The 115,838-nt window shown below is 45.4% G+C and overlaps 1 protein-coding gene and 2 long non-coding RNA genes across 8 annotated transcripts; 1 reads left to right on the top strand and 2 right to left on the bottom strand.

The window, feature by feature from the left end:
• Positions 1 to 14,494: 14,494 nt before the first annotated feature.
• On the top strand, positions 14,495 to 115,562 carry IQCA1 (IQ motif containing with AAA domain 1). Of its 6 annotated transcripts, XR_010368915.1 has the most exons (21): positions 14,502 to 14,645; positions 15,933 to 16,079; positions 25,210 to 25,534; positions 28,497 to 28,610; positions 30,911 to 31,096; positions 31,812 to 31,883; positions 43,902 to 44,074; positions 66,176 to 66,260; positions 71,411 to 71,533; positions 75,224 to 75,299; positions 80,580 to 80,686; positions 80,892 to 80,981; positions 87,412 to 87,473; positions 89,908 to 89,990; positions 92,386 to 92,493; positions 94,877 to 95,073; positions 103,703 to 103,789; positions 106,402 to 106,579; positions 109,195 to 109,433; positions 113,404 to 113,583; positions 114,414 to 115,562. XR_010368915.1 is itself a non-coding variant. In XM_064433502.1 (20 exons), exons 1-20 carry the CDS (start codon positions 14,635 to 14,637, stop codon positions 113,503 to 113,505), a joined length of 2,565 nt encoding a protein of 854 aa, XP_064289572.1. In that variant the 5' UTR covers positions 14,502 to 14,634; the 3' UTR covers positions 113,506 to 113,945. The 6 variants fall into 6 exon arrangements, 5 of the variants coding, with proteins under 5 accessions (XP_064289575.1, XP_064289574.1, XP_064289577.1 ...); XM_064433502.1 differs by lacking the exon at positions 114,414 to 115,562 and having other exon boundaries at positions 113,404 to 113,945; XM_064433505.1 differs by lacking the exons at positions 15,933 to 16,079; positions 114,414 to 115,562 and having other exon boundaries at positions 14,495 to 14,645; positions 113,404 to 113,945.
• LOC135308501 (uncharacterized) lies at positions 28,549 to 32,641 on the bottom strand. Its single transcript, XR_010368917.1, has 3 exons — positions 31,680 to 32,641; positions 31,338 to 31,461; positions 28,549 to 30,279 (listed from the first exon to the last, which is right to left on the bottom strand). It is a non-coding gene; the product is annotated as an uncharacterized LOC135308501 (long non-coding RNA).
• LOC135308500 (uncharacterized) lies at positions 35,618 to 41,170 on the bottom strand. The gene is made up of 4 exons (XR_010368916.1): positions 40,732 to 41,170; positions 38,944 to 39,010; positions 36,527 to 36,625; positions 35,618 to 36,412 (listed from the first exon to the last, which is right to left on the bottom strand). It is a non-coding gene; the product is annotated as an uncharacterized LOC135308500 (long non-coding RNA).
• Positions 115,563 to 115,838: the final 276 nt, after the last annotated feature.

The raw sequence follows: 115,838 nt of genomic DNA, 5'->3' as shown, positions 1-115,838 counted from the left end.
GCCGAGCTGTAATTCAAACAAATCAGATCTAATCACCCTTATCAGAAGGGTGATAAAATCAGCAAAGCTGAGAGGCTGCAAAAACATGAGGCAAAGAGGTATTTCTTGATGGGCACGGAAAGCCAACACCTCTGAAGAGCTGTTTTCCCTGCAGAGACATCGGATCACAGCGGGGCATTGCTGAAGAGAAGTGTCTCTGCCGGTTCCCTGCCATCTTTTGCAGACCTTAAAAATGTTATTTCTCAAACTCTGCTGCTGAGGAGGGCTCTGAGACACAGAGGGCTGCACTCCACAGTCGCCCATAGCTCCAAAAGTTTGGACAAAGCAGTAACAGTCACTACAGATGGACTGACACTGTGCCAGCCAGATGCTCCAGAGGTGCAGGAATGGTCCAAATAAAACTTGGAGACACATCCAGGTGCTGTGGAGGTGACCACAAGTCTTACTTTGTCAGCACAGCTCCCCAGCCCAGAGCTGGAATCTGGCACAGGCCCAGAGCTGAAGATGAGGGTTTCCTGAGTGTCAGACCCCCATTTGGAGGACAGCACAGCCCTGGATGCTCAGAGAAGCCCAGTGGGGCTCTAAGGGTCAACCTGCACACAGCACTGTCCCACTGCTGGTTCTCTTTGCCTGGTCAGCCAGCCATTGCCAGCTCCTGATCCCAAACTGACTATCTCTGTGGCCCTGTACCACAACAGGAACAGTCCTTGGCAGTTTTCCTGCCTCGGGCTGCCCGGGCTTTGTGAACCGGGGTTGTGATGAGATCCTTCTGGTAAAGCTCAGCTCCAGAGGAACCAGCTGGAGCCCTTGGCCAGCTCCAGGAGAACCTCTGCCTTGCTCTGACTCACCTTCCCATAGCTGAGGAGCCTGAGAAGCATCCAGGAGAAGAGCCTTGTGCAGGATGAGGCGTGCACGGGTGTGCAGACAGACAGGGAACTTCCTGACACACAGCCCTGACCTCGCTCCAGCCAGCGTGACGCAAAACAAAGCTCCACTTACCCACTAGCAGGGGATGTCACACAGGGATGGAAAAATGAGGGCTGGAAGAGACCTCAGGAGGTCACCTAGTCCAGCTCTGTGCCACGTTGGAAGAGTTAGCACTGTATTATCCCTGTCAGGCACACATCTAACCTATTCTGAAAGGCCTTTGGTAACAAAAGCAACATATTCCTGGCTTTTGCTATTTATATCCTGATTTCGAGCACTGCTTGAAGAATGGAGGGCACAGAGGGGAATTGCTGCATAATAGCTGGGAATAGCTGCATAATAGCTGAACACTGCATTACTGAAATGTTGCAGGACCCCGGGGGAAGCTGCTGACTAGGTAAGGACATCTCAGTACAAAATGTAAGGGCAGGGCCACCAGCAAGGTGACAAGTGCACACTGCAGTGCCCCAGTCAGCCTGGCCAGGCCACCTGGCAGTGTGGTGGCATCTGGCAGAGCTGCCCAGAGTGGTCGTGGAGTCTCATTCTCTGGAGACATCCAAACACACCTGAATGCGTTCGAGTGTCACCTGCTCCAGGGGGTTGGACTGGAGAATCTCCAGAGGCCCCTCCAACCCCAATTACCCTGACCTCCTTCACTGTACAAGGTGGTCTCAGAGCTGTCTGGGTCCTGCAACCTTTGCCTCCCACAGAAGCTGTCCTGACATCCTTCCCAGGGATTAAAAAGCAGGGCAAATAAAGAAATAAAGTGGTGCTCCCAGCTGCATGGGAGAGGGTGTCTCTGCAAGATGGGGGTCTGGGCATATTGACACAAACATGCAGACTTTTGAAAAGAAGAGTGGAAACGCTTAGCACAAAATCCCATTAGCAAATAACGGGATTTCTGGGAGCACCATCTGTGCACCACATTGAGCACCCGCCCCGGAGCACGGAGACTGAGGCACGTTGCATATGGAAAGCCAGACAAAAGAATATACAATAATACACAAAGGCAGGGAAAACACATATAGCACAGGGAAGAAGCCAGAAGAGACGTTTTCCTCCCCATCCTCACAATACCCAAAATCCCATTCCCTTCACAGCCTTCCCACCGTGGCTCCTGAGGCACCTCACGTCCCTTTGTGCCCACTGTGAGGCCCCGTGATGCTGCCACAGAAGGGGAGAAAGAGCTTTGACGTGAATGAGAATCAGCTGACAAACCAAAGCTGTTGAGTGCGAGCTGACACAGAGGTTTAGCCTTAGAGATGTTTTTTTTCCCCCTCGGGTGTTTTCCAGGGAGGTCTCCCTGATTTCTAAGGCAAGAGATTACCTGGAAAAGGCTCTGTCTCATCCGTGAGCTTCTTCAGCTCCACTGCAGCAGAAAAGTCCAGAAGTAGCCACGCTGGGGTAACTGAAAAAAAAAAAGCAAGAGAGGATTTGGTGTGAGTGGGTTTTGGAGAGCAAAACAAACCCAACTTTGCAAGTTGGCAACTTGAAGGAGCCCTCTCGAGTGACACTCGAGCACCCTTTCTCCGCTGCACTTCCAAATATCTCCGTCTTTGTCCGCTCTCCCAAGGGCTCTTCAACAGCCTCCTCCAAAACAGCTATTACAGCAATTACTGCAATTAATTGATTTGCATATCCCCAAAGCCCCATCATTAGTGCAACACAGCCAAGCGTGTTAGTGTTTAATAATATCAATCAACAATTATTCATAACATCCCGCCCCGGCAGACCTAAATATAGAGACAAGCATTCATGCGAAAACAAAAAGGAGGAAAAAAAATCCCCAGCAGCTAAACAAAAGAATTAATTTAGAGCAGAATTAGGATCATAGAAACAAGACAGACAAGAGACAAGGTCAGATGTCTCGCTCCCAGCTGATGTGAGACTCTCCCAACCTGCCTGCTCTCAGTTACTGAGTGAGCTGCAAGTAAATGAAGTGATTTTCTCCTTGTAGTAAACAGCCAGAGAGCTGCAATGAGCACCAACACAGTGGGGTAGAGGCAACAAGAGGTGACTTCCAGAGTCTGCTGGCCCTGTTCAGAACAGCCCTTCAGCTAAAGCTCAAGAGGGTCCCCATTCAGGACAACACTAAAGCACATACTGAAATTTAAGTATGTGCTTAAATCCTGCTCCTCCCGGGCCAGGCACGAGTTAAAGGGAAAGGCTGCTCTCCAGTTTTCCAGGCTTTTTTAGCAATGCAAGCTGCATCTCTTAGGGACTGTATGCTCTTTGCCAGCCTCTGGATTTGGAGCCACAAGGGGATGTGAGGCCAGTGTGAGACCAACACCACCAGGATATCAGAGAGCTGACACATCTTTGCCATCCAGGGTGTTGGATGTGCCCAGATCCCCCAGCCACCCTCTGATCCCACATGTGCTGCTTTGCTGCTCACTTCAGGGAGGGTTTCCACCACCTTCAGCAGCAGGAGAAGGTCTTTGCAAGAGCCCAGGGTCAGATTACCTTAATGTAATTAACAGATATGTTGATCAAGCATGGAGAACAGCTATTGCCCTGAAACAGCACCAGGAAAACTCAGGCACTCGGCTCCTCCGATGGTGTTGGCATTAAAAGAAACAAGTTTTTTATACTGTTGGAGGAACTGGCAAGACCTTGGTGGTACAAACCCACAGCCTTGCTGCAAGCCCCAGCTTTTCACTGGTGGAGTCCTGCTCTGGCAATACGCAATTTATTGAGGGAATTAGGCCAGGAGGGGCTCAGGTGGTGCTTCCCGCTCTCGCGGAGGAAGCTGGAGCTGGGCAGGAATGTCCTTAACCCTCACCACTCGTGACATCCCAACTATGCAGCAGCGTCAGAGCCATGCTAAGCTTCCTTCATCCTCACCCAGTGCATCCCAAGGTCCCTCAGACAGCTCTGCCAGCACAATTCTGGTGTGGCAAATGGTCCAGATATCACAGAGGGTGGCAGGAAAGACGGACCCGGCCATGAGGAGAAACGTGGCTGCAGGGAAGGAGCAACTCTACCCTTGCTTCCCACCTTTTGGCAGTGAGACAAGCTCTCCAGAACACTTTTCCCTCTGCTTTGGCTCTGTCAATCCCATAGTCAGATCCCAACACTGTAAATCACATCAGCCTGAGCAGAGGACACCCAGCTTCCCAGCTCTGGGCCCAGGGCTCCTGCTAAAACTACTGACTGCAGACTAAACAAAGCTTTTTTTTACCCTGCCCACAGTCTGGACTCCTAACTGGAGACTCATCCAGCATGAAATCTATTCCCATTCCTTCCCTGCCCCTCCCTGCCTCCATCGGTGCTGATGCTGGGGCACACATTGTGCCTCGATGGTAGGAAGGAATAAAACGCAACGTCTCATTGGCAGCACTCTAAATAGAAAAAGAAATAAGATTTTAGAGTCCCCTTGTCTTTTGTTGGCCTTCTAACTTCCCCCAGTGCCTGTAGCCACACACAACGAGCTGGGAGGTGTGCCCAAAGCAGGAGCAGGAAGCAAAGCAAACTACAATTGCAGTAAACCACTTCAAAAAGGCTTCGGTTTCGCTCAGAATGGCTTGAAAGGAAACTCGACGCCTCATCCTTCATCTTTCACACGTTTTAAAAGAAACATTAGTCTGATTGTCTGGGTTTTTCTTGGGAAAAAATGCCTTTCTGGAAGTCAGAGTTTAAAAGCAAAACATAAATAGGAAATATAAATGCTTCCTTAAACCCATATTCGGGTTGTTTGTGAAAATCCCCAGCAGCTTTCACTGCCTTCCAGCAGCGACTGAGACTTTAGGGGAAAAGTAAGACATTAGAGGCCACACTGCTATTTTCCAGGAGAACGTGGAAGGGGAAGTCCAAAACAACTCCGAGCACAACCCCGAGGACCTTAGAGAGAAGTTTGCCTGGGGCAAACATCTCCTAACTGCTGTAATTACCGTGAAAGGTCATCAAGGACACCTCCCTGTGCATGCTAGAAAAATTCATGTGAGCATTTCGCGTGGTCAGCGCAGCTTTTCCAGCGAACGGAGCAGAGCTCTGACACTGAGCCCCACCAGATGACATCAGCAAACAGGCATTCCTCTCAGAAAGAGATGAGGACATGGAGCACCTTCCAACTCCTTGCTCTCTTGATTTGAAACATGGCCATTAACAAGTCCGAAGCGACCAAAAAACGGGGATAAAAAGCGAAGGCTGCGCATGCATTGGCAGCAGCGAGGACAAAAGAGCTCAGTCTGCAAACATAATTGGATTTAAGAGCCAAATTTCTCCCGGGAGCTGGCTGCTGGGAGGTTCTCCTGTCCCATCGCCAGTTCCCCGTGTGTCCCATGATCCAGCAGAAGCTGGCCTGTGTCCATGGTGCCTATGGGGTGGCAGCCAGGTCTGGCATGCGGCAGCTCTCATGGCACACCGACATCCACACGCGGCTTTAGGGGAGCCTTAAGGAAAGGCAGATGCAGAGAGAAGTTTGCAGGAATGTTCATCCTGAGGTGCTTATGTTCATCCTGAGGTGCTTCCCTCCCCAGGTCCCCACCGAGGAGGGATGGGCTGCTGGGGAGAGAGGCCCCTCCACAGCCTCATCCCACAGCTGGAGCGGTGTCCCCTCTCCTAGGACACCCCAGGGACACTCCGAGCAAGGAATCCTTCAAACCCTGCCCTCCTCTCTGCACAACATTTGGGACTGGCCACATCTGGCCACCTGGTTTCACCTGTCTCAGGCAGAATGATCATTCTGGGGCTGGACTGTTTCCTTCAGAGCCCCACATCTCACCTTCAGAGGTGGGGGACAAAGCCTTTGACCCGTTGCAGGCCTTTGTGAGGACTCGCTGTTGGCATCTGCCTCTTTTGGCAGGGTGAGTGTACAGTCATTTAGGCTGGAAGGGATCCTCACAGCCCCATCTGCTCCAAATCCCTGCTCAAAGCAGCAGGAAACAAACCCAGCACATCCCCTCTGCTCCTGCAGCCAAAGGCACAGGTGGGGGACACGTGAGGAGCAGGGAAGGATGCAAGAGATCTCAGCACAAGAAAAAACCTTTTCTGAGCACTGTGGAGAACAAATCTCCTGGGAGAGAAGAGGCTGCTGAAACACAAATAGGCCTGGCTGAACACCTCAGCCACACCACTACAAGCTCTAACCTCTTGGTCTGAACACAAAAAGCCCTCCCCCAAAAGCAGGTTTTAGCCCTCAAGTCCTATCCACAGAAACACTCGGGCAAAGAACTGACCTTTATCTGCAAAAACAAGTATCCTTGGTGGTTTTTTTCCTAAACTTTACCCCCTTCTTCCCAGACCTGGTGGCCTTGCTATGCACCTCACAAAGCACAGCTAACTCAGCAAGGCCCCCCCTGCTTCATTTACCCCACATAGCCAAACTGGGAAGAGCTGGAACTGCTGCCTCAAAGGTGTCCCACCACCACACACTGGTGTCAAATAAAGAAAATGCTGCACAGCCACTGTTTGACTGAGCAAATTCACCTGTTTCATACTTAGTGATACAGGAAGCAGAAAAACCCCTTCTCCAGCTCAGACCAAACCTTTCCCTGTGCTCATTCCCAGTGATAACCCTGCAGCACCTACGAGCTGTTCCTTCTCTGGCCTTTTTTATTTAATTCCATAACACCAAAAGCAGAGCCAGGCATGGAAATTAAACGTACCCGCTAGTTTCATTCATAAATTTGGCTGCACAACCACCAAGCCAGCTATTGTTGTTATTTCTCACAGTTTACCACCTCCAAGCCAAGGAGTATTGTTTTTATTGCTATTGTGAGAACAAGAGCAGGGAAAAAAAAAAATCTTATGCTTCCCTTCCCCTCCCAATAAAATATAATAGAGAAAAAACAAAAAAAACTCAACAGGGCGGATGTTGGATCCTCAAGGATTTTTTTTTTTTTGAGCTATCTACAGGAGCTCAGCCTGGTGCTGCAGGTTTCTGAGTCTGAATTTTTATCAATGGGCTGCACTGGGTCCATTTGAAAAGCCAGCAGGTGTTCGAACAATGAAGCAGAGCTGCCTCTACATCTGGGCCACAAAAGTCATCGCCGTGTTTACAAGAAACAGGATAAGCAAGAAAACATCCTGCCACAGGCACCTAAAAAGCTGCAGCCCCTTGTTATTCTTTTTTTTTTCTCACACTGGGCTGTTTATTTATAGCATGAGAAGTTGAACCAGGAGGAGGAAAAAAGAAGTGAGAGGTTTCTCACTCATTTCCACGCAGGAGTGACGCACGTGCGACGTGGCAGGCGCTGGTATTGTCCCTTCAGCTCTGGGATCTCATTAACCCCTCAGCTCTGGCTGCAATTAATTAATGATCAGGGCACAATCTGCTGGGTTTGCTTCATCGGTGCGACCGTGTCAGTTAAACCTGACTCATTCTGGGACACCCTGGAGGGAAACTGAGTCACCACGTACTGGAAATAACATCCCTGGAGCCTAAACTCACAGACATTTTGGGGGAGGGATGAGGGAAACTCCTCATCCTCAGCACTTAAGGCTGGATCCTGGGGGCCAACAGAGCAAGAGGCTCTTCCAGAGCTCAGAGAGGACACAGAGAGGCCCCTCTGAAGGAACTTTATCCCTTGCACAGAGCACCAAGCACTTCTACAGAACCAAGGGTTGTCACCAAATTTCAGGTGCTGATGGCTTGTGGCCCCCTACAGAACCACTAATTCTGCAAGTTCTTTCTCATGACATTTTGCTCTGCTTGCTTTCAACTTTCAAGTTTTAAACAAAGCAGTACACATCCAATTTAGTAACACGACTGGGGGGTTTTTAAACAAATTAATTCAAATTCATTGAAGATGCACCAAAATGAAACCTCTAAAATGTTTCTCACCATCCTTAAAAACAGCTTGGGAATTTCCAAGGTATCTCTGCCTTCCAGACTAACACTTTGTGACTCAAGTCATTCTTATGTCCAGCAAAATTAAGTATTCCCTCACCTCATGTCCTCCCTTTAGCAGTTTCACTTCTGGAAACCTTCAAAACACACCCATTAGAGCCCCCCCTCAGAAACCTGGGGAAATGAGAGCTGAGCTGCTCAGCCTCTCATGGAGCTTGACTTCCTTGCTTTTGAGCTCGGTCAAAGAGGATTAACTCAACAGGTGTTTTACTGAAGAGTGGGAGGGAAAACAAAACAAAACACAATGAAACGACTGCCTACGTGCACGAATAGCAGATGAATTCCTCCTCCTTTTCTGGGGAATGAACTGCTAAAGCAGATGGCAAACATCCCCTTTTCCTCCAGCCCCGAGTCACTCTTAGTTCTGGCTTTAAACACTTCAAGTCCCAGAGCTCAAATGCTTCCCCTCAGTCGGGTCTGGAAGGGGATCTTCCTGATGCAGACTTGACCTCTGAAGGGTTGAGCTGCTTGCACTGCCCCTGACTCATGGTCTTCTGCACCCTGGTCATGCTCAGAGACACCAGCTGGAGTACAAAAGACTTTCCAGCAGCCTTTGGGCCCTGTGCACGGAGTAGGATGGCTGAAGCCCAGACTACTGCCCCGTAAATTCATGATAACAGCTCACAGCTCTTTTTTCATGAGCAGGAAGACCATCAAACAGCACAGGAATAAACAGAGACCAGCGTCTTCCTCCCCTTTGGGCCATGGAAAGCAAATTGCAAGCTGCTGTTCTGATTTCTCACCAACCTGGGGCTCTCCAGCTGGTCCCACCAAACCTCCTGTTGGCCACAGCATGAGACATGGGGGCTTGGGTCAGCTAAAATCCCACTGCAGCTGGAGGGAGCAGACAGCAGCTGAGGCTATGTAGTGCTTGCAGAGAATTTCTTGAAGCTTTCAGCAATTAATGTGCACACAAGCCAGTGTTAACAGCCAAACTTTGTCATTTTTCCATCAAAATCATGAGAAAAGCACATAAAGCACTTCAGATTACTGATGGTGAGCCTGTAAAGTGAGGAAGTGGTCAGAGACTCTGTATATCTTAGCAGAACTGAAAAGGGTCTGTCTAGAAGTGTCGTTCCACATGCCATACTGAATATATCTTCACAAGAAATGCTACTTATTTCCAATATTTGGGTTGCAGAATGATATAGAAGTGAACTTTGCCCCTATAAGTGACTAAAGCTTGACAGAGGGTTTGTGTGAATTTATTAAAAACTCCTGAGCCGAAGCCAAACATTCAAGCCAACCAATGTCCTGAAATGTCTGCTTACAAATTACTTGGATAATTGCCAGAGGCCTGAGTCGGGTCCCTTTTTCTGTTTCTTTCTCACCCAAAAAACATCTGGTGTGTGTTGCCAGTCTGTATTGACTGCTCTCTTGATGCTGTAGGCATCTTTAGGAGCAGCATCCTATATAATTAAATAGCTGAGCGCTGACGAACTGTTGTCAAGACAGAATAAAATCAATCCACTCCCTGTCGTGTCATAATGATACAGAGCTGGCACTATTTGAACCAGCTTCTTTGGAAAGCTTTAATTTTATCAAACAACACTCTTTCAGGAGAAATGATTTGGGGTTTTGCTTTTTAACAAAGAGAGAAGTCGAGTGCAGCACACGGCACTTAATATCTGGCTGAGATTTAAAACGCATGCTCCTTATGAAGTGTGACATTTTATCCCTGAAGCCACAGGAACATTTCCCACATTTAAGTGATAGAGGGAAAATTCTTCAAATTAGATTTGAACTTTATACCTTCTAATTCTGCTGCAATCCTCCTCCTCCATGTACCACGCTCGGGCCTGATGAACACGCTGTTATATCAAAGTCTAACAGACCTGAGTGCTGACAAATCCCCTTCACTTAGCCTGGTAGTAAGCAGCAAACCTCCTGGAGATCAGGAGTCAATGTTAACTGGGAAAAATAGTCCAGCCACTGGTCCCAAGGCTAAATGAAGTGGTCAGTGCAGCTCAGCTGGCAGAGCCACCCCTCCTGGGTGTCACCATGAGCTGGAAGCCAGCACTCGAGGCCACAAGGGTGACCCAAGTCCCCAAGGTTTGCAAAGGGCCACCCAGAGTTCCTTTAAACACTTCCATCCAAGCCTAAAGGAAAAGCAAACCTCCACCTGCATGGCCAGAGGGAGGGAGCACCCCTCCCACAAAGATGGGTTGGGAGAGCTGGGGGTGTTCACCTGGAGAAGAGAAAGTTCCAGGGAGACCTTAGAGGCCTAAAGAAGCTCCAGGAGATCTAAAGAGGAACTTTGGACAAGGGCCTGCATTGCCAGGACAAGGGAGAATGGTTTTAAACTGAAAGAGGGCAGATTAGGTGGGATAATGGGAAGGAATTGTTCCTGTGAGGGTGCTGAGGCTCTGGCACAGGGTGCCCAGAGCAGCTGTGGCTGCCCCTGGATCCCTGGAGGTGCCCAAGGCCAGGCTGGACAGGGCTTGGAGCAACCTGGGATAGTGAAAGGTGTCCCTGCCCATGGCAGGGAGTGGGATGGGAAAAGCTTTGAGCTCCCTTCCAACTCAAACCATTCTGGGATTCTGTGAAGCCCTGAGCAACAACTCCCCAGGCTTGCCCATCACAAGGTCCTACTTCTCACTTTCCAGACTCAGCTGCAACCAGGTCCCCATCTGGGGACAGCTGTCCTGCTGTAACTGCTGTCACAGCCGCTGGCCCTTGGGGGAGAGCTCCTCTGTCGAGTCCTTCAGGATGAGAGGAACCCACAAGGATCATCAGGTCCAACTCCTGACCCTGGACACCCCAAAAATCCCAGCCTGTGCCCAAGAGCCCCTGCAGAGGAAGCTGCAGACCCCTGTGAGGTCTGTCCTCTGTCTTCTCCAGGCTGAACAATCCAGCTGCCTTCAGGTGCTCCTTGTACAGCCCTGCAGCCCCTTCCCTATCTTCTGTCCCTCCTTTGGAGGCTCTCTAACAGCTTTAGATCTTATCTAGAACTGCCCCCAGCACTGGAGGTGAGGCTGCCCCAGCCCAGAGCAGACTGAACAATCCCCTCCCTGGCCTGGCTGGCACTGCTGGGTGATCCCCCAGGACAGGGATGTCCCTCCTGGCTCCAGGCACTGCTGGCTCAGATCCAACTGGCCACGGACCAGGACTTCCAGACCCTGCTGCTCTGCGGGCTCTCACTCCCCAGTGTGTCCCTGCACCCAGGGCTGCCCCATTCCAGGTGCAGAATGCAGCACTTTGTTAAGTGTCACACAGTGGTGACTGCCCAGCCTCACAGAGCACATGCCACACTGCATCCCAGGCTGTCACACCTGTCCCTGTGGCCACACAGCAAACAGAATCCTGGACTCCCAAGTGGTGGCCCAAAACCTCGGCTCACCACAGATGGAGGAGGAAGCCCTGACCCACAGCTTCTCCCTTTGCATCTCTCTGGGCCAGCAACACTCAGGAAAAACCCACTCCATCTCCCACCCTGCGCCTCGAGGGACAGCCCAGACCTCTGGAAGTGCTTTGAAATACAAGTTGCAAAGGCAGGACATTATTCCCATTGCATTGCTTGCTTTCCCTAAGCCCTACTCAATAACAGACAGGTGCACTAAGCTCTTTGCCAGGGACCCACATTGAGAGGAACAAGACCCTCCAGTTTTATGTTTTACCCCCTTTGTAAGCTCACAGTCACCTCTTAAGCTCGTAATAAAAGGTTTTTTTGAAAAATGATGGCACCTAGTTTCCAAGGCAGCAGGACTTTTAAGCCTGTGTTTGCAAGAGCCTGAGGAATTAGAGATGCCAAAAGGCACAGGCTGTACAAAACCCATCCCTTGTTCCTGCTGGATAGATCAAATAACACACTTGGAGTTTTTAATGCAACACGAGCTGGATGGGGAAGTGGCCAGTGATGCTGTACAAAAAATGTACAATGAGTGGGATAACAACTACAAATCCCTTTAATCTCTGGTCTTACCTCGACATCTCAGACTGTTTGGAGCCTGCAGGGATTATTGGAGACGTGTGATTCCAGAATGGAAAGAGTGAGATGCTTCATGGTGTTCACTGACCATGAGTGGTCTGCTGGACCTCAGCTGCAGTTCAGCCTGCAGTGATCACAGAATCACAGGATCATTTTGGTTGGAAAAGACCTCCAAGATCATCAAGTCCAACCCGTGCCTCATCCCCACCTTGTCACCTAGCCCCAAGCACTGAGTGCCATGTCCAGGAGACCCTCCAGGGATGGGGACTCCACCACTGCCTGGGCAGCCCCTTCCAAGTCCTGACCACCCTTTCCATGGAGAAATTCCTGCTGATGTCCAACCTAAACCTGCCCTGGCACAGCTTGAGCCCATTTCCCTCCATCCTGTCCCTGGCAGCAGAGCCCAAACCCCGGGCTGTCCCCTCCTGTCAGGAGCTGTGCAGAGCCACAAGGTCCCCCCTGAGCCTCCTTTGCTCCAGGCTGAGCTGTGGGAACATCAGAGCCCAGGCAGACCTGTGTCCTCTCACTTCAAATTACTGAAAAGCTCAAGGACTCAGCTGGAACCCTGCTGGAAACCAGAACATCTCCCTTTCCCTGCTTTCTCTGTTTATAATTGTCTATTTTCTTAGGCTAAACCAATTACGTACTCTCATTCATACACAGCTCCCATTTCAGCTCAAAAACAGGCTCCTTTCCCATGGAAAAAAAAATAAAAATCAACTCTCCTCATTTCATAATTAATTTTTCTGCATGACTTTTCCCAGCAACACAACTCATTTTTTTCCCAAGTTCTCTATGAACTGATGAAAATGAAAATCCCCTCAGCCTCCCTGCACGTTCTCATGTACATCACTTCTTTGTAGCTTAATTTCCCATTTTTAAAAGGAAGACATTTGCTTTCCTCCAACTTTTTTTTTTGGGGGGGAGGGTGGAGAAGGCAGGTGGGGAAGTGAGCAACGAGTATTATTTCATCATTAATACAAAGACAATCTTGTGCACTGTGACACCGAGGTGCTAACAGAGAGCAATAAATTCAGATTAATAATTAACATCCACATCATATCAAGCCTTCTTGGTGCTCTCATTTCAACTGCTTCAGAAATCTTCCCACTTTTTATTGCAAACACGTGTGATAGGTCGATCAGTCCTTAAAACCACACACGCTGATGGAGACAGCACTGCTGGGAGGCTGCAGGTAAAACTTTTGGCTGAAAAAACACAGTTTGGCATCAAAAGTGGCGTACAGATGCCAGCATCAAGGGAAATAAAAATGCAAAACTCCTATTTGGGTTGCAAAGACTGGAATATTTTATTTTATTTAAAAAGGAACAAAAATACAAGTTACTTACTGCATTTGAGACCATCCTGACCTGCACGTGGATGAGGATCAGGCACTGGAAGGAAGCAGATAAATTTCCCATGTTACATTTCAGCGTGTTTGATATTGACATTGAAAATTACAAGCTGATTTTATAGCATTTTCCAACCTCAGCACGAAGAAAATGCAACAAGTTCTTCTAAAAACCCCCCACTGATCCAATTCACTTAAAGAAATTATGTGGTGGCATATATGGCTTGAATAATAATATCATATGGCTTGAAAAATAATATCCTTAGATGCTTTTATGATGGTCTTCAAGATTCATGTTTTCAAGCTTTTCCTCCAAAACCAGGGGGGGCTAGAAACTTTATTTCAAAAACTTGATAGCCAAGAGTCTCACCTAATTATGTGAACTGGGGCTTCAATGGGGAGGGAAAAAAAAAAAGAAAGGGGGGGGAACAAAGAAAAGGAATGCAGGCCTACAGAAATTTGTGGCAAAAAAATATGATCACTGGCAAAACACTCAAACTTCTTGCTTTTTTCCTTCTCACTGGCTCTGTGGATGAGTGTATGTCCCCCCAAATCTGTGCTATAATCTTGTCCTCTAAACTAGTTTTTTAAGTGTTAGAGGAATGGAAGACCACTAAAAAGTTGCTTCAATATGTGTCTGGGGAAAGAAGTAAAAAGAAGAAAGAGGAAAAATGTGAATGCAACAGGGACAAGCCCTTGGTGGCAGAAGGAAATAACAGGGAGGGGGAAAGTTAAAAAAAAAATAAGGAGGAAAGAGAAAAAGATAGGAAAGGGGAAGAAAAGGGGGAGAAAGTACAGGAAAGGAGTAGGAACATATAGGAATGGGGAGAAAGGGGGGAAAGGGAAATACAGGAAAGGGGGGAAAAGGAAAAATACATGAAGGGGGAAAGAAAATAAAGGAAAGGGTGAAGGGGGAAGGAAGATATAAGAAAGGGAGAGAAAAGGAAAATAAAGTGAGGCAAAGAAAGGGGATGAAGGAGACTAATGATGGGGATGAAAATAATGGGGGGCTGGGAATGAAACTCTCAGGGCAAAAAAAACCTAAAGGGGTGAGTGGTGTGATCCTGACAGCAACGAGGGATGGTTTTAAAGCAAAAAAGGAGAGATTTAGATCAGATACACAGAAGAAATGCGTGACTTTGAAGAATTTCACAGGTGCCTAGAGCAGCTGTGGCTGCCCCTGGATCCCTGGCAGTGCCCAAGGCCAGGCTGGACATTGGGAGCAGCCTGGGACAGTGGAAGGTGTCCCTGTCCATATCGGGGGTGACACTCGATGGGCTTTGAGGTCCTTTCCGACCCACAGCACCCCGTGATTCTGCAGGCAATAAAGGGTGGGAAAGAGAAGGCGGAAAGGCTGGAGCCGCCTTTGCAGGGAGGAGAAGCCGCGGGCAGGGCTCGCCCCCCCGGGCCGTGTCCAGGGTAACGCGGCGGCCGCGGCCGCTCGGGCCGGGCCCGTGCCGCTGTCGGTGCCGGCCCTGCGGGACTCAGGCTCGGTGCTGCGGGGCTCCAGGGACGTGTCGGTGTCGGTGTCGGTGCAGCTCGGTTCCCCTCGCCCCCGGCTCCCTCTCGGCGCTCAGCATGTCCCAGGCGTGAGTAGCCCGGGCGCGGGGCTGAGGGGGAGAATCCCCTCAGAGGGGTGAGGCTCGGCCCGGGGGGAGGCGGGCGGCTGTACCCCCACAAAGCCACCGCGTCCTCTCAGGAAAACCAGGCAAATATTAGTATTATTCACCCAAACCCTTTGTGCAAAAGGTTCCTTTCTCTAAAGGTTCCTTTCTCAAAAGGTTCCTTTCAGTTCGTGAAAATCCCCTCAGAGGGGTGAGGCACGGCCCGTGGGGAGGCGGGCGCACCCCACGAAGCGACCGTGTCCCCTCAGGAAAACCAAGCAAATGTTAATGTTATTCACTCAAACCCACTGAAAAAAAGTTCCTCTCCCTTACAGCCCACGTCGTGTCTTGTTTCCCCTCAGTAATTTTAGCACAGGGCAAAGCTTTACAAGTTCGTCTGCAAAAACCAGGCAATGACGGCATTGGATCACAGTGCCTGCAAAGAGCTGTGCTCATTCCCCCAGAAACATTGCTCCAAGCCCAGCAAGTATTATTATTATTATTATTATTATTATTATTATTGCTGTGCTATAGCGCTAGGAGCTAAATTGTGAGCATCTTCCATAATATCATCCCTCAGTGTTGTGCTGTTTGCTGCTTCCAGCTCCAGCAGCACAGCCCAGTTTGTGGAGGCTCCTTTTCCCAGTTCCAAGCTGGGTATGGCTTGTTCAAGTTCACTGAATAATGGTGCATTAGAAAAAAAAAATTAGAAAACACCTTGGGGTAGTTTTGCTACCTCCTTCTGCTCCTCCACACCCAAACCTGACCATATCCAAACTGCTGTCCCAGCAGGTTGTGAGCAAAGCCTTTCCTGGCACCTTTCCCATGGTCTCCCTCCTCTGGCATCAGTGGTTCCAACCTCAAAGCACACTGCTTCTTTTGCCCAGTATCCCATTTCCAAACTCACAGCTTTTTGCCAGGTAAAACTTCCCCAAATTCTAAACCATCCTTCCAAATTCAGAACCAGAGCAGATCTCCTTGTCACCAACACCTTGGGTTTCATAGAGCTGTTAAGGTTGGACAAGACTTGCAAAATCACCAAGTCCAACCTTCAACTAAAACATATCATTAAACGCCACATCTCCTTCCAGGGATGGTGGCACCACTGTTCCCCTGGGCAGCCTGTTCCAATGCTTAATTACTCTTTTCAGTGAAAAATGTTTTCCTAATAACCAATCTAAACCTTCTTGGCTTGAGGCCATTTCCTCTTATCCTAGTGCTTGTTGCCTGGGAAAAGAGGCTGAGCCCCAGCTGACCACAACCTCCTTTCAGGCAGCTGCAGAGAGCAATAAGGTTTCCCCTGAGATTGTTTTCTCCAGCTTTCTCTTCTCCACTCCTGCCTCCACACATTGGCAGCCAGATACGAGTGAAAACTCCACTGCTTTCCAGCCAGGCAGCTCCTTGGTTCAAGAGAGGAAGGTGAGAGGGATGAAGAACAACATCGCCAAGGGCAGGGCAGAGAGTGTCTGGGGGCTGTGTCCAAGGACAGACCCAGCTCAGCCTCCAGCTGGAGGAAAGCTTGGTTAGATCCCTGGTGGATCCAACACAGGGCTTGTATGAATCATGCCTAACACTCTCATGGAATCAGTTAAGTGAAGTTCACAAGGTAGTGGAGAGTTATCTGAATTGTGCTCTTTAAAAGAAGAAAAAAAAAGAAAAGAGATAAAGGAAGAAAGGAAAAAAATCCACAAAAGCAGTGTTTGACCTCTTCTTCAGAGTTATCTCAGAATCTGTCATTCAGTCTCTGAATCATGGCTGCTGTTATTTGAGCCAGATTAACACCAAAGGAGTTAAACTGAGCATAGCTGGAAAAATACTTGTGCTTCAACTGGTTTGGCTCAGTTTAATTCTAACAGAGACAGGGGTTTTAGCATTTCCTATGGCATTGCCAGCACTGGACAGCAAATCCATATAAATATGATCATGTGCCCACGCCACACATGACAAAAACACACATGCAATCCTGTTTCTGAAAAGGAGCTGCTCTGGGACTCCAGTGTGGTGTTGAAGCTCCTTGGCTCAGGTTGTTATAATGACATTGTAGCTGTGCACAGCACAGGATTTACAGCTGGGCTAATCCAGCCCTTCCTAAACATGAACCAGAGTTGGATCTCAAAGGCTGCTGTTGGTGTGGTTGGTTGTAGTGAGGTTATGCTGGCTGTGTGCCATAAATCAGAGTTGTTTAGGTTGGAAAAGCCCTCTGAGGTCATCAAGTCCACGCCTTCACCCAGCACTGCCAAGGCCAGCACTAACCCAAGTCCCCATGTGTTATATCCAATGGCTTCTACATCCATCCAGGCATGGGGACTCCACCACCTTCTTCTTTCCATGAAGAAATTTTGCTGATATCCAGTCTGTCCTGTATCCTACCAGTAGCTAAATGGGGTTGATAAGAAGGCCGGAGAGGGATGTTTCACACAGATAATGAAGTAATAGGACAAGGTGGAATGGCCTTAAGCAGGAGGGCAGGTAAAGATGGGGTACTGAGGAGAAATTCTTCCCTGTGAGGGTGCTGAGGCCCTGGCACAGGGTGCCCAGAGCAGCTGTGGCTGCCCCTGGATCCCTGGCAGTGTCCCAGGCCAGGCTGGACAGGGCTTGGAGCAGCCTGGGACAGTGGAAGGTGTCCCTGCCCATGGCAGGGGGTGGGATAATCTTGAAGCTCCCTTCCAACCCAAACCATTCCATGATTCTATTATTCTATAAACCTTTCCTGGTGCAATTTGAGGCCATGTCCAAGGTATTTTAAATGCCATGTGGCTTACAACAACCTGCCTTACCTGAAGGCAGTGAGACCAAGAGACAGTAATGAAAGGGGATTATGAGAAAGAACTTTGGTTCTTCAGAAACAGAAAGGCTACACAGTTTTCCTTGTTCTGAGGTTCTGAGGCATGTTCACCATGCTCCAGGTCCTGTGATTCTCAGAGGTGTGGGCTAAAGCAGCAAATTTAATTCCACTGCCTCAGCAAGCTCTGTGTCAGGGCAGGGAGGATGCTCAGAGAGCAGCAGTGTTCTCTTAGGGTCACTAAGTCCAGCAGCCAGCCAAGGGAGAAGTCAGCATGTCCAGACATGCCTGGGATTTTCTAGGGACAGTCTCAGCCCTCTGGAGGGAGCAAAGCCATTAAGTGTAGGGTGATTAAAAAGTGCTGGGGTATCTCACTTCCCAAAGCACTCAGCCCCAGCATTTGCATGCAGATGTACCTTCTGTTCCAGACACTGGAGATTCACAGGGATGCTGCTGCATTTATGTTTTCCTGCTGTTTCCTCCTCTTTTATGGATTTGTTTACCCTCTCCTTGACCCCTGGGATCCTGACCAGTGATTTCTTACCTTGCCCCTGACAGCCCTAGTCCAGACATGTTCAAAGCCAAGTCTTGGCACTGCTACCACTCCTGCCAGGTTTTAATCAGCTACAAGACATTTGCCACTGCCACCAAGGAGCTTTAAACAATCAAAGCGCTTTAAAATTTAATCTCGTGTCACAAATAGAATTTATATTAATTCACTGGTTAAATATTGATCTAAGACAAGGTCCCGAGCATCTCACTTCCCACTTCCAACAGAAACAACCAAAGCAGAGCTCTCTGTTTTACATCACATCCCCAAGGCTCAGCTGAAGAAGATTAAGGTTGCAACACCCACATGTGAAAAAATGTCAATGCAACTTGTAATCCCCTCTCCTCTCCCCCCTCACGTTCCGTGGCTGCATTACGATGCAGTTTCTGATGCTGTGATCACATCCTATTCCCTTCCCACGGGGCCCCAGCCTCATTCAGCCATTGGCCCGTTGCTGAATATTTCTTTTTATCCCCTCATTCAGCGTCTGGCCCCAGGCCATATTCTTCAAATTCCAACCAAACGCCACAATTATTAGCTTCCTCCTGGGCATTCCTTGCATGTTCTCTCTCATACATCTCCCAAGCAGTCACAGATTCATCTTTGCCCCTCTTTCCACCCCTGGTGAGCATTAGCACATCATCTTGCTTATGTTAAAGCAGGAAATCAGAGACAGGATCAAATTGATCACAGCTAAGACTCAAAGCTACAACTCCCTCCTGTGCCTCCCTTCATCCTTAATGAGCAGGTAGGGAAAGACCTTGTGTATTACTCGTTCAGTGTCTCCTCTGGAAAAAAGCGTTGTCAGTGGAAATATCCCAGCAGCACTTGTGCTGGCAAACAGGGAAAGAAAAGGCCCCAGTTTTCCAAGAAACTGAGTAGATGGTGTCAGCTTTGAGCCTAAAGCCCCCTGCTCCTGGCAGGGGTAGAGCAGCACCCAGTTCCCTTTGTGCATGGAACTGCAGGCAGCTGGGTGGGTAACTGCCCCTTCCTGTCCTAAGGAAGGCAGGGGTAAAAAGAAAAAGATTACATAGGAGGGTTAAAGCTGAAATAAACTTTGTTGTCAGAAGCAGTAAAGTGTGTTATAGGGAAATAATGCTTGGAAGGAAAAATTCTGCTTGCAAAGGAGAGGAGGCTGCTGTTCATGTAACACAGAATAGTTTGGGATGGGAAAGGACCTTAAAGCTCATCTCCTTCCATGGGCAGGGACACCTTCCACTATCCCAGGCTGATCCAAGCCCCATCCAGCCTGGCCTTGGACTCTTCCAGGGATCCAGGGACAGCCACAGCTGCTCTGGGCAGCCTGTGCCAGGGCTCACCACCCTGATAGGGACAAATTTCTTCCCAATATCCCATCTTTACCTGCTCTGTGGCAGTGGGAAGACATCCCCTCTTGCCCTGGCACTCCAGGCCCTTATCAGTAGTCTCTGTCCATCTTCTTTGCAGGTTCCCTTCAGGTACTGGCAGGCCACAGTTAGGTCACCCCAAAGCTTCTCTTCTCCCAGCCTTTCCCCATGTAGCTGCCCCATCCCTCTGCTCACCCTGGTGCCTCCTCTGGACCCTCTCCAGCAGCTCCAGGTCCTTCCTCTGCTGGGCCAGCTTTGCAGGTGGGGTCTCACCTGAGCAGGGCAGAGGGGCAGAATTCCCCCTTTCCTGCTGCCCACACTGTGGGATCAGCCCAGGACATGGCCCAGGCAGGAGCTGCAGCCTGAGGGACAGGAGGGCAGCCTCTGGAGCATTTGACAGCTCAAAATAGCTTTTCCTACACCTTAATTGCTTTGCCATTTAGGAAAACTGGTTTTTGAAAAAACCTATGAAAGAAAACTGTTCTTTTTCCTGCCAACCTTGTGAGTTTGTCTGGAGCAGGTGCTTGAGACCTGCTGAGGTGTGTTGCTGTTGCTGCTGCTGGGGCTGCATGAAGCTGCTTCCTCGCCTTCCCTGTGGTTTCCCATTACATTTCTGCCACACAAATCTTTTATTCCCCCCTTCACTTTCTGTCATAGTACCCAGGACTGAAATTGGAGATGACAGAAGCACAGAGCTGTTCACGTTAACAATGCCAGCAGGCTGTGTGTTTTCTTCTCTTGTCACAACTAAAGCCTACTGAGGTTTATCCTTTATTTTCCCCCAAATGCTTCCAACTCTGTAAAACATCGTGGCTGGAGCAAGCCTACTTAAAAAGTCACCTGGCAGAGTCACATTCACCACCAGCTGAGAAGTTTGGCATAATTGTGAGACTAATCTTATTTTAGAAGCAAGGCAGGCTTAAACAGGCTCACGAGCCTGAACTGCTCCAGACTGCAGGCTAAAGGCTTTGAAATCAGCAATTAATTCTGACAACATTTCAGTCAGTTTGGTTCACAGAATCAGTGCTGAGTTGGAAGGGACCCACCAGGGCCATTGATCCAACTGTTGGCCCTGCACAGGACACCCAAGAACCCCACCCTGTGCCTGAGAGCATTGTCTAAACACTTCTTGAACTCAGACACGTTGTGTTGGGAGGCCACACTGATCTGATACTGCCTGCACCGCTCCAACACAAAAAATGGTTGCCTATAATAGGGCAGAAGAGAAAAGGGGGGGCTGCTCCTATAATACCTGTGAGGGAACAGGTAACTGCTGACCTGGATCAGCCAGCAGTCATCCTAAGCCTGGTGATTTTTAGAAAGAGAGAAGAAAAATAAAAGCAGCAGCAGCAGCAGTAAAAACCCTTTTTCCTCTCAGGGCCTCACTTTCCCCTCCCAACCTTTGTCTCTTGTTTCTTTATTTTCCAGAGGCTGCAGGGCAGGGTTTCCCTCCCCCGTGTTTGCCCAGGGCTTAGCACAATGCCTGACCTGTCAGGCTCCCAGTGTGGCCAGGGGACCCTGAGCAGTGGCCCCTGCGTGCACTTCCTTGTCACCAGCCCTGCATCTCGGTCCTCTCTCTCTGCCACCACTGGCTGTGTGTCCTCTGCAGGCTCCTCGAGCCCTGCTCCACATCCCCCTGCTGTCACAAACCCTGGGGCACTTTCTCCAGCCCCCAGCACAGCCCAGTCCCGTTTCTGAGAAAGAAATACAAGGTGGGTTTGCAGGGCCAGCAGAGGTTCCTTCAGCAGGGTTTTAGCACACACGATTTAGCGCTCCTTTAATCACACAGGAGTTCCCAAACGAGGTGAGGAAAGCTGGAGTCAGAGTCAAATGTTTTCCCTTTCACTTCCTTCCATCCATCAGGATAAACCAGGGAGACCCAGGCAGCAGCAGCACTGCACTACTGCAGCTTTAGCATGGGAAAGCAGGAGATATTCCTGAGGGCAGCCCAGAAAAACCAGGCAGAAACCAAGGTTCAGCCCATGCACAAATCTAGGGACAAACTGTGCCATGTCCTGGAATAACAGCAGTAGTGTTCCCTTTGGCAGCGGGTAAAACACAGAGACACTCTGGGGGGGAAGAAGAAAAGCCACACAAAGGTGACCTCACTGATGCCAGATTCTTCCCCTGACTCAGGAGCGGCCTGAGGGACAGTCTGCATGCTCAGCACAAACCCTTCCAAGGGGGACATGCTTCAGCCTTAAAACCAGCCCAACACCAGTGAGCAGGCTCACCTCAGCTGGACTCAAAACCAACAGGGTTTTCCAAGGGTTAGGAGAGATGGGTCAGGCAAACATGCAGACTTAGAGTGCCCTACAATACTAAAACAAGGCATGTACAATTTGGCAGGATTTTAAACATCTCTTTTTAACTTCAGCAGGAGAAAAACCCTGTGTTGTTAAGCGTCACTCTAAATAAGGAGAGCAGGCTTTATTTTGAGCAATAAAAGTGAGATTTGAGCTGGCAATCAGGCTATGGGCAAAAGAAATTTTTAAGCCCATGTTTTAGTCTCTGTTTGTACTTTGTGGGAGTGAAGAGAAAGGACATCAGTGAGGAGTTAAAGCTCTGACCTTCTCTCCAAGCTGTGAGCTGCCAGAAATCACTCTGGGGACTCTGGAGTTCAGTCACTTGATGTGCTTCTTCCTCATCCCATTACAGCATTGCTTATTTTCCCCGTAACACCCCTATTTAGGAGTTGCTATGACAATTTGTAGCATTACTTACAGTGCTGTGTGCACAGAGAGATCAAGAGACAGCTTTCTTTCCCAAGATTTTATTTTCTTAAGCCTTGAATTAGAAAGTTAGGCTCATTACCTGCACTAATAGGTGAGTTAGAGCCTGTAATCCAATCTAAATCTGATGGAATATCCTTGGACACAGACACAGCTGAGAACAGAACAGAGCCTACAAGGTGGCCCAGTAACAGTAAATAAAAACCCCAGTGCATTCAAAGCTACATTGTCTTTCCCCTGCAGCGTGTGGAAGCAATTTTGAGGGAGTTCACAACTTAATGCAAAGGGACACTGAGCAAAAATTCCAGTAGGGACTTTGGGATCACACAGTGCCTGATTCACAGGCAAGGAGAGGCAGTGCTCTCCTTTGCTTTTAAGGCATAACTTTGAAGTTACTCCTCCTGACTACCCCTGAGCACGTTTGTCTCTAAAGCTGAAGGGCTCCTCTGCTTCACAGCAGTTCTGCCAAGTCCCCAAAAGGAGCTCTAAGCACCAGGCACATCTCACCCTTCAGACTAGTCCAGATGGGCTCACATTTGGGCACCAGTAAAACCTGGAATAACCATTTTAATCCCTTTTTGGGGATGTGTCCTCTAGTTTTTAATCAGGGTGAAGCAGTGCAACACTTAAATCAGATTTCTGCTTGGCCTGTCTAGTATATGATGTACCCATCCCTAAGAAACGTGGGGATCAGGTCCCCAGGGTGTCAGTGACCCTGAACACATCGGCTACAAATTTATCACTTTCACATCCACCTTTTCCTTCAGCACTTCATTTTCCAGTGGGCCCACCCTTTCTTTTGCCCTCACGTACCCAAAACGCCGCTGTTGCAAAAGCCACCATCATCCCATAATATCCATAGTCTTAACATCTGACCCCCAGCAACCGTGCCTGCAATCATCCCTGTGCTTATCTGATAAACTAATGCTTTATGGAAGCAATTATGTCCTGTCTGCAGTGCCTCATGGTAACATCCTCCTGCCCCCTCCTGTCCTCCCTCCACCAGCCATTCCCAATATGAAAAGAAACTGGATATTAGCTGGCTCAGCAGGAGGAGCCACTTGACATTCCTCAGTCAGAGGAGGCAGAGAGGAGATTATTGTAAATCGGTCACTTCTCGTGCGGAGTCTCCCTGCAGTAACCTGCACGGGAAAGGCTCCAGCCCCAGCATCCGCAGGGCTCATAAATCAGCTGGATGGCTCTGGGGACACCCCACAGGGCTGGGCTTCCTCAGAGGTTGACAAGCTGTGCCCTATCCGTGAGAAATCGTACAAGGTGCGCAGGACACCGCGCCGTTTCCTCCCGCGCTGGAAAACCCGCGTGCCTCACATCCTTCCGTGTCCTGGCTGCAGCCCATGCTGGCCTTGCTTGGCCCCATCTCCTCCCTTCTGCCGCGTTTATTCTGTTTATCTCCTGCACCTGGGTTAATTGCTGCAATTGACTGATACGGCTGGTGAAGTGGGATGTAAATGAAGGAGGAAAAAAGGGAAGGGGAAAGACCTGGGTGGGCTGCAGAAGCATTAGGAAAAGCAAGGCCAGCTGCATCCTGCAGAAAGCCAGGTCAGCTGAAGTGTATCATACGCCCTTTAGAACGTTAATGGTGCAAATTCAATAGCGGGGTTTGGGTTTGTTGTGTTTTTGCTGACTGCACGGGGGAGTCCCACAGCCCTGTCATCACCCAGGGCGTGCAGGGCACCCCACGCTCCTGGCACACGAGGGCTGGAGCTTGTCCTGTCCCACCCCACGCGTCCCTCTGGCAGTGCAAGCCTTGGGTCACTCTGACCTCCAAGACTGGGAGTGATAAGATCAGCTCACAGAGCTCCAGCATTTATTGTCATGCACAAACAATGCTAACATCTGTCCAGCTTTCAGGTCAGGATAAATAAACCAACACTCCCTCAGTGCAAGGTCTGCTCTCAAAGCTCATCTGAGAAAGGCAGCTCTCATTTTGCCGTTCTCATCCCTCTTTGAGAAGCCCTAGGATCAGCAACTTGGTTCAGCAAGGATGGGTCTAGATTGCACCATTGAGGCCTTGATTCCTAGGATTAAGGAGCAAGTCAGCTGTCCCTGTTTCCATAGCCACTGTTTTCCCCTCAGCAGGACAATGTGAATGAACTGGTTTTCTCCCAACACAACCAAGTCTCAGTGCAGAAGGAATTTCCTTGCTCTGTTCCTAGAGAGGCATTTTCAAAGATGTAGGATTTTGTAACACTTATCACTGCCAAGAGTCTCCATCTGGCAAAAGAGAACAGGACCTAAAAGTGTCTTCACTGCCACAGATGTTATTAACACCTTTCCATGACAAACCTGCTGTTTGAGCCCTTCTCTGAATAAAAACCTCATGGCTTGTTTCTTGCTCCTTTAGGCTCATCCCCTAGGACATTCTGATCTGCTTTTCCCATGAAAAGCCACTGACAGCCAGTCCATGCTCACCTCAGAACTCCACCTATTCCTACCAAAACTACCAAGTGAGCAGCTTTACTGCTCCTGGAAATGGAGATGGCCTGAGGTGACAGCTTCCATGCCACATAATCCCACTGCCACCAGACCAGACATTTAGCAATTCCTTGGAGTGCAACAGTTGCTACCATAGAAATAAATCAAATTATTTTCCTTACCTCACGTTTGAATTAGAGCCCACAGTTCCACTCCAGCATTGGCACCAACCCCACCCTTACCCTGAAGTTAACTCTGAGCAACCACTTCAGAAAGGCAGAACAGGTTTAGAAACATGAATTGGTCCTCATCCCAAAAGTGCAGAGCCTCAAATAGTCCTTCCCCTATTAAAAGGCATTGGAGGGAGACACCTTTTCAATTAAACTATCTTCTCAATTAGCACAGCTGAATAAAACTCCTAGCACTGTTGGGGGTTGTAACTTCAAGCACTTGGAGGATGCTTCAAGCCTTTTAGAATGAAGCTGGAAAGCTTTAAACTTTTAAGATTGTTTTAATAAAACAAACCCAGAAACTTCTGCTAATAGTTTGCAAAATACTTTGTAGTTAAAATGTTCCTTGTAAATGTAATGGCTGACACTTCCAGGCTTGCTCTGTGAGAAATCCACACCCACAGAGCATGTTGCTGTGTGCTCACTCCTGCTTTCATGTCAGGCTGACACAAAATTCCCCTCTTTCCAACCAGCACTTACATCCAGATATGGGCAGACACCCAGAGAGAGCTGGACACCATGCTCCAGAGAGAGAGAGAGGAGTTCCTCCAGCCCGAGGAGGACCCCGAGAAAGCGATGAAGATGTTGGCCACTGCCTACGTCCAATACCTGGACATCTTGCGGAAGCTGGAGGAGGCCCACGACCATCTCATCCACCAGCAGAAGCGGGCGGCGGTTCGGCAGGCACTGGACGGGGTCATGGGCCGCATCCTGGAGATCAAGAGGGAGATGGTGGCCCTGGAGAACTCCGAGTGCCACTCCATGGCTGGCGTCCTGACGGAGCTGCAGCGTGTCCCGGTAGGGCTGCCTCCACTGGGAGATGATTCATGGGAAAGATGGGTTCTGGTCGTAGGGGTTTTATTTTAACCCAGCCTGCTGCCTCTCTGGGGTCACCAGGAAACTTCCAAGTTTTTCACACCCCACACAAGTGAACTTCCATGCAGAGGGCAGGGAAAGGGTGACACATGGTCTGAGGGTGATCACAAATGATTTCAGGGTTCTGGGACATTTAGTGGGGGATTCTGGGGCACAAGTTATTTTCTCGTGAGACTTCCAATCAAAAGCAGCACTATTGAAAGAAGCAGATGGCTCCCCAGCTGGTAGCATCACCATCATTTTGAGGGTTTTGACAGTGGAATGGTCTGTGCAGTGCCAGGAGTGCTGGCATCAGATGGCACCCATCTTTCTCAGAAGAGAGGGGAGTCTTTGCCTGGGAGCAGGGAGGTGGCACCAGATGACCCTTTGTGGTCCCTTTCAATTTGACCCATTCCATGATTCCATATTACAACATGAATTTGTATTCATAGAATCCCAGAATGGTTTGGGGTGAAAAGGACCTCGAAGCCCATCCAGTGCCACCCCCTGCCATGGGCAGGGACACCCTCCACTATCCCAGGTTGCTCCAAGCACCATCCAGCCTGGCCTTGGACACTTCCAGGGATCCAGGGGCAGCCACAGCTTCCCTGGGCACCCTGTGCCAGGGCCTGTCCACCCTCCCAGGGAGGAATTCTTTCCCAATATCCCATCTAAACCTACTCTCTGTCAGTAATAACTTCACAGCTTTGCTGTTAAGTGTCAGGAGCTTGACTCTGCCGGATTTTAATGTGGGGTGAGATAGAAAATGGGCCACTGATAAGTGGAGTCCACTGCAGCCTGCCCTTCGTGGCACGCTGAAATCAGCACCGTGAAAATGACAATGAGGCCGGGTGTCGAAGCTGTGCTTTCAAAGCTGCAGGAAAAATGAGCTGGCAAAGAGGGTTACTTCTCTCGCAGACAGCTCCATCTATTGTCGCATTCAGGTACCGCTGCTGTGCTAAAACCAGCTGAAATTCCTGCTCTTTTAGGATGGCAGCTCCGAGATAAATCGCCCGGTATCCTTATGGCATCACTCTGAGATCTGCATCTTGTTCCTGTTTGCACATCTGTAAATTTAGGAGAGGATTTGCCAGGGATTTCCACAGCCCTTTACCTTCAACATTAAGCACTGTTTTAAACTATTTTAAACACATCTCCAGGGAAAGCAATCTTTCAAATCATATTTTAAAATCCTTAGCACTGCTGTTTTCATGACTCAGCAGTAAATCCATCTGCAGCAAAAAGTTGGCAAGTCTGAAGAGTCATGCCTGACATCTCTTCAAAAACAAGCATAAATTCAAATTCCTGCACCACACCTTAATTTTAAGAGGGCATAACATACCTACCTACCACAAAAGAAATCAATCATTGAGGAGATTTCAGGCTTTTTCAAAGAAAACATTTTCCATACTAGATAAGAATATGGATTTATGGGGTGTTCTTTTTAATAAAATATTAAAATATTCTTGGTAACAGAACCAAATTATTAGACAAATAACTCCTGTTTCTCAAAGGATCTGCCCGGAAGGGATATCTCCAGTCATTCCTTTCCCTTTATTATCAGTGCTAAAATCCTGCAGGATTGAAGGCAGAGGACACAACATTTTATATCTTATGTGATGATATTGCCTATTTTGTACTGTGTCACTGCAAGGCCAAGCTTTCCTACTTCTCCAGTTCTGTACCTCGTGTTTTTGTGCAGTTGCCTTCCAACATCCAGTCACTCAATTTCCTGGGGTAATTGTGAAGGTATTTGGATCCATAAATCCCATGTGGAGCTGGGAGTGGCTAAAAAGCCACAAATTTGACTAAAGGTTAAACATCCCAAGGCTGACTTTTCAGTGCTGGGCCCCAAAAAGAGACTGTGAAGAGAAGCAGGCTCCCCACCCCTTCCAGCCCTGGCACTGGGGCTTTGATCTCCTTTTTCCAGTCAGTAAAAGTCACAATCCAGGATCACTTGGAAGTAAAGGCCAGGTGAGGCATCAGAGATACTCCTACACTGACTCTGCTCCCTGGCAGCCTAGAAATCCTCTCATCTTCCAGGAGGGTGTCCAGACAAACCCTTGATTTCTTATACCTCCAGGTTTTAATCCACCCAGAGTGATTTGCATTCAGAGTACAGCATATAATAATTTCCATCAAATACCAAGGGTTGTTGGAAGGTGCAAACAGGGAGCTTAGCAAGACAAATATTTAGAAATTTTATCAGACCAGACCTCTGCACTGATAAAATCACCAGGGATAAGCACAGCCTGACTTGGAAGCTTTCTTGTGGTGGGAATGTCCCTCAGTGTGCAGCTGAGGGAGTGGGGAATGAAATTGGGAGAAATGTAAATCAGTTACATCTTTTTAATTACAGAAATTAGTAAAGACAGGCACTTCTGGTAATGTCTGATTTTAAGAAGTGTCTGAGATACCACAGTCACAGGCAGACAATTTGTCTACAGCTCAAAATACCTTTAAAAAACTCTAGAATTATGCTTTGGTTCCTTATAATAGTAAAAAAAAACTGGCAAGAGAAGAGATCTATTTTTCATGTTGATTAAAACAAGAAGTGGGATGATCACACAACCAAAGATATTCAGCTTGCTGGAAATCATGTTTAAATTTCTAGCAACCCTGCCAGATATTTTAGCAATTTGATAATATAATTGAGCCATTATAAGAAGAAAGATTTCTGGGCTCACATGCTTCACAAACTGGGTTGATTTATTTGTTTTTGTTGAATTAGGTCTAAAGTAATTGAAAAATAACAGCAGCTGTTACAAAGGTCAAATTCCCCAATTCTCAAAAAAATATTCAACAACCTCTGTCCTTATTTTATTGCTTTTTAGAGGTGTTCAATTAATCAGTAATGTGATTTAAATACAGTCCTAAAAAGCATCTTGTGACTTTCTTCCTCCAGGAAGACATAGAAATACCCATCCCAAAGTATTTCATTAAAGAAAACCTGGGAATCCTGCAGGACAGGGAGAAATACCTGCAGGAGATTTTGCTGAATGCTGGTTTGCTAGAACAGGTAAGTGTACCCCACACCTACATATTGTGTTTGGTTTGTTTAGTTCACAGCCACATGTGTCTGAACACGAGACACTGAAGTGAGAAGTGCTTTTACAGCAGTGAGGAAGTAAAAGTGTGTTTACAGATAAGGCACGAGCAGAAAGAAACCTTAGATTTCCCTGTCAAACAGCATCCAGTCACATCTCAAGGCTGGGTAAGACTGGAATGATCCTACTGTATGTGAGTGTCAGAAAGCAGCACTTTGGCCAAGTCAGTGCTTTATTTGTCTGACTAACCCTCATCATGTAATTAGTCCTCCTGATGCCTTGTGAAGGCTGACCTAGAACAGAGGCTAGATGGAGTTAAAGAATAAAGCAGGGATTTGTTAAAAGGATTTCCTCAGTGGATCCACCTTGGGCAGCACAAGAGCCCAGCCAGGGCTGCACCCAGGATGGACCAAAATGGTCACAAAATGGACAACTGGTCACAGGGTCTCTCACTTTTATGAGTTCTGCTCCATTTACATATTGGAGTTTAATTGTCCAATTACAGTTTTAGCCCATGCAGTCCCATCCTTCTTGTCTTTCTCTCTTCAGTCCATGTTGTTTGTGCTCTTGGGCCTGAGATTTGGATCATTTGTCCTTGTTCCCCAGCTAGAGAAGGAATTGTTTTGTCTCCCTACTCTGTGCAGAGAGTTCACCATCCCCTCATATGCAGCCCAGACCCACACACTAAAGCAGCACAGAATGTGAAAAATATAAAAGCTAAAACCTGAGGCATCTCTACTGAAACCAAGCTGTCCTGGGCCAGGATTCCTCACTGGAGCAGGCAGAACTCAGAGTTCAGGTCAGCACAACTGTTGGCATTCACTTGTTTATAACCTCTGAACAATGAGTGCCATTTCCCCTGTGCAGCTACAGAGCTGCAGCTGCTGGGAGGAGCAGAAAACTGAGTTTTGGCAGAGCAAAAGTCATTGCAGACAAGTACACGAGTGCTGCAATGAAGGCTGCTCTGGGTTTGATATACTTTTGACCTTTTGGGAGGGGCATGTTGACCCCTGAAGTAAACAACTGTGCCTGCATGCCTGGACAACTTGGATTCATGGATGTTGTAGCCATAAGAGACAGTGCTGATGGCCCACTTAGTCACACTGCTGCCCTGAACTCTCCAGCAGTGATTGTGCCTGTTGATCCCAAAAAGTAACAGAGGGAAAGTCCCCAGGGATGGAAGCAGCCCCAGGCAGACTGCAGAGACAGAGCACAGGCTTCCCTGCTGGAGGCCTTGCTGGGCAGCTGCAGAGCTCCCCTGTTTGAGTTCTCTGCTCTCCTGATCTTGCTCTGGGGAGATCCTGTTTCAGCACAGTTTATCCTGGAACCTTTTTGCTTCCCAGAGTTCTGCTCTTGCACCTTTCCAGCGTGGCATCCATTAGGGATGAGGTTGTCTGGTGAGCAGCCAGCTCAGCCAGAGCACCAGGCTCTGACAGGGTCCAGGCCCTACAGGGAGCCAGGGGATTCAATAAACAGCAATAAAATCACCTCACCCCGTGCAAATCCAGTGTCCTGTGCTGCACTTCCAGCTCACTCACCACTGGGATTGCTGCAGGGCTGTCAGCACTTCTGCGCCTCGTCCTCTCAGGAAATCCTGGCTGCTGTGTAACCAACTGGAGCTCTGCAGTGTCCGTGGCACTGCTGTTAGGAGCAATCCAACATAAATCAAAACCAGTGGAGTTCATCTCAGGAATCTGCTCTGCACATGGTTTATGTGATTCTGTTCAGGAAATCTATTCTGTGAAACTGTCCTAGAAAGCCCTGCTGAAATGAAGACCCATGCAATATAAATACAATAATTAAGTATGAGCTGCCTCAGTTGGGAGATGAACATCAGGAAAGGACACTAATTCAGCTTTTCCATAGGGAGCCTGAGGGTTCTCAGGAGTGAGAAGGGGGAGTCCCTTCTATTCTGATCCATTTTTCCCCTCTGACTCAGGACAGCCCCTCCTTCCATTTTCATCGAAAGAACTGTGATCCCAGCAGCACCTCCAGAAACCAACCCTTCAGAAAACGACAGGAAAACATTCCACAGCCTAAGAAATTCTCCTTTTAGAAGGACAAAGCCCCATGGTTGTGTCTTTCTGCTCAAATCAAGTTCAGCAGGACTTCATGACCACTGTGGCTTCCCGGCAAAGCAGCTTTTCCACCTCACACATCAACAGGAGTGTCTGATCTTTGTTTCCTAAGATATCATCTTCTAACTGAGGCAGGCAATTTACAAAACACAACTTTCCTTTGCTGATTCTCTTTTTTGGCTGTGCTGTTGAAGGAGCCTGTCACAGGGATGACACTTGAGGAGGGCATTAGAGTGATCCAGGTGGCAGAACGGGCTCGCCAGGGCCGCGCTCGAGCAGCGTTCATGAGGAGAATTTACTTTGAAGAGAAAAGGCAAAGTAAAAAAGAGGAGCTACAGATGGGTAAAAGTCCAGATGATGCTGCCACTTGCATTCAAAAGGTGAGTTTCTTGTGTAGCAGCAATTCTGGCAAAGCCAAATGACAATGTTTTGGTCAGGAGAGTAGCTGTAGGCAGAAACACAGCTCACACGATGGGAAGCTTTCTGAAATGATCCTTCTTAGGGTGTTCAGCAAGGTGAAATACATCATTTAAACCACTTAAAAAAACAAGATAGGACCCCAGATGTAAGATCAATGGAACCAGTCCTGCACTGGCAATGCAGGATGACTTTGTAATTTACACGTTGTTTTTCCATTCTGATTTTTATGACCTCAGTTGCTCTTTCTGGCCTCCTCTTGGAATTCAGTGCATCTCTGAATTCGTGCCTTTTTCTGTGATCTCCAGGGGAAGAGTTCATCCCATATCTAGAAAAAAGGACAGAGGGAGGTCAGTGCTAAATTCCACAAAGAGTTCTTGCACATGAATAATTCAGACAATTCAGCCTCATGAGAGCAGGAGATCAGCCTAAATCTTATGTCTGAACTTCATGAAGCAGTGAGAGTTTTTAGAAGCCACTCAGAGCAGCACGAGGGGATAACAAACCTCAAAATTTGTTTAAAAAAAGAAAATAGCAGATGGCAACCTGTTAAAAAGCAATAGTTTCAATGGTATATTGTGCCTTTCCTTCCTCTATTTGTTTTTTCCTGTGTCTGCCCCAGAAAAGGAAGCTGTACCAAGGCCCATTTATCTCATCAGAGTTTTGTTTACAATCCAGGTCTGGCGTGGGCACAGCCAGCGCAAGAAAACAGAGAGGCTGAGAGAGGAGGAAATGATATTTCTGGGCATGGTAAGTGGGGCTGTGCCTCCAGAACACAAAATGCCACACTCTGTTTGTTCTTAGGCTTTTATCATTCAGCCCAAGAGGAGAAATTAATTAATATGATTCCTCCTCTTTTAAAAGGAGTCTCCAAGGAATACAGAACTCAGCTGAAATGATAAATGGCACAGGAGTAGCACAATTTGTCTTCTGCTGAATGGGTTTGTGCTGTCCATACATTCTCCAATGTGTGTGGCAGATGTGGAAACTGCCTGTGGAGAATTTGCCCTGGGTTCCAGGGAATTTGACCTAGGCATGATCAGCAAGAAAATTTTATTAAGCAGCTTTACAGTCCTGATTTCAAGAGTGGTGAGCTGTCTTATGTCTGGAGTAGAATTCATGAAGGTTGGAAAAGCCCTCTAAAATCATCAAGTCCAAGCATTAACCCAGCACTGGCAAGCCCACCCCTAACCCATGTCCCCAAGTGCAACATCCACACATTTTTTGAGCACTTCCAGGGATAGTCACTCTACCACTTAACTGGGCAGCCTGTTCCAATGCTTGACAGCCCTTACAGTGGGCTGAAATAATTAATTTTTCCTAATATCCAATTAAACTGAAGAAGCAAAATCCTCTTCTCCTACCCTTTTGCAAGCCACTGCCTGTGTATGTCAAGAGCAAGGAAGAGAAACCTAAGAACTGGCATGTTAATCCATCAATATTTCTCTAAGTCCGTATAAAAATAATCAAAATCTTCCTTGCATCACACTGCAGAGGCACAGGGAAGTGAACAGCTGCCCATGGTCACTTAAATTGCAAGGCATGAAAGAAAAAAATCATAGCATCCTTTCCACAAGGAATCCGTGCCTTCCACCCCCTTCCTTGTAACAAACACCCCAAAAATAGGATAAATTCTTTACTGTTGACCTTTTTTTTGCCCCCTCCAAGTTTTTGGAGGCACTAAAAAGTGTCAGACCTCACCCAAGTCCAGCTGCAGCAGCACTGTTGGATTAAGTTTTTTTTTTTAATTTAGAGATGGGGTAACTGAGAGATGTTTTAAAAACTTTTATTTTTAGCTTTATGTGAAGGCTGAGATAATACAGATGTATAATTTGTTATTATTACTGGAAGCTAATTATTTCTTAGTTGTAATACATTATAAGTGTATTCTTCTACCAGATGTAAAAAATTTTCTACAAATTCATTTTTCACATAGCACAGCCCTTGTACCAAGCTCTAGTAAAGTTCTAGTAAAGCAGTAGCACATCACAGAAACATCCAGCACTGCTCTGTATTTGTTAGGTTTATTTATGTTTCCATGTTCTACAGTTCTTAAGTGATTAATTTATAAACTAATAATTTAATTTTTATTTAAAACATGCTTTCTGCTTTTCCCAGGCAGTTTGGGGGATTTTCTTGCCCAGCAATGAAATTGCCCTTAGCTGCTTTATGGGGTTCTGAAAACTGATTGTGCCTAGAGATTGCATCTCACATCAGTTAAAAATACCATTAATACCTTACCTTTAGGAAGGAAAATGTACATTTACCTAAGCTTTGCCATGTTAAATAGAGGTAACACCTTGGGAATTACTGCCTTGAGTATCTGCTGGTCTCCAACAGCTAAACAGATCCTTGGGTGCCAATTCTACCTCTGTTTAAGACAAAATTCCCAAAGATTTTAATTAGTGCAGATCTAAATACTTGAGAAGTACTGAAAATGAGTTAGAAAGGGCACCTTTTGCAGAACAAGGATTGTTTCCTGCCAAATCCCATGACATTTCTGTCAAGTCCTTAGGAAGGAAATCTAAATCTGGCATCAGTTATCTGAGGGTTCACAGCCAAGCCCTCATTTCATGGTGGCCAGTGTGGGAGGAACTGGAAACTAGCATGTGAACAGCCTGGTTTATGGGGAGCATAATGTAATCTATATCATCAGAGGGATGAAGGGAATTAAAACCAAACACATTGAGTGCATTCAGTTCCTGACCTCCATTTAAAAGCAAGAGAATTGATGTTTGCTCCTCTGCACTCTGACTCATTGCTCTTTATCAAGTTTATAATCAAAGCATGTGAGGAAAAAAATGATAACTCTGAATAAAATTTTTTAAAATCCTGTTCTTCTTTCCAGGGTTTTTGTATTCCCTTTTCCTTTCCATGCTGCATTCCCTTCCCTGGTCTCCAAAGGAAGCAGACATTGGTTCACACTGATAGATAGGCAGGGAGCTCCAAAGGTCAAGTCCCTTTGATGTATGATCACGTCAGCCCTCTAAAAAATGACCACAGATCTTCATGTGTAAATATGTTGAATTTGCTTTTCTAATGCTGCACGACTTAGATAAATTAGAAGACCCAACCATCCATTACTCCAAGTCCATCCCAAAGGAGACTCGACTTTTGTTGCAATAAATATAAATTCTCTTATAATTAGGGCTTTTTTAAAAAAAGTCTGTGTTACTTTCAGACAAAGACTGCTTTGCACAAAAAGCTGATCCATCTGAAGTTCTGTGTAAAAGATTTCTGGGGAAATTCAATTGTGTTGGCCTAAAAAATAGGAAAATAAGTGTGAAACCCAAGAATTGTCCAGTCTTTTGCTTAATTCAGTGTTATTTTCTTTACTCTCTACTTGCTTCACAAAAAAATTATGTACCTTTTCTGGAACTCGATTCTATTTCATCTTTTGCTTGATGACAGAGAACAAGCCTATGGTGGAGAGATTTTTCTTGGCTCAAAAATAAAGCCTCATTATTATTATTATTGTTATTTATTAAAGCCTAATTGCAGAAACAGCATGATCCCCTCAGCACTCATTCTCCAAAGCCCCGATAAATCACACTTTGCAGTCCCAGTTTAATTTGTGAAGAGAAGCAAGCCTCCTAAGAGCACATATATCTTGATAACTGTATCCTGAGCTGCTTCCTGATCTTCCTCACATTCCTGCCACAGGGCTGTTTACTGCCAGCTCCAGCACGACCACCAGAACCACTGCTCCAGGCACGGGGTTGTGTTTAAACCACACTGCTGTGGCAAGAAAACACATTGAGCTGTCTGAAAACACAGACGTGCTGTCTGGGCAAACCTGCCTTTCCTTGCTCTGTTTTACCCTCCCAGCTCAATTTAACACACCAGGTTTTTAAATTGCCCTGTTTTTCTGGCATTTATGGATTCCCTGTCACTGAAAGCCCTGTTCAGAGGTTGTGATTGTTGAGTTTTGCTGCAGAGCTCAGTGCAGCTGGCTGTGTGACCTGGCTTTTGGCAGCAGCTGTGTCTCAGGGTGGTGCAGAACAGCCTGAGCCTGGTCCTGGATCCCCTCTCAGCACTCTCCTGCAGGAAGTTGTACTTTTAATCTCAGAGCACAGGCTACTGGAAAGAGGAAAGGCTGGGTTTAACCTAAAACATTAGGATAAACAGTTTGCCATCAGACTGATTTATGAGAGGGTAGGAGGATGCTGGGGACTGGAGGAACAGTTGGTTTAAAGCAATTAAGTGGGAAGAACACAAAGCCAGTGAGTGCCCAGGTGGCCAAGGGCACCTGGGCTGTCACAGGGCTAATGTGGCCAGCAGGAGCAGGGACAGGATGCCTCCCCTGGGCTGGGCACTGATGAGGCTGTTATTTTCTTTATTCTCTACTTGCTTCACAAAAAATGTATGTATCTTTTCTGGAATTTGATTCTATTTCATCTTTTTCTTGATGATGGAGAACAAGCCCATGCTGTGTCCAGTTCTGCTTTCTTCTTCTCAAAATATTCTGGAATTCAGACCAAAAACTTCCAGTCAATGCTTTGATAAATCCTCTGCTGTGTCTGGATGAGTTAAAGTTTGCCACGTGCCTTATTTTGTCAGGATGTTCCAATGTTGGCAAGTAAAAGTTGTTATTGGACCTCCTGAGAATTTTGTTATTTCTGCACCACCCAGAGTAAGTCAAACTACTTTCCCTAAACCTGCTGAGCAGGAATTAGAGGAGTCCAGGAAAAAGCAATACAAGACAAAAGAAAGACAAGTCCCTCTCTTCACCTGCAGTGCTCTGATGCATTTTCCCCCAAGCCTCTTCTCCCTGGGCTGACTCAGAGCAGCCCCTCCTTCCGTTTTCACCAGAAGAACTGCAATCCCAGCAGCACATCCAGAAACCCATCCCTTCTGAAAAGTAAACATTCCATTGCTTAAGGAATTCTCCTTTTAGCAGGACAAAGCCTCATAGTTCTTTCTGTCTTTTTTCTCAAATGGATACAGTTCAGCAGGATGCATGTGTCACCGGAGCATCAAGTTTTCCTCACCACACCAGATCCAGATTCTCCTAAAGGTCCTCAGAGAAACACATCTCCCAGAATATCAGACTTCTAACACATTGCAGGACAAGCCAAACTCCAGTTTAGGGTCTCCCAGCTGTGAATTTACCTTTACAGAACTCTATCCTGAGGTTCCAGCTCTTCCCAAAGAGTTGGAGGTGCAACACCTGCTGCTCTGTGATTCTCCTACATGGCATTTCCAGCATCCTTCCTTCCTCCTTATCCAAGGCCTGCCTGGATGGGGTGTGGAGCACCCTGGGCTAGTGCAAGGTGTCCCTTGATGAAACAAGATGATCTTTAAGATCCCTTTCAACCCAAACCATTCCATGATCCTTTTCACATGAAAGGATCTGTGTGGTGTTAAATAAAAAGCTGTTTTCTCCTTCTTACCTCTTTTAAACATACCCAAATTTAGGCATGTTGTCTTGGTTAGCGCTTTATTTATATCTGAGAAAACAGTCTGCCAAACATTCCTCCTTCTCTGAATTCCTGATAAATATAATTCATTTCATCCAGTCAGAAAAAAATTAGCATTTCCCAGAATAGATTTCTGTGTAAACATTATAGACTATGGCTAAATAAATATTATACAGGATTTAACAAACTACAAACTCCATTGAGTAAAATTTAAAATATTTCATCAGCTCTTGAGAGTGGGCAGCTACAGGAATGGTGCAGATCAGGCCTGGTTTTGCCAAGTTTAAGATTAAAATGACTTTTGCTTGCCTGGGTGTCAGCACAAAGTCCTCTGTTATTTCACATCTCAGCAGTGATAACTAATCTGTCCTGTTTTTAATAGAAATTTTAAGCCTGCTTATTTTTGAAACAGAAAGACTCTGGGAAGAAAAAATGCTACATAATTTGCCTTTCATTGGCTGCAGTCATACTAACAATGAAATCACTGCATTTCAGAGCCCAAAACATGCTTGCCATGTTTAGTCAAGTTTAACAGCATGCCCAGGTATCATATCAGAAATAAACAAAACCCAAATTATGTAAACTCATCTGGTTCTGCCTGTAAACCTTTTGTCCACTTCAAATTGTCTTTATCTTCCTAAAAGGTGTTACATGTAAATATATTTCTAAATATGTATGATCTGAATCTCCAAACCAAGCATTTTCAGTATTTTTTTAGCAAGGCCTCCTACTACAAATGCTTTGTTTGAATGCATATGACAATTACTTTAATTGGCAAAGCCATTGGAGTGAGTCAGAGAGTAGGGAAGCTTTAATGAATGCAATATATTTTGCTTACTTGTTCCTTTTTTTTTGTGCCTAATTTAGGAATTCAGCCATATAATTGATGTGGCTATCACCATTTGTGTACTGTGGAACCTCTATTAATACAATTTTCATTTGGGGGGTTGGAACTGGATGGGCTTTAAGGTGCTTCCAACCCAAACCATTCCATGATTTTATGATTCACAAGATAAGAGACCTCTTTAAAAATCTATTCTTCCCTCAGCCAGACAAATTATGGTGAGGAAATAAAGCAAGGACACAGCTCAATCCTATAGCAAACTTTTAAATGCAGTCTGGATCACAGTTCAAAATTCAGCAGAATCGTATCATAGAATCACAGAATGATTTGGGTTGGAAGAGACCTTAAAGATGATCTCATTCCACCCCTTGCCATGGGCAGGGACACCTTCCACCTGAAGAATAAGAGTTTTAAGTAGAGAACAAGACCCCAACTGCCCTGACATAAATGATTTTAGTCTACATGCCTGTGTAATCCAAATGTATTAAAAAATAATAATAATTTCACTTTGACTACTGGTTAAACTAAGTGACTATTACAACTACTTTAAAAATACTTGGAAATAAAGCTTCTCCTCCAGAGAAGCAAACTGCAAATGTACTGAAAAAAGTGCTACACAATTGGTCCATCTTTTGAAATCTTACCATTAGGGGCGATGCTGGCTGTGGCAGAACATTTCCTGAAGCCCCATAAAACCACAGAGCATGTGCTTCAGCTCTGCTGTTCCAGGCCTATGACAAGAATCTGTCCTAAATTAAGTACCCAGTAATAAAAGCTGCAGTAAATCTACTCTCAGGCATAATAGGGACGTTGGCCTTCCGAAGTGGAGGGAAATGAAATGTATTTATTTCACTGCCAGCGAGCCTCTTGCCCTCCTGATGGAACAATTGAGGAGCACTTAGTTCCACAGCAGGGCCTCCTCCTCCTCCTCCTCCTCTGTGAGGAAGAGCAGCCCCAAGCATGCTCAGCCAGCCTGCACACCTCCAAGTGCTTCATGATGAACAGTAAGGCTCTGCTGGGGGGCTGACTCAGCACCAAGGCAGGGCTTTCCAGCCAGGAAAGGGATCCGAGTGAGCAAAGCCCGAGGTGGGAAGGGAAAACAGACACGGTTCTGTGGAACCACGGAGTGCTTTGGTTGATTGGGCCTCAAAGCCCATCCAGTGTCACCCCTGCCATGGGCAGGGACACTTTCCACTAGCCCAGGGTGCTCCAAGCCCTGTCCAGCCTGGCCTTGGGCACTCACAGGGATCCAGGGGCAGCCACAGCTGCTCTGGGCACCCTGTGCCAGGGCCTGCCCACCTCCCAGGGACAAATTCCTCCCATCTAATCCCATTCTCTATCAGTTTGAACCCATTCCCCCTTGTCCTGTCATTAAAGGCCCTCTCCAGCTTCCTTGTAACCCCTTCAGATACTGGAGGGGGTCTGAGGTTTCCACACAAGCTTCTCTTCTCCGTGCTGAGCATCCCCATCTCCCTCACCCTGTGTCCAAATAGGAGGCTCTCCAGTCCCCTTATCACCCACATGGTCCTTCACCCCACTGACTCACCTGGGAGCTGTAGGAAATATCTTCTCCCTTCTACTGGTGCATCATCCCCTTCCCTGAAACCTAAATTCTTTTGGGGAACGAGTAAAGAACAGAACAGAAGAATCTTAGCAGCACACTCGTGACTGATGAGTTGGAATAAAATTCTCTTTTAGACAAATGTCCATTTTGCCTTATTAATTTAAACAAGGATTTTAAAGACAAAGCCCATCAAACATTAGATAAGCCTTTTAAGTTAATGGACCATGTAGTCCTATTTTCCCACAAACTCAGGAATCTTCATAATATGTCCTATTTTTACAGCAACATCAATTATTAATATGTATACTTTTGCTGACAGAGGACCACACTAAAAATGTGAGTTTCGTTATCCAGTTCTGGGTCATTAACTGTGAAAAGCTTGTAAATATAATGGTTTATTCACATGGGAAGCCTTCATTAAGATGCATTATTCTACAACTGATGTGGCAGCATTGCATTATCAAGTTCACTGTCTCCATCTAATATTTGTAATTTGTTTCTAAATGAGTTGCTGTTTGTAGGGCAAGTTAACAAATTTGAATTTCACATGGCCAGAGAAATTTCTTAAAGATGGGAAAATGCTTCTTCCCCCAAGGAAAAGCTATTTATTAGCATCTTCCTGGAGAATGCCTCCCTTTGATTCAGAAGCAGGAACATTAGAGGCGCTGAGAGAAGAGATGTTAGAAATAAATTGGCTTTTGTCTTCCTTCCATGCACATCAGAGGGCTATGGAAGTACAGTCAGGATAACTTCAAAGCTCCATAAGAGCCATGTGAAAACATGGAAAGCTCTTCCATGATGCTGCAAGGCACAGGTCACAGGCTGGCCAGCAGGGATTCCAGCATTCCTGCTGGAGCTGTTGGAATTCATGCTCCCTCTTGGCACTCTCCAGCCATTTCACTTCCTATTCCCTCTTGCATCTTCAGATGGCCAAAGCTTTTTCAGACCTATTTTCTTCTGAGTTGTGCTCATTGGCAAGAGAACAGAACCTCCAGCAGGGCTTTGGAGAGATTCTGTCTCCTTTTGAAGGCCCAAGAGCACCTGAAGGTGAACACAAGGCACACAGTTGTGCAGCTGGCTCCTCATTCCTGACAGAGGGTTTGGAATGTGTTAAACTCTGAAGCTGGTGAGGTTTAGGGTGACACATACTTCTGTGATTAGGTCAAGAACACTGTGGACAAAATAAAACAAGTTTAACAGAGCAGCTTTCTTCAGCTGCAAAGCTGGACGGTTTCACCTATGCTATTCATAGCTTGTTTTCCTTTTTAAGTGTTTTAATAGTCTAAAACATTTTATATCATCATTTACTTGACAGAAGAAAAGCATTTTCTATGAAAATTCCTTACAAATGGTAGAGAACTGACAGTTCCATCCTCTGGACATCTTGTTACATCTCTTCAGCAGCTCCCGCTGCCCCAGTGTCCATATTTAGGTTATGTTCTAAATTCCCTTCCACACTTAGTTTTGTCTAGTTCCTCTTCTTATTCCCTCCCTCCTTTATCAATTCATTCACTTCCTTGAGCATCCACATGCTTGGATCAATTCTTATAGTCCAAGGAAGCTGTTTTTAAGATAGTCCCCATTTCACTTAGCCCACGTACACATAAATTCTTTTGATGCCTCCTCATCCTTGTTTTCCTCAAGTCCATTCAATTTTTGTTTACATGACTGTATTGATTTCCAAGTGACAGAACAGAAAGCCAAGCCAGCTGTACATTCACCTGTGCTGTTTTATTTAAAAACCAAGTGCCCGTGGCATGATGTACTCACTGCCAGCCAGTGCTTTCCTCCTCGTTCTCCTCTCCAGAACAGGAGCCAGCCTTGGCTTCCTGACACCTCCTGCTCTTCCCTCATGGACAGGGCACACTGTGTAAGTGCCACATCAGCCAGCCCTGAGTCCTTCAGGCCTCATTTCTCACAGCCAGCTGTGCTCCTCATGTCCTGCTCCCATCACAGCTGGAGCATGTTATTGCCAAATAAGAAATGAGGAGGAGTGGGGGGAAGAGGAGAATACAGCCTTATCAACTTCTGTTCTCTTTCATGCTTGTTCTTTAGGGAAATACTGAAGGTGAATGGCTGGTCTTGTTCTAGAAGTAATTCTCATTTTGTCTGTTTTCTTGTAGTAAGACAGACTGTGGAAAATAAAATAAAAATACAACAGAGCTTCTCATAAGCTGTTCTACAGGTTTATGTCTGTACCTCAGCCTTGGTGCTGAGTACAGCTGATAAACTCCTGTTAGCAGATGTATTGATAACTGAATGGTTCTCAGACAGGGAGCTGCACAAATATTTACCCAGGGCTCAGCTGGGTTTTGCCAACCAGAACATATCCCATGGCCTTGTTTTTATCTGTATCTGAGCCAGCTGGTTCAGGGCTACCTGGGCTGTGTCCACAGCAGCTTCTTGACTCTGGGCTCAAGTGTAGATATAGGCTGTAGCAATTCTCTTTTTGAGATAAGACTTTGCTACTGCTGGTCTTACAATGGCACCTCCTGTTTGCCACTTCAAACAGCTCTTACCTCGTCTGGCTTTGGGGCTGCTGAAAGGGAGACTAAATAAACTCACAGTGGGACAAGCTGGTCACGCAAGACTCCCTCAAGATGCAGTGGAGAGCAGCTCAGAGGAGCTGCAAAGCTTCTGGGATGGCAGGGAGGAGCTCTGCTACCTGTGCTGCTGCTGCTCCCCACCTTGCTCTGGTCCCTCTGCCCTTGCTGTGGCACTGGCCCTCAGCTGCTCCTTGGCTGGCTGATCCACCTGGTTATAGTGGGAAATTAGTAACTTGAGGAGGTGGGAGGAGAGGAAAAGACAAAAGGGATTATTTTTCACTTTTTAGGGAGCTGAACTGGTTCACTACAGGGTCAGGTGAGTGCCAGGGCCTGAGCAGAAGGGAGGGATCATGCACCCAGCAGTTCAGGTGGTGCAGGAGCTGACCCTTCCCTGCTCACCTGGTGACATTTCACCTTTAAAGGTGCAGGCTGTGCTGGAGAGGAGCCTGTCTCTCTCCATCAGCCACACATGAGCCTCCCTAAAGCTGCAGGCATCCTCATGCCCATCTGCTGGCAATTTCTCAGGAATTCCCTGAGGATTGCTGAAGGGAGACAAACAGAGGAGTTGGTTTTGGATCTCAGTCTGGAAAGCAGGCCTCGTGGGGGCTCCTCTGGTTTCCAAAGGAGCCCCTGAGAGAGCAGCATCACATCTGGCTGTCCTGGGCTTTGTTTAACATCAGCAAGGCAGACAATGGTGAAATACAAATAAACACTGCCAATAGTAGCTGTGTTATACTCATAAATAGGTGCTGGTAAGGGGGAAGATTGGAAACACTCAACTTCCCTGAAAACTGGGAATTGAGCAGAGGTAACATCTCGGGGTAAAAGGCAGCACTTGGGGTCACATATTCAGGGAGGGAACATGTGCAGCCACCTTTCAGAAGCACACTGCTGTTCTTATTTCCTCCTGAATATTTTCTCCCTGGTGGCCTTGACCCATTCCTGGAGCACAGTGCGAGTCACACATCCCAGATGCAGTAAATTGCTTTCCTGAATGGGGCCTGTGTGCTTGCTTTGGACACTGTGGGATCCCTTCTGGTGCTCAGAAACGAAAGTTGCTTGGCACTTATTAGTGATTTTTGGAACCTGGTGGAACCACAGAAAACCAGGGAATAACAGATCTTAAATATGAGCTGGCCAAAGCTTTGACAGAGCTTTTTGTCTTCGCGGGAGGCCTCAGGAACTGGGACTTGGAGCACACCAGAAAATACATCACCAGAGCAAGAAGAATGCATTACTGAATCAGCCTGAGATGTGCCAGTTAAGGACAATTTCTATATGCTCTGAAGTTGAAAGGCCAGAGCAAAAAATTTTTTTTTTCATGCAAACCAAGCTTTTGTTCACATATGCTGACACCTATGTCAGCCACAAACTTTGAAAATAAATTAAATTATGCTACAAAACCGGATTGTCAAATTTTCTCCTCTTTTCCCTTCTTAAATTTGCCATACACCATCAGACAATATGATTAATAATTCCCAAGTACATGAAAAAACCAATTTGTTCCAGAATTAAGAAAACCTAAAACCTAAAACCACAAAGCCAGTTCACAAGTTGATTTTTAAAATAGATTTTTCTCTACACTTACAAGGTAGCAATAGCTCCTAAAACATTGGTAACATCTTAATTTTATCAATGACTGCAAGCTGAAAAATGCAAAGTTTCAGCCCACCCACACCGATGGGTTTTTTCATGCTTCTGTATTTGAATACCAGAAAGACTTTCATTTTTCTCCCTCACACTACATGTGTAAAATCAATCACAGAGCAGAAATTATTGTAAGACTTGAAACTGGCTGAGAAGCCCTTCTTTCCAAGGTTATCAAATCATGGGAAAGTTGGGGAACTGTGATTTTGGTTATAGTGTTTGGGGGGGGTTGTTTATTCCTTTTTTGTTGTTGTTGTTCCTCAAGGGAAGTTGATTTCCTAAAGGAGTCTGACCAGCTGCAAAAAAATACCAGGAAACCACTGACCAAGCAGTGTGCATATAAAAATTTCAGTGCACAAATTAAAAACAATACTGGCTAATTAAAAAGCACCAATAGGAAGTCCAGACATTTGAAAATTCAATTAAAAAATTCTCTGGCACCCTTCTGACATGGATAAAGCTGGCATTTGCAGAACAGCAGCTTTCTCACCTGTCTCGTTGAGATCCAGGATCCCACGCTGCAAAGGTTGTTTTTGTGCATTGCAATGTCGTTAATTAATGCTGAAATACCAACAATAGACCATTGTGTGCATCCAGGCACTTTTTATGAGCACAGGGTTGGCTTTTTTTTCCTGGCTTCCTGCAAGCAAATTAAGGCTTAAGCTCAGATTCACCGTCAACCTGGCATTCCAGTAAATATTAAGTTTCTTTTCATTCATACCTTTTATTTTCTCCTCTTGTTTTCAGAGTCTGCCTCCTGACTTGGAGGCAATGAGATGTTTGCAGAAAGCAAATGTCCTGCAAGGTGAAGTCCAGGAAAGAGCAGACTTCTCCTTCAGGCATGAGCTGAAGAGAACAGAGGGGCCCCACATCAAGGAAACCCTCCAGGACCAGATCACCCAGTGCTTCCTTGAGTGCCGGTAAGCAGAAACACTTACCCCTTAACCAGTCCATTTGCCCCAAAGAGCCTGATTTTGAGTTCCTGCAAACTGCAAAATTTATCATTAAGGCAATGGTGCCAGTCCCAGACAAGGAGTTAGCTCTGCACCAGCTGCAAAGCTCCAAATCCTGAGCTGGAGGATTCCTGACTGGGGAGAGCAGAGCTCCTGGCAGGGGTCAGAGGGGCTCCTTCAGTCACTGGCTGTGGATCAGGTCCACAAATATTCAAGTGGGACACCTTCACCTTGCACATTACCTTTGGCCCAGGCTTTGGAATTATAAGCAGCACACTCTAAACTTCAGGACCAGTGACTTTTCTCCCTGTGTGAATACACGAGGTTTAAGAGAGGGAACTCACTCTTCCATGAGATGGAAGGACCATTATTTGCCATAGCAAATCACATCACGTCACTGGCACTGCCATCCTGCTGCTGGTATTAGCCATGAATCTGAAGCACTTTTGTTCTTGAGGCCTGACCTTCGAGCCACTCCCCCAAATGGAACTTTACTCTGCTGATCTCAGGGAAACTTCACGTCTCAGTAGAGTTAAGCACATACTTACACAGTTTTAAACCCTCTGCTGACACCTCTGCTTCTCTCAGGAAGTTTACTTCAGCCAAAGAAGTTTTGAGACTGGCAATTCTGACACTGGAAGCTCTTGTCCTAAGGAATATGGGCTGGTTTTATAATTTTATGGGATTTACCCCATCCAAAGGATTAGTGTGTGAAAGTAAATTGGGAAGCAGCAACCAAAACTTCCAGGATTTGGCAGCAAGGCTTCATTTGCTGTGCATAAAGCTGCTCTGCAAACTGTGCTTGTGTCTTGAGCTGCTCAGGGATGTTACAGGGCTCATATTTGTCTTGTGGACCAGTGTCATGCCCATTAATCATTCAGTGTTTGCTCAGGGTACTGGACTTGCCTTCAGCATGCAGTTTCCAGTTGGAAACACAAATGCATTTGGGTGAAATCCTGCCCTGTTTGTTCCTTGACTCCTTCAGTCAGGTTTGGGCAGCTGTGCTACAGTGAAGTGTTTGTTAAAAAAGAAAGAATGATCAAAACCAGCACTCTCACAGGTCTGCCACAACCTATTTCTCTTCTTTCTTGCACTTTTGCCTCTTACAGACTCTCAAGACTGCAGCGTATTTTTACTCTCCTTTGGAAAGAGCTGCTGGTTTTACAAACCTCAGTTATTGCAAAGCACTTTCCCATTCCTTAAATCAACCCTCTCCCAGGGCCTGCTCTGCACACTCCTTGAGCTGCCATTTCCTGCCATTCCCCACAGCTCCCAGCATGTTCTGAGCTACAGAAAGATCTTATTCCCTTTGCTTAATATTCCTCACCTAATAGTCATTCTCTCCATAGGTCAATCGTGCCCAATTAACTTGGCTGTGGAGCTGGGGGAGAACTCCCTGAAATACTGCGGGAACCAATGGCAATGTTTCTGTAACAGATTAGCAGGGAACAGGCAATCTCCCAGAGAACCAAGCTGAGCCATAAACCTCTTTAAAGACATTATGAGACACTATTAAAAGTTAAATCTGGTCCATAGAGACACTTAACAGCAGAGCCAACCAGCAGCCTAACCCATCCAAAGGATCATTTGAGGGAGCTGAAGCCACGGTTCAGTGGAGGGAGGTGCAGAGGGATGGCTGAGAGGGCAGTTCATCAAAACTCCTGCTGCCTAATTCAGGGGAGCCCTCAGCCTCGTGTACCTGTCTAAGGTGGAATGTAAAGTGCTGAGCTTTCTTTTTGCAGCCCTTACAAGCAGAATGGGACTTCCTTGCTACTTTTATATCTCAACTTCAGGTGAGACTCAAGGCTAGAGGCACACCATCAGTAGCCCAGCATATGAATACCTGATTAAACAAACCACAAGGGTTCTTTAGTTACCCTTTTTCTGATCTGCCTAGTCAGGTTCAGTAGTCCTGAATCTCATCTAGATTTGAAAATGAACAAAGATTAAAGCAGATGTAGGAATATAAGCACTGCATTAACTGATCTTGGATAGTTATAGATATTTTATGAATAATAAATAATATAATCCCTGAGCAAGGGATTATAGTAGATGGCACTAAAATACACCCACAGGGAGCTTAGAGATAAGCTCTGAGTCAGGCTTGCTCTGCTGCATTTGAGACAGGGTGAGAAAACAGCTTCCTTCCAACCTTGTACAGTAACCCACCCATCTGAAAAATTGCCATATTTTAACAATTAACCATTTTCTGTCAAGATGGTCTGATAAGGCTTAAAACTGCTTTTTGGCTCAAGATGTGCAGTTCTGTGGTCTGCATGAGGGGAGGGTCATTGCTGGCGGCAGAGGGACAGTGACACACTTGTTGCAGTCAGTGTTTGATCAGAGAAGCCCAGAGTGGTTTGGGCTGGAAGGGACCTTAAAGCTCACCTCATTCCACCCCCTGCCATGGGCAGGGACAGTTTCCACTAGGCCAGGTTGCTCCAAGCCCCATCAGACTCCCTGTTACTCTCTCCTTTCAAATGAACTCTCTGTCATGACCCCTAAAAATCATTAGTGCATGGTTCAGCCAAGACCAGACAGCTCTCATTGATAAAAGCTCTTTTGGTGATTTAGCAGATGAAATTCTGCCCCTGATGAAGGCAGTGGGAGAGCTGCCATCAGCTGCAGCACAGGCTGGACATGGCCCAGTGCTGGAGCTGATTTGACTCTGGCTGAGTGAGGCAGTGATTTACAGAGCTGAGAGGAACCAGAGCGAGCTGCCCGAGTCCTGCTCTTCACAGCAGGCCTCTGTCTAAGTGACCACAATCACTTTCCCCTCAGACACATTTGCTGGCATTCAAAAGAGGTTTAAAAACAACAAAAAAATCAGCATATTTCTCCACAAGGGGAGTGTGTGTATCCTGCAGAGCCAGGCTTTCCTGGCAGAGAAGTGGGAGCTGTGTCCTGCTCAACAGAGGGCCAGGCCTGAAGTGTCAAGGTTTGCATTAATTATTACCTGCCAGGATATATTTTGGCTCTCCCCTAAGCCAGTCTGACAGATCAACAGCTAATTGTAGCTTATAAATTATTCTTCAACTAGGCTTTTTGACAGAGTTTACTGTTTTTTTATAGTCTATTAAATAAATAGATAAAGGGCAACAAAGATTCTTTTGAATAAATTTTGCTGTGTGGAGTAGAAAATAAAGCCAAACTTCCATATTTTATCCTTCACTCTGAAAAGACTGTGATAGAAAATACAATTAGCAGGTATTGTCTTTCAGCACAGTTACTCTTAGATTACAAAAGGAATGAGCACATATTAAATTTCTCAACTTGTAAGAACTGCTGTAAATATTTATCGCTTTCATTGCACAAGGGAACAGCTTCAGTAATTTCCAGACCCAAAGCAGCTTCTTAGGAAGAGAGGTTATAAAAAAGCCAAGGAAAGCAAAACCCAAAGGAATAGACTAAATGAAATTGTTCCAGTTGCTTATATCAATCCTACTGCAGAGAAGATAAAATAATTTTGCTATAACATTGCATTTTTCAGCCTTACCATCCATCCTTCAATTTACCTGGGTTGACTTCTGTGGAGGTGCTCTTTTTTGGCTTGCAAATTATCCATATAAAGCCTTCCAGCTTTCCATGTGGCCTTGTCCAGCCATACTAGAAAAGAAAGATAATTGTTTATGAAAGCTTTGTGAAGAAGCATCATGCAGTTTACCTACAGACCTGCCCTTCTTTTATTTTTTTTTTCCAAGAGCAGGAATATAGATCTGAGTCTGGATGGTAATCACTTGAGTCCCACACATTCCATCCATTCAATTAATAACAGAGTTTCATGTTAAGATACGGCAGAGCTGGGGTTGTAGCTTCAATTTCCTTTCCTGTTCCCAACCCATCATTTTTCTGTAATTTTACATTTAAGGTTTTATGCTGAATATGCAAAGCCAGTCATCATCTTCTCAACTCTTTATCCACTGTGGATAAACCAGTTCCCAAATAACGAGTCTTGTTAGAGTCATCCCTAAAATGAATTTCAAAAAGGGATGGGCAGAAAAAGGGAGAAGGATCCCTTTATTATCCACAGAAATACAGCAGTATCTTTGTCTAAGACAAGTCTTTTCTGACAGAAATCAATACAAAGGATGAGAAATCAAGATGAGGTTTTTATTACCAGAGATGGCCTCCAGAATCACAGGGGAGAGCCTCATGCACGGGCTCTGCTGTGCTGTGCCTCATGCCCTGGAGCTGTAACAAATTACTCCATGAATTTCTGGCAGGATTTATCCACCACTGCTCAGAGCTCTGGGGAGCATTTCATCAGTGCCATCGCTGACCTAATAACAGGGGATCCAAGTAATAGCAACTTTTATGGAGGCTGTGTGTTATTCCCACAGATTTGGGGATTGGTTTTCGGGAGGGAGGAGGCGGCGAGGGGTAAATGTGCTTTCATAATAGGTTTACACTTTGCTGATTAGCTTTGAATGATCTTCTTGCTCTGCCTGCTGACTCGAGTACTGTCAGAAAAGGAATTGGCCAAGCTTCATGGTGAGTGAATGAGACTCCTCCTGAAGCAGGGGGGGTTCCTGGGCTTTATTTATTCATTTTGAACATTCTTGACAGCCAGCCTGGGCTTTGATGCAGAGGGAAGAGAAAGAAATAGGAAGTGATGGTGTTTTGTTTCCCTTTTTTCCCCAGCCTGTTTTGTGGAGCTGAGTTTACTGCCAATACTCCTGTTCCCGGGGCTCCCTGGGCAGCAGGGGGTGGGGAAGGGGGAGGCAGGAGGGAGATGAATGGAGAGAGAGATTTTTGCACTGAAACCCCACAGAACAGGGAAAGTGTTCATTTGTGTTGATGTCTTGTGGAGGCTGACCTAGAACAGAGACTAGACAGAGTTAAAGAATAAAGCAGGGATTTATAAAAGGCCTCAATGGATGCACTTTGGGCAGCACAAGAGCCCAGCCAGAGCTACACCCAAGATGAACCCAAAATGGTCACAAAATGGACAACCAGTCACGGGATATCTCACTTTTATAAGTTCTGGTCCATTTGCTTATCGGAGTTGTCCAATTCCAGCTTTAGCCCATGCAGTCCCATCCTTCTTGTTTTTCTCTCTTCAGTCCATGTTGGTTTTGCTCTTGGGCCTGAGATTTGGATCATTTATCCTTGATCCCCAGCTAGAGAAGGAATTGTTTTGTCTCCCTACTCTGTGAAGAGAGCTCACCATGCCCTAATATGAAGCTCAGAATAAACTAGTGTACACACTGAAGCAGCACATAATCTGAAAAATATAAAAGCTAAAACCTGAGGCATCAGTGTCAGGCACTGCCCTTATCACATTTCCCACTCCATGCACTCTGCTTTTTTGGAGTCAGTGCTGAAGCTGCCAGGCAATCCGTGAGCAGGGAAGCCTGGCCAACAGGACAGAAAGGGATGGCACCCCAGCAGTGCCAACAGCAGCACCCCTTCTGCTCTGCTTCCAAGGAATCCCGGCTCCGAATCCTTCCGGGCTCGCGCTGCTTTCCAGTCCTATCTGGCTCACCTCAGCCTGCCAGCACTGCTTTCCAAGCAGCCCAGAGCATGGACTGCAGACTCCACACAGCATGGCAGCCACTCCTGGAACAGCTGGTGGGAAAATTGCTTAAAAACCAGGTTGGATGCCACGAGGCACTCCAGCAGACAGTTGTCCTAGAGCAAGTGCCAGCCTGAAGATCCTTGGAACACAACCAGAGACATCTCCAGCCCCTTAATCACAGGCCTCTTTCCATGCAATGTCCTGTTAGTCTGGAAAACCCTTCTTCTCTGCCACTCCTGCAGGGGCACTCCTGCTGTAGGAACTCCTGCAGGAATTTCTGCTGTAATTTGTATTTACATACAAATACATACTATGTGAACCTTCTATCAGACTTTAAAAATTCTCTATAAATCCATTTCCCACACTGCAGGGGCATTCCTGCTGTAGGAACCTACCCAAAATGCCTGTTTGGTATTTGGCACTTGATATTCAGCACAGAGAGGAGTTGCTGCCCACAGGAGCTGTCTGAAGATGCGTGAAGAACATTCTCTTTTCACCTAATGAAAATTCTCATTACTTGTTTTCCCTGTCATCATCAAAGGATTGCCACACACTCACAAACCACTTGCACGTGACATTCCACTCAGGAGCAGAAGTTACTAGCTAGGAGCAGCTGTGAGCTCATGATAAAAATCAGGATATGGGGATAAATAAGTGGTTGTCTGCTAATTCCACCAGATAAGGGTGAGCTGAACTGAATTAGAAAGAGATCTGTACCTGCACCATATTTTCTCCTGTTCTCACCTGGAGTTGAATACATCTTCACCTGCCCTTTTGTACTTTGTGCAGTTTACACAAACCAAATTCCTTTGGGAATAGCACAAAACAAGGAGATTCTCATTCTGAGTTCCTCTGCAGGGCTGTGTCTCTTAGCCAAATCTTCTGGTTTTCCTCAAGAGAGTGAAGACAAGCTCTCAATTATGGAAATGAAGCTCTGAGAGAGGATGGCACAACCTGGGTTGTCCTCTGCCCAAACACTTGGTCTGCCTGCAGAAGTAAACATTATTAGAAGAGGCAATGTCTGGGGGTGGTTTTCTATCACTAGTTTCACCTCTGTTCTCTGACAGAGCCAGCAGTCCCAGGTTTTGCCAAGGCAGTAATCCCTGCATCCCAACAATTAGTGCTGGTGCTCTCTGAGTGCCTCTCTCCCCTGCCAAAAGGCATTTCTGCAGGGACAGCTCCCATTCAGCATCCCTCTCCCTGAACACAGCCCAGCCTGCTCCCAGATGCTGGGAGTTTCCAAATCCAGCAGGAACCACCCAGCAAAGGCTGTCCAGGACCCAGCACAAATACCCTGGCAGGCAGAGCATGCTGAGCTCCTCACTGCAAGCAGCCATGGCAGTGTCTTAAAGAACATCTGTGGGAACTGAAATCCTGCCTCTGGGCTCCCGGCTGAGACAGCCTCCAAGACTGATTAATTAACATAATTAGGAGCTGTAAACATTAATGGGTAATGTTCAAGCATTTCCTAACACGTTCTTAAAAGCTTCCACTGTGTAGTTATCTGTTGACTAATTTTGGCAGGCATCTTTAGGGCTGGAGGGAGCAAGGGAATGGAATGCAAATGCACCACTGGCTCACGGGAGGAGTGAACCAAAGCAAATAACCCACCGGGTTCCTTTAATAGAGGGGAAATAAGTTATCAGAAACAAGAGAATTGTTTGTTTATGGCGGGGGAGAGTGGAGCCAGCAGCTCTGCAACCTGTTTTCCCATAGATTGGAATCAACTGCCTAACCTGAAAGCCATTGAAAACAAAACAACAACAAAATACGCCTTCAGGCCTTTCTTGCTTATGGGAGCACCATGCTGTTATCTTTTTAGAAGTGTGAACCCCTCTAATTCCAAAGGAAGGGCAGCTGTTATGAAGTTCACCTGCAGTTAATCTGCTTTACTGGGTGTCCATGGATTTACAGGAGGCAGGGGACACCTCTGGAAGCTTCTGTGCAGTGGTAGAAGTTGCCTCCTTCAGTGCAAGCTCAGAATTTACGAGTGTGCTGACATTAATGGAGGCAGCTCCATGGCTTTGGGGGGCACCAACAGGAAGCCCCTGGATTCATCTATTTCCCACACACAGATAAATCTTGGCTGCAGATATCTGAAACAGCAAGGCCACTTGAACCCTGGTGTCACATCTCCAGAGAGGCATTGATAAGATCACCAATTCTGCTTTCTAAATCACCACAAACTCCAAGATAACGTTTTATTTCTAGTTTGACACTTGGATTTATGATTGCCACCTCTGTGCAGTGATTGAAAACATGTGCAAAGGGCTCTTTGCAATCCTGGATTTTGCTCATTCGACTATCCACATTTCTAAGGAATGAAAAGAATATTCTTAAAACAGCACAGGTGCAAATTGAGCTCCCCAAGGGGTTTTCAACATAGCAAGTCATGCTCCTGAACTCTTATTTAATCACCAAGTGCACCAATGCTGCACATAAGCACATCTGCACCAGCTTTCCAAACACTGTGATGATTCCTTTCCAGATAGACACTCAGCTATCTCAGATCTCAAAGCCCTTAGGGGTCTTCCCTGACTGATCTCTCCTTTCCCTGAGAGGTTTTGCATTCACATGAAGGAGGGTCAGGTCCTGATGTTATTTAATTGTCCTCATTCTAAGCAGACTCCCGTTGACTTCCACAGGGATTCATAGAATTTTGTTGGTTTTGAGCCTTTTTCAAGGCTGTTACAGCCAGGCAGAATCACAGTCCTGTTCTCCAAGCAGCTCACCAATGCAAAACCAGGGAAAAACACATTTCAGTGCCGTGGCACTTTGGGCTTTCTGCCTGTGGTGGGGTTTTTCCTCAGCACCTTTTACAGGAATGCTCAGAACTTCCAGCTTTTGTGAGCTGATACTCACCTCTCCATCAGGCAGGTGCACACCTCTTGCCACGCTTGCACTCAAATTATGCAGAAGCACCATGAAAAGCTCATTCAGATCTCAACAGCCTCACATCAGCAAAGCCACGGCGAGCACGGTTCTTCTACAGACCAGGCTCTCCTCAACCTGCTTGCTCCCACATCACTTTGCCCAAAAAGGCTTTACCTTTTCCCATTCCTGCCCTAGTTTCTGTCTCTGTAGTTTTCAGCTGTAGACCAAAGGCAAGATTGCCCTCAGCCTGTGTGAATTTTTACAGGGATAGTGGAGACATTTCTGTTCCAAAAGGCACGAGGACCAAAGAGAAAAGTAGAACTCCTGTGAGGAAAAAGATGGGTCCAATTAGAAATTTTCATTTATTTAGCATAATTATTATGCCTCTAACTATATTGATCCATTCTTACAGACCTGCCCATCCTGACCACTGCTCTGTAGGATAACTCCAGGCTTCCCAATTTTGGATTTGTAGCACTCTAGAAGCAAAACTGACCATTACAAAAAATTGAGGCTAGATTCCCTTTCCTACCTTCTTCAAATGGCTGCAAGTGACCCATGGATACCCACAGTCCACTGACCTTGAGGCTAAGCCTCCTGCTTAGAATTAAAGCTCCTAAAAATATTCCGTCCTTTATACATCCAAAAGTCTGGAATCAGCTAAAGCAAATAGCATTAGTCTGAGCTGGCCCATTTGCACACAAGAAAAATAAAATCTGGTAACTAATTAGTTCATTTTCATAAAACACTTCATGCTCATCTCCATAATACTTAGGAATTAAAAGTCTGAAAATGCAAAGTGTTCCCGACCTAATGCAGCAGCCCCCCCACTGAGATTCCCAAGGACACTTCCCAAACATTAGGTTTATTTGTTGTCATAGATACTCGCACAGACACAAACATCAGTGGCACCCAGGGACTCACACTTGCCAGAAGCTTGTTATAATACAGCTCTACATGTCTGAAAGGCAGGATTGGGCTTTTTTTTTTTTTTCCTCCTGGAAAATCCTGCAGGCTGTGCCCGTTCAGTGGGTGTGTTAAGCTGCTGTCCTCCTCTATTGCTTTCTCAAGCAGAGTCCTAACACAGCAGGCTGGGTTTGTGAAGGCAGGAACAGAGCAGTGGGGTGTTTCAAACTGATAACTGGGGCCTGATGTTCACCTTGGAGCTGGTTTCTCTTTCAGGAATCCAGCTAGATACCTACTAGGCTTGGCCCGGGGGAGCCTGCTCTGCCATCTGATCTGCTCTTGGTCTAACCAGCACAGCCTGGTCCTAATCAATGAAAAAGAAAGAAAGAAAGAAAGAGGGGAATGAATCCCAAGGGGAAGGGAAAGAGACCCAGCCCAGCTATTATTTCACTCTACTGTAACAGGGAGAGGTGTCTTCTCCAGCAAGTTAATACAGAGCAGGAGGAAGAAGCAATTTTCCCCACTTCCCCCTTTCCAACAAGCAAAGATCTGCTGGGATACAGAAACAAGAAGCAGGCAAAGAAAAAAGAGCCAGGAGTCCCACTGGTGCCTGGTAGAAGCACTGAAGAGCCAGTGGCTGGCAGAGGAGAGGTGTTTAATGGATATTCTGGGAAGAGAAAGACTAAGGGGAAAGCTCAGAACTAGGGAGAATAAAAATGAGCATGAAGCACAGAGCAGTGGCTCCCCAGCTGCAGCCCTTGCTCCACAGATGGATCTCTTTGGAGAAGCCAGCAGAGGAGCTGGAAAAGGCATTTTCAGCCTGGGCTCTGTAGAATGCAAAGAAGAAAGGAGGCAAGTGGGGTAAAAAAGAACCGTGGCATGGACTGACACAGGCAGAGCAAAGGGATAGCAGAAGCAGCCATGAGGAGCTGGAGAGGCAGAATCAGAAGAGAAGGGATGAAAGTGGCATAAAACTGGGGAAAAAAAACCCTATGAGTTACCATTTTGATAAATAGGCACAGTTAGGACCAAAGAGTGACAGAAAATAGGAAGTGTTTCCAAGGCAAAGACAAAAGAGCAGTTCCCAAATGTCTGTGGCAGGTGAATATATTAAAAAAGACTTGATTGCCAAGAGAACAGATTTGACTTGGAGAAGATGAAGGAATCAAGTTATGGCTGGGAATGTGGCTGTGGATGACAGCCTGTTATTCTTTCCCCAAGAGAAGAAGGATATGTTTAATTCTGAAATCCAGTTGTTTCCCTGTTTTCACTGGCAGGGGCTTTTTCCCAGTTTGCACCCTGGGGAGCACAGCAGGGGAATGTCTGGTGGAACATGAGGCTGATTCAGGGCACTGTGGCTCCAGTGTGCCAACAGGATTATTTAACAGGCTGCTGACAAGTTCCTCAAGTGCTGAATTCCAAGTGAATTCCACACCCAGGAGGCTTGCACCATCCAGGACAGAAAATTCCAGGTTTACACTGCAAATGCAACTTGGAGGAGCTGAGGAGGAAGGAAGATACAGGCAACAGGAGCAGGTTATCCCCTAAACCTTAAGATCTCCACGGTGGAATAGCTGGAACAGGCTCTAGGTGACAGCAGAACACTGGCTGCAATCCCATGGCTGGGAAATATGGCAAGGGCACCTGAGACAAAGCTTCTTTATTATTGTTTGATTATTTCCCTCAAGACTACCAGGCTGCTTCTTTGTTAGCTGGGCAGTGAGGGTTGGTGATCACCTAGGGAAGCTCTTCCCAGGGTAAAATTCACATTAAAGCCACTCTGTCCAAATCCTGTACTCAGATTCAAGGCTGAAAATATTTGATGACAGTATTTCTGTGGGCAGAGCAAGAACTTGCCTGAAACCTGAGTCACATCCATTCCTTCCTGAGCCAATGTGTTTCAGTTTTACTGGGAATTTCAGCATGGGGGAGATTAGTCAGACTCCATCAAGCAGGTTGTTTTTATTATCCAGGTCAGAGTCCAGGGCTTTTAAGTCATGCTGCATTTCAGCCCTGTGCAGAGACAACAGAAATTCTAATTATTTATAGTCATTTACTCTAAAAACACCCAGCTGTTATGGTTTGTGTGCTGTGTCAGGCAGACTTAGGATCATCCTAGGCTGAATAAAAGACATTTAATAGCATATAAGGGAGTTTAGGTAGGTCTTCTTAGGCTCTGCTTGTACAAAATATATATATCAACAGCAATAATAACTAAATCACTAAGATCTTGTGCCAAATACAAATGTTTGAATTTCCCCATCCCTGGAAGAGTTCAAGGCCAGGCTGGACAGGGCTTGGAACAACCTGGGACAGTGGAAGGTGTCCCTGGCCAGGGTATGGAATGAGATGAACTTTAAGGTCCCTCCAACCCAAACTATCCCTTGATTCCATGACTTGAGCAAAGGGTGTAGAAGCATAAAAGAGCTGGTTCAGTGTTTCCTGAGACATTTATGGAATAGCAGGAAACTGTCTGGCCCTGAAATCTGTTAAAATACTCCCCTGTCTCTTCCCAGAGCCCCTTACTGCCTCAGTAATGCTTTGGTGGCTTGGAAAGGAAATTTACTCTCCTGCTTTGTGCTCCCCATCACACAGGGAAACCAGCTCTAAAACAGTTCTTCCCAGATTTTATTTTTTTTTTTCTGGAAAGCATCTGTAATCCAGCAACCAATCCTGAGGCTGCTGGTTGACAGCATGGCTGTGAGTTAAAGGCTGCAGCCTGTGTAGCTGCAGGACTCCAAAAGCATTCCAAGTCAACTGGAATTGTTTCCAAGGGAGCCAATTCCAGAACCGCGGCTGTGCCATGTGCTAACGTGTGCTTCCCATCACGGGCTCAGCTCTCAGGGCTGCTGCACAGGGGGTAACTCCGTGCCCAGAACATCCTTCCACCTCCATCCCCTCCTGGTAAAGCACCTCTGGCACGTGGCTTTGTCCCTGTGTGTGGCAAGGCTGGCAGTTTGGGGAGCCTGGGAGCGAAGGTGGGAGCGGCTGATTGCCGCCTCTCCCACGTGTGTGCCTGCATTCCCTTCTGCCCAAAGCTCCCCATCCTCTGCCCCAGGGAGCTCTGCTATCCTGAAATGAGGCCATCCCAGACAACTGATCCTCAGGAGAGGCCTGGGAAGCAGCACAGTCACGTCTCCAGGCCTGGAAAACAACACAAAAGATTGAGCAAAGCTGCCCTGCAGGGCTCACCTCCCAACTGCACTTCCCACCCCACCTTGCCTGTTCCACCACTTTGGGGAAATTACCTGTCTCTGCTTCTTCCCAGAGCAGGCTCCAGCTGCAAATTCCCAGAGAATATCCCTTTTATCCCTGGTTCTCCAGGCTCTTTGCCACGTTGCCAGCAACTCTCAGCAGCACCGACCCCATCTACCAAAGAAATTATTTAAAAGCATATTATTAATCCATCATTTAAATTAACAATAATAAAAAAGCTGTACTTTGTGCTTATTTTTGATTAAATCTGAGTATATCCTGCTGAGTAACATACAGAAGGAATCAGTCATTTGGAGAGGCAAAAGGTATTCAACTCTATCAGTCTGCACAATTCCAGCCAATTTTGGGAGACTACAGATCAGGCACCAGAGCCACACCAAACAGGTACAGGACTAGAACACTCCAATTTTTCTCCCCCAAAACTAAAAAGGTGAGAGTTAAGGAACTTGGCACCTCCAGGCATTACAGTGTGTTTCTTGGACTGCAGAGATGACTGGGGTTTTGAGCTAAAACTCCTGATAAATGGCTGCTCTTAATACCATGCCTGGCTTAGAGCTGAGCTCATCTGGAATGTTTCTCCTTGTCCTTTCCCACACTTTTTAAGTGCCAAAGTAGAGGTTCTAATTTTTTTTTTTCCTAGTGAGCTCTTTGGTTATTAGCATTGGCCAGGAGTGTAAACATCTTTAATTTTATAGATGGATTCTGCAACATTCTCCCTTTTCCCCTGGTTTTACACTCTGTGTACACCTGATGGGGATTTATTCCAATAAGGCTGCACAAGCCAGTTGGGATGAACATGGAAAAATCAAGCACTGAGATTGCTTTCATCTGCTTGAAATTGCCTCAGAATTTTCATTAAATAGTTCATTTATGCTTTCACATAAGCCACAGAGAACCAGATCTCTTGAAGTGTACAAGGAGGCTGTCCCTGAGCCATGAGTGTTCCCTAGGGGACAAGAAGGTCAATGGGATCCTGGGGTGCATCAGGAAGAGAATTCCCAGCAGCTCAGGGGGATTCTGCCCGTCTGCTGAGCCCTGGGAGGCACCTCTGGAGTGCTGTGTCCACTTCTGGGGTCCTCAGGACAAGAAGCTCCTGGAGGGGTCCAGCAGAGGTGATGAAGGGATTTGGAGCATCTCTGAGGAGGAAAGGAGGAGCTCAAGAGGAGGCACAGCTGAGAGGGGACCTCTGTAACGTGTATAAATATCCTAAGGGTGGATATTTATGTATCTGGATATTCCAGAGCATGGACCAGGCTCTGCTCCATGGGGCCCAGAAATGGCACACAAGGAACAGGCAGATGCTGATGCCCAGGAGTTCCACCTGCGCAGGAGGCAGAAATTCGTCCCTGGGCAGTGATGGAGCAGTGAACAGAGTGCCCAGAGAGGCTGTGGAGTCTCCCTCTCTGAAGATATTCCAGAGCTACCTGGACACAATCCTGTGCCAGAGCTCTGGGATGACCCTGCTGGAGCAGGGAGGCTGGACCAGACCCTCACTGTGGTCCCTTCCAGCCTTACCCATTCTGGGCAGTGAAAGAGAAAGCAGTGTCTGGTTACATTCCCAAAAACCATTTTCAGCTTCTCCTTTCCCACTGACATTTTCCTGCTGCATCACAAGGGCTTCTCAAGGCAGTTCAGTCTTAGGTGCAAATAGTGATTCCAGTTTTAATGAATTCTCCAGCCACTTTCCCAAGGAGTGATGCAATGCCTGATGAAGCTGGTCGCACTCTGTCCTTGGGAAGCTCCTCAGGTTAAATCACGGTCAGGCAGCAGGTCAGGGGCATGGTGAGCTGTGAGTGGGACAGCCATGACACAGTGGCTGGACAGCATTTTAATCCAGAGAGGCAAAAAATGAGTTCTGCCAGCCTGGGCTGCATTTCTGCACTGATACCACAGATATAAGGCAGAGATAGAAATACTGAAATGTGTCTGATACCATCTTTGATTCCACCTCGGATCCATCCATCTTCATCACACTGGAAAAATTACATCCATGAAAATCACATCATTTCCCCACAAGCAGGATTGTCTAATCACCATTATCACTCCTACATGTTCTACTTATTAGAAATATTTGTTATCTAGTATTGAAAAAAAGGGTGGATCAAAGCATAGAGCTTCTCTGCTCCTTCCAGGCTCCCATTCCCAGTTTTCCAGGCAGATATAAAGGGTGCCCCTGCTGCACAGCAGACAGGGAGGCTGACACACCCCAAGAGCACTGCATTATCTTCAGTTTTAAGTGATGGGCCATGGCAAAGCAGCCAGGTTAGAGCCTTCTCCCCCTCCTGTAGAGATGCATTTTGGTCCACCTTGACTTCTGAGAAGCAAAAACATTTGCTCGAATTTCTCATAAACAAATCCCATAAAACAAAATGCTCTCTTATATTCACTTATATTCACTCCAAATCCCAAAGAAACTTGTGATGTTGGAGGGCAGGTTATTTCTTTTGGCTGGCCTTGCTAGAAAAAAAATGGCATGCTTTATTTTCCTCTTTACAGGATTCATATTGTGTTAATAAAGCACTCTTGATTCCCTCTGGCTGACTCTGCAGGAAAACTATTCTTGCAAAGCTTCTAGTCTGGGTTAAAGTAATCTTGCTTAAAACTGCCCATAATTGTTTCAGTCTCTTAAGCTGAATGCTGAGCACTGGAAATTCTGCCAAATTTGAGCCAGGATTGGGCATTCTATGCTGGCAGGATAAGCTGACCAAAGGTAAGGAATTCAGTAAATGCAAGGGGAATTTGACCTGGTGTTTCTTTGAGCCAGCTTCTGTATTTCTGACCTTGCTCTGAAGAGAGAGTGGAAAGACATGAGAAAATCAAAGCAGATGAGAGTTTAATGGGAGCTATTCCAGCCCTGGAGCAGCCCCTGGGGGCAGCTCTCCTGCTCAGCAAGGGCTGCTCACCCTGCTCTCCTCCAAAGGCTGGAGACACTGGAAACGAGCCTGGGGACAGCCAGACTGGGAAAGAGGGGGAGAAATCCTTCATCCTTGGAGAAATCCCTCGAGGAATGCAGCTCTGGAAAACACAGGGTGATCAACAACTCCAAAATAAATGCACTCAAGGAACTTCAGAGCTGGAAAATCAACCACTGGGGTAGTGCTGGATGTCAGTTTTCCCTCCAGGGGCAGGGATGGGACATGCTCAGATCCATCAGGAGATGCTGTCAGTGTTATTCCACACCTTGCATCAGGTTTACCAGCAGCTCTGCCCAAAGCTGTTCTGCACTGCAGGAGTCAAGCCAAAAACCCTAAATAACCTTCCAGGGATCTGCTTTCCAGCCTCTTTAATCTTCCCATTTCCATGCTTGGTGAGTCCTCTAGGTTTGTCTGAGCCTTGAGCACAGCTTGGTTGGTATCAGCTCTTGCCAAGCAGTTCAGTTACATCAGCCAGGATGTGATTTCTCCCAATCCTCAGTTAATTCAAATGTGAGCTCTGAGAAAACTTTGAACAACATTTTTTGAGTGTGTGGAGGGACACACAAAATCAGAGCACCAGAATGTTTCATCAGTGTCAATATTACACAATTTTTCTTCTGATTGTAGCAAATTTTCTTTTAACTTAAGCTAATATTGGAAGAATAAGTGGCTTTGGTTTTCCTTGGCGTTATTCATGCCCAAGCTGCCTTTTATTCCCATCCAAAAACCTAGGAGCCATTTGCAGTGCTATCATCCATGTCTCCAATTATCTCAAGGAGAAAAACCTATTGCCATTTTAAACCAGGAATGATTTGTCAGAATTTTGAAGAGAAAAAAAAAAAATAAAAATCCTTTTCCCTCGTGGTTTTTACAGCAGGAATCAGGATAACCAGGAGTCCTGGCAGAGAAAGCTCATGCCCCAGCTCACCTGAAGGAGAACAGAGATTCCCATTTCTCCATTACACTAATTACTTATTGCTATCCCAAAAAGACCAGAAGGATCCTTGGAAAGGTAATAACTTCATGACAAAGCAGAACAGACTCTTTTGCTGTAAGAACTCAAGCAGCTTATGAACAACTGCACTGGGTCAGCCAAAGGTCTACCTTTCCTGGCCAGTAACACCACATGTAATAAAACTATCAGGGAGAATTACCACATTCCTCATTTAGGTCTGTCCCCTCCAACAACTGTTCCCAACTATTACTTGGCTTTGAAGTTCCCTTCTCCCATTTCAGATCTAAGGCAGGCACTGGGGACCCAAAAGACCATTCTAATTATGATAGTTACTATAATAAAGGATATCACCTTTCCCCACAAACCTTGCGTCCTCATTCCTCCATGGGAATGCTTTCCCTTGCACATTGTTGGCCTCGCAACACTTGATCTTCAATTTTCAAAGCTGAATATTTATGCAGAACAATAAAGTTTCTGATCCTCCAATTACCCTGCACTGAAATGCTTCCATGCATAACAACTACACGTACAAGCAAACACTGGGAGGATCAGGACCTGAGATGAAACATCATTTGTAATGTGTCTGTGTCCAAACTCATTAAAGATGATAAGAAACCCATGGAAATCAATCTCACTTTATAAGTAATTCTGTATTTGCCCAGGTTATTTTTTCTGGAAGTGATTTTCAAAGAGCTAAAGAGAGCACACACACACAAAAGGGAAAAAAAGCACCACAGCAAAGACACCTAAAATAAACCAGCACTGCTATTTAAGCAGTCTGAGAGAATCCATATCAGGTGGGATTACAGAAACAGGCAAGAACTACACAACTGAGGGGGGTTTTATTTCTTTAAAGAGCTCCCCCCTCTTAGTTTGTGTCCCTTTTATGCACAGAACACCCCTCTGTCCCTCCACTCAGAGCCTTCACCATCATTCATGCCTCCTCTTCTGCACACAGCCCACATCTTTTCTTCCCCTGAGAAGAGTTAAATACTCTTGTTCCTCCAAAGAACAATTTATTTTTCCTGACAAGGCCTTTTATGCAATTAGCTGGAGAAGCCATAGCCAAAAAGAAAGAATAACACATGTAAAACCATGCCAGAGAACAGAGTAGGTAGGAACTTGTTGAGTCTATTACCAGACAAAATGTTTAAATCAGTGGTGTGTTCTCATAAATCAAAAGCCATATTTAGCCCTAACTACAACCATCCCTGAGCAATGTGGAATAGAGAGAAAACACTTTAAAAAAAATTTGGAGCTCCTAAATGAGGAAGGGAGGAAGAAGCAGATGAGACAAGCACAATGCAGGGTCATCTCCCAAAGAATTTACTTTACAGGTGAGAATGGAGGTGCCACAGCATTCAGGGCTGAGCAGAGCCTGCCAATCACCCCGACTTGTCCCAGTCTGGTGGTGATTTGGAGACATTACAGAACCATTTGAACCTAGTTAAAACTTGGACATTTATGTGGGGTTTGTGCTGTACAAATATTGAGCCCAGAAGAGCCAGAACTCTTTGCTACAGATCACAGACAAAAGGATTTGCACTGCAGACCATAAAAGATCATTCTTTTTCAATTACACTTGACAGGTCTGAGTTATTGTAAGAGGAATAGGTTTGGAGCAGTAACAGTGAACCAGAGAACATAATGTAATTTGAGAAACAGCACAAAAACCTCATCACATCCTTTTCCTTTTCAGCTGGGAGTGCAAGATTGTATCTTTTCACCCCTCCATCCTTGTTCATCCCTTTACTCTTCCACTTGAGCTGCTTTGATTCAGATTTAGGGCCCCCATTCATCCCAATTAGATGGCTTTTCTGTAAAGCTGCTTTCCAACCCTTGCTCTGCTTCCGTTGACAGCATTTCACTGCTTTCCAGAAAAGTGATGGATTTCTCACATACCACAGTTTCTAAAGGTCCCTTCTTCAACAGCATCCTCCTCAGCACAGAAACCTTGAGCAGTAGTGTTAAAGCAGTGGCTGTGACCCAAAGAAGGATCTTTTTGCCTGCTGTGAGCTCCAGCACTCCTCATTTTTATTTGCAGCAGTGCAAGCATGGCTCCCAAAAAAAAAAAAAAGCAGAGGCTGCTGCTCGGTGCCTGGGAACAGAAAACGAGGAGCAGGTCACCCCCAGGAGCCATCCTCAGCTCCCTGCCTGCAGGCTTTGGGCTCCTGAGGGCCTCCCCAGGCTGCTGCTGGGGTTTGTCTCACAAGAAGTAGGTTTTTTCCTAGCTCTGTCCTTCCATCTCCCCTTCTTTACTCTGTTCAGTCACCGAGTCCAGTCCCACCATGGGATTTTATAAACTTCATTTGTTCCTTCAGGCAATTGGTTTTACTGGAACTGCATCCTCCCTAAGAAATCCAGGACAATTTGCTTCTGCTTTTGCTTGCAGTGCTTAACACATTGTCAGCACTCCCACTGAAGCAATCACACTGAAAATAAGAGTTGCTTCTTCCAGTTCTGGCATTTACACATTTTTATGAGACGCTGGAAAAGTACAATTGGATATTTTCCCCCCTTGCAAATGCTGAGACAGTAATAAGTAACAGATTCACAGAGTTCTGACTTGGATCTAGGTGTCTCTGACATGTACCATGTCTTTCAAATATATTACACACTCTAATGCTCCTGTTATCAAGAGCTTAAGCTTTTTACATCCTCCTCTCCCCATCAGCAGTGGAACCAGGGAGGATTCCCACCACAAAGCTCCCCTCCACACTTCCCACAAAACAAAGCAGCCTGCTGGGGCTCCAGTTGGGAGCAACTTCTTGCATCATCTGGGATCATTTTCTTACCCTATTATTACCTCTAATCACCAATACTTCAGTGTTTCAAGGAAGCTTCAGAAGGGGAAGGTGGTTAAAAATTATTTGAACAAATAATATTGTGAAGCAAGCTCAGAAACACTCCACAGTGTTTGGGACCTCCTCCTAATTCAAGAGCTGTCATGGGACACGCCTGGTGGGACCCTCTTCAGCCCTGGATGAAGTGTAGCTTATCTGATGGCACCAAGATGTAGGAACTTAAAATTATAGAGTGGTTTGGGTAAGAAGGGACTTTGAAGGTCATTTAGTCCCACCCCACACCTTCCACTAAACCAGGTTGCTCCAAACCCCATCTAACCTGGCCTGGGACACTTCCAGGGATGGGGGCAGCCACAGCTTCTCTGGCAGTTCTTTTTATCCTGGTGTTTCCAACTGCAAACCAAGGAATTTAGGTCCAGTTGAATCCAAATGAACATCCTAAGACAAATGCATGAGACAACCCATTGCGATGGCTCCGGGTAGAACGCTGCCAGAAAGTGAAGGGGGAATGAAAATTGAGATTCATTATGTTTAAAGTGGACTTTTGACCAGGAAGATGAATGGCTGCATTTTTGTGGGCAGATTTACAGGCCAAATGAGTCCCTGGTTTAACCTCTGAACTCGGAGGGTTTCATAAAGGGAGGAATTTGCCTATTGGGGGTCACACATGTGAATTCCCAGGCATTACAAGATTGAAGCTGTGGTCATTTCAACCTAGAAGAGAAAGGAAAACCCACAAGAGGGTGGGTAGGAAATAAGATTTAAGAGTGCTGCTTCCAGACCAGGACAGCAATGGACACACTCAAGAAAAAAAACAGATGCCCTGGAAGAATTAGAACATCAAAATGTTTGATACTCTCTGCTCTCAGTCACTGATGACCATGGAAAATCACATCCTGCAGTGCCCTCAACCAGAAAATCCCAGTTATCCCTGACTGCTCAGTAAATGCTTGACCCTCTGTCCATGGAAAGATGGGCATTGTCTTTTCCTCACCTCATTGTCTTCTCCTCACCTCATTTTTTGACACAAGCACCTGCTGGAGTTGCTGCCAAAAAAAGGTGAGAGGAGCCACATCACCCCATACAACTGCACATGCTCAGAGGAGGAGAATCACACAGAAAACACAGATTATACACCAGAAAACCCTTCCCAATTTCAGAATATGGTAGGATTTCTACAGCACTCAGATACACTCAGCATACATACCCAAAGGTAAATATCACAGAATGGTTTGGGTTGGAGGGAACCTTAAAAAGAATTTAATTCCAACTCCCCGCCATCTCCAAGAGCTGTAAATGATTTAAGAGTGAAAAAGGGAGTACAAATACCAAATGTAACATGAATAAATATTGGAAGCTGGCCCTAGTATCATGTTCAGTGGGCTCCCAGCTGATTCTTCACCCACAGTGCATTTGCCTTTCCTTCCTCCCAGCTGGCACTGAAGTAGCAACAGCCTCAATTACAGATTTTGGCAAGTTTTTTACTGTTACCAGACTTGTTGCAGCATTTAAGGCTGCACTTAACATAAAACTGAACTATTTTCTGGCTGTCTGTAAAAAATGGAACACGAGCTAACATTAAATAATAGATCAGGCAGGGTTTTGAGGCCAAAATCCCATTCCTAATGGATTTTTAAAAACACACTAACAATGACAGCCCTTTGTTGATGCAGGCTGGTTTCTGGGAATGCAGTGACCAAGGACTTGCATCTGTTTGCATGTAGAACTTGTAACTGTTGAACAAGCCAGAGCTCCCAAGCACAGATGAATGTTTGTTGATTCTGTCCTAATTGGTGTTGCATTAATACCAGCAAGAGATCCCAACCCTACACGTGGTGCTACAGAAACAGAACAGATGCTCTGTTCCAAGGATCTCGGCTTAAAACTGAGCCTGCAGCTTAACACCAGCCTAGCAAAGTCCCTTAAGGTACCAGTTGTTTAAAAAAAAAAAAAAAAGAAAACATTTTTAGGAATAGTGTTGACCTTTCTGAGCTGTTTTCTTCTCCAGGGAAATTTAATTTCATTTAGAGGAAATATAACCGTGCTGTTTGAAAGTATCACAAGGGTTTTTCTGCACTGTCAGAATTTTCTTTGGAACAGAAAAATCTTCCTGATATTACCAAACAAACAGAAAATCTTACAAATATATTCCACCAAGCAACAAAAGGGAAAGAAGTTAAAGGGTTTTATCAGTATAAATGGCCTTGGGGCTGAGGTTATTTTCTGTATCTTTTAATCCCTTTCTGAAAGGTCTGGAAGCTCCCTGTGTTACCCATGAAACCTTCCCACAAAGTCACCAACTGCCCCTTCCCAGCTTCCATTACCATCAAGTCCACTGGAAATTTAGGAGTGGTAGCCTTGACATGGTAATCATGACATTTAGAGATTAAATCCTGATTTAAGCAAAATAACTCTTCTTTAAAAAAAAAACCAAAAAAACCCAAAACTGGTTGTTGAAGGCAGAGAGTTGGGCTGTGAACAATAAATAATGCAAAATAACATAATAACCATTCCCAGAATTATTTGAGTTGGAAGAGACCTTAAAGTCCATCCCATTCCACCCCCTGCCATGGCAGGGACACCTCCCTCTATCCCAGGTTGCTCCCAGCCCTGTCCAACCTGGCCTTGGACACTTCCAGGTAGAAACACTTTAATCTCCATCTCTCAGCTAGGAAGGAATCTGCAGTCCTAGGAATTTCCCTGGGAATTTGCAGGTTTTGTTGGGCCATGGGATAAGAGACATGGATTGGTAACTGTCTTAATGAACTTACAGGACAGAAAACACTGCCACAAGAAGCTTCCCTGCTATCTAATATCTTTATCAACCAGGTGAAAAATTATGAACTCTAATTCCTCTTCCACTTTTTTTTTCTCCCACAGGCATATCACGGGCAGGTTTCCTGACTATCCCCCTGAGAAGACAGGTGGTTCCAAGGCTATTTTTATTGAAAAACATCCAGAGCAGGTATTGTCCCTCTTTTAATGAAAAAAAAATCATGATGTTGGAGAAGGTTTTGTCACAAAACATGTCTGTTTATTTAAGTAGCAATTTTCCCTAACAGTGGCTCTAGTTCTCCAAGAACCTTATGATTAAAAACTTTTGGTTGCAAATAAAAGAATGAGGTTGTTTCTCAGGGTGTTTCCAATCAGGTGCCAAAGTCTGTTCCCTTTTGGGCTGTGCAGCCACTTAATCACGACTGAAAGTGCTCAGGTGATGGGAAAGAATTAGAGAACAGCAGAGAAGAGTTTCCAGTGCAGACAGGGCTAAGCCTTGATTTACTGCCAAGGCTCATTAAGCAAATTGAACATCCCAGTGAAGGAAGTATCTCAGTTTATCTTGTGTGTTGTAGGTTGTATTTCCTGGTAAATCCCTCTCCTGATTTCTCTGGCTAATGGAAGTGGCTGATAATCTCTTCCTCTGATCACCGAGTGTCACACAGGGAAAGTGATTAAGCCCAGCTGAAGGCAGTGCTCGGCACTTGGAGCCTTTCCCACCCATCCCGAGGAGCCAAGGGGGTAATGGGTCTGTTGGGGGAGAACAGGAAGCAGGATTTGGCCCCTGAGTGAACCACTGTGCTGGGCTAGCAAAACTAAGAGGTCAAAACCCAAATTCTGTGGTACTGAAAGCCCCACCCCTGAGATTGTTGCATGGTTTTTCTGCATCTGGTGCTCTAACACAGGCATGGTAAATGAGGATTTTTATAGAATCACAGAATGGTTTGGGTTGGAAGAGACATAAAAATCATCTCATTGCAGCCACCCTGACACCTTCCACTAGCCCAGGTTGCTCAGAACCCCATCCAGCCTGGCCTTGAATGCTTCCAGGGATGGGGAATTTTGGATCCAGTGCTCCCTGAGATCCCAGGGAGGAGCCTGGGACACACAGCAGTCTCTGTGTGGTTTGGAGGGATGTAAGGACAGCATGGAGCACAGCACTAACCATCAGCTAGCCATGCTAAAAACACAGGAAAACTGCTGCAAACAGCTCCCTGTGCCCCACTAAAACCGAGTTTGGGGCATGCTCCTGCTTTCAGCCAAGTTCTGGGGCTAAACCCTGCTGGGCTCTGCTCTGCTCTTCAGGCAGGCAGAGGGAACAGACCCTCAGTGAAGTTTTCAGCCTCCAAAGCAGAAACACATACCAGAGCCCAGAAGGCTTTGTTGGGAACCACCCAGCAAGTGGAGCTGATTGCTGGGGAAGGGTTTGAGGGATGTGATGCCAAATAGAGCTGCCAGCATCAAGGATTAACACAGCTGGGGAAGAAAACGCAAGGAATTATTCTGAGCAACACTGGATATGGAGGTAGATTCTGGAGAAATGGGTTTAACCTTCCTGTCATGCTCCCAGCTTGCAATTCCCACCTTCAGCTGTTTTGTTGCCTTTCCTGAGCATCTGCTTTTTCTTTGCATGGAAAAAAATGGAAGCCAAAAGTCTGGAGAGGTTGTTTTACTGCTTGCTTTCCCTGCACCCTGGGAAAAAAAAAAATTCCTCTATTTTCCTAACAAATTTTCACTAGCAATTATCTGATTTTCACCAGTTTTGGAGCCTGTTTTTTTTCTCCCTATTTAGCCAGCAGAATGTGTGTCACAGCCTCAAGAGATCTCCACAATGCAGCTGGGCAGAGGAAAGTTCAGTGCAATCATGATTTTACCTGAATGTCAGACAACTAAAACATTTTTTGTTCCACTGAGTCAGCTACATATTAAAAAATCCCTGAGGCCACTGGGTTTGTTCCACACACTGGTCTACTGGGCAACATAGGAAAGGAAATCTCAGCCCCATGGAAGCTGATGGGAGTTTTGTCCTTGGTTCCAGGGGGGACAGGAGTTCACCTCTTGTCTGTATGAGCTCCTGTATGAGCAGGGGTTGGTTACTCCCAAGTCAAACTCCATGAAAAATCAAGACTGAGCTGTATTTAAAAAGTGAGCATTTTATTCAGTAAAGACACTTTGGGGAAAATAAAATACAAATTAATCACTTCACGAACCATTGCTGCATTATTATACATTCTATATTTCTTGATCCTTTGACAACCCTGACCTTGACTTTGTAATGTAGCTGGCCTTCTGCACAAACTGCTTCCATGACATTTTACAAATACCTTCCCAAAGACATCCCAATGCAGAGCATTTGGTGCTTCAATCAGAAAAAGAAGTGCTGTCCCTTGAAAAGAAGCTTTTTCTCTACTTTATTTACTCTTCAAGAGAAATTCAGCATTCCAGGACATCAATGTAATCTCCCTGCATCTGTTCCAGATTTCTATCCCTAATGGCTTTTTATGTTTTGCTCCACAAATAATCATCAGTTGTGACAATTTTTAGCTTTGCCCTTATCCTGCTGCCAACAAAATTATGATCTTTCCCTGTAGTTCATTAAGTCTCATCACCATGAAAATAAGCCAAGAGAGTTGCCATTTCACAGGCACTTCCCCCTCTCCCAGCTCCTCATTTCCAATATTAAATAACATTAAAAGAAAAAAAGAAAGGTATCAAAGAAGGACTAAAAGCCTTAAAATATTCGGAATGTTTCAAGTTAACTATGCAGGAGAAGGGAAACTAAGGAAACTCTACTACATAACACTTAAAATACTCACCTACAGACAGCAATCTACCTTCCCCAAAAAACCACACCAAAAATCCTCCATAAAGAAGAAACATTTCCTAGATTCCAACAAAACTCCTTCTGTAGAGGAATATTCCAAGAGAGGAATTTTTCCTCCAGGAACACTGGGCTGTCTCCCTGTGAAGTGTTAGAGCCAGGCTCTGGGGCTGCTCTCACCTGTCTCAGCTGGAGATCCAGCATGCCCAAACTCAGTCCAGCCCTGCTTTTCTTTTGTGCCCACAGCTCTAAAAGGCAAGAAGTTCAAGTAAGGTTTTCTTTCAAGGAATAAGGAAAGGTTTATTCCTGAAGAAGAACTTTTACCTGAGCCAACACCAAAACTTCCTGTCTGTGGATAGCAGAACAGTGAGTCCTGCTGGCAGCTGGAAATTTTCTTATTCTTGGCTCATATAAACCAGCATTAGACATTTTCATTCACAGGCTACACTCTGGTTTAGTGCCTAGCTCTTCCCCCACCTCCGAAAAAAGGAGCTTTGCGCTGCAAGATTTTAGAGACATGGTTGAACTGATATAGAAATACAAAAGTCAATTCAACTCTTATGGATCATCAGTTTTAAAGGAAAATGTCTTTTCAGCCACTGGAGAAATAGTTACTTGAGAAGACTCATCACTGGCACAATAGGAGTCCTAGGAAAGACTGGGGAAAAATACAAAGAGGCTAAAATTCATCTGTTCCTACTGAAACAGTCTCTTCCTCAGTATTAAGAGTTTGCTAACTACTTTCTGTATAATTTCAAAAACAAACAACCTAGCAAAGAAAAAGGGAGTCCAAAACAACTTAAGAAGACATCTACTTCTGTTTCCACTATAAAGTTTTCTCCAGGGGAAAAAAAAAAAACAAAACCCTACACTAAAATGTGGGTGAATTGCCTACTAATGTCAAACTAACCTTTGCTTGCCATTCCCTTTCTTCCCTCCTGTTTTGTCAGGTGGTTCAGGCTCCTCCTTGCAGCTGGAGGGGAGGTGGTTCTGTATAAAAGCACAGAAGCCACTCAAGGTTAGACACACAGCCTCCCCCAGCTCTGCAGTCCTGGAGCTGCTTGGAGCAGAGCTGCAGGAGCTGCAGCAAGGCCAGGCAGAGGGACAAGGACACTTGAGCTGCTCAGTGCCATCCCAGCAGGTCGATGAGAACACAAACTCTGGCTCACCCCTTCCAGTGTCACTGCTCTGTGCAGAACCATGAAAGCAGATCCCTGCACTCAGAGTGTGGATGCACTGAAACACTGCCTGCAGAATGGCACTGCTGCAAACTGGGACCTTTTGTCAATCACATGTGTGTTTGCAGGTGTCCTGCTGGACAGAGCCAGCCCTGAGGTGCTGGGAATGGTTCTGGTTCCCCTTTGCAGGCAGAGCAGAGGTGACAGGGTTGGGTTTCTGGCTGTGTAGGAGCACTCAGTAAAGGATACACTCAGAGTAGCTCTGTTGGTTTTGGATCCAACAGGCCTGCTGGGACACTAAAAACCTATTCTGAACTCCAGTCAATCTGCTAATCTATCCCAGGGAATGAAATGCTTCGCTGCTTATCACCACAAGATGTGACTGAGCAGTGCTCAGGGCTTGAATTACCATATTTAATTAAATGTAAGGTACTGAAATGCTTGGGGAGAGCCACTAATGGAACTGCCCTGGCTGCAAAGCTCAGCCCTTGTCATTGTCCCCTTCCAGCATCCAGTGCTCAGTATGTTAAAAGGTATACTCAAGAAAACAAATATTTTCACTATTACAGGAAACACATTTTACAGTTGGAATTGTTTTATTTCTACTCTTTTGCAGTACTGACAGTGTTAGTGGTCCATTAATAAATTTCAATGGGTTTTCTGATTTAGACTCATTAGTAAATGATCTTAGAATTCCTCTCAGGGAGAAGAAGGCTGCCTAGAAATAAGAGAATGGTGGAAGCAGCAAATTTTCACCCTGTGCCTTTTTCAGATAATAAAGTATAATTGGCCAGGAACTGAAGATATGGGAATTGATGGAGCTGTACCCAGTTATCAGCTGCTACTTGCTTGCAGGGATAAAGATGCTGAGCTGTCCCTGTGTATCTGTCAGGGTTTGTCACAATATCTCCATCCAATCTCCCTCAGCCACTAGAACAATTTCAGTCTTTAGCCATATATTGAAATTAGACGCACCTCGGGGCAGCCTCTCAAAATCCATCCCTGTAAAATCAATCTGCCTTACAAACACCAGGACAAATTCATCATCTGAGTCTGAGATAATTCATTATGAATTCATCATCTGGGTCTGAGTCCCGAGGGAACTTTGAGTTGTGTGTCATTAGAATATTCTGCTTCTGGATAGCTTCAGGAACTGGTTTTACTCCATAAAAGATTTGGGACAGAGAAATCAGCCTTTCCCTAGTGATAAATTGGGATATTCAGCACCTGTGCTGGAGTTGGTCAGCACAAAAAGGCTTCTCTGGGATGGTCTGGAATTCAGAGAGTGCAGCCTGTTGGATATTGTGTTTTCCCAATCCCATTCCTCCCTGCATCTTTCAGGTCCTTGAAGAGCTGGCTGCCAAAAAGGCAAAGGCAGAGGCAGAGAAACAAGCAAAGGAGAAGAAGGGAAGAGAAGCCAAGGAAACTGCCCAAGAGAAAAAGCCACCCAAAGTTGGAAAGCCGGTAAGGAATGGAAGCAGGTTGTGAAGCCTCAGGTGTGGGCAGGGGCTGTAAAGTGACATTAAAGTGTCACCAAAGCTCCAGGCCCAGGTTCAGGAGACAAAGAACTGGCTGAGGTTGGTCTCTCTCAGCCTTCCCATGACCTCAGTGATTCTGGGGAACTTTTTACCTCTCATATTTTAGGAATGGCCACAACTGAGCTCCGTGGGAAGAACTGATGGAGGTGCAGACTGTCAGGGACATACATGAGAGCAAAAATCCACTTTGGGGCTTTGTGATCATTGCCAGGGCACAAAGTGGTAACCAAGCATTGCCAGTTTTAATGTGGGTGCAGAGGAGTTCATCACTAAATTGCAGAATTAGGAATCAAGAGCCTCAGATTTTGTGTGGATTTCAATCTAACTTTTAAACCCCACCAGCCATGAATAAATAAAGCCATGCATTTTCCATGTTCTCAGGGTAGGAATTAGTTATGTTTCAAATATCAATAGACACCACTTAATGTGCAATATACCCCCCGAAATCTTTGAGGTAAAGGGCTGCTTTCACAAAAGACACTTCCAAATTATTTCAGGAGCAGCTTCACAGAGCAAACCACCTGTGGAACAGAGTAGTGACCAAAGGGCATCTTCAAAAGCAAGCTGTGCAGCAAAAATTGCCAGCTTTTGCTGAAGCAGCAGCTTTTGTTTCTCATTTACTTCCACAGTATAAACAAAAGTTAAAAGAATATATATTTTTTTAATAAGGGTCATTAATCTCTCACTAAATATGTGGAGGAGAAGGGTGAGTTTTCTAGGGCAGAGCTTACTCTTCACTGCAAGTTTTACACAAATTAATTTGAAGGCCTAACCCTAGAACAAATATATTTTAAAAAAATGATGCTTTTCTTGGACAACATCCATTAATCTGGCCAAAGCTCTGAGAACATCTAGCCAGGAACCTAATTTACGTGAATTTGGGGAGCATCAGTCAATTTATTGGAAGGTAGATACCTAAATGTTAACTTGTAAATGAGCATCTTAAAAATACTATTTGGGGGTTTGGGGTGGGTTTGGTTTTTTGTTTTTTTTTTCCCTTAAATAAAAATGTAAATGAAAATACAAAAATGCAAATGAAAATGCATAGCAGGCTAAAGAAACAAATACATGAAAATTTTTCAACGTCTTGAAGCCTGATTGTTTAACTTTGGTAACTAGGAAGGGTTGTGGCTGTTCCTGTGCAAACCAAATTTTTAAGTCCTGTGCAAATTTTTCAGTTCTGGTCACAAATGTCTTCAGTCAGTCACTTGTCACTGTGACCAGTTTGGTGGGTGACACTGCCACAGCCCTGGTGAAGCTCTTGAAACTGGATGGCACCTCACTCATCTGCTTAAAAACCTGACTTTCACAGGATAAAATTGGATTCCTTCTTGGTTTTGCAGATTTTTCTTTATCTTTATCTTTTTCTGAAGATAAGAACCAACAAGAGCAGAAATGTGTCTCAATCCCCTGGCAGCCTCTGCAAGGCTGTTTTGAATTGGGGTGAAATAACAGCGTGGAGCTCTGGGGTTTTATAACTTCATGTCATTCCCATCTCCTCAGCCATCACAACTCCTGTCAAGTAAAATTCTGAGCCATTATATCAGGTTCTCTATGGTTCATTGAGAAACAACAAAGGGAACATTCTCTCCAAGGTTATAGCACTGACAGGAGAAAAAAAGGAGTATCTTAGACCAGTTGAGAAGTATTTGGAAAAGTTCTAACAGCAGGACTCTTATTAAAATAAGTGTAGGCTATAAGTCATAGGGATTCAGGCAGAAAAAAGCTCTGCTCCCAACTTCAGCTCTTAAAGAAAACAAAAGTTGGATCCCAGAAGGAAATTTAAGTATTTCTGAAAAGCCTGATAGCAATCTTCACAAAAGAGTATTTGATATCAAAGGAACTTCACTTTCTTTTCTCTGCAAGGTGCTGATTTGATTTCCCTAAGGAAAAAAACAACCCATGGCTCCATCCCCAAAAAAATCCCTTTTTCCAAAAGCAGCAGCAGTCTGGGCTGCTCACCCAGCAACCTGCTGGAGCTTGTCCCACTGAATGTGAGCAAGGCTGTGCATCCCTGAATTTCACCCAGAAATGCCAAACAGTGAGGCACATTCCTGTCTCTGGTGGAACCTCTTGGGAAACCTTGGGAAATCCCCAAAGGAAATGTGCACAGTGCAGACAGTTCAGTTTTCCCTGCTCTCCAGTGGGAATCACCTGGTGTGGAGCTGGCTTTGGAAAGCCTCAGAAATAGGTTGAAGCTCTTATTTCCACATTTCTTAATTAATTCAAATTATATTGCTTAAATTCAAACATATATTGCTGGTTCAAGAGGCCTTAACTCATTTAAAACAGAACGAGCATGGACTCAATCCACTGGAAAGCAAAAACTATATGAACTGGTTTCAAAGGAAAAGTTCTTTTTATTATGTTGACTCTTAGGCTGTTAATTGAGGCAAGAGAAAACAGAGCAGCAACTGTCCTTAAGACATAAGAGAGTGGGTTTGATTAAAATCAATTAAATGGACACAATGATATAATTGACATCAGTGTATAAAATCACTGAAGCAAATAACTAAAACAATTCATTGGCTTATTTATAACAATAAAATGTTGATGTGTCCTGTGGTATTGAGAGGCTAAAAATGAAAAACCCATTTTTAGGCTGGTTTGGGAGGAATTTGTTTGTTGGGTGTTTTAATAGTTGACACATTTCTTCTCAGAACATCATAGTTGAATCATTTTCTATTAAAAAAAACATGGAAAAAATGGTCAAAGATGGATTCTGCCCACTGCAAATGATCCAAGGATGAACCTCAAAGTGCCACACCCTGTGAAACTGGGAACACATTGGAGTAACTGGGGATTTGAGCTCAAATCCTCCAACTTTTTGTTACACTTTAAACAAAGTTCTAAAACAAAACAGTTCTTGATGTTCAGTGAAGAACTCCCAAGTCTCTTTCAAATGCATCTATAGGGTAGAAGTGATAAAAGTATTATTTTACTGTCCTTCTGGGTCCAAACTGGAATTACTGTAATGATACTTTAATTAAAACCAGATATTTGATAACTCCCACAATGGGGCTGCAGCTGTACCTGAAGGTAGCAGATATTTCCCTAATTACAGGGCTTTAGGGGGGAGTTTAGTTTTAATCATCCCAAGAGCTGCTGATATTTTATCTTGCTGATAACAAGTGGTTTGCAGGTTATTAGGAAAATTCTGATCCTATTTGGTATAAATCCACATTCACCTCCTCCCCAGACAGTGATCTAATCTCTCTTTTTCAACTACTACCTTACTCACACCTTGAGATTTACAACTGATACAAGATGAAAAAACTTTGATCGTTTTCTGGGAGGTTTTCCCAGAAGGTTCAGTGAAATGAAACTGTTTCAGGAATGTAGCAACAGCAGCAAAAGTAACTGAAAAAATGGCATTTAAATTAAATTTTTAAATTCTGTTTCAATATTGCAAGTCTCCTACCTAAATTACACTTCAAAACAAGCTGGAGTTTAATTCTTGTTTAATTTGGTGACTTCAGCCCTTCTCTCATGGAGCAGCCTGGGCCAGTGGAAGGTGTCCCTGGAATTGGATCTTTCAGGCCTTTTCTAACCCATTCCATGATTGTGGGAAACAATGCTGTCAGCAATTTCTCTCTTCACTTTCCCCCCAATCTAGGTAGTGGATGAACGCTGGAAAATGGGTCCAAGCAATTTCCTTTTGACACTGGAGGAAGGAAGCTCTCAGTACCAAGGTCAGTAGAAACATTCCAGCTGGAATGTTCTCCCAGGTCAGCTTAATGGCAATGTCATTCCTATAAGGTCAAGTGGGCAGCTGCCCAAACTATGGAACATTATAAAAATTAGGATGTTAGGTTTAAAAAAATGGTATTTAGGAAGGGAGGCTCTCAGGACCTCAATTCTTCCAAGGAATCTGTCAAAACCATTGAGCTAATCATGCAGGAAGGGACATTTCTGTGGGTGAAAGTGAACAAACTGGAAGCAAAGTACTTCAATGCATAAAAAAAGGCATTTTAGGATTTTCTGAGGGCAACAAGGATGACATCAGAATAGCCAATAATTCAAAAGCACCAGACTGCAGATCAAATTTCAGCATCAATGTTTCCATACTCCTGTAACTCTACCTGTCCTGTCTCCTCCAAGAGTGAAAACTCATGGAAGAGTCCATGGATTCCTTCACAGTTACTCAAATTATTTTTTATTATATCTTTGAATAGGAGGAACATCTTCTCAAGCAGAGGCACAAAACTCTGAATGTACTTGCTTCATGCAAAGTATGTGAAACTAAAACATAACCCAGACTTTCAGCAAGGGGGCTGGCTGGTTTTTCACCTGGAGAAAGCACCAAAAAGCAGGGATTTCTTAATAAAAATCATGAAAGAGCATTTGGTTCTTTTCCAGATCTGCTTTTGATACTTCTGTTTATCTCTTCAGCACTTGTCCTCAGTGCTCAGCCTGATCCACAAGTGAATTAGGAAGTCTTGCACTTGTCTGAAGTGAAAAATTGGGTTATTTTTGCTGTATCTCTGCAGATTCTGTTCTGATACAATGTGGAAAAATATCTTTTCTGCTCTTCACTCCTCAGAGCTAGTGCCTTGCTAAAATTCCTCATATGAAAAGTCTCCATTATTCCCTCCTGCTGACAAATTACTGGTGTCAAGTTTTCTGCCTGATTTGAGCTGGCTGGAGAGAAAGAAGTGAACTTAAACTTGCTAAATGTGCATCAGTAGTTTGGCCTGACCTCTGACTCGTAACAATTAGGATTTTCTTACACCTTATAAATCACAGAGCAGCTTTCTGGCTAAAAAAAGGAGCTTTGCATCCCATCTGCTCTCAACTACCACGTCAGAACCCTGCTGAAGGCAGCAGGAGCTTTAGACAAGCATCAGATCCATCCAAACTTCTTTCCCGAGCTGGCCAAGGAGGAAATGGCACCTGGAAGTCAAAGGCAGCCTTGGCAAGAGTGGGGCTCCCAGCCTGGCAGTGCCCAGGCAGGGCAGGAGCAGCAGAAGGAGGCAGGAGGGGTTTGCCCTGGAGGAAGCAGGGCTGTAACCCCAGCACAGCAGTGGTACCAGAGTGAGGAGTAAAAACACCACAGCGGGGACTGACAGCAGTGGAGACTCCCAAATTTCACAACTATCTGATGTGAGAAGCCTGGGGGGTACAAGGGGATGGGGGATTTGTCTCCAAGCTGTACCTGATCACCAGGACAGTGGCTCTGAGCCCTGCAAACACAGAACTTTGTGGGGTTATTCCCGCAGTGTGAGTTCTTCTGTGGTTCCCATTTCCCAGTTAGACACCCACACATCTCCAGCCCGTCCTGCTGGAGCTGCCAGCTGCTCCCCAGCTCTGAAGGCACATGAGAAGGAGCCCTTTGCTGCACAGAGCACAGGCAGGAGCCCTCAGAGTGGAAAAGCTCTCTTGCAGGCTTCAAAGAATACCTGCAGTTCTGGCTCAGGCACAGGAGGAGTCTGTATCTGTGCAGTTCAACTTCAGGTGGGGTTTTTTTTCCCCTCCTTTTCTCCTGGAGAACCAGGTTTGTTTGACACCACACTTATTTTTAGTAATTAGCTGATTTAGCTGTTAATTCCTCCTTGCAGCACAATCCTCCTGCAGCACTTTGGGCTTTTCATTGCAGGGCACTCACACAATACTGCCTGGGGGCTGTCCAAAATTATTTTATTTTTAATCTAACCATGGATTCTTTGAATCACATTCTTTCATCAGAATCAAATCCACAACAACACCCAGAACAACACAAGCAGTCTCTTGTATTTTTAATTTTAGGCTGCTTTCTTCTCAGTAGCAGAATTATGCAGGAAAAAATAGGTCTGAGTTTGGACTTTCTACTGAGAACGTTTTTCCCCTAATCCTATGCAGAAATAGGTCACTTGCTATCAGCATTTGCACGGAAGTTCAGATTTATTACTGCAGAAACTTTGAAAACATGATTGAAGCACCAGAGCTAGATTAAGCAATGTTTGTATCAGGACTAATTCAAAGTGTGTCTAAAGCTCACCTAAATAACAGCTGACCAAACAACAAACATCTTTGCTTTGTCACAGCCCCCAACACTTAACTTGAAGAAAATGTTCCCATCCCATGAAACTGGTGTTTTATACCTACCTTACATAAATATTTTTTAAAATATAGATCAGTTTTGACAAAAATCTAAACATTTCACTTACAGACTTTTTCCTCTGTGTTTTTAATTCCTCTACCAAGCTAGAGCTGCTGCCTAAACTTCACTGGAAGCTTTTTATCCTCCTAGAGCTGTACCTGGCCATGTTTCTACTGGCTAAACTCCACTTGCCAAGCTCTAAAACACTTATTTTATATGATGTGGTTGGAAGCAGCCTCTTTGTGTGGCATCTCCTTTCACACTGGAATAACCAGAGTTTACATGGGGCAAATGTAAGGCTGAGCCTTTTCCTCCCTCTTCCTGGGGTGTATTTTTGCACTGTGAGGCAGCACTGTGCTATTTTCCCCACTCTGCAGATTATATTTATGACTTGCTCAGTGTCACAGAGGATATTTGACTTCAAATACTCCATGGTGTGTCCAAATATTCCTTGAAGGTGTGGTGATACTCTGTATTTTTAACCAGCCTTCAAAAGATTCAAATCCTTTTGCCAGAGGTTCAAAGTGGCCATTTCAAGAGAAGCTTCATGAGTCAAATAAATATTTTAGAATTGTTAGTCACAGGCTGTTCTGTGAAATTCTGGGATATTGGAGTTCCCTACTGGTCTGCAGAGCTGGGATGCAGATTTAGGAGTGGTCTGGGCTGCCTTTGAGCCCTGAGCTAGCTCTGCATATAAAACAATCCCAAAATAAGCATACACTATTTTAGAAAAGGTGACATAAATTTCACTGCATACACACAGGCACAGAAATAGCTCCTGGAGCTGGCTGACCCCGCCTGTAACAAAATACCAGACTCTGCTGACCAGCCAGTGAAAACATAACATCCTTAGCCTCCTGACCCCCCTGTAAAATTAACTTTGAAACATTTTGTTGATCTATAAAAGAATAACAGAGCATCTAACACCTATGAGTTATTGATCTCTCTCCTAAAATTAGGTCCCTCTAACCCAGTGGTTAATATAACACTCAGATAACTCACTGCCAGGTAATCCCAGAGTCTGGTGGAACCCTCCCTGGTTTGCCTGCAGTGGGTATTAACCACTAATCAATCTACAAAATGACAATAAACAATTATGAAAAAAAAAAAAAAAACCAGAATAGAAAAACCTATGGATCCCTCTATGAAAAATAAACCTCTAAAGCCTGGTACTCCTGTGAAAACATAGCACTTGCAACCTGTTGACCCAGTCAGGAAAGTGTTTAAAAATTCACATAACTCCTATGTAATGTCCCCTTTCCCCAAGGCTGGAATTCCAGGCTGGAGGAGCTACCTCATAACTTGGGCAAATCAGCTTTTGTTCCTGAAATATTACATGACATCTGCCATGCCCTCTGATGACCCACAAGTAATTTAAAGAAATTAAATGTCTGTACTTTGGAGTTTCTTCCATTACCAAAATATCCCCTGTCCTCCTCCATCCCCACCATTCTCAGTGCTGAAATTAAGATTACTCACCTGCAAGAACTATTCTCTCTATAAACTTTGTAAAAATACAAATCCTCTGCATGGAATTGGGCCCTGAAAAATTTTTTGGGGGATGGAAAGAGCAGCCAGTCTTGGATTAGCTAAAACTTGGATGTTAAAGCCTTTCTGAATTTGTACAGTGCCTTCAGCAGGCAAGGGGTACAGGGGAGAATATCAAATATAATATCTGTACAAATAGAATGTCTGCACAAAACTGATTCACAGAGGAGCCAACGTCTGAAAGTGGAAAACTGTCATTTCAAATCACTGGGAAATTGAATTAGCACACAGCTGGAGATTAGCTGTCATTTAGGAAGACACAATCAGGGCTTGAAAGGCAAGATATGAATTGTCTTCCTTCAAATTAGCTCAAGGAGTGTAGGAAAAAAAGAGGTGTTTCCATTAAAACCAGGCACTTAGAGAACTCAGATATGCACTGAGCTCGTCAGACTTCATTTAGTTTTCTTTCTAAAGAGCAAATTGCACTTTGCCTCAACAAAAATAATGAGCTGCACCTCAGGATCATTAGGTACTTTATCATAAATAGCTTTTTTTCCATCCCCAGTTCCACAAATTCCCTGTGACTGGGTGTAAGTTCTCCTTATTGCTTTTTGTTTTCACAGCACTTCAAAACAGAGGGGCTGGATCAGGTGGGTCTTGTCTCTTTTGGGCTTAACTGCCTTTTAATTTCTGAATTGAGCTTAAAATCCCCTTAAAAAGTGAAGCCTCTGTGTGGCCATGCATCCCTTGTGGTCAGCTGCAGGTTATTGCTGTGTCACCCTTGCTGTCCCCTCCCTCTCTCCCACCTCCACGTGCTCAGGGCTGGTTTTATTCTTATTCCAGTGCCCCTTTTCCCATATTTCAGCCTCCTGGGAATGACTACAAAGGCCAGCTCCCCAGGATGCAGCATGGGGATGAGCCATGGGGAGAACAGGGAAATTTGTGGGTTGAATTAACCCCTTTCCTTTGGTCCCCAAGCCAAGTAACACTGGTGGAGAGCCCATCCTTCAGGGCAGGAGCCACCCCTGTGCCTTCTTCATGGAAAAGAGAAGCCCTGTGCTGTTAAATAAATAAAATAATTCTAACATCAGGCACGGGACAGGGAGATTGAGCACGCTCCAGGCTCTCAGCTTCACAGCCTCACTATCCCATTATCCTCCTGAATTCTGATCCCATTCTGCAACCCAGGGCAAAAGAAGAAATCCCTTAACCTCAAGATTTGCAGATGCTAACACAACAGGGCTCTGAACTTGGTGAGGGTCCCTAGAGCCTGCTGCTTTCATGCAGCTCATCATTTCATAAAAGCTGCCTACAACGACCCTTTCTTGTGCCTCCAGAAGCAGCTGGAGAAACCAATGGCTTCTGTAACTTTTCCCCCTTTTTTTTTCTTTCTTTTGGCTAACAGTCTTTTGGGAGAACAGAGATAACAGATCGGATTTTCTCCAGGATCATGACCCAGAGCTGATCAAAGGAGAGGAACGGGAAGAAGTGGAGGAGGAGATCAGAGTGCAGGTGTGCTTACAATAGCAAGAGGACACTGCTCACGTGCATTGCCTGGCTGTGTTTTTCTCCAGCTGTAAGAACTGGCCCTGGCACAGCCCTTCCCTCCTTCCAGAGCCCCTGCTACCTGTTCTTTGCTCGTTCAGCTGAACAACTGTCTGGGGTGAGGTGCAGACCAGAAAACTGAGGGACATTCCTCTGTGTTTGTCTTGAGCAGGTCGATGAAGTGATGCAGGAGAAGCTGCTGAGAGTCAAACAGGCTGTGGATGGAGAGACAGGTCCTCAGAGCAAAGCTGTCAAAGAGAAGGTGAGAGCAGCAAGGTGGGAGAATTGAGGGGCAGTCTCGATTCCATCAGTGCAAACCTCAGGGACAAACATGAAAATGTCGCCCCTAAACATTTACTGAGTCTCAAGTCAGGAACATCTGAAAATCTCTTCACCTGTGGGTGATTTCAGGGCCTTCTCCATTAGCTCTTGCTCTTTAACTTGTATAAATATTGCTAAGTGCAAGTTGAGCTATTCCAGAGATAAATCACTGCAAGATATTTCAGATTTTCACCCTCCTGACATCCTTGGATGCAGTCAAACAGCAAAATGGAAGCAATCCCTCTCTTTAGGGTGACCAGTTCAGATTAATAGTTTTCCAAGGAAAACAGGGATCTGGAGGCCAGTGAGTTTTCCAGCTGCTGGCTGTTTTCCTTCTGAATAAGGACTGGTTATTATGTTTCAAGACCATACACCAAAAAAATTCCTTCTGAATGTTTTGATGTAACCTTTCATTTGTCTGTAACACCACATAGATCACACACAGCCAGGTACTCATTAAGTTACTACATCCTATTGAAGGGCTTGGGAATTTGCAATTAAGCCAAGTTTATTTAGGCATAAGAAATAGTTTAAACCCTCCCCAAAACACAGCACATGTCATGTTCACATCTAGTTTTACAGCATTATCATACGAAGAATTCCACAGCTTGTGGTTCTCTAAAATTCCTTACCAAAGCATTTAAATTAGAGATCATGTCAGTGCAAAATAACTCAAAGCTTACACCCCACCACTCAATCAGCAGATCCACTTAAAACCCTCAGGGCAAATAGCCAACCCTAATCTCATGCTGTATTTCATTTCTGTAATACCTTTTAGCATGCAAATACTTGCTGTTGCTCTACTTCTACTCAAATTATCTTTAAAAATGCTCTTTCACCTGACAAACCTCTAGGGACAATCTAATAAGAAAAGACTGGGGCAGCTCTGAAAGCTGATCCCAATTGAATTCCTAAATCTGTTTCAAAAATAGTGGGGGCTTAAGACATACAGACAAAATATTGCAACAATCTCCCCCAAGTTTTCATGGGCAGACACATTTAGATCGGCTGGTCAGTGCCCTGCTGCAAAATGTCACACTGGAATTACAGAGCTTTATCTTAGGGGCTGGGTTGGGGGTTTTTGTCCCCTTCAATGTACTGTTGGAATAGCTTAGGGTGGAGGGAGATTATTCAACTTTTATCTTCCCAAGTTGTGCCAGTAGCCTGAGAGAATGAGGCAGGAAAAAAAAGTACTAATTAGATAATGGAAATTCCTTAAAGATTTCATCTAAAAAAAAACCCACCCAAGCCAAAACAGTTCTATTTGAGGGATGGGGAACGAAATGAAAGATGCAATGTTAGTCAAAATACATCTTCCCTGTGCAAAGCCATTTAAAATGTCCATTCAGCATTGGCAAAGCCTTTTTCCAATTAGTATTTGCATAAATATCTCAGCCATAAACCAAACCAGTGCATACCTGTGCACACAGACAGATCTGCTCTAGGATAACCTGCTCTAGATAATAAGAATAATATGAGCTGGAAAGTTTTGGAAATAGCTCATTAACTTATTATTTAGCAAAAAAAATCTCTAGCTTTTCAAGCCACATCTGAGGTCCCATATGTCTCCCCTCAGCTATGCAACACAAAATAACAGGTCCAGGTTCTCATTGTAGCCAGGACTGTGTCTGAGTTCACTGTGAAACATCCCCCTGCCAAAAGCAAAGGGGATATTCTGCATTCTCAAGAGAATTCAACATTCTTCAGAGCAATCAGACCTTCTCCTGCACTCTGGCAGTGGGCAAGGGGCAATGAAAGGGTAATTTCTTCAGGAGAGCTTTTACAGGTGGAATTTTGTGTCTAGGGACCATCATCCCAATTTCCTGATGCCACATTTGGCCATTCCCTCTGTTTTAGGGAGGGATTTCTTCTGCTCTCTTTGTCAGGGAATAATCCCTACCAGAGGTAGGTGTTCTGTGCTTTTCCAAGCCTTAAGATGAGATATTCACAAGTGAGAAAATTTCTGTCAAATCCATATTTAAAACAAAAAATCTGCCTGACTTACAGGAACCAATCTGAGTTTTAAAGGCCTTTTGTGGAGAATACAAGACATTTTAGAACTGGACTCTAAATGGAAATTTCTCCCCTCCAGTCAGTGTTCTAGACATCTCTGGTCTTAGATTTAAGAAAAACAATGTATAACATATCCAGGCCTAGCCAGAGCCACTCCTTTATTTCCATAAGTTCTTTATCACTGATTCTCAAGCCTTCAAATACCACTTACTGCTAAAAGCTGACACTTAGCCCTACCAAGAGCTCTTTGAGCTCCTGAAGAGGAGATTCTTTGGAGTTTCTTCCATTACCAAAATATCCCTTGTCCTCCTCCATCCCCACCATTCTCAGTGCTGAAATTAAGATTACTCACCTGCATGAACTATTCTCTCTATAAACTTTGTAAAACTACAAATCCTCCATTTGGCAGCTTTGTGGAAGAACAAACTTGGGTGAAAAAAATTGTTCTTCTCGTGACAAGAGCATCTGCAGAGCAGTAGACTGATGTGGAAATAGCAAAACTAATTAGACTGCAGCTAATACTCAACAAAGCACACTGCTGTTACTGGAGTCACAGATCCTGTGCCTCTTTCCAAGCTGGAAGCTCCCCACACCCACAAACTGTGCCACCCTTATGGCTCAGCACTGACAGGGGATGGAGCAGAGTGTCCTGTGTAAGAGACACACTTGGCTGGCCTCTGATTCTTCCAGAGAGCTCTTGGTGCCATGACTGTCACTGGAAAGGGGATGGGGACACAACAGAAACAGAGGAATGTGGGTCAGCTCTGCTCTAAACTGCATTTTCCTTCTCTTGGCACAGTGGCAGCTCATCCCCTGCCCAGCCAGGGCTCACCAAGCTGGGAGCACTGGGAAAGGACAGGCTGAGGAAGGGCTGGCAGGGAGATGTCCTCTGAGTGGGGAACATGGCAGTCACTGACCTGGAAGTTACATTTAAGAGCTTATCAGAGCTCTTTCTCTCAAGCCCATTGTGCTGCTTTTCCTGCTCTGCTCCCCCAAGGATTTATTTTTGATCCCCACTGCAGGTAAAGCAATGCATTGGAAATGAACACACCCACACATACACAAAGGCATGGCCAGAATTCAGGGGAAAAAAAGAAAAAAAGACACAGAAAACCCAGGAAAGGGGGACATGAGAACCTAAGTGTGGAAAACTTGCTTCTGGATAGGCCTCAACACAGCTTTGGAGATCCCTTTTTGGTGAAACTGGGCAGAAGCAAGAAAACCACAAGTGGCTGTGACAGAAATATTGATGAGAGAGAAATAGAAATAGAAATTAGAAAATAGAAAATAGAAATATGGAGGCTAGGAGAGAAGTTGGGTGAGAACTGAGGGAAGGCTGGGTTTGATTGCCAAGCCCTGCTGCATTTCCTGTAGCACCCAGAGCCCTCAGCCAGCTGTGGGAGCTGTCACCTCTTTGAATCCCAAATCCAGCAGGGATAGAAGATCAGAGTCCCTCATTCAGCAAGTTTATTTATTAATCACTAGGAACGTCTTTGTTTGAGCACTTTTTCAGAGTCACAAGCTGCTTGTTTTATCTCAGCACTGCCAGAACAGACTTCTCAACCCAGGCCCACTGCAAAGCTGCACTTGCTCAGCCTCCCATCTTAAACATGATCCAAGGAATCCCTTAAAAAACTGGATCAGCTGCTGCTGGTTTCCCTTAAACCACAGGAGTACTGCCCTCCTGTCCCTGTTCCCCAAGGGAACCTATGATAAACAAGGAGAGGGACTTGTTACAACAAGGGACAAGGAGGAATGGCTTCCAACTGAGAGTGGGTTTAGATGGGATATTGGGAAGGAATTCCTCCCTGGGTGGGTGGGGAGACCCTGCAGAGTTTTCCCAGAGAAGCTGTGGATCCCTGGAAGTGTCCAAGGCCAGGCTGGACAGGGTTTGGGGCACCCTGGGATGGTGGAAGGTGTCCCTGCTGGATTATCCTCCAAACCAGCCATTCCATGCCTCCATGACCTGTGGTGTCCATAGCTGCAGCCAGGACTTGTGAGATCCCAGCCAAAGGGTGCCACAGGTCCTCCAGTTTCAGCCATTCCCCTCAGGGAGACATTTGGATAGCCTCTCCCTCCTGGTGCCATGCCAGCAGCAGCCAGTGCTCTGGAATTTGGTCTGAAATCAGGTTCTTCTCTGCTCCAACCTCTGAGCTACCCAAAACATTTTGCTGAGCCCACAGAGCAGGAGAAGCCACCCCCTGGGCACGGGACACAGCCCAGTGTCCCTGCCAGCTGCCACCTGATGCAGCCCACCCCGTGGGAGTCAGCAAAGCAGGAAATCACCCAGTCAAGGGATGGCTACACAGGAGCTCAGCTGGCATTTCAGACAGAGCAGCGAGGAGATTTCCATTATAAATGAGCAGTGTGTTCACATTCATTAAACATTATCATTTCCTAAATAAAAGCAGTTCCCAGTAAGACATTTTGGAGACAAGCCATTGTCTACAATTCATATTTTCCCTTATCACATTTCAGCCTGTGCCAAATTCCCCACAAATGCTGTTGTTAATTAGGAAAACACATTTTTCCCCCGCACAGTTCATTTTTGTTTTGCTCTGGAGTTACTTTATTGGTGAAGCTGCCTTGAGGACAATACCAGTTGGCCAATAAATTCAACATATGCTTGCTGTCTTTACATAGGTTGAAACGAGCTTTTCTTCCCAGTCAGACACAAATATATGTAATTTCTAGCTTGTTGGAAGAGAAGTTAAAAAGACAAAACAGGAGGAACAGCAAAAATAAACCAGTGACAGCCTCAATATTTCCACAGTTGTTAAAACAGCATGGCATGTGCTTTCTTCTTCCCATTCCTTTTCTTCAAAACAAAACCCCCCTGGCACAATTGGATGAATATTTGCTGCCAAACTTATTTATGTAAAGAAACCCGAGGTACAGTTCTCCAAATACAGAGTTGTTTGCTTTATCCTAACCCAAAACATCTCCTTTTCTCAGTAGCTGATCCATGTAGTGCTGGGTTTAGGCTGCATTTTCATCTGCATTATCTTTGTGGCATCACAAACAGGAACAGGTGACTGAACCACAGGTTTCTTACATTGTGTCTATCCTTGAAAAACCAGAAATTGATGTATTCCTGAAGGCTGCTGATCTATTCTGTGAAAAAGCCCAGCATTTTCCAGATAATTGGATAGGATTTTTTTTAACTCAACAACACAGCCTCCAGAGCCCTGCAGAAGTATTCACTCTTATAAAAAAAGCAAAGTAAATGACTGTATTCCCAGGAAAGTGAACATAAACTTTTGGAAAGAATAAGCTGTCTTGTTCAACTAAGCATTTAAGCACGTGCTTAAATTTAAGCTGTTGGAGAAATCCCCTGGTGCACCAAGGTTTCTGTGTAAACAGCTCCACTGGAGCAGTGCTGAGGTGCTGTGCAGGACTGCAGCTCAGACACCACTGGTGGGCACTAACATGGATTAATGATGCCCTCTCCACACTGCTAATTATCCCTAACCATATTTATAGCTCCTGAGCTGTAATTAATGGAGGGGCTTGACAAGTCTGAGTCACATCTTCCTTATTTACGTTTACCAGGAGGTTTTTTTTTGTAAGTTGTAAAGAAATGAGGCACACGAGTCAAAATCTTTCTGTGGTGAAATTGTGGAGAAAAGATGAAAAGAGCAGGTTGTGTTTTTCTGACCTCTTCAGCTTCTTCCCTGAAGCATTAGGGAAGAGAAGGATGTCCAGTGAGTAGGAGGGTAGCCAGAGTCTCAGGAGCTTTTCCCCTCAGGGAAGCTGCTTAGATATTTTACTTCAATATATATCTATTTTTTAAAAAGGTATAAACAGACTCTCCAGCAGTTACTTGGACCCCACACCCTTTTCCTTCCTGCTTCCTTCTTGAGCAAGGGCCATGATACAACACCATATCCCCCCTCACCCACAGAACTGGGTTTCAGAAAAATCATGGTATAAGAATCATACAACTGGAAAAGGTCTCTGAGAGATCATCAAGTCCAGCTCTTAACCTGCACTGCCAAGGCCACCACTAAACCCAAGAGCCACATCCACACAGCTTTTAAATCCCTTCAGGGCTGGGGATTCCACCTCTGTCCTGGGCAGTTGTGCCAATAAAAATAAAAATTTAAAAAAAAAGAAGTCTAATATCCAAGCAAAAGGAAGGAAAGGAAGGAGAGAAGCTTCTTCCCTTGGAGCAAAATGACCCTGGGGTGCTTTCCTATGTAGCAGTGGCACTGCTGGTTAAGGACATGTTTTTTCCCTTTGGGCTACATTCAAACTCTGAAACACTGGCCATTCTGGCCCTCACCTTGCTGCAGTACATCAAAAAATATTTATCTGTGCTAAAGTCACTAATTCCTGCTTGCTTATATGGTCCTCAGGGAGACAGGACACCTGCAAAGAAAAAGATATCTGAGCTGGAGAAAGATCTGACTCCTGACAGGTAAGGAGAACCTCTCTGCTTTACATCTCCAGTATCAGCCTTGGTTTTCCTCACCTTCACCACCAGACACAACTTCAAATCCCCATTCTGCTGCCACTCACCACCAGGACCAGTCCCATCCCCTGCAGGCAGGTGAAGTGCAGTTGGCAGGGCTAAGCACCTGCAGCATTTCAGCAGGAGATTGGCCCTGGGTGCCTCTTTCCCCCTCTCTGCAGGTGCAGAAGCACCTGGCTGGTTTGTTGACTCTGAGATTTTCCATCCCAATAAGGGAGGCTGCAGACAGGCCCCTGCACTCCCCAAATCCCCTTAATGGGTGAGCTGTAGTGTATATGCCATAAATCAGTCTCATGGATCAGTAAGAGTCCTGGCAGACTTGAGGACCCTTGCTCTTCAAAGCACTCTTATTTTATTTGGAGTTTCTGAGAGGGTTTCTTCTTCTGCCCTGCCATTTTCAATGAGAGTGATGTGTTCCCTGATAATCCAGCCATTTTTCACCTGTGCACATCACCACAGGGAGCAGCTGATCCAGGAGCAGGGCTGGAGAACGGCACAGTGCCAAACACAATCAGTGAAATTCACCCCACAAAGCCATTTGTGCAAGAACAGCCAGACCTGGACTGCATAATTTGGGTGTTGGCACCACACAATCAGCCAGTGATCCCTTTACCTGCTTTAAAATAAATTTAAAAAATTAAAAATCACCTCCAAGCAAATATTTAAAACCCATATTTTATGGATTATAACAGAGCAGGACATGTCCTACAGAACAGTGCCAAAGCCTGATATATTCCCTGCTTTTAAAACTGCTCTTGACATACCTGCTTCTTTAGATATAAACTTACCATGCAGCCAGCTGAAAACATGAACATTTTAGCAGCTGGCTTTTTATCTGGCATTTTGGCTCCCTGGTTTGCTCTTACCTGCTGAGCATTTCAGAAATAACCCAGAGAGGGGATGAATAAATGAGGTTCAAAATCTCCCTTTTGGCCCAATGAAGGGGGCTCCAGTCAGCAAAGACTGGTCACATCACCCTCCCTTGCAGGGGACATGCATCATTTAACTGGCACAGTAAAAATAATAAACCAGGAAAAGTAGAAGTCCTGCTCCCACCAGAGCTGCCAGGTTAGTCCCATTCCACCTTCTGCCTGTTTTATGATGCATTCCCAACATAAAACCACTGAGGATGAAAGCAAGAGTCAGAGCAGCAAAATCAACCTTGTTGAAGGTGCATTAAATTTTGGATTTGCTTATTGCTACTCCTACATTAATTGTGCCACTAAGACTGCATAAACATAAAACTCCTCAGCTGAAATGGAAAAAAGGCTGCAGACCTCAAATTATACCTGTAGGTTTATTAGCCAGCTGAGAGGCACTATTAAATATATTTATTGTAGCCAGACCAGGACATCCCAATTAAGATAGGTGAGAAAGACAGAATAATTGAGGGGAAAGAATGTGAAAACTGTGGAAAAACACTGAGAGATCTAAAAGACTAAAATCATTATTGTTTATGCTGTCAATACACTGAGAATTTCCGACAGGTTTATTCAGTTTACATCATCCTGGAAGCAGTATTACTCTATAAAACCAAGTGCCAGAAGTGTCCTTGAAATTAATACTTAAAATTCCAAAAGAGAGCACAGAGAAGATCCACATCAATAGAAAACCACACACAAATTTAAGTGTTTTAACTCCTTCATTATTGGGATCTACTTCCAGCCACGAATGGAAATAGGGAGAAACTTCCACTAGGGAACTTTTGCCCATTTGATGGGATCCCAAACTGGTTTGGGTTGGGAGAGACACTAAAACCCATCCAGCGCCACCCCTGCCATGGTCAGGGACACCTTCCACTATCCCAGCTTGCTCCAAGCCCTGTCCAGCCTGGCCTTGGGCACTTCCAGGGATGGGGCAACACTTCCACTGGACATTTTTGCCCCAATCCCCCTCTGACCACAGCCCTGCAGGTGGTGGATCTGAGTGAGGTATTCCCAGTGTGTTCCCAGAGAGATGAGGCTGTCTGTTGCCAACACAATAAATTCCAAGAAGAATTAATGAATTAGTACTAATTGGAGAGCTGGGTGAACAGGTATAGTAGTGTTAGGATTGCCATTATTGTGTAATTTAAAAATAATTTCCCAGTAATTGATATTAATGAATGAGTCCATTACACAAGTCATAACTGATCTGGCACCACCTGAAATGGGTAAATGGAGTCAGCAGGAGAGGGGGACCCAGCCTGTGAGGGAGGGAGATTGCTCAGCACAAGACAGAAACTGTGCTTATTGATTTCACACTGATGGCACTAATCATGCTAGCTCTGAGCCACAGAGGGCATTTATAAAGCTGGGGAAACAAATAACTCCCAGGCTGGCTCAGTTCTGAGAGCACTGAGCTTTTCCTGACATTTCTGGGTGATGTCTCTTGCCTGTAGGGCCATTGAGTCCCTGTACCAGGAACTTGCAGAAGAAGGATTGCTCATCCAAGTCAAGAATGTGAATCTCTCTGACTACATTGGTAAGTACCCATTTTAGAGCAAACGTGGTGTTTGATCAAACCTCCAGCCCCTCCACCTTCACTGACCCCTATTTCAGTCAGGACTGAGTAAAAGTCACTGCACTTTGAATATCTAAAGCCAGGTATGCAAATCAAGGCTGCTCAGGAGCTTTCACTTCTGCTAATGAAGCCAGGACCTATTTGCAGAGCTGGTGTTTAACTCCAGGCAGCAACACCAGCAGCCTTGAAGGGTTGTGGATGTCACAGCCACTCTGAGGTGGAACCAGAACACCCTTTAAGGAGCCCTTGCCAGGCAGTGGCAAGACAGTGCCAGTCTAACAGAGCAGGGGTCATAATCCATGCAGAATATTTCCCAGAGAGCAGCAAAAATTGTACCTCCAGCTTTTGTGGTCTTTGGTAAAGACTCAGCCCCTTCCCTGCACCTCGCTGACTGCCCGTGAATTTTGAGCAGTGCTTTGAGGCATATCTGGACCTTCATTTGAGTAAGATGTGTCTCTGCCTAGTTCTGCATTTCACACTCCTCTTGTCTGGTTTCTGTTAGCTGCAACTGCAGCCAGACCTGCTTATCTATGCTCTACAGGGGGGGAAAAAAAAGGGTAAAAAAACCCCAAACCCCACATTTGCAGACTTTAGAGGGGTCTGACACCATGCCCACAAACATTTGGTGGCACACAGTGAAATCACAGTATCTTAAAAGCAAAAAAAAAACCAAAAAAAAACCAAGATTCAGGTGTTTCAAAGGCCATGGTTTGAATTTGCAGCTATCTGGAACCAGAAGTGCTACAGGCTGATAGTACAAGGCCAAGGCAGAAAGGACAAATTTTCTTCTATCACCCCCAAATGCCATGTTTATATAAACTCTTAGAAGCCCCAGTTCAGCCTCCAGAGCCTCTGCCCATTCCTCTGAAGAGCTTTAATTCTCTCAATTAAGTGTCCCATCCATTTCATGCTCATTAAAGACCACCAAGTAAAGGAAGATTTTCATTCTGCCTTTGTTCTCCCAACCTATCAAGGTCACTTTTGTCCAACAAACATTTCCCCCCCCCCCCCAACAAATGCTTTTAAAACACCACATCTCCAGCCATTTTTTGAAATCCAGAAAAACTCTCTAGAAGGGTCCAAGGACACAATCAAAGCCTGCAGAGAAAGAAGCCTTCATCTGCTGAGCCTTCCAGGGCTGGAGCCTAAGGAAGGTCACTTCCAGTTCCTGGGGAAAGGACAAAGAGTGGAACTGTGCTACACAGCCAGTAAAGGCACCGAAATGTCCCCCTCTATGACAAACTGACATCACTGAACTAATTTTCTTGGTGACCTTATCTAAATTAGTCAGAGAATATCCACTGTGATTTATGTGCAGTTGCAATTAAACCCTTTGATGCCTTCTAATTAAATCTGTGAAGATTAATTCCTATCCCGTTCTTTTGATTTCTCCTTAAATAAAAGATAAAACCTGAAATTAATTTTATTCTTGAGAGGGGAGGGGGCAGTTGCACCAGGGCTTGTCTGCCTTTTTGCCCCCAAATTATACCTCCACTTTTGCTCTTAACCACTGCTAATTTGCCTCTGCTCCAGAGGCCTCTTGCCCTCTGCCTTTTTATCTCCAGTAAAACATAATATATTATTATTTTTCAATAATAATCACCATAATGGCATGTAATTTATGCTAAAAATAATCACTGACTACATCACAACTGGTTTTCCTGCTTGTGGCCCATCCTCCTGTATCTTTGTTCTCCAACATTGCTTGGATATGGACTTTGACAGAAAAAGCAATGTGATTATAGCTCTGCAACCAGAGCCAAGGCAAGATTAAATCGTTTCAGTTCATGTCAGGAATTTTTAGTCTCCTTGGGTTGTTTTGTGGAGGTTTTTTTGAACAAAAGGGGGGGAAAAAAAGAAGAGGTGAAGTGCAAAGCAGAGAGCCCCACCAAATGAGGTGACACGCTTACACGTCTAACACAGCGAGGAGCTGAGATGGGACCCAGCCAGGGAAAAGCTTGTTAAAATAGCTTTTCCCCCTTTTTGAAATCCTTCTGAGAGCTCATGGTTCACTGGGATTCTAGCCCTGCAAAATCCCAAATCCAGGAATCCTTTGCCAGCAGCGTGATTTATGGCGCTGCTAATGATTCTTCTCCACAAAGTTTCTTTCAAAGGTTACTGGAAACCGTCTGCTCTCTGCTGAACAACTTCCACAGCCTGCTCAGCTTCAATTTCCCTTTGCACTTCACCTTTGTCAGGGCCACATTCCACCAGAATATTGCCCAGCTTGAGTCCCTGAGCCCGGCTCTGCTGAGTGTGCGTTGTAGCCCCGTGCTGTGGCAGCTCCTCATGCCCTGAGTTATGCTTTCTACAACAACAGTGGCACGTTTGTTGAGCTCCTGCTTCCTCCCCACAGGCTACTACGACTGTCTGAGGAGCATCCTTCGTGACACAGGTGCCCAGCCCCTGCCCTCCATCCCAGAAGTCAGACAGCTCGTGGCACTCTATGGAATATTGCCCTTGGGTAAGAACACGCTGGGGCTTCGCTTCCTGCCAGGAACTGCATTTTACTGCCTTTGACAGGGTTGATTAGTGGCAATCTGAAGCATTTTGCAGTCTAATTGTTTTTCAATGAAGCCTTCAGAGTGAGGGCTGGATCACTTTAACAGTGCAGGGAGGCAGGTATCCCCTCCCCAGCCCATCTCTGTTTGCATGGCAACAGTTTGTGAATGGCAGCACATAAAGGGAGCCCACTTGGGAAAGATAATAGCTAAAACAAGCTCCAGTGATCAAAATTAATCAAGTTAAGGGAAGGGCTAAGGTTGCAATTTACCTTTTACAAGCTGGCTAATGTTACTCAGTGCTGCACAGTGCAATCGTTGGAGGAATTAGTCTGGATACATTTTGTACATGGCAGGGAACACTTGTAAATGCCCTTGCAGTTTTAATGCCAGGCTTAGCCAACATCTAGCAAGGCTTTGCTGGGTCAGGTTGTTTGCTTTTAATGTAAAATCTATCCCATATTTCACTCGGGAATGGCATTGTGCCAAACTCCAGTGATTGCAAGTGCCTGTCTCGGGGGCCTTTACTCAAAACCTCGTTTGCGTCCCTTTCCACTCACGATTGGATTTTCCAGCCTCAATACTTCACTCACCTCCTTTTCCATTCCTGAGTGGATCTCAGGGAGATTTTAACTCCTCCAGGCTGTATCAGTGTCTGCTCATCCCCTTTAGAGGGCAAAATCACCAACATGTGCCTGCCTCCCACCCTGGAACACAGAGCAACGCTGACACACAACTTCTGTGTTTCCCTCCTTCCAAAGTGCTCAGGTTATTCTCTCCTCAGCCTGGATGGGGCTCTTCCCACCTGGAACAACACCCTCAGCCGGTCTGGGGTAAGGCTGAAGGTCTGCAATCAGCTGAGAGAGCTCAGCAGTTATCCCTGTCTGCACCATGTATTTCACATATCCCCAGACTCCTCCAGAGCTGTGTTTTGACACCATCTGGTCTAGGGAAATCAAGCCCTGAGACACCCCTTAATCAAGAGAACCCATAAATTTTCTGCCATTTATGCAATTGGCAAAAATTCTAGGGAGAGGAGACCCTGGACTAGTTAAACAAACAAAAGGTACTTGCAAGAGCAGTTTGAAAAATGCCTTTGAGTAGCAAAAGCTATTACATGAGCCAAAAAAAAAAGGTACAGGAATGGTTTCACCTATGGGGTGATCTGTTACGGATGACATTTCACTTAATTGGTCTCCAAACTAGTTCATCATGAGATAATTGTGTATCACAGAAGTGAAAGTTTTTCTCAAAATAGCCACCTGATGGCAAGGAAAGCCCCAGCTTAAATGGCATTAAGAAAATTACAAGCAGCTGAAAGGAGAAAGAATAGTAGAAGCTATACTTCATCTTTAACACAGAGGAGTCTGCTGCTCCCCTCCTAATAAATCTTTGTGCAATAGTAATGGATTGCTGTGGAATGACCAAATATTAATAAAGCCTGGGTGGCTGACAACTTCCTACACCCTGCACAGTGCTGGAATAATGGCATTTGTCTCTGTGCTCGGTTCCCTGTCATTTATTTGGGATGCTAAACCATTAGGACACAGATAACCGCCCTGATTGGATTTGTTTTAAATAGCAGCCATCCCCATTAACCCAGAGGGCTTCTCCAGGCTAAGGCAAAGGCTCCCTCTGCAGCCCATCAGTTCTGGGGCCAGTTTCACTCCCACACTCTGATGGACACCAGGCTGAGAGACCTCCAGGTGCACTGGATGCTCACAGAGCTTTTCAAACACACGTAAACACCACCACTGTTGACACAGCACATCTTTAGGCATCGAGGCAAAGTGAGCATGGATAAAACATCTGACATTTCTGGAGGTTCACCTGTCCCCAGTTCATGTGGTGGCAGCTGCAGAGAAGACAAGTTCCATCCCCATCAACCACCTAAATCTGTCTGTGCTTGTGTTTCCCCAATGGTGAGGCTTTCCCAGGTGATGGATCATATTTGTCACAGCCCAGGATGAATTTACCTGGAGCAGCCATGGAGACAGAGTGGGAATGCTGAGCAGGCACAGCAAAAGAAGCACAGCAACCCTGGCACTGGCATTTCCTCTACTCTCAAAGTCATTCTTTTAGCTCACATGGGTTTAAAAGTGAAGTTTTCCCATCAGGAGGTACAAATAAGGGTGGGTGAGTCTTGTTCCAAAGAGAGATGTTGAATCTGCTGGGCTCTCAGCTCAGGTTATACAGAATTGAACTCAATAGGACTCATGCCATAGGAAGGAAACAATTAATTCATGTTATCAATTATTTATGGTGAATAAAAAAGGAGGAATCATTCCATTACCTTTATGGCAGATTTAAATGAAAGCAATAATAGTGCCTTATGACTTTTTACAGGTTCCCAAACTGTCCATGAGAATGCTCCTCTGGTGAAATCCCTGCTGCTGGCAGGACCTGCTGGTGTTGGAAAGAAAATGTTGGTCCATGCCATCTGCACAGAAACAGGATCCAACCTCTTCAGCCTCACTCCTTCCAACACTGGGAAGTATCCAGGCAGGGATGGCCTCATCATGATGCTTCACATGATTCTCAAGGTGGGGAATTCTCAAGGTGGTCCAGTTCTTTTTGGGACAAATTGTTGTTCCTCCATAACAAGGAACATACACAACTTGAGCAAAGTTGCTCAACCCAGTTTGGAGTTCCTTCCCTGCCTTCAAGTGTTCCAAACATCAGGAGGAATTTCTTCATGGAAAGGGCTGCCCAGGGAGTGCCTGGACATCCCAGGGGGTGTCCAAGGAGCAACAGGACGTGGCCCTCAGTGCTCTGGGATGGCTGAAAGGTGGTGGGTGATAAGTCAAAGGTTGGACTTGAGCTTAGAGGTCTTTTCCAACCAAAATGGGTCTGTGATTCTGTGAAACCACTTGTTGACAGCCAGTGTGTGCAGCTCTGCAGAGGATTTAATGCCCCTGGAGAAATCACTGGGAGCAGCCACATTTTTCACATTAAGATTTATGGGAGCTTTGTGTTACCTTGAATATGAAAAGCAGCACAGATAAAGAAAATTCTGTTCTCTGTTTATGTGCACATCAGCCAGGAATGCTTGCCATGCAGCATTTAATCAAATGCTAGGCTTGGGGTGGTCAGAAATTTCCTCTCTGGGGCTGTTGCTGGACAAGAGCTCTCTCCCCTATATTGCTCTCTGTTTACCTATCAGCAAGTTCTTCAAAAGAAGGAATCCTGGTTCAGGATTACAGGAACAGAAATGTATGAGAAGTCTGGAAATGAAAGCAGGCATATGAACTGTGAAGAACATAGTCCAAACCCTCCTAAAGAAAAAAAAAATACACTGTCCTGGCAAGATTTCTTCCAGATTCTAAGTCTTCAGCATTTCTGCTCTGGATGGGAGCTGGTAAACATTTCCAGACAAAAAAAAAAAAAAATTCCAGTGTCAGTGGTCTACTAAAATTGGCTTTGCTGGGGATTTATCAGCTGTATTTAATGGAATCCACTGTTGGAGCAGGTTTTGTGACAGGTGTTCCCAGAACAGCCAGGAGCAAAGCCATCCCCGAGGAAGTGGTGCTGAGGTAAGGATGACAGTGCTGTGATCACACACCTTTGATGCTGTGGCACTGGCACTGGGCCTGGCACTCCCTGACAGGATTTAGAGCCATTATCCTGAGCTAACAGTCCCTCTTCTCTGCACATTTCACCTTTTTCTCTGCCCTCATCCATGGCACAACTCAGCTCTGCTGCAGGCCAGTCCCTGCCCTCAGAGTCCCTGCTACAGCACAAGGGCCTTGAGCAAAGGAGGAATGAGGGAAGCCTTTGTACTCCTGGACAAGGCTCCAGCTGAAGATAGCAAGGTTTTTTTTTGTATAATTGCATATAAATAATATGAACAATAAGAGGAGCATGCACAAAATGTGTATTTATACACATTAATAAGAATACACACACACATCATGTATCTGTGTGCCCACAGGTACATTAATTAAAAATAACTGGAAACACTCTCCAACCCCTTCCTCAAAATCATGGGGAGCAGTCCAAGCTTATTTCTCTTTACTTAAACTCTTGCAAAGGACAGTGACCCTGCAGTGAACCCCTGTGAGTACTGGGATGGAGTTGCTCACAATCACATGGAATCAGGACTGTCCAGGGCTGTTGTGTTTCCCCAGTGTGAGGCTTTCCCAGGTGATGGATCACATTTGTCACACCCCAGGATGAATTTACCTGGAGCAGCCATGGAGACAGAGTGGGAGTGCTGAGCAGGCACTGCTGCAGGCACAGCAAAGGAGGCACAGCATCCCTGGCACCCCTGCTCACCAAAAGGTGACTTGTTCCAACTGCAGCACTGCTGCAAACCCTGCTGCTTCAACAGCACAGGGTTTCTCTTTCCTGGCTGTTCAGTCCTTCCCTGGGAGGATGGGCAGGCCCTGGCACAGGGTGCCCAGAGCAGCTGTGGCTGCCCCTGGATCCCTGGAAATGTTCCAGGCCAGGTTGGACAGGGCTTGGAGCAGCCTGGGACAGTGGAAGGTGTCCCTGCCCATGGTAGGGGTGGTACTGGATGGGCTTTGAGACCCCTCCAACCCAAGCCAGTCTATGACTCTGTGACCCAACACTGGCCTGTCGTAGCAGCATTCAAATCCAGTGTTCCATTGGCATTCCCAGTTCCTGTGGTGGTTTCATCTCTCCCCTCACCCTCTGTCCCCATGGCTGATCACCAGCACATCCCCACTGGTGAGGATTTCAGCTCAGGGCCTGTAGGTTCTCAGAGCCAGGCTGGAAACAATCCTGCTCCCACACAGGCTCTCACCTCTGCAGTTAAATTCCACCTCTTTATTCCTGACAATGCCAAATGTGCCTCATTTCCCCTCTCTCTGCTCCAGTCCAGCAGCACTAACTCAGCCAAATACCTGCCTGTACCAGCAAGAATATAGTAAATGCCTTAAAATAGTTAATTATTCCATTACTGGGCATTTATGAGACCAAAACTGGACATTGTGTCCAATATTGAGCTGCCCTGTTAAAACAGGCCTTGACAAGATGCTCCGAGGAGAGCTGTGGAGATAAGGGGCAGGAGTGTGAGACACATCTGGACCAATCCAGCTGTTTGGGGCTAAAATAAAGCTGGAGTAAGAGGGAGTCTAGCTGTTGTTTTCATGGGATAACACAGAGAACAGAGTCAGACTTTGCCCAGAGGTGCACAGAGATGGGACAAAAAATGGGCACAAGTAGCAACAAAGAAAATTGTTTGTGTATTAAGGAGAAAGTTTAATGAGGAACCAAAGGACAGGGAATCTCCTATATCCTGCAGGAATTTGCTGCTACCCAAGCTGAAGAAAACAACACACATTCCAAATAAATTCCTTGACAAGAGAAAGCTAAACAGTGCTAACTGCCTTCCCCAAAAAGTTCATTTTTCACCGTGGTACAAAAATCAGGTTATTTGGATTACTGTAAGGCTACACTGGGCAGTGGCACATGTGGCAGACAAACCATGGAAGTAGTTGGTAGCTTGCAGCTGACATTTTATATTTAATATTCCCAGCTCTCTGTCTTACCTGACCCAGCACAGTGCCCCCCATCTGAAGGTCCTGTGTGCAGAGATCACTGAAAATACCCCAAGTCTCCAAAATCGGACACTTCTGGGCAGCTTTTTTGGAAACAGCAACTGTTGTCAAGGCAGCTTTGTACTGCAGCTTCCCAGAAGTGCCTTTATGGAGAGTTAGTCAAGCAAAATACAGAGCTGCCACTGCGAGTTGTGAGTGAATGACAGGAAACATGACAGCTCTTTGCCTCTTATCTCCTGATCCACACAAGCACTGTTAAACACCAGGATTTAGTAAATAAGGATTCATGGTGCTCTGTGATAAAGGTGAAGTCACCTCACACCTTTGATTACCTGTCCTATGTGCAAACAAAAGGGTTTCTGTAATGAAAGCAAGCTCTGGAGAGCATAAAATGACCATTAGGAAACTTTCCTTCCATAACTGAAGTGTTGGCTGCTGGCACTTGTTTCGGGGGAGACGCCCTAAACAAGTGAATAGGACCGGGGAAAAAAATGAAACTTTAATTTGTTTCAGATGCAAAAGCCAAATTCTTTTTCCCCCCCCTCCTCTTTTCAGGGAGGGGACTCACAGGAGACACAGCAGCCCTGATCCAAGAGAGGCTTGAGTGTTACTGCAGGCAGGCATTTTAATGTCATTCAGAGGAAATGACTTCTCATACAAGAGCAGGAAAACACCAACATTTCAATCTGCCTATTCAGAGGAGATGTAAGGGAGATGGATATTGAATAGGAAAACTATTGAAAGAGGCTGCAAACACCAAGCTTGAGCACTTGTGTTCTCCATTGAGCAAATCCTGCCAGGTCAGCTCTGCTTCACAGCAAAAAGGGGAGGATCTGTCTCCAGCAGAGAAGCACTTCCCAGAAATCCCCCCCCAAAACAAAGCTCACCCTTGAACCATGAACCAGAATATTCCACAGTGAAATATTATTTGTTTCAATAAAACATTGAAATATTATTTATTTCAATGTAATATCAAGCAACAATTTAATGAAATATTCTTTCTTAAATATTTTAATATTAAATATTATTTGTTTCAATGTAACATTATATAAAATGTAATGAAATATTATTTAATATTTCAATATTAATTGAAGTATTCCACACTGGAATATTTCAGTTAAGCCCCGTTTCCCAGCCTGAGCTGCCAGCTTGTGCCAATTGGCTCTCCCATGTCCCCATAAAATGCAGGAAAGATGCAAGGAAGGAGGCATGGAAGCAAAATCAGATCCAGAAAGGAGCGAGGGGAGAGGGGAGAATGCACAACTCAGTGACACAAAAGCCCAGGTAGTTCAGAGGTTTAGCTGCAGGGCAATAAAAATGACAAGCACGAGGCAGCCAGGGGGTTAATCACTAGCAGAGGGACACAGCCCTGCCAGGGGTTCATCCCCTCTCTGGGGCCAGGAGCACACAGAGAGCGCATTGTGCCCCAAGCCACACGTGGGGAAACCTTGTTAGAGCAGCTCTGGCCGGGCTAAAAGGTTGGGGGAGAGGTGGCCAGGAGGAAATGCCAGCAGGGAAGCTGTGTGTGTGTGTCAGCAGCTCGGTGTGGGCTGTGCAGGCCCACAGAAAGAAATATTGTCCAGAAATATTTCAACACCATCAGCGCTCGGGGACTCTTATCAGCCTCTTTGGGTCTGCTCTTTAGCAACTCAGAGGTGACTGTACAAGTGTTACACCCAAAAAAGGGATATGATGGAGTTTATTTAGATTAAATGATACAACCCCAGCATTTAGAGGCAACAGAAATTTGAAGTCTGTCATTAATTTAATTTTTTCCCACTGATTCATGTTCATTTGTTCATAAGCACTGCTGCATTGTCCCTCCAGCCAGACCATTGTTCTGGCAGGTTGAGGAGCTTGTCCTGGTACACTGACAGAATTCTCTGTGTGTTTAGCATTTCCATGCCACGAGTCTCTCTCACCACAGCTAAAATTTGGGAACAGTACAGTGAGTCTTTCTTCCAGCACCCAAAACAATTCTGCTCTTGGTGCAGCTCAGCCTGCTGGAATTCTTAGATCCTTGAAGTGTTAAGTATCAACAGTGCTCAAATATGCAGTTATTTCTGTGAGAAAGCAGCTTGAACTTGTGTTACCCTAAGGTTAAAAATTAAATCTATCCTGTAGCAAGTCATTTTCTGCCTCACAAACCAGAATACAGTGGCATCATCACTGCAGCTCAGGAATAGTTATCTGGTGATGCTCCCACTGAAAAGGTCTAATCCCAGCTTTCAGTGCAGCATTTCTGGGTGAATAATCTACAGAGCACTAAGATTTTCAGCAATAACTTGAGCTTCCAAAAAATTTCGGGCCTTTAAAAAAAAAATTCCATAAAATCCTTCAAGTTTGGAGGAGCCTTGTGCAACATGTGCTGGGCAAGAATCAAATTCCTGCATTTTCAAGTGCAACCATTTAACTGTTAAACTCTGGCTCCCAGGTTTGAAAACTTGAACCCAAGGCTTTCAAAAGTGCTGTTTGATCTTTGATGACTCTTGACAGCAGGATGAGAGGGATTTTTTTTTTCCATAATGATTTTCCCAATCTCACTCAGTGTGGTATTAGAAGGGTTAAGGGGCCATCTGCTGGCAGCTCCAACAAATTGTGGAATTGCAGCAAAGCTAATAAAATTTCAATTACAAATTAATTATGTACAGTGCATTTAATTATCCATGGATTCAAACTGTCCATGGATAATTCAAATGGAGCACTTTCACAGGGGGGTATACAGGCAGCTATGGATCTGCCAACAATTTAAATTAGATGCCAGTGGATTCTGGGTGTCTCATCTGGATTGCCAAGAGGAAACAGCCAGGCTCAAACCCAGTGTGTTGCATTGGGTTATATGAATGTCTGTTAACACCTGAAAAATCATGGAATGGTTTGGGTTGGAAGGGATTTAAAACTCATCCAGCTCCACCCCTGCCATGGTAGGGACACCTCCCACTATCCCAGGCTGCTCCAAGCCTCAGTGTCCAGCCTGACCTTGGACACTGCCAGGGATGGAACATCCACAGCTTCTCTGGGCAACAAACACATGCACGCCATTTTCCACATGTAACTCTTTTTCTCAAAGCAGAAAACACAAGAAATTCTCTCTTTGGGGCCAAAACTGAGATTATTCAATAAACAAAGGAGGCAATGAAGATGAAAGGTGTGACCACAGTGAGCATTCTCCTGTAAGAGCTGAAATGAAGGTGTGAGCTGATTTCAGACCTCAGGCTGCATTTCAGGGGGGCTGCTCAGCACAGAAACCATCTCCAAGCCAAAGAAGGAGTATCTGCACCTCCCAGCCTGTGGTGACCCCACCAAAAGGACAAAGAGACACCAGCAGTGTCCAACCTCTGCCAACAGCTTTTGGAGCCTCTGTAACCTCCCCCCACCCTTATTTCCCACTGCAGCATCAGGCACTGAACAGGCTCCCCAGGGATGGGATATATTTTCTAATAAGTTGTTTTTATTTTGTTTTAATCTTCACTATTAACACTAAATATTTGAGTTCCTGCCATCCACCAAAGGAAAAAGCTCAGGAAGGACACTGACCTGTTGGAGTGAGCCCAGTGGAGGCCACCAATCTGATTAGAGGGATGTAGTACCTCTCCTACAAGGAAAGGTTGAGACAACTGGGATTGTTCAGCCTAGAAAAGAGAAGGTTTTTGGGTCACCTTAGACCACCTTCTGATGTCTTGTGACGGCTGACCTAGAACAGAGGCTGGACATAGTTAAAGAATAAAGCAGGGATTTATTTGAAGGCCTCAAGGGATCCACCTTGGGCAGCACAAGAGCCCAGCCAGGGCTGCACCCAAGATGGACCAAAATGGTCACAAAATGGTCATGAGGTCACAGGGTCTCTCACTTTCATAAGTTCTGCTCCATTTGCATCTTGGAGTTCATTGTCTAATTCCAGCTTTAGCCCATGCAGTCCCATCCTTCTTGTCTTTGTCTCTTCATTCCACCATTGTTTGTGCTCTTGGGCCTGAGATTTGGGTCATTTGTCCTTGGTCCCCAGCTAGAGAAGGAATTGTTTTGCCTCTCTGCTCTGTGAAGAGAGCTCACCATGCCCTAATATGAAGCTCAGAACTACACACTAGAGCAGCACAGAATCTGAAAAATATAAAAGCTAAACCTGAGGCAGCACTTCCAGTGCCTGAAAGGGGTACAAAAAATATGGAGAAAGGCTATTTACAAGGGTCTGCAGGAACAGAACAAGGCGGAATGGGTTTAAACTGACAGAGAGTAGGTTTAGATGGGATATTGGGAAGGAATTGTTCCCTGTGAGGGTGGGCAGGCCCTGGCACAGGGTGCCCAGAGCAGCTGTGGCTGCCCCTGGATCCCTGGAAGTGTCCAAGACCAGGTTGGACATTGGGGCTTGGAGCAGCCTGGGATAGTGGAAGGTGTCCCTGCCCATGGCAGGGTGTGGAATGGGATGATCTTTAAGCTCCCTTCCAGCCCCAACCATTCCAGGATTTTACAATCCAGCTGTTCTGGACTTGGAGGTATCACTTGACATACTCTAGGACTGACCAGTTGCCACCCATGAAAAGTGTCACATGCTGAATGTGGCATTGCTTCCACTTCACCCCATCAGCAGCACAGCAAACAAAGTGAGCAGCCCCTGTTTCCTGTGCTCTTCCCCATCCCCAGCCCACTCCTCCTGCACGCACACACTCACTCTTTGAAACACAGCCACAAAAATCAGCTGCAGTGCTGCGAGCAGCCATGCTCACAGCTTAATTCTTCCTGCCTGGCTGTCAGTCAGCCAGGAGCCTCTGATGTACACAGCCCGTGGGTTTTGCAAGCTGCCTTCCTGGAAGCAGCAGCTTCAACTAGGGGGAATTAAAGGAAAAAAAAATAATAAAAAAGAAAAAGGCAGGACAGAAGGAAGCTGTGCCTCTCTCTCTCTCTCGTTACCGCTGACTCCTCGAGCCATCACTTTTTGTTGCTGAGCAAACTCTGAGAGCCACTGGAAAGTGATTAAAATTTGGCAGCAGAGTGTCTAAACCTCTGGAATGGCTCAACCTCTGGCGTTTCTATAGCAATGGGGAAGAGTGCAGGATGTGGAAAAAGCCTGTAGCATTGCTGCCATCCTGCTGTGAACCAGGGGTATCGTGCCTCCGACTTTGGAGCAGGAAAACTCAGTTTTGGACAATGCCCCCCCTCCTGCAAATTTAATTCTTGTGCTCACTGCAAATTAAATGCTGGAGTTTCAACCAGAAGACTGACAAACTGTTTTGCTTAATGATGAATGCTCTCCCTCTCATGCAACAGCCATGCCTTGCCTGTCTCCCCATCCAGAAAAGCAGGGTGGGATCCCAGCCTCAGCCTAAAGCTGCCCTTGCACCATGATTTTCCATTGAACACCAAATCCAGGCTTCCTTTTGCAGGAACACGACTGAATTAGTGCTGAGAAATTAAAGATAAGCATAGCAGCAAAATGATCCAGTCTGAGCTGGGCTTTTAATGCTCCATTCCTAACTAGAAAGGGTTGGATTTGCCAAGGCTATCCATGATTGCTGAATATTCCCAGGGATAAAAAATAAGCCAGGCTAATTGAGCTGCTGAAATCTGGATTCAAAAGCACACTGACAGGCTCCCAGGTATGAAATTGCAGCTGTTTTAATCAACTCCTTGCCTTTTCTCCCCCATTTTCTCCTAGGTGGGCAAGGAATTGCAGCCTTCAGTCGTGTGGATTGGAGACACAGAGAGAGCATTTTCCAAAGGGGCACCAAAGGGAGAAGAAGAGGTGAATTCTTCTTTATTTCATTGCAGATAATTTCACCTGTTGCACTACAGCCCACACAATGCACATACCACTATGACCAGACCTGCCAAAGCTTGCTTGATAATAGCTTGTCTCACTAACTTTTTTTTTTTTTTAGCTTTTAAGAGAGTCTTGTGACTTCTTAAGAGCCCCCAAGAGGTCACACTTCTCTCTTCCACCTATCCTTGCTTTATTTAAAAATAGTCCAGTCACTGCTCATCAGTGCACTGGAAAGTAAAAGGGAATAATGGAGAATTTCAAAATATGAGGCAAGAAGCTAAAAGTTGAGATGAGCTTAAATTGTTCAGCTCTATTAATTTGAGAAATTGGATGGAGCCAAAGTGAACAATAAAGTAACAAGGATAGATTTCCACTGCAAAAACAACGAGCCTGTGTTAAATAGATACAATTACAGATGATTTTCTTTGGGCTCCCAGGAGTCCTAATGCCACTGCTTCCATTCCTTCCTCTCCTGTGTGGCTTTCCCATTGGAAAGAAAAGTAAAATACTGCCCCATATTCACAGCAACAACACCACAGCAGGGAGAAACTTGCCCCAGTTCCTGTTGCCTGCAAAATGTTTTTATTTTATGTGAAAAATTGAACCTTTTTTTCTTAGAGTGTCTGTGGGGTGGTCACGGGAATGGATTTTGGAAAGGCAACACAAGACAACCCAACCTTGGCTGGGGCTGTTCCTTCTGCCAGGGCTGGGTGAGGTGATGGGTGTGCAGTGATCCTTTGAGGTGATGCCTCAGGTTTTAGCTTTTATAATTTTCACATTCTGGGCTGCTTTAGTGTGTGGGTCTGGGCTTCATATTAGGATATGAGCCTATTAGGTTCATATTAGCTTCATATTAGGATGTGAGCTCTCTGCACAGATCAGGGAGACAAAACAATTCCTTCTCTAGCTGGGGACCAAGGACAAATGATCCAAATCTCAGGCCCAAGAGCACAAACAACATGGGCTGGAGAGAGAAAAACAAGAAGGGTGGGACTGCATGGGCTGCAGCTGGAATTGGACAATGAAATCCAGTATGCAAATGGAGCAGAACTTATAAAAGTGACAGACCCTGTGACCAGCTGTCCATTTTTGTGACCATTTTGGTCCATCTTGGGTGCAGCCCTGGCTGGGCTCTTGTGCTGCTCAAGGTAAATCCATTGAGGAGATCCTTTTAATAAATCCCTGCTTTATTCTTTAACTCCATCTAGCCTCTGTTCTAGGTCAGCCTTCACAGGGACCCTTAGTGGTCCCCACAGCAAGAGGGAATCTTTCTCTTGGGTTCAAAACCTGGCAGATGTGGATTAAAATTAAGATTAGGGGCCCAAAATGGCCTCTCGTGATCCTTGCTTGCTTTGCCATTAGTGTGAAAAATTTTCCTGTCCTGCCCGTTTCAGAGTCCAGGGTATCCCCTCTGGCCCTGGTGCCCATCCCAAGTCTTGCCTTTGGAGGGAGTCTGTTGGCTCCAGGCTTGGAATCCCACACATCCCAAACTGTTCACAGCACATCCAACACTTAGAGGAGACAGCATGAACCTGGAAGGACAGGCAGAGGTCCCTTGGGAGTGCTGGAATTTTGGAGAATCGTGGAATGGTTTGGGTTGAAAGGGGTCTTAGAGGTCACCTTGTTCCACCTCCTGCAGGGCAGGGACATCTTCCACTAGAGCAGGCTACTCCCAGCCCCATCCTAAAAGATGAGCTAAGCTCAGCCTTCAGAAGCCAAGGCAAGTATCAGTCACTGTGCTCATCCCAGGGTGACAGAAATGCACAGCATGACCATGAGAAGAAGAGGAATGATCCACCAGATGCATTGTGTTAAGACAAGCTTATTTAAGAAAAAAAAAAATAAATGTGCTACTCTACCCCAAAACTTGTGGGAAAGCTTATTGATTAACAGTAATGACACCACAACAATCTGATTAGGCTTCTCCAGCCAATATTCACTTGAACATTATCAAATATAAATAATATTTATATTTTACATAAAAGGTTCTCCAATAAAAGTTCTGCTCAATACTCATCTGTTCTGTAAGTAATAGTTAAATATGTGTTACAAAGTCAAGTAGTAAATTATTGCAAAGAAATGAACCCTGAGCTCCCAGAACCTTTGTTCTCAGAGCCTCAGCAAGTTAGAAAGCACAGCAAAAAACAGGGAGTGTATTTTGCACCCTTAGAAGTCAGAAAATCATAACCTCCAAGAGCTGGGAGGATTCCAAACTAGGTTACAATCTGCTACCTGTCAAGGTTCATCAGGTGTGCAGGTCCCTGCAATATTTCTCCTTGAGCTGAAATAAGGATTTCCTTCTTTAAATTAATTGTTTCCTGCCTGCCTTTGAATAACTAGACCATAAATTCAGTAGTGAAAGTCACTGGCACAAACCCACAAAACCAGAAGGAGGAACTAAGTGTTTACCTGAATTTGAGGAGGCAGAATCTTCCCACTTGTATTGCTATCTCACCAGCTCTTACCAAACACAACCAGAGCACTAAAAACCCCCAAAATCTTCTTGCAGGCAGCAGGTACAGCTCCAGCTCATTAACTCTGAGCTGTCAGCATCGTTAACAACTCTTTCCTTCTCCTGTTTGCACGTGCTGCAGGTGAACTTCAAACGCCTGGCAAAGCTCCTGCCGCAGTTCCTGAGGGTTCTGAAACCCAAGGACAGAGTTCTGCTCGTGGGCACCTCCCGCAGGCCCTTTGATGCCAATCTGGGACCTTTCTGCAAAGTTTACCAGAAAATCATTCTCATCCCCAAGCCTGGCTACCTGACAAGATTTGGTAAGTATTTCAGTCATCCTCGGGGTTAATCTTGCTGTTTAAAATTCCTGCTTGTTGCTGCTGATCCTCAGAACTGCTCTTCAGCTCAAGTCAGGCCCCTGGTGTGTCTCAAGTCCTGAAAATGTAGGTTACATCAATACAGGCTACTCCAAAGGCCAAATAATGAAAGTGGAAGCTGGGAGAAGAGTTTAAAATACTCTTCACCACCAATTCACATTTTTCCATTAGTTCAGTATGCACCAAACTGAGCTGGTTCCCCCCCCCACCCCCCATTTCAGCACACATTTTCTTTTTATTTCTTTTTTTTTTAACACATTGCTTCTGAATTTCTGGTTCCAGTTTTCAGTTCTGAATTTCCAGTCTCCATACTCTAAACAACACACCTTCTCAGCCTCTCCAAAACCAAACCCTGTCAGGAAGACTAAATTTTCTCTCTCACAAATTCCACTTTTTGTGCTTACAGATCACGAGAGAAATTGTACAGGCATCCATGATTTTGCATGTCTGGTCTATCAAATGTGAAAGACAAGCCCTCCCAAATTCTGACAAAATCATTGAATATTCCATGTACTGAGACTCAAAGCTTTCAAGGAAAGCAGGGTTCTTTTCTCATAAAACAAACCTCCAATATTTTGAGGTTTTAAGCACCCTGAAATCTGCAATAAACAGCAAAAAATGAAAACCCATTTGGCTCAGGGACCTTGCCACACAGGCACTCTTTGCTCTGTCCAGTGTCACCTTGTTACAAAGCTCTGACAAACACATTGTGCAGTCCAGTTTCATCCTGCATCCCTCAGGGGCAGCCCAGGTACCCAGGTGATGCACATTTGGGTGAGCCAGGACAGAGTTTGGCTGTCTAGCACACTGCAAACCTCTCCCAGGTTCCATAATTTTCCTGCTGTGGATGGGAAATGGTCAGCAAGCAAGGGAATATGTGTTTCATGTTAGGTTACAGCTCTGAGGAATTGCTGAGAGATAAGGAGACACGAGCAAAACCTAGAGAAAGGAGGTGACAGCAGCTGAATTTAGCTGTGCTCACTTCTAGGGGTTGAACTGTCACATTCTGGGACTCTCACCACTAACTTGGAGTCCAAAAAAATGGCCAGCTCAAGAGATTTCAACTGCACACTTCAGAATGCCCAAAAAAGTTAACTCATGGCATTTTAAAGGAGAATGAATGTGTAGTTTTAATTCTTTGATGTTGCCCCAATTCAGACAGTGCCTGGCTTGTTCTTCAGCCCCAACCTTCCCTGAAGTTCTATGGAAATAGGATCTTCAGCTCCCAATCCTGTCAGTTTTCAGTGCCTGACACCCCCTTTGAGATGGAAAGAAACTTGTTTTGACAGAAAAATAATGACATTACAAATACTTGTAAGCCACAGTGCACAGCTACCTGTCTGCTGCAGCCCTCCCTCTGGTTACAGACCAGAGTATTCCAATCTGTGCTCAGTGGGAGCAGTAAATATACAATGGAAATCATTAAACTGGAAGATTCACAATCCCATACTGATTTCTTGCCATTAATCACCCAGCAAGGCAGTGCCTTGTGTTACACACCTCCACCAGGAGCTGCAGCACACAATATCTGCCTGTGTGCATCAATTCCTCTTTTATGAATTAGTGATTCAGCCAATATTTATTGAGCACAGGCACGATTCAAGTGGGAGACCACAAATTGCTGGAGTGAGAAATGCAGTGCAGAGCTGTCAATAGTTATGGGCTCCAGTCCGTGGTATTGATGGCCAAGGGAGAACAAGGCAGCTTTTCCAGCAGCACCAACCTCCACCCAACATCTTCATGCTACATCTGAGCATTCAAGCACAGCAGACTCGAAATGTCTCATTCAAGAAACTTTTTAACCTCTTATCCATAATCCTCCTAATCTTTTCCAAATAATTCTGTGTAATACTTTAAAGCAAAGCCTGAGGAGGCCACATCAAAGTTCTAAATTTCTCTGAAACAGAGCCTTACTTAACATAAAACAAACCAAAAGATTGGTATTATTCCTATTCTTTGGGAGCAAAATCTCAGCCACTTCACAACCCCAAAGAAATCAATCAGGTCACAGAAGTTCACAGCTAAAAGATACAACCAAGTTCACCTTTCAAGTAACCAGCAAAACCCCAATCACAGAAAATTTGTGCCTTGCAACATGTGCCTGATCGCTGGAAGCCTCTGGGACATGGAGCCCCCCCAGCTCAGCAGGAATAAGCTGTGATGAGGGTCAGAGAAACAGGCTGGTGGTAAAGGGACTTAACTCTGCACATCCAGCTGGGAGCACTGGACAGGTTCTGTGTGTGGTTCTTTCCATTCTTACACACATACCCACCCCACTCTATGTGCCCCTAATGACTTGCTGAGAAGTACTGACTGGTGGCCAAAAATTATCAGTAAGGGTTTAAAAGCACACACACCTAAAGGCCCCTGTGCTGCAAATCTGAAGAGGAAAGAGAGCACACCAAAAAAAAAAAAAAAAATCTGAATTTTGGCTTTCCTGATTGATAATCCTTATTTTCTTGATCCAGTAACAAAATACATAATAATAAATTTTTTTTCTCCTGCTTTCCTTGAATTGCTGTCTTTACATTGTCTCTTTTGCATGTCCTGATGCTCAGCTCTGTGGAAGCACTACATCCTGCAGCGTGGTGGGGCCCTCACCAAGCTGCTGAACCTCAACTGCCTGGCCCAGGTGTCGGATGGCTTCACCCAGGGACACGTGGTGGACGTGGTGCACACTGTGCTGACTGAGCTGAGGCTGCTGCAGATGGACAGGAAGCCACTGAGGACTGCTGAGTTTGTCACTTCTCTGGCCAGGCACGACCCAGTGTACAAAGAGGAGGAAGAAACCTTCCAGGTGAATTCTGTTTCTTGTCTTCGGTCATTCCCTGCCATGTCCAGCCACACTTGATGAAGGGACCTGCTCACTGTGCTGGTGGGTTGGCACCTCACTATTTGAATGGTGATTTAGGGCTCAACAGCACCAAAACCCATCTCCCCCAACCTGGGACGTGCCAAACCTGTCCTTGTTTGGGCAGCACAGCTGGCAGAGTGCTTTGGTGAACCTGCTGCTGCTCAAGTTGAGCAGAGTAGCCTCCATGTGCATGGATAAAACACACAGGGGCCATCAGTTCCATGCATTTGTCCTTTTCCTTCCAGAGCTGAGGTGTTCAGCAAGCCTGGATTCATCACCTTGAGAAGGCAAAACACCTGGCCATTCAATGTCCAAGAGCTAAGCCCTTCTCTCAAATAATTTCAAAAATAATTTCTTTTAAAGTTTTCCTTCCAGCCTTTAAAATAAATGAGTTTCTGCCTCAAGCTCCATCCCTCAGGGCTATAAAATCCTGAGGGCAAAACTGAGAGAGTTTGAGGTGTACTTTATTCACTGGCACAGGGTACTCAGAAAAGCTGTTGCTGTTCCCTGGCAGTGCCCAAGGCCAGGCTGGACAGGGCTTGGAGCAACCTGGGACAGTGGAAGGTGTCCCTGCCCATGGCAGGGGGTGGGATGGGATGAGCTTTAAGGTCCCTCCCAGCCCAAACCACTCTGGGATTCTGTGATTCTACACATGCCTCAAATAGCCATGGATCAGCTTCCAGCCTGATAAATGCACCAAAGTCCTTGGGCCCTGGGCAGAGCCCTGCTGTGCCCCAGGGAGCTGCAGGCAGCCCACACCAGGGGCTCCCAATGAGGTAAGACCTCTGGACTGCTCCAGCAGACCCCAAAAGAGCATTCTCCATCCCATAGCCCTGATAATTCCTACTGCTTATAACTCCCCACCTTTCCTGGCTGGAAGGTTTCCTTGTCCTGCTCCTTGAACCCCCCAGCACCTCCCACCACAAACAGGATGCTGATTCTCACAGTGTTCTCCAAGGCTTCTCCCACTGCTGACCTAATGATAGTGCATATTTCTCCCAGCCCTGCTGAGCACTTCCCAGTTTCCATTTAGAGCCATTTGGCTCACTCAACACAGGCAGCATTTGTGATATTTGGCAAATTACTCCCTTTTTTTTCCTCATGCTTCCTCACTAAACCAATATGTCTCCTCAGGGAAAGGCTAATGGTTCAGTGTTACAGCAAAGGAAAAAAAATACTCCATCATTCTCAGCTCCAAGTAGTCCTCCATTTGTACCCTGGAACATGAGAGCAAGTATTTAGTGTGAGTTTAACTTGAAAATATTATCCCAGTCACTAAAAAATGGGCCTGTTTTGTACAGCACAAAGTGCCCAGGCATCCCTTCATTTGGAACACAGCTCAAACAATCCTGTCCCCAGCATCCCATGGCAATCATCTCCTTGCATTAATTACAGCCCTTAAGAAAGTATTTCCTTTTATCTGTTGGAATTTTGTTTCCCTTAAATGTCACAGAGCCTTGCTGCAGCACCTGTGATATGGCACAGGGGAGGAGGTTTGTCAAAATAGCCCTGTGCATTAATTAACTCCAGTAATCCCCATCTCTCCTCACACAGAAGCCCCTCTTCCCAAGCTTCCAATCACTGCCATTTCTGGACCTTTCCCCTTGCTTTGCTGTGTCCCTTGTGGAAGTGGGGCAGCTGAAACACTGTGTTCCAAGGGAAGATGAGCCCTGTGATGAATCTTTGATTTTTCTTCCCTGAAAGCATGAATCTCCCAGTCTGACATTTATATCCTGCCAGTGTTCCAAAATGAATATAAATAATGCAAAATTTGGTGACAATGTGATTTCTGCCTTCCATTTACTCAAATTTCTGCCCCAATTACACATCCACATTTTTTGAAATTATAAATTAGTGCACCAGGGTGGTTGATACAAATCCTTACACAGAATGGATTTCTGGAGAGACAAAGCCAGCTCACCACACCAGTTCTGCCTGGCAGTAACTGGACCAAAATTATGGAATGGTTTGGGTTGGAAGGGACCTCAAATCTCACCTTGTTCCACCCCATTCCATGGGCAGGGACACCTTCCACTGGACCAGGTTGCTCCAAACCCCATCCAGCCTTGAGCACTTCCAGTGATGTGGCAGCCACAGAAATACATCCCAAAGCCTGTGAACATCATTCCTCCAAAAGCCAAATATTTTAACACTGATCAGTCACTGCTGCCAGTAACTTCCATCCCCAGTTCAGATGCTGGTGATAAATGGACTTCTATTTTGGCTGTGTCTGAGGAGCTGACTTCATGGAACAGCTACACCAGTTAAAGAGACAAAAAGTTACTGTTGTGCACTGAAATATTTGCACAAAGAACTGGGAAGAGAACAAAAAGAGACATCCCAGGTCTCTTGGCTTCTCCTGCCAAATGCCTCGAGTCCTTTGCCAGTGACCCAGAGCTGGCAGGGAGATGATCAAACACCTCTTTCCACCCCACCAAGCTCTTGGCAAGGTTCTCCTACCCTCTCCACCTCCCACATAAGGTCTGGAAGGTGTTACACCCAGGACACAAAACTGAGAGGGAAATAAAATCTCTGTGGCCTCGTGGAGTCTCATCCAGGCAGAGACATCACTGGGTTCTCCTGGCTTCCCTCAGCTACTGCCAGGGAAAGGCAATTCCTGCTGGAGCCCAAACTCACAATCCCCACCTCATCCCTCTCATGGGCAGGGCCAGAAACACCAACACATCCCAGCTCTGTGGTTCTCCCAAAACCAGGAACAGTTTGGCCTGGGACCAAGGCAGCAAAATCCAACTTCACTGGGGTTCCTGCCCACCACCATCCATGCCCTGCCTAGACGTGGGCACACAGGAGGCTGGAGGATGTTTTTGTCAGGGTTTTTGGAGGAGAGGAGCTCAATAATTCAGATAATTAAAGCAGAACTGCAGTGTCCAGCAGGCAGCTGGTCTTTTGACCCCATCTTGAAAGGGTGACACCAAGAAGGACCATCTGGGGTCAGGAGATGAACATGTTGAGTTTTCCTTCCCTGTACCTCTTCTCCCAGCTTCTCTTCCCGTAACACACTGGGCAAGTGGACAAGGCAAATTCTTCAGGGATACCTCAAGGCTCAAGCTGGGAGCAGGATTCAGGGTGGAGCAGATGGAAAAGGCAGATTTCACAGGATGCCACGTTGAGAGGGAGGTTGGAGATGACCTGGGCAGAGACGCAGCATTAAACAGCAACCCATGGTCAGGAAGGAAGGCATTTTATCATTGCCTGGCAGAATCTGAATCTCTGGTTTAGCAGGACTTTGTTGAGTGAGGTTCTTGCACACCCAGGGAAGGAATAATTCCCACCCAGTGCCAACTTCAAAGCCTCCCCTTCTCCTTCACTTCCCATGGCTCTCACACAGCCTGGAGCTGCCTCCCTGACACCACAGCCCAGGAGCCGGGCAAGTCTGCAGAGCAGCTCCACCAGAATCATTTACAAGTCACAGGCCTGTGAACAGGCATCTGAAAGCAATAAACAGGTTCTTAATGTTGGGGGTTTGTTTTGCTTCCTAAGCTCCCTCATGGAAATCAAAGCTGTCTGCATCGATTTGCAGAGGCACGAGGAGGGGATGATTTGTCTGTTGCCAAGTCTGGAGCAGAGGGAGCTCTGACAAGAGCTATATTCTCTGGAAATAGGGTTGATCATGGAATTTAACATTTCCATAACTATAGCAACACAAATGGCCCAGCTAAGTATTGCTGCTAATGAGACTCAGCTCGATCAATTGCTGCATTTCTTGGGATAACAATGTTCTCAAGAGATCTGAGGGTTTCATTTTGGCTTCTCCACCAGCCAGCCTGGATTTTAAGAGGTTTGGGTTTTTTAAGGAATGCTCTGTTATAGTAGTAAAATGTTTAAGTAGTCTGACTTGCCCTGTTTGGTTTTGTTTTTTTTAATTTTATTAATGTTTTTTTTGGTTCTCCAGGCCTGGTATGCCAAGACCCCACTGGGGAAAGCATGGAGCACAGCACAGGCAGCAAAGGAAGAAGAAAAAGAAAAGAAAGGAAAAGGGAAAGGGAAAAAGTAACTTCCTCAAGGATTTTTCACCTGGCCATACAGTCACAACTCTATTTCTTTGTGAAGACATGGCAGATTAATGTTATAGGTATTCCAGGAAGAGAATTCCTCTCTGAATGAATTTTTAAAAGCTAAAAATAGAAAAAAAAATCAGATGAGATGTAACATGTAGCTCTCAGAGGATAAAGAGTTAATGACCACTGACTTGCTCAAGCATTATTTATTCTAAGAGATTTTAGGGGGCAGAAGGGTTCATTACTCAGACCTGTAACATGCCATCAACTTTTAGGCCATACTCATTTATTTCAGCAAGTAACTCTCCTTAAAAATTGATGTCACTTTAATGTCTTTCATTACTTTAATATCCTATATGCTTTATAAAACTAACTGCTTTATATATCTGTGGGTCTACAGCGTTACAGTCCTCAATAAAACTATTACAGCTCCAAAGACTGCTTTTTAATTGGGATGGATTAGGAGGCACTTGGTGCAACCCACCACAAGCTGAATATTTACACAGCTGCAGCAGGAGCAGCTCTTGCACCTGTTGAGGCCTCAGCACAGACAAATTCATACATGTGGGTGTCAGCAGAAAAAAGCCAAGCAGCCAGCTGGTAATTTGGGTGGATGGCCACCAAAATCTGGTTTTACTCTATTTTGCCATAGAAAATAATGCCTAATGAGCTTGTTTGCATAAGCAGCAATGTGTTTGTTGTTTAATGCAGCTTGTTTACTTACATATCAGCAGTTTTGAGGGCAGAGGATTTATAAGGAGTGCTTAGAACACTCTAAAGCTTTAGGACACTCCACAGGACACTGATGGAGGCAGCACCACCTTCATGTCAGGCACAGGATCACATTCACCAAGATCTTCTCTAAATAAGAGCCACAAACACCTGTTTTTCCCTCTGATCACAGAATTCCTGTGTGGACTTGACAGCAGATACCTGGAAAGACACAGCCCACCATCCCCAGGGAGCTGAGGAACCTTTCTGTACCTGCATCAACAGCAAGCTGGGCAGCACTGCTGGGAAAAGCTGCTGGCAAGGGGATGGGATTGAGCCCCTCCTGCTCCTAAGAGGGAACCAAATGGAAAAAGGCATTCCTGGGAACAGAAATGCCTGAGAAAAATGGCCTGGGAGGATTCCTGCGTGTAACTAAATGCACAGGAACTTATTTGAGCAGTTGTGTCACTGTGCACAGTGGAGGGAACTGGATGGGTCTGGTTAATAAAGGGAATTTTCTCCCTGTAGGCTATCCCAGCACACAGGATGGAGCCACCCCAGTCTGGGATTTCTGTGGTCCCTCCTAGCTCTATTTTACAGTCTGGTACAGGGCTCCCCATGATTTCACCCTTCCAACCTCAAGGCTGCACCTCCAGCCCCACCAAGGAGCTCCAAGCAATAACAGAGGGAATTCTTGCTCCATCTCCCCTGTGCAACCCCTCAGGACATTCCTGATGGGCACCAGCCCTTCCCCCAGCAGTAATCCAGCTGCTGGATCTCCACACTAGGGGCTGCCAGCCCATGGCTTCAATGCATTGCAACATGCAGCTGCAAACATCAGCTTCCCACCCCTTATTCTTTGGAGCAGGCTGTGGGTGCCCAAACTCAGCAGCACAACCCAGTGTGATCAAACAAGGCACTTTTAACTTCATCCTTGGGGAGAAAAGCCAGGCTCTCCAAAGAGCTGACAGGGCTGGTGTTTAAAAACCCCTCATCTCTGCTCTCATGCACAAGGAAACTAATTTGGGTAATTCTGCCCTCAATCTTGCCGACAGCAGAGCCCTCCTCTGCACACCAGGGCTGACAGCAGGGCTGGGGTGATGGAAGGACCACATTTCAGGAGGATGTAAGCAAGCCCATTAACTCATATTTCAGCTGCCTCCCTGCAATCTCAACAGCAAAGCAAAAGCAGCTGACTGGCAACATCCATCTCCAGGGCACGGCGCCCAGCCTGTGCAGGGAGGATGCTGAGCTTCCTCAGACTTGCAGGTTTCAACCAGTAGGCACCAGGTCATGGGGGGAAAAAAAACAAAAACCAAACAAAACCAACCAAACAAAAAAATTTTAAAATCCCAAAAAGCCAACAAAATAACAACAACAAATTAAAAAAAAACCAAACCACAAAAACCCCCAAAGAAACCCCAACCCCCCCCCAAAAAAACCAAAAAGCCCAAACCCCCCAAAAAACTCCTCCCCTAAAAAAAACCAAAAAAACCCCAAATCCACCAAATAACAAAACCAAATAAACCCCAAAACCCCTCCAAAAAAAACCAAATAACCAAAAACACCCACCAAAAAAAAAACCAAAACAAAAAAAACCCCAAACACTCCCTCCAAC

This window comes from Passer domesticus, chromosome 10, assembly GCF_036417665.1.
Source record: "Passer domesticus isolate bPasDom1 chromosome 10, bPasDom1.hap1, whole genome shotgun sequence".
Classification (NCBI taxonomy): Eukaryota; Metazoa; Chordata; class Aves; order Passeriformes; family Passeridae; genus Passer; species Passer domesticus.
Note: the sequence above shows the minus strand (reverse complement) of the source record. Positions and strands in the feature narration are given on the sequence as shown.

What these genes read in the sequence shown, in the direction of transcription:
- IQCA1 (XM_064433502.1), top strand. An exon ending in AAATGATATTTCTGGGCATG is followed by an intron (nt 31,884 to 43,901) that starts GTAAGTGGGGCT and finishes TCTTGTTTTCAG; the next exon opens with AGTCTGCCTCCTGACTTGGA. An exon ending in CAGTGCTTCCTTGAGTGCCG is followed by an intron (nt 44,075 to 66,175) that starts GTAAGCAGAAAC and finishes TTTCTCCCACAG; the next exon opens with GCATATCACGGGCAGGTTTC.